The sequence below is a fragment of the Grus americana genome, chromosome 8 (assembly GCF_028858705.1).
Source record: "Grus americana isolate bGruAme1 chromosome 8, bGruAme1.mat, whole genome shotgun sequence".
Lineage (NCBI taxonomy): Eukaryota > Metazoa > Chordata > Aves > Gruiformes > Gruidae > Grus > Grus americana.
Window position 1 is genome coordinate 28,324,822 of NC_072859.1, and position 144,179 is coordinate 28,469,000.

Genomic DNA, 144,179 nt, shown 5'->3' on the forward strand with positions numbered 1-144,179 from the left:
CAACAACGAATAACAGAACACCGTTGCAAACCACTGCTGCCCTGGTTATCTTCACACTCATCATTTCAGCCATATTCTTTATTTCAACGTATCCCCCCCTCCTCCTTCAGCATCTTAGCAAGCAAAAGCTCCTTCACTTTTGTGGCTTTTTACAGCTTATTCCCACCCTATCATCTTTTAATATCCTATAGAGAAATCGTCGTCTTCCCCCCACACATTTCATTCAGTAATAACTCTCTACTTGTTACATTTTCAAACCAGCACCTTCATGCTTTCCCTCGCTGCTGCTTCTCACTCCCACTCACCTAATTTTCCTCCTTCAAATCCCTCCCTAAAAATCTCCTATGCTGTGATGCTCCTGAAGGAATGATAATGAAGTCAGCTGTGTGCCAAGATTCCTGTCTATCATGGTGACTAGTGTTGTCTTATTCTGATCTGTCTCTTGCATCCACTTCTTGTGTCGGACTGAAACTCACTTGAAGCAGACACCCTCTTTTTGCTGTGCTAGTTAGGGGTTCTGGAGGGAACTCTTAAAATCCCTTATATAAACAAATAAAAATAAATTGAGCCAATGGAAATAAAAATGGAAATGCTGGCCAAAACCAGGCAGACTAGGCAATAATTCAGTTATGATTCATCAGCTTAGGTAAATTTACATAAAAATTAACGTGACTGACAACTCCATTACAAATATTGAGAAACAAGTTATTTTTCTAAATACAGATTTGTACCATTTTTCTATTTATAATCTATAAGGACTTGAGTATGTTTTACTTTTTTATCTGTGCTTGTATTTAAAACATTAGATATTCCATTTTTTGTTTATCTTTTGTTTGCAGCCCGCAAGACTGTGTGGTGACTGAAGAACATGAGAAAGCATAATACCACAAGAGCAGAGACTGAAAGGAAAAAAAGATTTCTGATTACTTTTTTTTTTTAACATGAGTATAATTCAAATATGTTGAAGATAGAATGATTTGCATTACACATTCAATACTTTTGATTCAACTGGAGGTGGCTGCTGTCAATACATATCTGTCGAAACCCCAAAGATCTTCCAAGAAAATCAATAAAAATCCAATTTTACAATCCTGATACTTTCAGAGTGTTTAAAAAATTAGCAAAACCCATCCTTTTTTTATACATTACAAAAAAGCCAGTAAGGTGCAGTATTGATTTTTCACAAATTGTTTTTAACTGACTGCTAAGGCTGGATGAGAACGAGAAGATAGAGTATTAACACAAGTTTTGCACGCGTTTCACACACCACATATACGGTATGGTGTATGGTATGGGTCTTCAAAGTGAGGATTTAAAAATCCAGGTGTCATTGTGTAGAAAACATGTAATTTTTTTGTATCACTTTCCCTGTGTAGTATAAAGTAGTGCCTGCTTTCAAGTATATGTTCTATTGGTACTTCAACGTTGACTACTGTCAGAGAAAAGGCCGTGATGATGTTTCGGCTAGAAATAGGCCGTTGACATTGGCTGTGCAAGAAGAATACATACAGTCCAAGTTAAAAAGAAAAAAAAAATCTGGTCAGAGTTTTTCACCAGAATGTTATGGTCTGGTGGATTCAGACAGAAAATTAAATCTGATAAAGAAAAGAAGAGAGCCAAAATGAAAAACAAAAGCCAAGACTGAGGTAGCAAAATTGAAGTGAATTTTAAAATATGCATACATAGTGGAGGAATGCTATAATCTTATTATTGTAAGCTTGATCCACTCTTTCTCCCAGCATTTATTGCTCTCATTAGTTATGTAATATCTAAAAGCAGATTGTAAATTTCTTGTGTCAAGACAGTATCTTTAATGTATTCTAAACATGCCTACTATAACTTTAGACATTCTGTACAGAAATAATATTACCTCTTGGCTTTTTCTATATTATTTCTAAGCATAGGAAAAATGAAAATGCAGCGAGTCTGGAAAGGTCAAAATGTGTCTCCCTTCATTCTGTGCATGACTTCAGAAATACTTAAAAAGTTATGCTGAGATAACTGATATGAAACCTGAGACACCGTGATCAGAAAACTTGGATCAATTTGTGCCCACGAAGGCAAAGCATCATCTCATTTCACTCCTGAAAATACTTTCTTTAATTTTACATTTTATGGCTATTTTGAACTGTTTGTTCCTAACGATTGTCCTCACGGATGTGCATCAATATTGTGTAATTACAGAGAGAAACTGTCAGCCCGAAGGAACCCAATCCGTAAATTACAACCATGCTGAGTACGGAAGGTGAGCAATTTGTGACTACAGGATTTTGAATGCTACCTTGCTTTTCCACTCTTCCGCAAGCACTTTTGAGCTTGTAAAAGCAGGAGGCCACCAACATGCAGCGCTTCCTCAGACACACTTCCTTCCTCTTCCACTATTCCTTTAAGCGGGGCAGAGCCTTGATGAAGACTTGGATGCCAGTGTGCATTTGGATGCCCTACCTTTGGCTAGGAAAGGAAAGAAAGGTCAGTGCCAGCCACCTGGGTGCAGAATGGAAAAAGAAACGTTACCCAAGGACAGGAGCAAATGCTTCCTATTACAGAACTGATAGTTTAAAATTATTTTCAGGAAATAAAGAACCTTTGTTTTTAAGTTCCCATCAGAAAGGTATGTACATGTATACGACAAAAGTGCACTTTAACTGGAAAAGACAAAGGGCTAAGTCAGTTCTACTGGGATTTGAACATGTGGGTCAAGCTGATTTAGGAATTTCAAACCTAAAGTGTAATGCTAAGTGAGAATAAGTATTCTGTGCCATTCAGAGGCAGGTAGAAGGGGCCCAAGGAACTCTTCCACACTGGAACGCTGCAATTCCCTGGAAGCCCTCAGTAGTGAAAGTGCTTTCAAGTAGTTTCTAATCGTGCAGCTCCTAGATAAGCTGTTAATTTGCAGATGTTTCCAAGGGGTCTACGTGATCCTGATACAGTCATGGTGGCAGTGATTACTACACCTATGCTTAGAAATTAAAATACGTGCTTGTGTGATGTTTTCATATATTTATTGAAAATTATTTAATATCTAAGCATTAGTTTTTCATGAGTATTTCTGCCTTATCATGGACATTTTCCAGACTCTGTCCTATATTTATATATACAGACACATTTTATGCATTGCATTTTAATATTCTATAAACTCTACAATTCTCCTCTATCCTTTAATCCTTTTTAGCATTGACACTGTTAAAATTCTTTTAATGTAGCTACTGAACATCTGGAAAGATAAGAGATCCGAATTTAATTTGGGATGAACTGAACAATTGTTTGCTGTCTTGAAACTGATTATTGGGCCCCCAGCTGAAATTTAATTCTTTAGAGGAAAGTTCATAATGGACTTCAGAACCTTGTTAAGTTCCATACTTTTAAAATAAATTCATGGTTTGTTTTTAGTTACAATTTCTCAGGGTTCCAGTGACACAGAAAAGGGAGCGACAAATCACTGAGAGACAATCACTACATGTAGCAGCTGGGAGAGAGGAGGTAAACTGAAATTGCAGGAATTTACTTTAGACTGCAATAAGCTTGTGTTAGCTAACACATGGCAACTAATACACGATAAAATCCCAGTGCAGAAAGGCCATTTTTAGTTTCCACATTTGTCAGCAGATCATGGTAAACAGTTGGCTCACCCTAATAAGCACTTGTCTTCTCTAGGACTTTTTTCACATGCTAAGTGGCAAGAAACCATCTTTTTCTCCTATCACATACAAAGTCTACGAGTGCTCAAATAGGAATGAAATAGATCTATGCCAAGGTAAGCCACGAGGACTAACAATGATCTTTTTTCCTTTTAAAAGAATCCAAGGAATTAATTCAGAGGCTGCAGGTAGATTGCCTTTGGTAGTTAAGTTTGCACGAGGGTTTGAGTCCAGTGCACTAGGTGGCTTGAGACCGTCAGCCATCAAGGTCCTTGTTGACTTTATGCCTTTTGTTTTTGCACTCTACTTGTGCAGGAACACTGTTGGCTTGCCAGTTATTCCATGAGCCATGCGATGCCACCAAAAGAAGTCCTCGTAGCGCAAAATATTATCAAAATTGACTTTTAATAACAGTACAGGAAGGAAAACTCAAACCCAATGCAGCAGCCCAAACAGCTTAGAAAAGGGATAGTAGCAAGCCAGAGCCATTCTATGTGGAATCCAGGGTATACAGTAAAGCAAAATAGGGGGCTTCTCAAGGCCAACCACTTTCTTTCAAGAGTAGAGGAAATAACTTTTTTTGGTGAATCTAGTACTAAATACTATCTACTACAGCAAAATAATGTGAAGTTAGGTCAAAAAGGTCATTATGCCTCTAAGGACAAGGTTGGAACTGATGACGGTTAGCAAGATGATCAGGGATTAGTGCCGTCCGTGCAAACTCCAGCCTGGCCATCTTGAGATAGGCAGAGAACTGGCTTTAGTGTCATTAAGAGAATGTTACACCAAGACCACATTCATAGTAACATTTTAAAATCACTGTTTTATGTGCTTGAAGACATGAAACACACAGCATATTTTCTTTCATAATGTCTCTGTATTTTGTCTAAGTAATATCAAATTCTAGGTATTCCTGAACACTCTGATTACCAAAGTTGTTTCCCTTGTTACAACTAGCAATGCTGAGAAGTGGATATGCAGTAAGACATAGTCGCATCCAATTATCTGTCCCCAACCTTGAATACAGAGTCTGTAGAAAAAATGACATGAACTTTTAAAAGTTTGCATCCATAACATCGTCTTCTGCACTCCAGATCTTCAGGGATCTTCACAGTATGCAAACTTTCTACCCCTCCCTGCAAGAGTTTGTGGTCCTATAGAAGAAAAACAAATCCTTTAAATTAAGATCTTAAGGAAATGAACAGGTATATATGTATTTGATCAGAAAATGCAGAAATCATCTAATATAATTACTAACTAATCCATCTTGAAATCAAAGACAATTTCAAAATTAAGACATTAATATTAAATTAGAATGACCTGAAGCTCGGATGAAGGAAGTACACAGTAAAAAATGTAGTTACATACCATGTTTATCTTCTAAACAAAGATATTTGGTGAAGGACAGATGGGCTACTCTATTTCTTCATCCTCTGACCCATAAGGATTGGCAGTGAGACAGTGTCCCCGTTAAAACATCTCTCACTCCTCCTACTTTTTTACATGGCATTGAAATACTACATTTGGGAACTCATGGACTCATTTCGGATGGCGGCTGCCGTACCAGAGAAAGGAAGCTGATTTCCTTTTCATATTTTGAGCACACACAAAAGTGGTGGCAACTTAGGAATCAGCTCTTACAAATAGCACCTGGCATATAAGAGCTCTTAAAACCTTACCTGCCAGAAAGTAATGTGCCATTATACAGGAGAACTGAAGCTGAAGTATACTGAGGGTCTGATTAACGAGTGGGCACAGTGCTCTTTAGGACAGCTAACATTCACCATTCCTGAAACTGTGCCAAAATTAGAATGGGTGGCAGAGTTGCTCACAAACCAGATGTGGTATCTACACCTTGACAATGTCTACAGAGGAGGCCTTTCAAGTAAATTCCACCTTTGCTTAAAATTCTGGAAACCCACAGGATTGGACACTAGAGTGGTAACCCCATCCACCACCTGAAGTTACATCATCCTGATGGGGTCACACATGACTTAGCATCACTTGAGAAACCCACTGTAGAGCAAGGAACTGATCTGGTTTCCCAAATTTCAAGCTTACCCATCAGGATCTTCCTCCCATACAGAAAGCAAGAACTTTTAAAGGGAGCAACCAGTCACAAAGTGACAGAAATGTTGGTAAAGTGTCCCAGTACAGCATTCCACTCTTAGAGAGATTTACACGATAGGCAGGATTTAAAACAAACACAAGAATAGATGCTATTTAATTAGGACCTTCACAGAAAAACATCTGGTATAATTGGTTAAGGGGAAGTCTTTACTCAGGCAACATTTATTGGGATATAAACAATGTCCAATTGTAAAAGCTAATTAAACAGCAGGACGAAGGTAACAGAGAGTTTTGCCTGCATGACTAGGATGTAAGGTTTATAATCCATGCTGTTATGGGACAACAACAGCAAGAACAAATAATTGTGTATTCAAAAAGTCAATTATGCCCTTCTTTTAGTAATAACATGCTCCAGAGGTCAGAGAATACTTTAAGTAATATAGCCAGTTTTCTATAGAGATTGAAGCTTGATTACTGTTCAGCGTTTGTTAGGGAACTGAAAGCAGCCAAACCAGCCTGATGGATATTCCACCCTGTTCAGCATTATTCAGTTATTAGCCCATCACCACAAAGCTCTAGGCGCCCTCATGCCCTTTGCTTTCCCAGAGCAAATTCTCCGATTTTGAGCCACCTGGCCTATAGCAGTTTCCAAGGAACTCTTATGTATTATCCTTTTAAAACAAGTTCATTTACAAGTAATAGGGATATTTTTATATATATATATATATATATATTTTGTCGAACTAATGGGCATTAAATGGCAGGTACAGATGCATCCATATAGCTATAAATTCAGTGACAAACGCATCTGGTAGAGCTTCCTCAGACATTTTGCAATGGATGGCAGCCTGGGTTTACCTAACCCCTCCAGGCTGCCTCCAAGTTATTCATAGGAGAGCCTCAAGCTTCTGCAGCGTCTCCGGTGTTGGTTCTACTCGGCAGCACCATACCTGCCATTACAGTCCATTCAAATGCAGCCTCCGTAACAAAGAAAATTCTGCTTTATTAACTTTCATCTTGCTTACCTTCTTCATACTGGTGGAATGACATACCTCTACAAATTGTAGGGAAAATAAGAGGTGTAGAGGCCAGGCATATACTACCTCTTCTGTGGAGAGAGGGCGCTATTTTCCATTGAACGTCGCTCTATGCACAGGTATAATCTATGGGGATTGAGAAGCACCATTTGTCATATAATATGAACAACTGATACTAAAGAATCTCCCAAGAAGTCCTCTTTCAGACCAATGATGTTCACGAGAGCTTTGCTGTCTTTCATGTGAACACTATTAAGACATCTTTCTGGGTTTTTTTAAGTAGTTATCTTGACACAGTATAGGCTGAAGTGCATTTGCTGTACTTTCCAACTATGGCCATCAAACAACTTGAATTCTCTGAGAAGGCTGCATACCAAGCAGTGGTACACAAATGCACTGAAATCTTAAGCTAGTTAATAGCCTTTTAAAGTGCACATAATTTTCTCACAAACCAAATATCTGCGGCTATCCAAGTAGAAAAACTAACTTCAAAAACTTTTAATGTTTTTTTAAATTCATAGCCTCTAGCAATATATTGTAGTAAACAGTAGGTATAAAACTATACTCAAAACCTTAAATGTTTTCACAATAATTTTTACTTTTAATAATTTAATTTACTGCATTTTAGATTTGAAAGTAGCAAGGACAATTTCAAACGAAAACTTCAAAAACAAGATACAACCAAAGACTTTTTCAGGATGAAAGAACACATGTAAGGAGGATCAAGACCCTACAGTGAGATCAGCTATTAGCTAATTAAATATGTGACTAAAATTCATCATTTTAAATAGCAGCCGTATTGATGGTGAGCAATCTGGTAAGCAAACAAATGATAGTGGATTTTTTTTTCATATCTTCAGAGAGAAACATTTATCTTAATAAGATTCACTATGCCATAATACACGTGGAATAAGTCAATGTCTACTAATTAAAGGACACTGTCAACCTGATTTTCTAAACAGCTAATTAAAATATGTAGCATCTAATACAGCACTTCTGGCAAAGTATGCTCTGTTTAAAAAATACATCCCTGTAAAAGTTACTTGTTTTTCTGTTCCCTTGTGTTTGCTTTTTTAATTGGTTTTTCAACAAAGGAGGCTCTGCTGAACTACGGTTCTATTTCTGTATCAAGTCCCATTAATGCACACCCCTGTACTTACGCAGAAGCCCAATGATTTGTAGGTCTAAAAGGCTATACAGGAAAACAATGACACTAATCCTAAGGGTCTGCTGTTGTTGCTTTTTCAAGGATGACAAGATTTCCTCTCTGTTTTGGGGGGGATTTTAGATAATACAGGTGTCACTTGAAACTGTAAAATTTTCAAAGAGAAATGTGATTTTCATAGCGATGAGGAATCTTTAACCTTCCATTTCATAGATTACATTAGTTTCTCAGAATAAGCAGGCTTCTCTGTTTCTTATTCTGATTCTGTATGTAGCTTTTTTCAAGAGAAAGAAGTTGTTGTAGATCTGTCAGCAAGGCTCTGGGAGTAGGAGGATGTTTGGATTTCCGGCATATTGCAACGCAGTTCTTGGCCACCAGCAAAGCTATGTGTGTGAATCTCATTTTATATCCGTTGTTTGCAATACCACATATTTTAAGAGACATTTGAAATAGTCTCTGTACTCTTAATCCTAGATAAGGAATCACAAATCATTCCCTAAACGAAGCTGAGAAGGCAAAATACTTACCTTTACATAACAACATCATGAGAGACTAGATAAAATGATGCTGTCATAGAAATAAAATAAAATCTGTTGTATCTTGAACAAGTTTGCATTTAAAGTTCTTAGCTCAAATCAGCCTATTGTTTGCTATGTTTGCCTTTTCTTTCCAGATTCAGATTTAACAATACTTTCTATGACATACTTTTTGCATTAAAACACAACTAGCCAGCTAATCTTATTAGTCAAAATTTTTTCTCTTTTTTAAAATGTCTATTTTTGCAGTGCAGAAATCGGATACAGTAAATTATGAACTCTGTGACTGCTAATTAGTTTTACACCTGGAAGTGTATGGAACTCATCTTCAATTCACATTTGCATAATTTTTTTCTCTAAAGATCAACTGAGTCACCATTCCCACCATTTCCCCCACTTTTTTGTCCTCGACAAATACACAGAAAACATCATTTTCCCAGCTAAGGCATAAGCAACATCCTTCAGAATGCATCAGAGCAGATCCTTCATCAGCTGGAGGAATCATTGTGTTAACAATATGAGGTCCTTCCTGCCCCAGGAAGCATAAACGAAGCTTGGGTTTTCCAAACATTTTGTCGTCTCCAGCAAAGAGGTGATTTTAGCATGTGTTAACTAACACATTATAAACACACCTTTTTCTTTCATGTACCTGTGCCCTTTGGTAGGCAAGCGCCTGGGTCCTCCCAAATTACAATGTAAGTTCAGTGGCTCACCAGAGGTTGTGACAATCTCTACACAGGACATGTGTCTCACATGACGTGAAACCAATCCTCTCTGTTGTAATTAATTCCAGAATAAAAAAATAACTGACTTGTGTTGACAATGACTTGGGAGGGCAAAATACCTTTTACTCTTCTATAACTGTCTGCATTCTGCAGTGTTGACAAGAGTTAAAACTTGGTTCAGTCATTAAAGTAATCAGGTATGAATCAAAGAAACCTCAGGAGATGCTGTTGTTGAGAAAGCAGATATTATTTTCACGCAAACAAGCATTTTTCTCATCCTAACTTCATCTCAATGGGTATATATCTTTAATAAACAAAACCATTATTTTGAATTGTATCAAGAAATTTCCATCTTTAATGTTGCTCAAACAAAAAATACTAAAATGCTAAAAGCATTTGGGTTTTTTATACACACATCTAGTGTGTTCATTGCCATAATGCAATATTGTAAATGCCAAAAAAGTGAAGCAGTGATCCATAATTTTAAAATGCCAGTGACTTCCAAGCTGTCACTGATCTTGGAAAATTTCCCCAGTAGCATGTGGAGATCAATAACTGTTTATAGACTTTTTAGTCCCAGTTTATAGGGAGCATATAACTATGGACTATGTCAAATCTCTTTTGTGTGTGAAGTGAAAGACTGATTTCACACTTAAATCTATCCGAAAGCCCATAATGCTAAAGAAAGGCAAGAAGGATGATCCAGGGAACTACAGGCCAGTCAGCATCTGCTTGTTCTCTGGGACAATAACGCCACTCTGCAGGAGCCATTTCCGAAGAAGAAAGAAAGGTGATTAGAAACAGTAGCCACCGTGGATTTACCCAGGTTTGCCATGCTTGACCAAGCCTAATTACCTTCTGTGATGAAATGGCAAGACGTGCAGACAAAGGGAGAGCAGTAGATGTTGTCTACCTTGACTTCTACGAGACTCTCAGCACCTCTCCCACAGCACACTTGTATCCAAGTTGGGACATTAGTGTGGGTAAGTAGACTGCTAGATGGGTGAAAATCTAGCCTGACGGGCACAGTGGGCTAATGACTCATACACCACCTGACAGCCGGTCACAAGCGGCGTTCCTTGGGAGTTTACCCTTAGACCTTTGCCGTTGAATATCTCTTTCAGTGGCCTGGAGGAGAACACAGAGCACAACTTTGTCAGGCTTGCAGAAGGCATCGAACTAGGGATGCCATCAGCACTCTCAACATCAGAATTGTCATTTAGAGGGACGTACACAGGCTGGAGGAATGGACTGACAGGAACCTCATGAAACTCAACAAGGACATGTGAAAAGTCTTGCACCTGGGACAGATTAATAGCCTACAATGACATGGGGTCAGACTGACTGGCTGAGGACCAGCTCTGCTGACAAGGACGTGGGGTCCTGGTGATGTTGTACACCAAGTGTGAGCCAGCGCTGCGCTCTGGCAGCCATGAAGGCTACCAGCGTATTCTGCCGTGTCAACAGGCACATAGACAGTAGATTGAAAGATGTAATTATTTCCTTTTAGTCTGTAGTCTTTAGGCTATTTTAGTATCTGGAATATTATGTGCAGTTTTGGGGGCCCCTGTAGAAGAAAGATGCCAATAAATTTGAGAAAGTTGAACAGATAAGCACTGGGGTGTTTAGAGGGCTGGAGCACTTGCTCTTTGAGGAAAGCCTGAGAGATGAGGGCTTGTTTAGTCTGGAGAAGAGACAGCTTCCAAACACCTATAAACAACCTGCCTGTACCTAAGAGGCTACCCGAAAGATGGAGCTAGGCTCATTACTGAGGTGCGACTGGATATAAGGAAAAAAATAATTAAACACAAGGATCTTTAAGCACTGGAATAGGTTGCCCAGAGAGAATGGGGAGTCTCCATCCTTGCAGGTTTTCAAAACTCCATTGCACCAAGTCCTAAACAAACTGATGTGATTGCAGTGTTGACCCTGATCTGAGCAGGACTTTGCACTAGAAAGCCTCCAAAGGTCCCTTCCAACTGAATGATTCTGATCCAAGTATATGTAAGAGTCTCTTCAAAGTTAGACTTTGCCACCCATCCCATCCTGTCCTTAGGGTTGTCACTGTATATGTGTAGTTCTGGGCTGAAGTCAAGAGAAAGTAAACAAATACGTCCCCCCTCATCCTTGTATCTCAGAAGCAGGTTTAAGATCAATACCCTGTGCATGCTGACCCTAAATTCCACTGCAATGTACCCCATTACCAGAAAATACCTTTTACTCACTATTTTTCCTTCCTTGCACATGTACTCATGTGAAAGTTGGTAAAGAATTTCATTGTATCATGGAACCTTCCTCTTCTGAATCCAGATGGTTTTCTACTTGATCTTTTACAGAAAAGGTACTCAAAAATTTTATCTTCGATTATGTCTCTTTACAGCTTATTCATCAATGTTTTTAGTTATGGTAGATCAATTCTTTTCTATACTCATCCATTTCTCTGTCTTCTGTTTCGTCTAATTTTTCATCAGCTGAATCTTTTCCTTGCATAACTGAAGTATGAGCTATGGTTTCAAACACATTGCTGTAAGTCTGCAGTTCCTGAACATTAATTGGACAAGAAACCGTGATGCAAATTGGTAACAAAGCATGCTATATCCCAACACTGTGAAGAAATGTGAATTTTGAACTGTTCTCATGAAAACTGAAATTTAACTACATTACTCCATTTAATGAAGCCAGATGTACTGGAACTAGTGTCCTCTTACAACCTTAGTTTTCATCTCTTTACAGTTACATTCATAGTGTAAACTCCCTGGTTAGCAAGTAAGACATTCAGGCAATCCTCAAAATGAACAATACTACTACAGTATAGTAATTTGTTACACGATTGCACATTCTAGATGTGACGATCTTTAGCAAATATGGAAATGAACCATATATTTTCTTCCTAATCCCTTTAGTAAGAATGTGTAAACACATTAAATTATGTGGTTTCATATCCAAGGTCTTATTTCCAATATTACAAAAGACTCCTTAAAGTATTTAAACTTTCTTTGTGTTGTATCATCATGAAGGAAAAACCCAAGCTGTAAGGAAAACTTACAAACACGCAAAATTGAAGTGGCCACTGGAATTCTCTAACTTTGGTGCAACTAAAGTGGCATAAAATGGGATTTCTAAGATATGATAAATATACAAAATTATTAGCATGAAAATAGCTAGGAGCCTATTTGGGGGCAACTATAGCATACGTTGGTGGCTTTACCACAAACTAAAGCCAACGACCAACTTCTTTTCATCACGTGAGAAACCCAATACTCTTCCTGAGGTGCAGTACCATTTATATCAATAGAGGAAGCAGCTGAAACCTGTTCAAACAAGAAAAGTATCTTGCAAGTCCAGAAAGGTAATAAACAAACAATGCATCCTGGGTCTTTATCCATATCCGTTTTCCACTCCTGGCTGTGCAAATCAGCAAAAGTAGAAAGTTGGGATAGCAGTGGAAGACTCACCAAAATACATTTCAAAAAGAAGGAAAGAGATTTAAATCGGTATAAAAAAATCAGTAATGTTATACTGACTGTTGAAGGCAGAGTGAATATGAAGTCATGTGGCCTGATCTTTTAAGCTGCTCCTAATTAAACGCAGCTTTGCTCCTACTGGATGCTAAGAGCTTTCCAGGTTACTGCCTGTATTAAATGAAAATTAGATACTTATCTCTATGAATGTTGCAAAGTTGATTGAAAAAAGATAACGTGTGAAGTCTGTGTCAAAAAAGAATATTGCTGATTCATGCTAATGTGCTTAGACATTCCTGAACTCCGATGGTTCATCAGTACCTCATAGTATAGCTCATAATCCTTAGCAGATAAATGCTTAATCCAAGATAAATCGTAATAAATCCAAATGAGATTAGACCTTTACCGAAATATTCAATGAGTGGTGTAAAAACATGGTTGGGAGACTGTGATACATCAGTGGGAGTCACTGACTAAATTATGTACAGAACTTCAGAGAAGGTGCGATAATAGTTAAAAGCGGAAATTCACTGGTAAGTGCATGCCACTTGGGGGGCTGGTGCCGAGTGTTCTTCACCAGCCTCACTTCTTAACAATATTCTTCTGATCTCTCAGCTGTCGTGGTTTAAATCAGTGCTCTCTCAAAGTCACCTACTTCCTGAAACAAATGTTTTATTTATCTCCTCCTCCCCGCTCCTACTATTCTGAATCTGAATAAAACCTGCAGGAGCCTCAAGGCTAAATCATTCTGTGGGATCCACGGACATTTTCATCCCCTCTGTATTTGGTAGCTTACAATATCTGGATGACTTGTTAAGTATTTATAGTACAGCACATCTTGGCATAGCATTTTAAAAAATCAAAAAGCCACATTAACTAAAATTAATAGTGCTATGATTGACTAAATGCATTATGGTTAGAGCTGAACAAAAAGAAAAGAAAAATTGTTTGCTGCTAAAATCTGAGATTGCTACGAAGGTCTACAATCTTTACCCAGAAGAAATTTCAGCCAACTTCACTTGCGACACAAGTATAACTTCTTAACCTGCCAACCGTAAACAAAAAGCTGCTGTCTTGAAGCAGCATTTTAAAAAGTTTTTTTATTCTGTAATAATAAAACCTCTGAGAAATCCTATTCTGAAAAACTGTGTTGCCTTACATTCAGCAAATTAAAAAAAAAATCACTCCAGGAAATCACTACTTAATAAATTGTAACACGAATTAAATGAAAATTGTGAATGAAGCTGCCCATGCAAGCCCGAGTTCCATGAGTATTACTGAGCACACTCAGAGTCGTGATCCCAGGACACTGGCTTCACCGGGCTTTTGCTGTGGGAAGAATTAAAGTTTGTATCTGATGTCCTCAAAGCCTTTGATGTGTTTATAGCTTTTATAGGTCGCTTGCAAAGATAAGCTTTGTAATGGCTTCCTACACTTGCCTTGAGAAAGCACTTATACTCTCTTTCCATTGCTTAACATACATAAATATTTACTTCTGACAACATTTGCTATTTATTCTAAAAACAGTGGTATTGATTCAGAATGCTATATTCTGAATAGGCATTTTCATCATTGTGCTCTAATAGCACCATGAAGCTATCAGATTTTGTCACCATCTGACTTTAGCTAGTCCTGCTGTTTCATCATAAAGTAATACAAAGAAAATTCTGCAGTAGGTGTTACTAACAGTGAACTAGGTAAGCCACTTCTCATTAGCAAATCACGCCCCCTCCATTCAGTCCAAGTTTCTAAATTTCTGTAAATCTTATTGTTGGTTGCTCAGATTACACAAAGAAACGGGGCGGATTGTGGGAGGAGTAACGTGAATTAGATGCTCAGGTAGAGACAGATGCACATAGACAAAGCAACACAGGTGCTTTTCTCATTCACGTGTAGCATGAGCATTCACATCCTTTGAGTTGAGACTTCACATCGTTTTCATTGCCTACAACATACGACTCATTTTTCTGAAGGAGAAACGTAAGTTCTTATTTTAGAAGGCGTTTTCGTTGGTGGTTTTGTCATGTAACTAAGGTATGAAGTGGGGTGAAAATGAACTAAATCTTTTACTTCGCGTAGTACGTATCTAAATCATGCGTTAGCACTGTTCAGTTGTAAGAAACATTCACATTTCTTCATATTTGAGCAGATCTACCTAGAATTCTCATTTCAGAATAACAATATCAGACTTTACACTTCTCCAGAGTACAGAAGACTTTCCTGTGACTATTTTCAGTTATATTTTTAAACGGCAGTTAGGAATATCGTCTGAATCTAAACTTGTATCATCAAGCAAATGCCACATAATGATCATTAGTTGTACAACAACGTAGACCTTTTGCTATGCCTGTGGAGAAATATTTACACTGTAACCAGATCCAGTAGGAACTATAAAATGGTACATACAAGTTTTTGGAGTATTAAGTAGAATTTTTAATTTTTTTTTTCCCAGAGACCTAAAAAATCTAGGCAAATAACTGAGATACTGAATAGTGCAGACTCAGTATACTGCAAATAATAAAGCTGTGCAAGAGATGTCATTTTCTTTGGGCATACAGGGCTTCAAAGTGAACCACTTTTAGAAAAGCTGTTGTCTAATGGGGTGATACCTTATCATTTAATGGACTGATGCCCTTTTCTTGACTGTTGTTTGGAGCTAGACTTCTCAATTTTTAAGAATATCAATATATCTTCAAAAGAAAGTTGTAGAGGCTATAAGTCAGGAAGGATTTCCATAATTCTGTCAAAATATACAGAAAGAAAAGATACAGAGCACCTACAAGTACAGGAACACTATTTTGGTTCAGAGAGAAATATTTTAATATCAGTACACTATTCAGGGTAGATGATTTTTAATATTGTAAGATAGAGTGCACTGAAAAAGTAAAACTTGCTTCCAGGAAAAAAAAATCTTAATTTTGTTTTGTCTGGATTTCTGACAATCACATTTCAGATCTCCACTTTTTAGAATAATTTATGTATTTTAGGGGATGCCTGCACAGAGTATATCACAGGTCCTTTCCGTATGTGATAGCGTGTCTCTAAAACAAGAGGATTTTGACCAAACTAATAGACAGATGAAGCCAAACAAACAAATTGCTGCTATGCTAATTTCTGAAACAGATGGCTCTGATCCAGTATTTGCTAGCAAATGTAATTCATTGTCAATCTAACACAGAATCACGTATATCTTTCTGTCATTCTGTATGTATAGCATATAGGGAGAAACCTGGCTCAGGATACTCCACCCACAGCTAAATTTACACACAAAGAACTGAAAATCAAAGTGCACAAACAAGTACAAATTCTGCTGTCCTTACTGGAAGCAGAGATCAGACCACTGTTTTGAAGTTTCAGGTACCGATCTTCAAAAGGCCCGAGATGTTAGGGCTACAGTCTCTCCTCACTTTGTGGTAGAAATACCCTTGAAATTAAGACAAGTTGTATACATGGCTTGCAGCATGAGAGTATACCAGAGCATACACCCGATAAACTTTTCATTTTCTGGACACAAGGTATTTTAGTTAAATGCCTGAGATTTTGTTGGCTTTAAACAAGCTCCCTGAAAAAAAGTCAATAAAAATGTAGTTTTGCATCCAGCCTCCTGAACAGGCCATGCAGTTGCAACTGTGGGTCTAATTCAGCTTTCTGAGGCAGTCTGTCTTTGCTGTTGGTGTATCTTCAGCTAAATTTAGCCTAATGTTAAGAATGACCTACACAGCAAGGAAATAAACTGTTTGAAAAAATATAGGACAAAGCTTATGTTTAAGGGAAAGCTTCCCACAATGTTCTATTTGTGGCACACGATCATACATTTGTGTCATCATCTTATCCTTTCCTTGAGCATTGATTGAAAAAAGAGGCTTTTTAACCTACTCCAAATTCTTCTTCGTACATCTTTATTGGAGAAGGTCAAGGACCTGGTCAAAAACAGGGGAAGCACCTCCAAGGAAGAGATCTGAACAAATCCCATCCTGCCTGCTGCAGTTTATTTATTGTCATTTCCAAATCGTGAGGCACCTGGATGAGTCGCGGCCCTGGGAGGGAGTCGAGCTGCGCACACCCGCCGGGTACGTTACCCCGGCTCCGGTGCTTACCTTCACGCACCCATCCACGGGAGTCACCCCTCCGTGGGGCTCGCCGACCCACACACGTATCCTTTCCCCCACCCCAGCTGCCCCACGAACTCCCTCCCCACCTGCCGTTTATTTCGCAACGCGCCCAGGTACGATAAAAATCCCTTCCCTCCCCCCACTCGCTCGGTCCCCTCCGCCCGGGCGCTGCCGCCGACAAGATGGCGGCGCCGCCTCACGCCGCTCCGTAGTGCTGCGCCCCGCCCCGCCCGCCTGCGCGGGAGACCCCGTGGCCGCCACCGCCACGTGCTGCCGTCGCGCGGTGCCCGGCCGCGCGCGTGTCGTCTTTCCCCGCGGCAGAAGATGCGTGTCCAGGGCGCGGTGAGGAAACTTCCCCCCCCCCCCCCCCCATCCTCCCCCGCTTCGGCCCGCGAAGTGCTGCCGGGGGTGGGGGGGCGCCCACGGGAGCGAGGACCCCGCTGCACCGGCAGCTTCGGAAGCGAGGGGAAAAACGTGATTTTCCGGCATCGCGGCGGGGAGAGGGCGCCGGTGCCTTCTGTATGGGGTCCTGGGGCGCGGAGGGAAGGGCGGCCGTGGAGCGGGGGAGCGCCCTGCTTTCCCCTCCCCCGCTCACTCGGTTCAGGCGGCCGACCCGCCGCCGAGGGTCCCGCTCCCTCAGGGCGTCGAGTGGCGCCGGCCGGGGCGGGGGGGGGGGGGAGAGCGGGCGCCGCGGCGGGTCGGGTCGTGTCTCTGCCGGGACCTGGGCGGCGCCTCGGGCCGGCCGGGGGGGTTTGGGTAGCGCTGCCGGGTGGGCTCGGGGGCGGCCAGGCCCCCTGCCCCGCACCGCCCCAGGAACACTTCTTCTGCTTCTAAAAAAAAAATTTTTAAAAAAAGACATAATTTTGCATGGTGTTTACTAAACTAGCTTTTGGGGGGGGGGGAAGGAAAATATATTCACGGGACTTTTCTTGTGCTCGCAGACCGCACGGCGGGTTGCTCCGAGCTCGGTAGCCTCCCCTGGGCGCGGTGCTTGTGCGAGGGCGCGCTCGGAGCTTCACAGCCGCTGCCCGCAGGCAGCAGCCGGGGGCGCAGGCAGGAGCGCGGGGGGCAGCTGCGCGGCGTGACGCTGCCTTTGCAGCTAACGACCTTTAATGACTGAGTAGGTCTAGAGGCTTGATTGCATCAAATGTGTAAGAACCAGAGAGAAAAGGTTAAATTCACCGGTGTAATGACTCTGCGCAAATGGTTTCTCTTTATTTCAGTACGCGTGTACATGGTAGCGAATTTAAGAGTTTCAGGCTCAATCTAGTTTACTGTGATTAGCACAATTAAGGTGTTTTTAATTAAAATTTTTACCCATGACAGTATAGTTTTAATTGCATAATACTTACTATGGAAGTTAGCACGGTTTTGTGCCGATAGCATTTTTTTTCCTGCGGTGAACTGATAATATTAAGTATTCCAAGCTATCAAAAGGGTAACTTTAATATATTTAAAACTTGTTTGCTTGTTATTCCATATAATGTAAAAACTGATGTTGCTAAAGTTGTGTTTATCAACGAACACTTGTGTTAAGATACATTTCTCTATTTTCTTTTGAGTGCTTTTCAAGTGTGATGGCACATGTTGAATAAGAGGTATAGACTCATACTGACTGTGGAGACTTGGAAGTAGGGCTGTCTAAGGTGATAAATCACCTTTTAAATTTCACCAAAGCAAGAGTGGGATAATTCATATTGCATTACATGTTCAATTTGTTTATTGGTTCTTAAGCAGGTCTCCCACTGCCTTCGTTGGAAGGTCATTGTACACAATGGCACCCTCAGCACCGTTTAAGGCTTCTATTGTCTCTTTGTATTAGTAGAAGGCCACATAATACCATTTAACAGATACATTGGAGGTTTAGTTTTGTGCCAACACTTGGCCTTTTCTTGTAAAAAGGGCCAGGGAGAGCAGTTGAGAATTTTTTTTAATAAAATTAAAGCAGTTCCCATTTTTTTTATTTAAAAGCTCCAGAACAATATTTGAAACCTTAAACAAGAATGCTGTTCTAGTGGTTGAGAAGCAGAATCTGCAACATACTCAATGCGAAAATGAAATTGATAGTCTAATTTTACTATCCACGCTGAGTGACATACAAAATAGTAAGGAAGCCTAAATGATGAAAAGTAAATTAGATTTTTAAATTAGGTAATGTTTGAAGATGTTAGAGTATTATTACATTTATTTCGTTGGTAATATTCTGAGATGTTTTAGGAAAAAGTAAGGAAAGATAAATCATACCAAAATAATTTAAATGATGTTAAAAAAAATCAGTTACAATGTGAGGCTTATTGTTATGCAGAGGAAGAAGCCTTTGCACAGAAATAAGCCTTTTACTTTACTCCATCTATTGAACAGAAAAATGTGGGCTTAGAGAGAAAGTGCACGTCTAGCTTTGGCAATAGACAACCCTGGGAATGGTCTGAGGAGATGGAGGTTCCTGCACCATTCCAGTTCAGCATTGCTAGTGAGATACGTGACACAGGCACGTATGGTTTTATCTAAATTTTAAAGGGTTTTGAAACACAGTTAATTTTTTAAGCCATATACAGGAAGGACTTACATATATATTTTTGGGTGTGTGTCTCGGTACAAAGAAAGAAATGCCTTGTTCAGAAGTTTAAAATGCATAACTTAAGATGTGTGCTGTGGCATTAGTTAAGACAGATTGAGGATACCCTGGTTTTGTGGAGGGGAAAAAAAGTTACACCCTTCAGTTGTAATAGTCTGAAAGCTGTAGGCAGGACAGGAATCCAGAGGTGGCCCTTTAAAAATGGGCATGGGAAAAACATTGCTGCAGGGAGTGAACTCTTCCTGGGTAGTTTCAGGGTTAGGTTGGGCTAGTGTTTAGTGATATACCAGAACAGAACTTTTTTAATAGAAATTGACAGGCTTTTAAAAATGTAAGAGCATATCTTAAAAGGTAGGATTTTGGTTCCACATAGCTGTAGAAATAACTTTCTGAAAGATGGTTCCTGCTAAGATTTTGCTAAGCAGAAATAGTTGACGTGTATCTCAATAGGACATTGGGTTTCATGCCAACGCTGTGTTGGGGAGAGGCAGAACTTGTTAATTGCAAATCATTTTGCTGTTTACATTCTGAGATTGTGGGTGGGAATTTTTTTACCTATTTTTATTTTGCCTAGGTATATTGGGGGTTATTACAGCTGGGAGTCAGCAACTTTTTATTAATTTTCTAGAAATAGATGTGTAGCAAATAAGTTCTTAAATAACTCTAGATTGTGTCAGCATTTTTCTTTGCTTGTTTCTATCAGCATTAACTAACTGTTACTGTTCAAATCAGCCTGGTAACAGTTTTGAAGAATGGCAAAAGTAATGAGAATGGATGTATTTTCATGGAAGGATAGTAGATAAGAGGAAAGAAGTAAAACCTTAATATTGCCAGTTAGATTTCCATTATCTGTAACTGCTTTTTGGCCTTAAGGGAAGTTCATACCTAACAGTAAAATCTGTGTGAAATCACATCATATTTTTGTACTATAGCTGCCTGGATAAAAGAAAAACATGCGGAGTATAGCATTATTGACGTAGCAATGTATCTGGATCCATTTGTAGTAACTGTGGATTTGTTCAGGATGAATGGCGAGAGTGTATAATTATAATTCTGGCCTTGTAAGAATAATACTGTCCTAGGCAGAAAAGATTCTCAAAACTAATGACAAAATACGCCTGTCGTACAAAGTTAAATCTCTGTGGTATTTTCTTTACTTTTGCTCAGTTTTTGAAGAATTTGGGTGGAAGAATCCTGCATTGAAACAACAAAGGAGTGCAAAGAAGATGTAGGATTAAAGAGCAAGCTGAAAAATCATGACTAAACTTGATAACAGTGACAAAATAATTGTGGTCACTTCCAATTAGTCTGTTTACTTCACAATACCAATTCAGATTTTTCTAAGAAAGTATATACTCTGGCGGGTTTTTTTTTAATTAGCTCTCTTTGATTTTTCTTACATATCTTAATTAAAAGTTTGGTTGTAGTTGTTAATTATGATGTACTTGTTTAGCCTTTTGTTTAGTCTTTGTTCTGTTTATGAATGCTGCCTTCGAACAGCATTGCTCTTACTCAAACATCTTGCATGATAGTTTTCCTTGGGGGTTACGGAAATGATAATCAGCCTTATGCTTCCTCTGTTTCCAGGTGCCAGTAAGAGAGACTCTCTGGAAACGATAGCTCAACAAACAGACATTTCGTGTTCTACCGTGACCTAGTCCACTTTGTCAGAGATTGAATTTGAAAGTGTTAAAGTGCTTGTCGCTAGCCCAAACTGCTGTTGAGATTTTTGTGTTTCCCCTTCGGTTGGACTTCAGAGTTTTAGTTTCAGTGGGCTTTTTGGTGTGGGAAGAGGGTTATAGTGGAGAATCTAAATGTGTTACACTTATTGCAGAATTTTATATTTTGTCAGTTTGTTTTTTCTCCCCAAACTGTTTGCAGCGATTATAGCATAGAAGCACAGAAAACTCTTAACCTCTTGTGAAAAGAAATAACATGTCAAATATTGCAGTATATTACGGGATTCAAAAAGCAATTGACTTGTGAACCAGGCTTGGTGAACCATTTTATTCACAATGTCTTTTCATTACTTATTCAGATAATTGATGCAATGTTTGAAGTCCCTGAAGTGCACAGAAGCATCTGCAATTTCATTGACATAGTAAACTATTTTTAAAAAAGTAACATACTTCTGTATGCTCACAATAGAGAAAATATGCAGCCTTTGTTTCCAAAATTATTTAAAGTTAATGCATGGGACGTTGGGTTTGGGATTTCCATAAATTAAGGATTTTTCCCACCTCTCAACAGTTGGGTTTAAGTACTGAAAAAACAAGTGTAGTTTCTATGTAGGTTTTGTACAACTTCAGTAAAAGTAAGAGTTCTGGTGCTTCCCCCCTAATTATAAAAAGTAGTAATAATAAATGGCATTATTTGTAAAACTTCTGATACTTCTGCAGTTAAAGAATACATTGAACAGATGCCTCCTATTGCCATCCACTTCAGTACATTTACTGGTGCTTCATACAGCCTAGGTCATATTCTTGTTTTCGTGTTTCTAAGTGCTCCTATAGCCTCTTCCTTCTGAATGCAGTCAGCTGCTCCCTGATTTGGTTTACATGCTCTTAGTGTCTCCCTCGGGTTCTCTCCATTCACCCGTCTTTCACAACAGTCTCTGCAAGCTTTGTTAATCAGCTCATCCATTTGCATTAGAAGGTGGTTTTTTTGCAGTGCAAGAAAAATTGTTTGCACCCCTCACTGGTTGCTGTCATGCCTTAGTTTGGAGCAAATCTGTCCCTGTGCCCTAGTTTAATAACAAATTTATCACTTGCTGTACTTCTAGATAAAGCTACACTTTTCTGTGGGTTTTTCTTGCATGTGTGTCCATCTATATTATCTGGCCCCTTGCCTGCCTTTATAAAAAAAAGCTTATTTTTTCTTCTTGATTGATTTCTTCCACTTGGCTCCTTTCATTTTCTTCACTGACTAGTAGTTTTGTCACTTCTGGGATTTCATGCACTATTTCCAACACAGTTGGCTTTATTTGGGCCATTGTCCTCCATACTTCCATGCAATGTATAGCTAAAGAGTCTTTGCATCTTGTCGTTGTTCAAGTTCATCTGCCCTTGATTTTTAGGTCTTTTTCAGTTAGGCATGCTGGCTTGCTATAAAATAAATACCTATGTGCTGATGCTTTCTTACAGGTAATACATAAAGAATGGATTTCCTGACCTTCCCAACAAGCGTGTTCACTGTATATCCCTTTGTGATTACTTTCTCTTACAAATACATAATTCCAAATTTCTTTTAGTGTTTTTACACCCCAATTCATGCGTTTTGACATCCCTGCCAGTTCCTTTAGTTGCAGTAACCCGTGTGAAGCCACTTTTGGCTAAGCTGTTGCTCTGCTTAATGCAGAACCCTGAATTCTCTAAGGCATATAAAAATGGTTATTGTTTAATAGAAATACTTTTATTGGAGGAGCTTTCTAGGTCAAAAGAGAAGGTCTGGCACCCTTGGGGCAAAAAAGACTTGCCCATCTCCTGCATGCATTGCTCACTACAATTTCAAAACCCCACTTCCCTGGAAGGAGTCTCCTACTGGATACAGGATCCTAAAGCCCACCGTAGCTGTAGATGATTTACCTTACCTCATGCATGCTGATTTATGGAGGTAATACTACCCCAGCTAATCTGCTTCAGCTTGTTCAGGGATATGATGAGTTAGGTGGTGGCTGGCTGCGTGCTCTTTCCTGTGCGTTTGCAGAAGGGTGGCTGCCACGCTACTCAGGGTGTGCAAACAGGGTTTGGCTGCTCCAGCTCAGGTTGTAGAGCTGTATTAAGCACCCATGGCTTTGCTGGAGAGGTTATTACTGCTTCTAGATCTGAGATTAGCAAGCTTCATTCACAGAAGTTTTGATACAAAGCTGATAGGATACAAAGCTGGTCTGATACTCAGACTCCTGTTTCCAGGTCTGTCATATGCCAACAGTTTTTAATTGCTGCTCCTCATTCAAGTAGCTGTGTTTTTTGAATAGCTTTTGTTTGGTTTTGTTTCCAATTTTCTAAGAAAAGTCCTTATCCTGTCCTGCTTGTCTGGTGATGTATTCCCTGCGTCATAGCTTTCTAACCCACTGGTAAGTCTCGAATGGATGACAGAAAGGTGGAAGTCTTAAAGATGCTGAACTACTACAATCTTTGCAAAATCAAACATCCAAGAAAAGCCTTAATTTGAGCTCATCCCTTAGATTAGAAGGGAATTGCACAGCAGCAAAACTGAATGCTGAAACCTTGGAGAAGCATTGTTTCCGTGGGACAAGATTCCTGCTAGCAGCACTGATATATGGAAGATTATTTCTCCCATGCTATGATGAGAAGAGATAAAGCACTTTGTACACACTTACTGAGATCCTAGGTAGCATCTCGTAATCCAGGCAATTTACTTTTTGGTTGAATAGAGATGCCTGTTGGCATTTGCAATACTAGCCTTTCTGTTAATGTACTCATTGCTGAATGTAACTGCTTTAAAGAAAACATCAGCTTTAATTATGTCTTGGAAGAGTCATTCAAATGCCTCTCCTAGAGTTTCCTCTTGCGAAGAGCTCCACGCTATGGCTTGTACTTGGCTCGCTGGAACTCTTCTTGGGCTCTCTCGTAAGCCTGCGCTCTGCAGCTGTACTCTGACATGGTGACAGCCAGATGAAATTAATAAATACGGTAGATGAAAGTGGTCAAGGAATCAAAGATGAAAAGAGATTGGTAGAGAAGAAAAAAATGGCATTTCCTGAAGTTAGTAGCACATTGAGCAGATTGATTAGGGTAGTTTGTTTTGCTCTTTTTCACTCTTAGGAGAGAGCATGTTATTTGACCAGAAAAGCAGATTCTGGAAGAATGGTGTGCCTAGAAAAAAAGAGAGGACTAAACTGGAACTTGCAGAAAGATGCCTTAGACATGACTGCATGTTTCACTCAGTGCTGGGATGTATCCTTACTGTCTTATAGCCCTCTGACCTGTGTAAATCTGCTGTCTAGTTTGCTCCTCTAGTAGTCAGCTACGGGATCTCAGAGCCCTGAGTGTAGGACCTGTGTGTAGGTAGGAAGAATCTGCAGGAATGTCTGCTAGACAGTGTGTAGTGGCTTGTCTTGGCAGACGTGTGATACAGAGAAAGGAGCAAGAAGATCAAAAGCAACAAATACTGTATATTTGTGATGCGATCCCATGTCATGCTGGGCATTTTCCAGTCCATCAAGTAACTTGCACTGGCTGTGAATAATGTCAGGAGGTTTTATTCTTTCACATGATTTGTGAAGCCTCTCTTCTCCTTCCCAGTAAGTCAAAGTCCTGTGATATCTTAACACTTAACAGGACAGCCAAATTTCCCACTTTACTAGTGGGACCTTAGGAGGAAAAGAAGTTGCAACTCTACATTTCCTGCAGCTGGCAATGTGACTGGAGGGGTGAGAAACTTGCTTTCCAGCCCAGATATCTTCCTCTGGCAGCAGAAGGGAAAGAAACTGATGCCAGACTTCTCTCCTCTTGTCCTCTGCTGGAATGTGGGGGAAGATATTAAGGTCAGCCCCAGGCTCCATGTGCTGTGACAGCGTAGGTTGTTCCCTTTACACAGATGGTCTAGCTAATGAGAGTACATTGCTGAACAGAGTTCTGAATCAGGGTTATTAACACCCAGAACTAACTACCCTTAATGGAACCACATAGTTCAAAGAAATCATCTGTAATACTAGGATACTGAATGTAGTACAGGCTTTTACACTGACAGGCACACAGATCCAAAAAGTATCTAACATCTTATCTTAGGTGTTTATGAAGATGTTCAAAAATCCAAACCCTATACTCGAGGTGTATTATCAGATATTACAGCTGGAGGTATGCAGCCTGTTGTCCTTCTTCAATCCATTTTCTGAAGGATGAAGTGGTTTCCTTGCAAAGTCAAAGGCTGGGTTGTTTTTCCCCATTACGCCCCAACCCTGAGCTTAAATGAAGCACCTGGACAAGGGGTTGTGGTGGGACAGATCAGGGAACCAGACCCAGGAGCACACCTGGCAGCAGCATGGCCCCAGGTCTTCTTCCTTGCTTGACTCCCTGAGTCTGATGCTGCTCTCTGCAGATCATTCTCAAAACCTGCTTGAAATTTTGCCAGGTTCTGTTGATTATGTAGCACTGGACAATGCATTTGGGATCCTCTTGTGTTATGGGACTGTCATGGGCTGACATGCTTTTTTTCCTCTCCTTTCTGTTAACCTGCTGGCTCTGATGCGCAGCAGTCATGCTTTAACAGAATGGTTAGGCTGAGCTTGTGGACGGGGTAGGAAAGTGCTGATGGGCAAATTGGGTACACCAGAGCATCTGGCCTGTCCATCTTAATCTGAACCTTACAAGCAATCTCTTGTGTAGAAAATGTGAAGTTTTTTCTAGTTTCCTAAATCACTGAATAAAGTAAAGCTTCTATTAAGCTTGATCGCAGTCTTTTTAAAATTATTTCTGTCAGGGTCTTTTTGGAGCAAGATATTACTGTGTACACTTAAATGTTTTTTTCCAACATTGATTTTTAGTATCTGGTCTTATTTTGGTTTGCATAGTTGATGTGACTGTATCTGTGAGATGTTTTTTCTTCATTCACCACTTAAAAGCTTATGAAACATGTGCAACAGTGTCTAGTTTTGACAGATTTTTTAATAAATTACTGTTATGATACAGAAGGAAAGGTTGTCTCTGCTTTCCACATGGAACAGCAAGTGATGAGATTCAGGGAGCTCAATACTTGAGGAAATCTTGCATCTGTCAGCAGCATGTGCAGAGCTGCAGTCTTTATCATGGAAGTCTTCATAGTCCCTGGTGTTGTGGGCACAGGCCGTGCATATGGAGGTTCTTGATGAAGGCTGGAGCCTTGTACTTAGCAGGTCCCGACTGATGCCAGTGGAGAGAGCAAAAGAAAAGGTTTGGTGTATGTAAAGTAATCTGGGTTGCTGAGGAGTATTCTGTGCTAGTAGGTGTCTCCTAAGCATTGAAGTCTTCATGCCCCAGCGTATGGCAGCTGTAGGACTGACAAGGGCAGGACTAGATAAAGCCATGTTGTCACCCACCAGCCTGGGATAGTCTCTAACCAGCTGAAGAGGGTGGCTTCCTCAATAATTGGCCTCACACTGTGTTGACCATCTTCCAGTTACCAGTGAGGTTAGTGGAAGCAATTGTTTAATAGTTTTGTTGTGTTTAAATTTAAATAGTGCAGTTAACCTAAAAAGTCATGAGCTGAAATTTCCACTGCCAAACTACATCATTTTGTGATGTGCACCTATAGTATCTGATATTTTGACAGAAGCAAAGATCATCTAGACAATAGAAACTGAAGGAAATAATCTGGGGAATGAGGCAATACAGACATGCTGTTGAGGTTTTGCCAGTTGTTGCCAGCAGTTTAAACTCTTTGTAAAATGTTTTACAGCATCGTTGATTTCTGGTTTTCTTTTACCCACAGAAGTAGGACCTCTACCGCAGCAGAATGCAGTCTAATCTCTTATTTGACACAATTTAAAAAAAGTAAATGTGTTCTTTGCTCATTAGGTGTATGTTGGTCATCCATGCTCTCTTGAAACATTTTTTAAGTTAATTTTTTTACCTGATACATGCTTCTGTAGGCACTGGGGCTATGGAAAATGTTAGAGGCCTATTTCATTTATTAGGTGAATTTAAAGTTCCTTCATTGTTTGATGTCAGAAGAACAATTAAATTTTATCTGAGCAGAGCAGGGTGTCCCTAGATGCAGGTTACAACGCATCCAGTGATGCTATTAAAAGAAAGATCATCTGTTGTTGCGTTGGGGAATCCTTATAAAACGTCAGGAAAACTGCCTGGAAGACTATAAATGTGTTTGAGCAATGGAATGAAATATTCTTAAACTGCAGGGTGATGGCCTGTAGCAGGACAGGTTTTGATGTGATTCTTGCTTGTCCCAACAGTTGTAAATTGGATGTATTGGAACCCCTTTTTTTCTTGGGGCTTCTGCTGTTTGGAGTTATGGTTTAGAATCAAAGCTTCTCTTATTAAAGAGAGCATCTAGCCTAGAGTTAATGAAAATAAGCCTTGGTGGGTATCTTCTTTTGATAAGATGCATACGTGGCTTGTATGCTTCCAGAGATGGTAGGCTTTTCCATGTACAGACCAACGTAGCCCTACAAGATGTGCTTTGTGTATCCGTTACAGGTGCATTTAGTGTTGGCATTGTTGCTCAGTCTTGGATCTGGTTCCCTGGACTGTCTGAAGCTTGCCTTCCTTGAATGGCTGCTCATACTTAAGAACTGCAATGCTGAGTTACACCAAAGATCACAGTGGGGTTGTAAGAGCCCCCAGGGAGGCTGAAGTTGGGGTAAACTTGCATCCAGGTGAGCATCAGCTGGAGACTCATCTGCCTTGGTCAGCTGGTCAACCCATAGTGGGATTCGTCTGACCAAAGATGGACTTTCTGTCTAAGCTCGGCTCCCTTCGTGGTCACTGGAGATCTGCTTAACGCATAGCCAGTGAAGTCAAAAGCATGATTCATCTTGCTCTAAAAGAGATTTCTAGAGCAGAACAGATGCATTGCACCATGGAAGTGACCATTTCCCATCACTGTCTGTAGAAGGGGGTTTGGAGACACAAGTTCCCCCACAGATGTGTAACCTTAGGTGAGGTAAACTCATCCCTGCTACGCCAGGACTGGTAGAGCTCATCCTGTCATGTACAGGTTTTGTCCATAGACTGGAAGAAACAAAAGCAGCCTGGCCACTGCTTCACCTCTCTTTTACCTGCATTTTGAGTTAAAAGTCAGTCTGAAGTAGTGAAGAAAACATACCGCCTGTGGCTGTGGAAGAGGCAGTTCAGAGCAGAAGTAAACTTGCTCTTGGGTGCGAACCTGCGGGCTTCTCCAGCTTAGCTGTACAGATGCCTTGAAACCCAAGCACCAAATATGTGTTGCTTAATAATTGTAACCAAAGTTATTTATTAAGAAATTTAGCCTCCAAACAATTTTCATAGCTGCTAACATATTTTGAATGGGTTTCTTCTTTAAAAATAAGTGTTGGAAATACCCATTGTTCTTCATCTGCCCTGGTTTAAAGGAAGCTAAAAATCATCTGCCAAGATAGGTCTGACATTTTCCAAAGAGGAGTTTAAAGAAAACTGTAAATGCACATGGGAATCTCTGAGAATTGGAAACCTTAGGGCTTCATGAGCAGAGTCATCCAGATCCGAAGACACAAGCTCTGTGAACTGTAGAGAGCAAGAACAGGAGCCACAGATGATTTTTTTAGTTGCATTTCTTTAGCTCCCTTCCTGCTTGTGTGTCACTTTGGAGAGTTCAGAGTTAACATTGGTCCTTTCTTAAATACTGCATCTGTTCTGATTTTTCTACCTTTGTTCTCCTTATTGTTGTAAAACTGTCATTTCTGTAATCCAAATTACACACACGAGAGGTGTATGAGCCATGTTCGTGAGGGAGCTGTTTATCCCTGAGTTTTGGGGTACCCTTCAGCAGCTTATTTAACTCTTCTTTCTCAAGAAGTAGAATAAAATAGATGTACACAGGAGGCTTCTTGCAAGTCTTGAGACTTGCAAATACAAGTATAAGCTTTGGAACATGAGGTAACCTTGATTTATTTATTTAAGCCATTTTGAATTTTCTTTGCTCCTTTTGAGCACCCTGGATTTGAGGATAGGTTGCGTGATAGGATTGACCCAGATGTGATTGTGAGTTGTTTCCATATATGAAATTGTGATACTTATTTACATTCTGCCTACTGTTATTAAAATACTTGAAGTGCCAGCTGTTCTAATGAGAAGTAATTGGGACAATTAATAGCTCTTGACACTTTTTATTGTCTTTATTGTCTCTTGTATCTTTCCTGTGTAATTGCAAGTTGCAGGAGACATAACCCTTCTGCACGCTGCTTGTCCGTCTCCTTTGATTCCTGCTGTATCTCTCTTCTGATCCAGCCATCTCACGCTCTTCCCCAGATCTTTTTCTTGATCGCTGTCTCAAAGCTTGGAAACATCAGCACATGAATCCCCCTTTCAGGTTTTTATCTTTGTTCTTGTTATTGATATTATTTGGCCTGAGTGCAAGGCATATAGCACACTATTACAGATTGGTTTAAACCAAATCCATCAACTTTTCTAAAATTAGGCAATGCTGGTTGAAAGAACCTGTTAACGTTTTTTGAGGGTTTTTTGCTCATACATAGGCACATTAAAAATGGCTGAACTCATGTAAATCTCCCTGGTAAGTCTAGACTTCTTCAGTGTCTAGGTCCTTTCATTATTTACAAGTAAATACATTTTAAAAATGCAGTCATAAATCTTTGAAAACTTCTTCATTTGTACTCAGTTGAAACTTCACTAACTGTATTATACAAAAATGACAGCAACGTAGAAATGTTTTAACTCTCTCTGTAGGTAGGGTTGAATCCTGCTTGTAGTGATAGGAAAGCAAGCTATAGAATTTAGGATGTATGATGTGGAATCCAAGTTTTAATATCTCTAAATTTAAAAGGATGAAAACAATCAGGGAACTGAAGGCATTGAAATGTATATTCCTGAGCCAAAAGTAAAAGAATTGGGAAAGGGGGAAAGAGTGGCTGGACTCTTATTGCTGTATAAACATGTTTACCTAGCATACGTGCTGCCTCTTGCTTTTCAGTCTTGCAGCACTGGTTGTGGGTTCTTTAAAATGTATTGAAAACTGGCCAGGCAAGACATACTGTGTGACTGAGTGGATGCTGTGTTTTGCAAAGCATTACTGGAGAGCTGGGAGAGGAGCATGGAGCCAAGGTGCCAAGGACATCGCTGGCCTTCGGATGTGCTGGGAAGGTGCTGAATCATCTTCTCCAAACACTTCTTGCATTGTAGCAGAGATGCTGGCCAGCCTCCCCGGTCAGCCATGTACCTTGACATTCACAGGGAAACCTTTGCTGAGGCTATTCACTGACATACATGCATGCCTAAATCTGTGTGAATGCCCAGCTTTCGGTTTTGAAAATGAGGATGTGGTTTGGATCACTAAGACTGCTTTTGCTGTCAGAGCTATTTACATCTATTCATTTTCTTACCCCTGTGCTCTGGTGTGCCCTGGGGAGTTTTGTTCCAGTCTCCCAGTATTCAAACATAAGTATCCCCAGTGGGATTTGCAAATACACACATCTTTGGAAAATTGGGGTGTGACACTTAAAGGAGCTATGCAGCATCCAAATTACACATCTCGTAAGGCATGAAAAAGAAAGTGGGCAAGCAACATTAAATAGCATATTTGCGCAGAAGCAGCTGAAGTGTGATTTCTGTGGGAACTGTGACTACTTGCCTAAGCTTCGTGTATCTAAATTCCTCATTTAGGGTTCTAAGTATATGGGAGGGTTTTTGGTCTGATTTAGTATCTAGTGTCTCTTTGTTCCTACCTCTTTAAGGAGGTAGGTCTCTACTCTTGATATCCCCCCCCCCCCCCCCCCCCCTTTCTGGGCACAGATCAAAAAGGTGATAATTTTTCTAGGTAGACCTGTGGCATATTTAATCTCCCCAGCATCAGGAGGAATCTCAGCGCACCAGATAGTACATTGCATCAGCAGCAGAGTTTGCACAGCTTGTCAGTGGGGTCCACAGCAGGGGCAGAAGAAGAGGCAGGGACAGGTTCCTGTGTTCCCGAGAGGATCATCACATAAAAGAAACTAATAAAAGCTCCAAACCATGTCAGTCATCTTTTTCACCTACTGCTTCCTCCAAAATTGTATGCTATTTCAGCCTTTTCTTTTTTGTGGGTAGTGTTTGATTATCATAACTGTTACGCATTTTGTAGTGAAACCTTAAATTTGACTTTTCCTCAAATATGAGTTCACTAACCTTAAAGACCAGTTGCCCAAAGAATGTTTTCAGTGTCATGCAGTATTACAGTCTTGATCACCCACTCTTCTTGATTTCCACAGGGCAGCTGGTAGGGTGTTTTATTTTGCTGTTTTTTAAACTATTCAGTAGCTGAACAAATTATGTTGTTACTTACATATACACTTTGTAAGCTATTCAAATAACGGGGGGGGGGGGGGGGAACCTGTATAGGTAAATAACCTGTTTAGCCATTGTTTTTTTTCCCTCTACCCCTGGTCCATCCCATCTCCTGCACACATATATGGAGAAGGGCAGTCTGCTTAATTGAACTGATTATTTTTTGTTTGTTCTCTTTCCTGAAGTCTGACTATGGGTTAGGTGCCATGAACAATTTGGCCCTAGCTTTTCCATCTGAATTTGTGACTTTGTCACTGAATTGCATGTTTAGCTTTTCACATTTTCTTGTCATTTCATGGATGGTTTTAAAATAGTTTATTTCTTCTGTGTACATTCATAAGGGGTTTGCACCCCTTCATGTTCCCTTTTTCTTCCATTGCTCTTTTTTTAGTTAGTCATGCAGTGAATTTGCCTGTGGTATAGGTGGTGGAGGATATCTTAAATTGTGAGATCTGCTGATGAAAAATCTGCGAGCTCAGTGTTGTTAAAGATAGTGTTGATGTGGTATCTTGAACTGGAGACTGTTTCCGCAGAGGTTCTTGAATTACTGCATAGGGCAAACCCTGGTGCTTGCACTGTGTAATGTCCTTTCCCAGCCCATTGTCTTCTATTAAATCATTTTATAGTTCAAATCCATCTCTTACTCTCGCATGCATCTCCTTTGTTCCTCATCCACCTGCAGCCTCCTATCTGTCAAACAACAAAATACTCTTTGATCAAAATTAAATACTAACTTTGATAGGAATGTCTTGAAAGAATAAACATAGTTCTATGCATAAATGTTTAGTCCTCTAGAAGAGTGGAAAATGAGGTGATGGAAAATGCCGGGTTGTAGTTCACAGGCAGCAGCATTTAAATGGTTTGCTATAATCATATTAGGATAGAATTAAACTGAATTCTTTATGTTGTACTGCAGTGAAATAGGGCTGTTACTGATCACTTTCTCCTCCCTCTTGCTTTGATGATTAGCGTGAAAACTCAAGCAGTAAAAATTACAGGAGTTCTGCAGCAGTGCACAGAAACTGGTGTGAGAGCCTGAGTTGGAGTTTCATGTCCTTGCACATGAGAGCTCTGGTGCTTCCCTAATAGACTGAAAATGAGACCACTGCTGCTTTATAAGAGGTCTGTTCCAGCCACATTGCTCTACAGCTTGGCAGATGGTGGCATGTGAATGGTTTCATATTGATTGGATGGATTTGCCTCGGGGTAAGAGGAGTGTGGGTCCTTAAAGATGAGCTTCTAGATTTTTTTCTTTTTATTAAAAAAAAAGGTGTATTTATAAAACACTTCTCTTTAAATCAGAGGAGTGTGTGGTAACCAAAGCACCGAAGTTAACTGGAAGTAAAAAGTCCTTAAATTATCACAAAGACCAAAAAGCCAAGAATACTTATTTACTAAATGATTACGTTTTTACATTAGAAGAAAGTGACACTTTTAATTAGTGTTCAAGGCATATGGTGAATGAGAAAATAAGCTTATTTCATGCAAACAGAAATCGATGCAAATAACCTTTCTCCTCATATAAAAAGGGATGACTTGAAACTCAATACATATTCAAGAAGGTTAAGTCATTACTGCATCACTTTAATATTAGTTAAGGGCCAGCAAAGAAAATCACTACTCTGCATATACTTACTCAGCAAGGATTGCTATAAATGAAAGAATTAGGTGATGGTACTTTCTAGGAGATAAATCTGAAGGATCCCTTGCCCATGTAATGTGTTTATTCTTTACCTTCAGTAAATAACCTTTTGGGTTCTGCCTTACACAGGTAGTTGCCAGAGATGCCTTAATTCTCCAGTGATTCATCCCAGCTGGTAAAGACATTTTGTGATGCTTTTTGTTTATTGTTCTTTGTCACACCTCTGTTTTGTGCTTTGCTCTTCTAAATGTTGTTTCTAAATCCTTCGGCCTGAAATGACTTTTCAAATGAGTGTGTACAGCACCTAACACAAAGATCCCAATCTCATTCAAGCCTCTGGGTGTTGCTGTAGAGCGTTGAGTTGAATTCATTTTTTTATAGTAATGGAAGTATTTCTTGAGGTATTCGACCTTAAACAAAGTGGGGGGGAAGAAAACCCAAAAACTTAAATACCTGTCAGACCTGTAGGAATGGGGAGAGTTTGATAACTTGGGAGACTTGGATGGTGTTGAAAACCGGATCCTTTCTGTGTATTCCAGTCTTGTGCTCTGATGCGTGCAACAGTGACTTGGTAAATTAATTTAAGCCAAAATACGTCATAGCAGTATCTTACCAAGTTGTCTTCAAATTTGCGTGACAGTATAGTTCATATTTTCTAACAGACTCTACCTACATGTGAATTATTTACGTGCTGAATTTTGTGTTCCCGTGAAAGAACACTGTTGTGCTGAACTTAATGCTAATTTTGTTTCTTCTGCAGTACAGACCATTTCTAGGGGCATGCTTTCCCTTTTAATTGCATTTTATTCTCAGAACTGATTGGATTTATCATTTAGTTCACTTTTGCTGAATGAAATGCTCCTGTATAAATTTCAAGGTCTCTCTAAAAAAAAAAAAAAGTTGGGTGATTTTTAGGGGTTTTACGTGTGGGCTTTCTTCTGGGGAGGAAACAGCATAAAACAGTGCAAAATTTTTTCTTTCCTCCTGCTTGATAAGCGTGGGGGGGGGGGGGGGTGTGCATTTTTGCTGTATATCACAACCAGCAGCTATTCCAGGGAAAATCTTTAAGATGGTTACTTGAATCTGTGTACACTGCCCACCTGGTGGTTATGGAGTGAACTGTTACTTTAAAGAATAGTTTAAACAACAGCCATGTTTGGGGCAGGCTAATCTTGCAAAGAGAGCAGTACATATAACAGGAGTCTACAGTGTGATAAGGGGAAAATTCAGCTCACTGACTAGATGTTTTAATGTGCGAACTCTAGGGAAATAACATATTGACTATTCTGTTGTGCGCAAGAAAATTGAAGAACCCTTTGCAGACAGAGGGCTTGCAAAGGATTCTTTCTGTTTCTCTTACCCAAAATCTGTGGCAAGATGTTTGAAATCAGCAGGACGCTTAATGCTGCTTTGTTAAATAATGAGGTAATATTTTGTCACTTTTTCTGGGCAGCATCTGTTTTTTTCTTTTTTCATATGTTTGTGAAGGATTCAGTTTAATCTTATGAAAGTCAGAGATTTAAAAAGAAAAATCATTCTTCAATTTATTTTTTCCTTTTGATGCTTTTGGAGAATTGGGTTGTCTTTTTATTTGCGGTTTCAATCGGCTGCTGTTGCCTAGGACATTATGCCACGTAAGGCTTCTAAACTGCACAGAGTAGGTAGTTATTAACGCTGAATTGGCTTCTGGTATAGTCCATCTGGGCTCTGTATGAGAGAGCTTGCTAGCGGCTACTGATGCTAAGATACCCGCAACCTTTGGGATGTATGCGTGGTGGAGAGGGGCTCAGTGATATGAGATCACTTCTTTTAAGGGAAACTGTCATTAATGAGTCAAGAAACTGCTCATTTATGGTAAGGAGAGGGAGGGGGGGCTGGGAAACAACCCTGTGATTTCATTTTGATATTGGATTAGCTGTTTAAGACAAGTTTCTTTTTGTGGGGATGGAAGATTGCATTAAAAATATGCTTTACTCAGGGGCTTGCTGGCTGATGCTGGAGAGACTGTATTGAGAATCTGATGCTTTACAAATGTGTCACAACCGTGATGCGGTGGTCAGTCCCTTACCCTGAAAGATAAATGGTACTATTGGAAACACGAGAATAAGGTTGACTTTTTCAACAATAGGATTCTGCCTTTGTCTTTACGGAGAGAGGCCTCCGAGGACGTTTGAGCGTTTGTTTTAGTGTTCCTCGGAAAGACTGCATGTGTGGGGTGCTTTTTGGGAAAGTGGTCAGTGTAAGGAGTACCTGGATTTATAGACAGATAAGATGGCTAATTTTTTAGAGGAGCAGTGTGCAATTATTGTTTCAGAAAAATGGCTGAATCTTTTGATATGCATAACGAATTTATAGTAACAAAGTAGGCTGAAGTTGAAAAGACTTAAAAATAATTTCTGGATGCCTTCTTTGGTGTTATTAACCCCTGAAGAGACCTTAAGTAAAAATTTGCATTACAAATCTAACTTTAATATTCGATGTATATTTGCACGAGAATGTATGGTAATATGCTAGCTCTGTAGCATTTTGATGCCTGTGTGTTCAGCCTAATAGGTCACTTAATATTTGAGTTAGGAAATCTCTTATGAGCTAGTTTAATCTTCGCTAGTTTTTACCAAGCTACAAATGTGCTCAAAAAGATGCATGGTGAGAGAAATCCTCTGCAGCCTTTTACATTGTTCTTATTTTAATTGAATTCAGTGCTCATTCCACAAATAGATTGTATAATGTCTTTTAAATGCGATTTTTCTCCTTGCTCGGTCTGTTTGTAGCTAGACTCTACAAGCTTACCATATTTCATATGTTTTATTGGTGTGTTTAGTCTGTGTGTGTGTGTTTGAGCGTGTCTATGGTTTAAAGAAATTTTAAAACGTACAGAATGTCAGTTTAGAAGCTTAGCAGTTCGGAGGGCATATTTATACTTTAAAAAAAAATAAAACTTCTGGAACAATGATTATCTGATTACATATTTTTGAAGATGGTTTTGGTGATTTGTAGTCAGGCTTTCTTTCTCCAGGAAAGAGCTAAGTGAGCTTATAACATGGCCCATCCTAGCTCTCTCCGTTTTTAGCTCTTATATTTAAAAATGCTTGCAATGATAATGAGTTTTTAAAAAAACATATCTGGCTCTTGAAATGAATGTGTGAGTGGTAAAATTAAATGATTTCTATGTGTGTTAATAGAGTAATACTCAGTCGCTTTAGTTGAGATGAACGTAAATTCAAGGTTAGTGGCAATTATAGGATGCCATGCCGTGTTACTTTGGCCAAAACATGCTTTAGGAAAATGAGTCCAAGTAAGAGAAAGAAATGAATTCTTCCTAACTTGTGAGAATTTTTAATAAACTTGCTGTGGTCGAGAGAAGGTAAAATACTGCTGTTTAGAAGTGAAGTTTTGTTAGTTTGTCAGTGGCAGTGAGCGGAGGATTAATGAGTGTGCATTGTTAAGTTAAGCACGTTCCTCTCTAAGCCTGGAAAAAAAAATTCTTTTAAATGCCCAAAGTTTGCTGCCATTTTATTTCCTGTAGAGCTGAAGAATAATGAAGTGAGGTAGCGAAATAATTCTGAAATACAACTGTCGTTCGGGGGAGTGCTCTGATAAATAGGTGTCTGCTGTGTCTTAGCATCAAGTGACAGCAATAGCAAATCCACTTCTAAAAATACGTGTTTTTTTGGTTTTTTTTAAAAAAAAACACTCAACCTTGCAGGGCCAAAAAAGGGGAGATGGGTTGATAATTAAAATCAATAGTACCTGAAAATAAATGCAGCTTTAAATGCACGTCAAAGTGCTTTTGTTGTGCCTTTAAGCCTAGAGGCAGATCATTAAATATGCATTTCTCCGGAAAGCAACTGTCGAAAAAGATAAGGTGGTTAAAATACGCCAGACCTGAGAGCCGGGCGTGCAGGAGGTAAGAAGATGTAGGCACTGAAGCATGGCCGAGGTATGACATCGCTGCGGCCGAGGGCTCCTGCACCGGTGGGTTGGGAAGAGGTAAAAAAAAAAAATATATATATATACAGGGATGCGTGTTGTTTCTTCAACCGGGCCTTAATTACTAGACACAAGCAGCAGTTCAGAAATCTGGTCTCTGTTGTTGTAGAGGTCACCAAATCATTAACATTGTCAATCTGGCAGCGGCTAATTTCAATAGCACCTGATGTCGCAACGCCTCCCCGCGCGGCGGCGGCCAATCAGCGCCCGCCCGCCGCTGACAGATGGTCCCATAAATGGATGTCAAGGGGAGACGCCGCCAGCCAGTTCCAGCAGGGCTCCGCGCCGCTCCGCCCGCCGCCGGGGGCTGCCGCACGGGGACAGCGGTACCTGATTTTTTTAACAAAAAAAAAAAAGAAAAAATAATAATATTTCTTTATTATTATTATTATTCTTGCTGCACAAACGTCTAGCACTGTGCTTTGTGGATCTTTAAAAAATAATAATAAAAATAATTCCCTGAAACCTTTAGCAAATCTGTAGAAGAGTTGAAGCCTTTCAAGACCCAATATTTGCCATTAAGAATGGTTATGGTAGGTATTAGTAGATTTAAAATCTGATCGTAGCGGGTTTATTTAGAGGTAGATATAGAAGCTAACATACAGATTTTCCCCGAATCTGCATCATTCTCAGTCTGTCTTTTCACATGAATTTAGTTTTCTGCTACTGATTTGTTTGTACATGATCTCTCCCTTTTCCCCCCCTCTCCCTTTTTCTCTCTCCCCCTGTCTCTCGCTCTCTCTCTTTCATATTTAATGTGTGCGTATCCTTTAATAAAGGATGTACTTTGTCGTTTTAAGGTAATTGCGATTTCTCTCAGAATAAAGGAAAAGCTCATTTCTAATGCAAGGCTGGTATGTGGCTAACTGAAATGCAAAAGGAAAAAGAGGCTTTTTTTTTAAGGGGGGGGAGTTTATTTCCACATTGACATTTTGGAGATACAAATGCAGAGCAAAATCCGGGGGGGGGGGGGCGGTGGTGGAAAAAAAGCCTCGAGATTGGTAATTTTCTTTTGGTGGACTGCGCAATAGGTATGGTAATTTTAAAAGAGGGTGATTTATATGAGCTTCAGTAAATGCTGCATATTGTATTTCAAAGAGTTTCCTGTCATGACCTCATAAAAAGAGGAGGAGGCTTGTATGTGTTGCAGCGCCTAGTATATGTCGATTTTGTTGCATCGTTGGGCAGCAGCGCTGTAAGAAGGAATGTCAGCTTTTACATAACGCTCTTTTTGCTTTTGACTCTGTGAGGGGCTGTAAGGGTCCATCTTTGTGATCACAGATGGAGTGGAATGGCTTGAAAATGGTAAGTGAACGGGGAGAGCCTGCTCGTGGGGTTTTGTCTTGCTTCTCGCGTGCCTCGCGAATTTCTTTTGTTCGGGGCGGTGGATTGTGAGTCATAAAATAAAATTAGAGAGCCTTGTTTATTTTTTTGTGGGATATGTCTGCCTGTGTGTGTGCATATATATCTATATATCTATTTAACGTATCTAACTGTGATGGCACTTCACCGCGTTTCCATTGAACGTTGCATTTCAGTTGAGCGAGGATGGTCTCTGCTGACAGTCACGGTGTCATTGTACCGCATGTGCCTGGCGGATCAGGCAGCCGATGATGCCTTTTAATCTCCGTTTGTATTACACCAGCCTTAAATACAAACCTAATAATCGCCTCTGAAATTCAGGTATTGCGTTTCCTGTGGAGCTGGTGCTGTAGAGGATGGGTGGATGGATGGATGGATGGAAGGGTGTGTTTTTTGTGTCGGGGTGGGGGCTGGGGGGGAGCCGTGTTGTTTTGTGCTTTTTTAAATGCCGGGAGAAGTCAAAGCCATTTATGTGAAAAATAGTATTTCTATTTTTAGACTATATTCTCCTGGCAGAGGAGCCCGGACGCTTTCGTCTGGTCCCCTCTTTTGTGCTTTCCTTACAGATTGTGCAAAATGGCATGATCAAATACAACTGCCGGGGACTTTGGGCTGTGCCGAGCGGGGCGACCCGGGGTGGGGGCTGGGACCAAACCCGCACAATACCCGTCCCTCCTGCCAGCCCCACGGGATGCTGGGGGGGGGGGCGAGGGGTCCCCCCTTTTCCCTTAATTTAACGTTTTGCAGACTTTTGCCGCGGATATTTATTATAACCGGGGAAACAAAGCGACGGTCTTTTCCCATTCTTACAGGATTGTCTTTGTCTAGCTGCTTGTTTTGATGGGTGTAAAACAAATAAGATTAGACTGAGCAGCCGAACTGAAAGCGATAGCTGGGAGGAAAAGCCAATGAAAGGTTGCCGGGGAAACGAGCATAGGGGAAGCTGAGTGGGGGAGCAGGTGGCAATCATGTGGGAATACTGCAAACAGTGTAAAAAAAAAAAAATCTAAAAAAAAAAAACCAGGGGCTACCTCGATTATCTCTGCTGTTCTTTGTGGCAGTCACAACTTTAATTATTCTTTATAAATAGGTGTTAATTACATTTCTGGCTCAGGCTTACAGTGATTTCTAGAAATCTGGTTTTAAGCATCTGTTCTTTCTCCTCTGCAAAAGAAGGTTATCTTTCTTTTTTTTTTTCCTTCCCCCTCCCTGCTGTGAAATTGTACGTGCAAAATATTGCAAGGAATCCTGTGAGGCAGTATAAAAAAAAAATGTAAATTATATTGAATGAAGTTGACAGAGGTATAATAGTGAACTCCCACAGCTGATAGCTTCTGCAAATCATTTCTTAGAATTTTCCAGCAAATGTCCCTATGAGAACAGTAGGTAGAATGAATTTACCCTAAGCAGTGATTTTGTGTTAAGTGATATTGGTATTTTTACAAAATCAGATGGTTATATGGCAGAATAATCAGTTCAGGGGAGTTCACCATATTCTAGGGTTTATGCACTGAGCAGAATTTACAAAAATAATGAGATTATTCTCCTCTTCGTCTCCAGCCCCACCTTTAGCCACAGACTATTATATATCTGCTGGAGTAATACCCACTTCCAATGTCAGACTCCTTGTGGCAACTTTACTTTTTAAGCTGCAGCTGAATATTTTGCTAATTGTGACAGTCTCCTACTGTAGTGGCAAACAATAGTGGGAAATAGCAGAAGTGCATCTTTAAACAAGGCTATTGATGCTAAAAGTGTTAAAAAAGCATAGTAGATTAGTAAGTGATAGACGGTAGCGTAAAAGATAGAAAAATGTGGTTGCCCAGAAAATGCTCATCTATCACACATCAGGAGGCACAAGAGAAGCAGAGCAAGAAGACAGAACACGCCTTTCTGTCTTCAGATTTTCAGATTATTTTTTTTCTACTTTCTTCCTTTCTCTGGTGCAGGATTACTTTGAATGCAAGTTCTGGCAGGAATGCTAGTACTTAGTTTAAACACAAAAAAAAAAAAAAGAAATTAAATCCCCCTTTTAATTTGCTTTGTCTTAAGTATTGCTTCTACTGCAATGCTTTCTGTGAAGAAATAATTGAATGGCCCTCTGAAAACTGCACTGCTTTACAATGTAGGGGAGGGGGAAATCTTGAGGGTGTGTGTGCATGTGTAAAATTCTGTATTTTACAGTCTGTGCATGTGCAGAGAGATGTATTCTGACATGCATTGTAGTTGTACGTGAGAGTAAAATAATTTTTCTTCTGTCCAAAACAGAGATACTGTGTTCTAAATCTGTTAACTTAGTCATGACAATAAATAAGGGTGCCTTTTATTATACACAGCTGCATTGTTTGTTTTAAGAGTCATCAGCTAGTAGTTACATTTTCGTTTTCTGTTCAGTTTGGTGTTTCTACAAAGATTTTAAAATAATGTAATCCTTGTTTTATGGCGCACGTGTTTCTGCCCTGATCTTCCTCTTTTCTTTGTTTTAAGATTATATGAATGAATACAGCCTGCATGTACATAGTGACATTTTCTTTTTCCATCTAAAAGATTGCATTGTAGAAACTCTTATAGAAAATTAGCTATTAAGTTAGCGAAATTTGATTTGGACTGCTATGGATAAAAAATTAAAATGTTAAAACCTCTTTCTGTTCAGACAAAAAGGTGGAAAAAATGTAGTTGTCTTTAGAGACAACAATTTTTTAAAAAATTGTCGTCTCAGTGAACTGCTAGTCAGAAAGGATGGAATTTCACAATTGGCTATTGATGCAAGGTGAATACCAGCCATCAGTTTAAAGTCCTATCCCCATGTACTCTACTAATCAAGTTCCCATGTTAGATACGGGGATGCCTCTCCACTGTTGACTGGCTTGGGTGCCTCCTTTGCTTTCTTCCTCTTTATTAATTTTACCTTTTTGAGCTCTCTCAAAGTGAGCCCGAGCTGTTGTGACAAAGGATGGTTACAATGAGCTAGAAGGGGTATACTTAAAAATCCCATTTGAATGGGTTTGGAATAGTCTTCATCATCTTTATTTGGTCCTGTTAAATATTGTGACTCTACTGAAAGAAAATCCAGTTGCGTTAATCTTACATATATTTAATGTATTATTTTTTTTGAAATAATATCTTCTAGGTTACAGTGAATTTTTTTCCCCTCAACCTTCCTACTTGGTATGCTGGGAATGTACTAATTAAATGCAGGTTATTTTCTGTGTGTAATTGTCATACTGTTGGTACATAACCTAGAGCCACTCTACACCCCAAGGTTTTTCAAAAGAAATAAAGTCTGATTGCATCCCGTATTCTGGCAGGGGAATTTGCTGTTTTCTTTGGGAACTTGCACTTTCAAAATAATTTCAGCAAACACCCCAGGCAAGAAACGGGCAGTGGCAGAGGATATTACAGCGAGAGGGAGAGAGATGCAGATAACTTGACAAATCCACTTGTCTGTTTTGGCAATCTGTGTCCACTAGACAACTCATTTACATGCCTGGACACACTAAAATGTACATTTGTTTGTCTGTGGGACAGCTGACTGGATACACTCCGATGCACTGGCAAATACTGCAATGCAGTATTTTTTTTCAATGTCATTGGGGTTTTGGGGGAGAAGTGGGCGCAAACAATCCTTTAGCGAGTAAGGCAATGTTAAAAAGCGTGGTACCTCTCTAAAGGAGAGGCCAGATTTTGCAAAATTTGCTAATCTGATGGAAAGTCACCCCTCCCCCATTGCGCTCCTCTCCCTCTCTTGCTCTTTTTTTTTCTTTCAGAGTAGGATAGAGAAAGAGATGGGTATGCATGTATTTTTGTGTGTGTTCATGCATGTGTATCTTCCCTTCTCATTTGAATAGATGTTAAGGAAAACGCTGGGATTTGTATGAGAAGGGAAGGGACATTCACATAATGTAATACTTTCCAATTGTTTGTGTAAATATCCAGTTACCAGCAGTGTAGGACTTCCAAGTAACTTGAAAAGCAAGGCACATTTTTCAAAAGAATTTTGCAAAGAGGAGGGTAATGTTTCAATTCAACAAGTACAATAGATTTAATACTAATAAAAATAGTGTTTAATGGGGACCTGTACCTCGCCTTAGCCTTTGCATTTGAGTGCGTTTAACTATTTGCAGTAAAGTGAAGATGTTGGAGAAATGGATATTGAGATAATGTAAAGTGAAGATGATGGAGAAACAGATATTCAAAGACTGCTTGCTTGCTTTTTCCCCCTCAAATGATCAATCTTTACTTTCCAAAATATGGGAATATTTTAGGTGCAGGGGGCTTTTGTAGGTCACTAGCTTTACAGCAAGAAAAAGAAAGGAGGGAGAAAAGGTCTCAATGTGTCAGAGGCAGTAATTGTCTAAAATTAGCCATCTAGAAAAGGCAGGAAAGGCTTGGAGGAAGGAGAAGGAGGCACAACTATGTGAAACAGCACTGTGCTAGTCGGGGAGATAATGAGTGATAAATTTGAACTGGTGCAGTGGTGTGATGCCCATTAATTTCTCAGAACCTTGACTTTGCAGGTTTGTTACTCTGTTGTTCACACCTTTAATTATAACCAGTTTTGGATGATAGCTTGGGGCACTGAAGACGAGACCTTTGTTTGTTGTTTACTTATTTAAGTATTCAGACAGAGTTTGCAATAGTGTTGGAACATCAGTGTTAGAAATGAAATACTTTCAGATGAGATTATAATAAGGCTGCAATTAATTTTTGCAACTACCTAATATTGTCTTATTTGTAGCATTTACATTCCTTGCATAAACTCATTAAGAATTTGCTCAATAGAACCAGTGTTAGGTTGATCTTTATTTTTTTTTATCACTATAATCTGTTTTCCCTAACTGTTTTGGAGCTCCTAATGCATTATCGCTTCTCTAGGGCCCCAAAAAGTAGGGAAGAAGCTGAGAGTCTGTCTTACCTATTGTTCTACCCTTGACTGTGTCTTACGTGAAGACTTTTACCTCAGCGAAGAAGAAAACCTGTAAGAGTCAGGAAATGCTGCAAACCAGTTAAGAATCGTTAATTAAATGGGATGAAAAGACAGAATATTAAGAAAAAAATAATTAAAAAAAATAGCTAAACCTTTGTGCATCCTCTCTGGAAATGGTTTATTTGTACAGTAAAATACAAGCCTGGCTTTGACAATATTTAGAGTCATGATGTATATAAAATTCTGTAGTACGCCTTTGTTGCTAAGGCTCATGCAATTGCATCAGCAGTGTTGTTGTGATGGGGAAATAATATGTCCTTGAATTCTAGAAAAAAAAAGAACTTATTTTCATTTATTTTATTCTTTAATATTAAAACTTTTTGTATTGCTACAAAAGCTCTTACACAGTATAGTTGGTATTCTTCCCAGTCTGAAGCCATGCGCCAGTATTTTTCAGAACTGGGGTGGTAGTGTATCTGATGGCTCTTCAGCATTCAGAACTCTTGGAGGTAAAGGTGATATGATAATGTATGTTTGTTTCAAAACAGACACAAATGACTATGGGAGGTGGTTCTGTCATTCACAGTGCTTCAAGAAGGTTCCATGCGTAATGCGTCTCTGTCCACGTAAGTGATTTTTTTTTGGTGTTGGCAGAGGGCAGCGATGCCACTGGAGCCTTTCCAGTAGTGTAAGTCCTTCAGATCCAGCCGCTCCGCTGCGTACCCTGGTGCGTTCGCCGAGCCGTGGAAGGAAAACCAAACAGCTCCCTCTGGTTTTTGCTTCCTGAGGGATGTTTGGTGAGAACGTCCTATCTGACCTTCCATGTAGAGACCAAAAGATTGCTGCTGGAGCAGGTAACCACTGTGCTTGGGCCCTGTGTGGTGGCCTGTAATTGCATGCTTGCTCGTTTGGAGTAGCTGATTTGTTTTTTCTGAGCACTGGCAAGTATTTACTCCCAGGTTGAGTGCTGTTGAAAAGCTTTTGTAGGGACATGAGGGATGAAGAAGGCTTGTCCTTGTTTTTCCTCCCCTTATGAATCCCTCACTATTGCATACTGGAAAACTAGCAAAGACAGTAATACTCAATTTATAATTTAAGGTAGATCTGACTCATCTTGAACTGTTATGTCTAATTGCTCAGCAAGGACGTGGAATTCTAGGACCTGACTCTGTCCCCTTGTCTCTCCCGGTACAGATTAGGATAGTTGCCAGAAGTCCGTGTGTCTCTATTGCTATTAAAAGCAAAATTGGTATTTGTGACTTTGAGAATTATTAATGTTAGACTAAACTTCCTTGCAAGATTTTGCATTAGGCATTTCTTTTATTTAATGTGTGGATTAATTTAAACTCTTGATGTCTGGTATATGCTTAAAGTGTAGGGAAATCAACCTGTCTATAATAGTTCTGGTTTGAGAGGGTCGTAGTAAACAACACGGGCAAAATACTAACAAACATTTTTTGAGTGAAATGCTAATCCAGGGAGGAGGCTGTGCCTCTTCTCTGTCCTCCTAAGCTGATAAGTAGACTCCCATAGCAATCAGCAATTTCATCTTAAATAATACAAAATTCACGATTCAGCAGCATGAAATAACCTGTGTTTAAGTCACTACACTGTGGTGAAGTGTTAACGCATTCTGCATTTGGAATCAGAGATATTTGGGGGTATTTGGGTTTTTTTACTTGATTGAAGGGTTTATAAATGTGACTGTTAATTGCTGTCCTTGTATTCATCTTCTCCTGCGGGTCATCCTTGATCTTCGATGGTGGTCGGTGACTCTTTGCTTTACTATGTGCAGAAGAACTTGTGGGCAAAGACTCATCCTGTTATTTCTGTAGAGCAGAAGGCACAGTCACGACACCATAGAAGTAATAATGCATGTAAACAAATGCTCCTTAAATAAAAATAGTTCAATACCGTTCCCTGTATATCTTTGTTCCAAATGAAGTTACTGGCAGTAGATGAGTAGGGGGAAGTTGATTTTTAGCAGAAAGCGTGAATGCTGGAAATTCTTCCTGATATGCATGTGCCAGCTATGCTGTGGCAACATTGCTGTCGATTCCCTTCCTGTGAGAGCAGCTGTTCAGGGAATTAATCTCTTTGCTTGATGCGGAGGGTCCTGAACAATTCAGTGTGCAGCTACAGTGGTGGCTGTGGCCATTTTCAGTGTGACCATTGATGGGAACTAACTCCATGATCTAGCACAGTAGCGTATTGTTCTTTAGACTAACTGGGCCAGGGCAAAATTACCATTTTTTTGTATTTTGTGTGCTCTGTGAGATTCCAGAGTGCACTTCAGAATTTGACATTGTGTTTGATAATTTATAGAGCACAGTTTATATTTAACTGTAGACACACTAATCCAGGAAAAAGAGTAGTTTATTTTTAGAATCCTTTTTTTATTGTCTGTGCTTGTCATTACCCAACTACTGAAAGAAGTGTTCACAAATGTAGATGCTTACTGGGGCAGAAATTGTTGAGTTTAATTTCCATTGTTAGTCTTTGCTATATGCAAAAATGAACGTTATTTGTGTGATGCTCTTTGTGGTTACCAAGAGGCTTTGCAGCCGTACGTAGCCATTGCGGCCGCGGCAGGAGCCATGTTCTCCAGCACTTCAGCACCAGCCTGGACCAGGACACCTGGGCTGAACACCCCAGTGGTCAGGGATGCTTAGGTGATAGTTTAGTTTTAATAATGACACAAGTTACTCCTGTCATCTTGTTCTCCTCCTTTGAGGTGAAACACACAGATGGAGTAGATCCAGCTCGAAGCTTAAAAAGACTTTGTATGACTGCTGAGGATTGTAAGGGAAAGCTAGCCAGTAGAAAGGATGGTAACTTGGTTATTTTGACTTTTTAAATACTTAAGTACCCCCTTGTTATGCATTTAGGCTGTTAGGGCATTTCTACCTAGTAATCTGTAATAATGCCGCCACTTTTCTGGTTTCCTGTTGACATGTAAGCCAAATGTAATGTCTGGGTTTTGAGCCAGGACGGCCGGGATGGTCGGTGTCCCACTTGTCCACAAGCCCCTGTGTCTGGCCGGGCTCCTGCTGGGTGCATCAGCAAATTGTGCTTTAACGAGAAGTATGTTATCCATGAGGTCCGCTCACTTTCTCAAGAAGAGATTCAAAGGATTTTTAATTTTTTGGTGCTCAGGGTATGTTCATTTATTTGAATAAGAATTTGGTGGATTTGAATACAACTTCATTTGGAAACTTTAGTAATTGGAATAAGGAAGGTGTTTGATTTGGCCTGTGGCGTGTTTCCGTTTCTTAGTACAGAGATTAATAGAGTTTATGTCCAGAATAAACTGTTAGGATCTGTTAGCCTGACCTGTGACAGGTGCATATATACTTGATATTTTGTCCTTTATTGATGAATAATATATTATTAATCTATGGTAATGGATCTTACAGCTTAGCATAGATGCTTTTATGCATGAGACTGTTTGAATTTAAGTATTACTGAGGTATTTATCCCATGTAGTACATTAAAACTTACACTCATTTAAGCCATTGTGTAGATACTCCTTTTCCGAGGCTGTCAGAGTAAACAGCTGCCTCTGCACACTAAAAGGTCATTTTTGATCATTTTTCCACCAGAAATTTCTCAGTCTTCAACTTTTTATTATCTCTTCATGACCTTTAAGACGGTGATGGCCATATTAGTTTGGAGTAATTAATTTTAACTTTGTCTACCGTAGATATGTTACAAAGCAAGAATTCCTATATTTCAAGAAAAGATTATTTCCATAAGCAATATTAATGTGGTACAGGGCTGTAGGCTTACAGGTGAATTGTATAAAAGATGTAAACTTCCGTATTACTAATACAGTTCAGTTTTAGGAGAAATATGCTGTTACTTTGCAGTAAACTAAAATTTCTGATGATGGAGATAGGACTTAGCTGAACATCATAATTTCTATTTTGAGGTCTATCTCTTAGACCTCCAAGCAGCAGTATCCATAGAGATGTTGTTGCCAGCAGTCAAGATGTACACATGTTGATTAGTATTTCCTAATTGCATTTACCAGTGTGTCTTCATTAAGGTCCTGTTGAGGACGAAGCCTTAAAATAACTTGGTTGTGGCATGTGTCTTGTTAAGCCATCCTGCCTAATATAAGCCTATCTTTGCATGAAAAATGTATGGGCAACGTTTTCAGAAGAACAACTTATGGCTTAGGAGCTGAAATCCTATTTTAGTGAACATTAATGAATCTTAAATGGCTTAAGGGCTTCTGAAAATTAGAGCTTTTGTTTCTAGAACTTCTGTAGAAATAACAGCGGTGGGGGGTTGGATGTTCCTTGACACCACGGAGAGCCTGCTCTGTCCTTGCTTTGCTTTGTCTTCTGGTAAGTAGACATTTTTAGGTTTCAGTATGGCTTGTAATATAGCTTTCACTGTCTAAACTCTCAGGTTGCAAATGATTCCAGATTATTTTCTTAAAGGGAAAAACATAAAGTGGAATTGTGACAGGTCTACAGCAGCTGAAGACTTGCAGCTGTCTGCTGCTTACACGAACGTGTATGTACCCATGGGAATCTGTGCGTCAGTACACAGTGCAACATATTCCCAAGTCAGTAACATAATTCAGTTATAGATTAGTAATATGTAACTCAGTAATATAGTCATAAACTAAACAAGTAGGTAGTGATTAGGAAACAAAACTGAGCTAAAAATAAAATTCAGAAAGTAACCAAAAATATGAAAAGACTTTTTCAATTTCCTTTGCTTTCATTTCAATGTGTTTGTAGGCTCTGTCCTTTATACTGAGGATCTGTCTTAGATGTTTGTCTCTACCATGCTCTATTATTATTATTTAGTATCCAGGCTTTTGAGGAACCCTCTTCAATCTTTCAGGGTTTGTCTCGTATACTTAATGTTTTTGGTGGTGTTTCTTTTTTTTATCACCCTGCTAGCACAGATTTTTAAATGTGGTTTTTGTTACTCACCGAATCTTTTTCAAGAGGGACAAGGCACTTGCTGGGAGACCTCTTCCCTTTGTTGTATCTGCCTAATAAAATGTAATTCATGGACAAAAAAGAGGATGTTTTCATGAAATTTTGGCTTGGAGCATCAATCAAAGATGTCATCGTACTGTTGAGATTTTTTTCAGACTCCTTTGGCCTTCATATGCATCTTGAAAGAACAAGCAGTAGATTCAGATGAAAAGCCAGGAGGGGTAAGAAGCAATCCACAATGATGAAATAAATAAGGCCCTTGTACCAAGCAACTTTGTACCTAAAACTTTACCAATTTGGCAGAAGTAGAAGAGTGATTGAAGAGGAAATAGATCTTCCTTCAGAAGGCAGAGCCTGACCGCGTTGCCTTTGTTCGGGTTTAAAAACCGTACAGACCTTTGAGCAGAGGCAATCAGTGATCCCCGGGGACACGGGTGGGCAGGAGCCATTGATGGCCATGTCACGGCACAGAAGTAGGACACCTCCCCACCACCGGCCTTTGCTAAGGTCCATGGCGTGTGGGACACAAGAGGTTGTAAGGGGCTTTAACTTGAGCTAATTGTGTAACCCATCTAATAGACTGGGGGATGCATCCATTTTTCTCTCCGGGTGTTTTCTGTGGTGGCTTTCTCCAAAGCTGTGTTCCGGAGCAGTGTTTGAATGCTGTGAAATCAAGGCTCTGTTCTCCTAATCTTCATGTGTAAATTATTTTTAATGGCAGAAATGATTACAAGCAAATTCAGTTGAAACCAGCCTAAATAAAGAAAGGGGATAGCTGGCTGGCTTTCTAGAAGTTTGTTTTAGTGGAAAGGATGACCCTGATACAGGGGTAGTAGGGAACTTCTGTGACCATCACTTATTATACTAGTTTTTCCCCACTTACCCTTACATTAGTGCTGCTGAGCACATTTGTTGTACACCTTCATAAGAAGTTTGGAGAACACTGAAGACTAGAAACAAACACCTCTGTTTCAAACATGCATAATTTCTCCATAGTCATTGCAAGAGGTGAAGAAGCTGGAAACAGCGATTGAAAATGAATCCCAATACAAGTTCATAAAGAACCTCAAATACTGTGAGTTGACATAATATGTATGGTAGAGCTATAGCTATATTCTGCTTCTGGAAGAATGTTTTTTGTCCTCGCAAATGTGCGGTGCAGCACTTCTGTTGTGCTTCCCAGAAATGACTGTGTGTGGAGCGCTTGTCCACACATCTACTCCCCAGTCCTCTGTTTCCTCTGGGCGTTGGGGAGTGCTGTATGTATGCTAATTGTAGTTCTCCAGTTTCTTATCCCCAGAGTACATGCAGGAAGAGTAAGGCCATATGAAGTATGTGATAGATGCCTTTTGTTCCAATCTTGTGTGTGGTTACTGGACGTGAAGTTCTGAGAGTGGCTTCCTCTACTGATTACCTTAGTACCTATTGACATTGAAATGGTTGTGAATTATTTTGGTGTCTCCTCTCACCCCCTTCCCTCTTGTACTTGGAATCAAATGTAAAACTGTAAAGCCCATACTTCATGGGAACAGAAGACATATTTATCTGAAACTTAGAGAAAAAAAAGATGATGATTTGGTGCATCATAATGCTGTTTTGCTTTTTGAAAAAGTTATTAGGAGTGGCGTCCTTATCACTAGGCCAGGTTTGAGGGTATGGTGCTGTGTTATGGAGCTGTCGCAGCTTACTGTATAATTTCAGCAGTTTGCCTAGGTACTTTCTCCTGGTTTGGTTTTTTTCCCTTCTGCAAAATTTGGGATAAAAGTAACAGGTTTTGCCTTTCTGGTTTTTTTCACTGTGGTACAGTGGCAGTCCTGCCCTTACTACCCATTTGTACAGCATCTAGCACAACTTGGTGCTGGTATCAGTTCCATCCTTCAGGCACTGCTGTGATAACAAGTGATATTGCCAATAAACTTTGCATTCATTTCACTGCAGATTGGGGACAGAATATTTTGTTTCAGCATATTCATGCAAAAGCCTATAATGGACTAGATCGGGATAAATTTAGCTATTAGAGAAAATAATTTTCTCCTTTATCTGAACTGAGATTTGCCTCTTAAAATGAATGCATTTGTTGTCTTCTCCATTTGGATCATTTGTGTGCTCAGTATGATTATTGTGGCACCCATAAAGGGGAACTTGCTGAAAATGTTTGAATGCCATTTCAACCTGAGTGCAGTGCACTCTGAAACCAAGATTTTTTTGTAAGACGACTGTACCCCTGCTACAAGAGTCAGAGCTGAGGTGAGACTTTCAGCTGTATTTATATTTAAAATAGTAAAGATGACTTTTACTCAAAGGAAGGTAAAGATGGAGCATGTAAAAGTGCTTATGAGTGGGGAGCATGTCAAAATATGGAGGGTTAGATAATGATCTGTTTCTGGGATATTGGATTTGCCTCCTGGCAGATTTACTCAAAAGCTTCATTTTTCTCCTTTATTTCATGTTCCTGATGTATGTATTAGGTAAATAATAGCAAAGTCTAGTTGTGCAGTACATAAGCTTTAATAAAAATGTAATTGACAGTGAAATTTGACAGTCGTGTTACAGAGAAGAAAATCTGTACTGGAGCTGCACAGAGAGCATCGTTTGCCTCTTCTAAGGTCACCTCAGAAAGAAACCCATGTAATGTGAGGTTTAGGTGCACCTGCTTCTCTCTCTGGCTGGAGTTATGGTTTTGAACCAACAAATACTTAAAATCACTATTCTTTTTTTAACACTCCTATGGGAGGAAGACATGATCTGTCCTGAAGATTTTATGATCCAGTGTCTCATTCTGCAGAAATGTAGAGATGTGTGTAATCACTCTGAAATGAGTAGCAGTGGCCGCATCTGAAGGTGGGGTGGGGGCATGCAGCTGATCCAGGGCTGAGGGACCTGGTCTTGCGTGTATCTGCACGTCCCACTCTGTACCTGGGGACCAACCCTCTGCCTGTGGCATGGCTAATCAATCACATACAGGTCAGCAGATGGGAGGGCTATGGATGGATCAGGCAGTGCCTGTAAATTGGGCTTTTCTCACCTGCAGAAAAGTTCTTGTGGGACTACGATTTCCATTCAAAAAAGCAGATATGCTGGGAGCTAAAGCCTGTTTCTTCTTATAGAAGGAAAACCTTTGTGAGTCTGCATTTATTTTCTTTGAGAGGTTTTGTTTGTTTCTCCTTTTGTCATCGTTCAGGAGATGGCTGTGGGACCTCTGCCATGGCACCATTTGTTTTCACTTGTAAAAGCAAACAACTTGCGATGCTAATTAAAGAGCTTTTTTAGATAAAGTAAGAGCTTTGCATTATTTATCTAAATTCTTTTTTATGGGAGAGTATTCTGAGTTTGTTCATTAATGAACACTTAGAAATAATATAAAATTAGACCTCATGAATTCTTCATGAGGTCTGATTTACCATGATCATTTTTCTTGGCATTTAGGTGCTGTGAACAGTTCATTATTCATAGATAACTTTTTTGACTTAGGAGTCCTCAAAATGGATATGTCTGTGTGAATTCTCCATAGCTTTTGGATTATTTTTTTTTTCAGGTTTTGATTTCTAGGAAAAATTGCTTGTGGTATGTTTAAAAACACTTTAGTGCCTATAAATAACACTTAAGACTTTTAACTGTTAATGTTTTTTTCATTCATATCAAATTAATTTCCTGTTTATTGTGGAATATGGGCAGTAGAGTATACATAACTCAGGTAACAAGAATGGCTGCTAATTATTTGCTGAATACAAGCTCCTTTCAGTGTACGTATACGACAGTCTTTCAGCTCAACATGCGGAGCTTCTTTTAGACTGCTAAGAACAAATTTTGTAAATATAAATTTAATATAAAATTACACTATTGAGCCATTGGCTATTGTTTATGCATGCAATAGGGAGATAAGACTGTCTTAGTCTGTGGGTAGTTTTCTAAATGATTCATTAACTGTGCTTTGTAATGGTAGATGGATGTCACATACTTACTGTAATAACTGAAGATTAATGTCAGTTACTCTAGCTGGTTTAAGCATTGTAGTAGTTGTGTTTATACATACAGGTATTCTTTGCATTATTGCCGGAGCTAATATTTCAGCAGGAATAAATTAAAATTGAATTAATTGTAAATAAAATATATGAAGATATGACAGAGAACATTATTTGTAATGTAGGAGTTGTTATAATAGGTATTCGTTGCTGATGTTTTGTAGGAGGGGTTATATCAAGCCTGTTGGTAAGCAGTGTTTTGCAAAACACTGGCAAAGCTTATGCTGTCTTCCCCAGCAGCAAAGCATTTCTTTGTGAAATCTGTCAAACTAAAATACCTCATGCTCTGCTGATACATTATCTTACTGAGAAAAGTAGTACACCAAGAAGTCATTTTTAAAAGCAGCAGTCTGATGAAATACATCCAGAATTTGAAATATGGGTTGTCTTTAACTTAGAAAATTGCAGTCTTGAAATTCTGTCACAGATAGTATTTTTTCAATGTTATAAAGATAGAATATTCAAATTATTGGTGGCTAAATTATCAATGCCTATCAACAGTAACTGCAATTTATTCTTCTTTAAAGGTACTGTTATCCTGTGTATAAAACACGGTGTTGCAGTATTGGGAGTCTGGCAAGTTGTTGCCAAAAAACCCCTCTGCAAAACAAAATGCCTTTTATATACCAGTAGCATGTGAATGTCATCACACATGACGTTTGCACTGTAATATTTCAAGACCAGTAGTAGCTGCCTAAATTGGGTCAGAGGAGGTCTACAAAAGCATGAAGACATTGATAATTTTAAGTGGCATGTATAGAGGTGTAATACTCTGATCCTTTGACAATTAGTATCTTGTTTAAAAAATTCAGCATCGAGGTTATGTCACTGTTAGATTTTCCAGATTTGTTTTGCCTGTATCCAAATAAGCTCTTGATGAGTTAGTTATAGCCTCCTTTAATATTTTTGTAGAATTGAATTACAGCCCAATACTTCTTGTGATTTAAAAAAAAAAAAAAAGAAATTACCACCAGTAAATATAATGAAAGCTAACTGTGCCCAGGAAACATGAGTATCTATTTAAAAAATGTTCATATTGTGACTCAAGTATTGAAGTAAAAATCTAAATCTTAGTGTTCTGGATAGAAGAAAAGACAGCAAATGGCACATTGAAAGCTATTCTTTGAATAAATAACATTACTCTTATGTAATGTGCTGACTGACGTGGGATCAACAACTTTTTAATATTAAAAACTGTCGTCAGCAATAAATGCCCCAGTGCATGCACGTTGAACTCTTAACAGTGGATTTGAGTTTCAGACATGTAGGGGAGAGGACAGAATGTTTGGAAAGGGGAGCTGGGACTTACCTTTTTGTTACCATTAATAATTTAAGTCTTTACTAATGATGTGAATCAGTATGCACATCTAAAAGAAGTATTATTCCTTTGTGCCCATAAGAACTTTGAAAGCAAGCTCTGGTACATAACTGCTTTTGTACAGAAATCACTCCATAAATGGAGACTTAAAATTATGCAGTAAAAAAATTACATCTGAAATACTTTATCAGAAATGTTTCTAATAATTCTTCAGCATTTCTCTCTATCCATTATCTCATTTTTTTTATATAGCAAATCGATTTTCACTAACCTACAACTCTGCAATAATTCGAAGGGCAAATAAGTGCCTTGATTTTCCTTTCTACTATTGGAAAATGAGGAGAACTTAATTGGAGTTAAGTGAGAGTAACTAGGAAGAAAACCTGGCACCTGGTGCAACATTAGCTTATGCCAAGATATTTTGAAGTATTATATGAGGAAGTCTACTTGTTCAAGAACAGATTTTTACAGAACAGCTTACTCCTAATGTTCTGAATGTGTTAAATATCTGAATTGAGTTCTTTTTATTTGCTTGGTATGGAAGATAGCATGCTGAAAATGTAATTAGAAAGAGTTTGCAAAATGCAAAGTAGGACAGCAGCCAGTTTTGAATTTTGTTTTCTTTCACAGATTTTAAAAGATCCGGGGTTATTGTTTATCGTGGGGAACTATAGATAGCTTTTGTGTCTGTTGCTAATAATAGATGATGTACCTTCCTCGGTGCATTGTGCTGAAGTCCTGCTTCTGCTGTAACTGAAACCAGCAGTGTGGTATTCCTGTCAGCTCTAGGGGAGCAGGATCAGACCCTAAAATTGCAGTTTACCTTGTGGGGTTTTTATATTGGAAAGGATATGGTCAGATGATGGAAATGCACACGGAAAGCTGCAGTTAATCATACCAACTGCTTCACTCATCTTCTATGTCTTCTTGTCAGAACTGGAATATTTTTTCCCCCCAATTTTTATCAAGTTGATGCAGATACGACATATGAGCGCACTGTGCTCAGCTGAAGTGCGTTTAGCCTTGGGGTACAAAACCCCGACCCAGCCTTGGGGTACAAAACCCACAGCAAAGCCTTGGGTTGGTGTCAGTGTTTGCAGTGGGTTTACGGGGATGCAGAGATCCAAGGATGATCTTCCAGCAGGAATCCCAAACCAAACAATTTAGCAGCATCCGAAGTATTTAGTAGTATGTGTGACTAAATACGTGTATGAAATCAGATTGAAAAAAGGAAGTATGGCTGATACCGGCTAACAGGCAAAGTCCTAAAGGAAGGGTGTACAGGGCTGGTACAGCTTGATGGAGGATGTCGGCAGTGCTTGGTGCCACACGGCTGGTAAAGCTGGCAGGGGGTTTCTGATTTGGACATGTTGATTTGTTTCAAGTTACTATTTTTGTGGAGTTTATTTTGAAAATTATTCTGCTGTATGGTTTAAGGCCTTTCTGTTAAGCACAACGTGGCAAGGCTTCTTCTTATTTAAAAATTGTTAAACCGAGTAGCTGTTCCTGGGCTTGATAATAAAAAATAATGATAATTCGAAACTTACTGGCATTGATAAAAAAGAGGGTTATTTCCTGAATGAAGCATTAAACGAACACTGAAGCATTTAAATTAAAAAAATAAATAAAAATAGAATTGACCTGAATATATCCTATTTAAAGTTTGAGCCACCTCCATGCAGTTAATTCTAGAATAGACACCCCATTTTTAGTGTGGGTCCCCCATCTTCCTGAATTCTAGGCCTAATTTGTCACAACATGTACCTCCCTGGATTTAAAAAAGAAAGCAAATTAAGTCTTGGGTAATTATAATAATTACCAGATCGGATGAACACAAGGTTCAGAGTGTGGTGTCTTAGCCCTCAGTTCTCCCTCTGCCTGTCCCTGGGCAGTGGTGTCTTGCCTAGGGCAGCGGTTTGCATCGCTGACTCCCCGAGTCTTTGACGGAGGGATGCTCTTTGATAAGAGATAGCATTGAAGCTGCACATGGCAAACTTCACGCTAAACAGCAAAAGCCACTATTTGCATTGCTTTAACTTATCCACGTTTGAGACTAAGATGATGTCTTCACTGTCACCGGTGCTGACAAGGGAAGGACAGGCTGGAAGCCGTAGTGGAGGCAAATACCTATATAGAAAAGGCTTGAAGTACCCAGGTTTTTGTGCTTCCTTTCTCTGCCTGTGCAGTTTTCGGATGAAAACTTGCATTCTTCAGTCCCCAGCCTGCAGATAAACATGCAGGCAGCTTCACTCACGTGACCGGTGGCATTGGCAACAATGGGGCTACTGTCCTGCGTGCACTTTGCTAGGCTGGATTCTTATTTGTCATTTTTTTTGGAAAGGTCTATTTGAGTCTCTTCTGTGAAAATTGGAGTTTTGCATTTCAAGATAGAAGCACTTGTTAAAATTCCAGCCTGCACCTGATAAGCCTTTCTCTGATTAAACCTTTTTGATTCCAGTAAATATCTGAAGACCTTTGTATCTCTGAAGATTGCAGATCCAGGGCTTTCTTATTTAAAGAGGTGTCAGTTAGTGAAAAATGTAACTGGAGAATATAGGTCATCACTGGAACCAGTAAATGGTATGTCTTGGGACACTGAGTTTATTAATTGAAGGCAACCCGAATGACAACACTTTGCGAATTGACTGTGCCTGGTTAATGTTGTTGTCATTGCACTCTGTGATACAGTTATTAAATAGGTAAAATATTTTACCTTTTCATGTAGAGCCATACACTTACTTCATCTGATTTAATGGAACTATAATTTTAATTACGATTATTACCTTAAATTATAATTAAATTTATGTGGTTTAAATTTACATTTGTGAAAATGGCTGTGTGAAGAAAGCAGAAATCAGCTTTGCATTAACAAAAAAAAGGTTTTTTTAACTGCATCTTAGTATATGCTCACAGCCAAAGACTAGCATGACCTACTTTGCAACAATAACAGAGGAATCAAGCCGGGGTTTTTTTGTTGAAGTATCTAAATTGGCCTTGAATGCTACCTACTTGTTCGTTTGTAAGTATCTTTAAAAATAGCTATTGTATCTGTGAAACTTAAGGGGTTTTTTTCCCTCTTCTGCTCTTATTTTGCTGTAGATAATTAGCACCATGGAGCCTCAGGTGTCGAATGGCCCTACTTCCAATACAACCAACGGACCCTCCAGCAACAGTAGAAACTGCCCTTCCCCCATGCAGACAGGGGCTGCTACAGATGACAGCAAAACCAACCTCATAGTCAACTATTTACCCCAGAACATGACCCAGGAGGAGTTCAGGAGTCTCTTTGGGAGCATTGGTGAAATCGAATCCTGCAAGCTCGTGAGAGACAAAATTACAGGTAAGTGCTTCATACTGTTGACTTTCTGTGCATCAGGGTCAGTTCACACTTGGGGTCAGCAAAACCTCAGTGCTTACATTGCAAGTGCCTAGCACAGGGAATACTGCAAATACCATGGTAAACTCCTTCAGATGGTAAACCTTTAGTTTTCAGTGATGCACGCTGGATCTAGAGCAACTGGAGGAGAAGCCCCTTGTCTTTCAGCCTCTGTACAGATCTGAGGGGAAGTACGAACGTTGCTGGTCTGCGTGCATGCAACACACTGCAGCTTCTTGCAGCAGAGCTCAGACGATGGCATTACTGTCCTGATCATTCTGTTTTTATTTAACATTGACTAAAATTGTAGGAGGATAGTCTAAATGGGTTGAGCCAACTGACGGTTCCTAATTCTGGCTGGTTCTTTTGAACCTTGCGATACCTTCATCAAATTCTTGCCTGTTAACAGCACTGTAAAGTCAAGATGGTTCTGCAAGCCCATCACAGCTTATTTATCGCGGTGTTGCGGAACTGCAGTGGTCTGTAGTTGGAGCCACTGCTCTAGATTTCATTTGGATATTTGTGGATATTGGAACTCTGTGCCATGAAAACATCCTTGTCCGCATGAAGTGACACCCATTGGTAGGTGCCTTCAGAATAAGAAGAGCCTTCCATTACAGGCGTTACCTCAAAGGAGAGCGATGTCTGCACTATCGCTAGAGGAGGTGTGGATGGGTGCGGATGCACCCAGCTTACTCTGTATCCTTGCTGCCGCAGCCAGGAATTCACTGATGCAGATGATGATGATGATGGGATGAATGATCAGCTTATAGCTTGCTTTATAGGTTAGTTTTATAGGTTGTGTGTGTACTCACACCATAGGTGGGGAACAGCTGAAATTTCACTGCTGTTCAGTGCATCACCAGTGCTGTTATGCTCAGCACAGAGAGCAGCAGCCTTGGGGAGGGAAGGGTTCCAGAAAAGGAGCTGTCTCTCTCAGATGCGCTCCTGGCAACCTGGGTGTGTGCTCTGTGGAAAGAGGCACCGTGTAAAGATGAAGAATTAAAATGCAAATCTCCATACCTACTTCCATAACAGCCTGGCAGCCGTTGTATTGGCAGCATTAGGATGATCTGCTTAATGCTTTTAAACATGCAATGCTTCTTTTTTATTTACTTCTTGACATACAGCGATGTTCTGGTTGAACACAAGGCACGTAACAAATGGCAGTAGCTGCAGGGCAGCTCAAGTCCTCAGAAGTGTAGTCCGGCAGGGCTTGCTTTAGCACGTTGACCATGATGTATCTATTTCAATATATCTTGTGATCAGGCCACAGCTTCAGGGGTAGTAAAGGGAAGAAAATTGAGAAGTGGAATTGACTTTTATTTATTTTTTTTTCTACTTAAAGAAAAACAAATTGTTTATAATCTCCCACTCCAAAAACTTCAATGCAAATAGCTGAAGTCCTCCTCTTTTTATAAGCATAGCTAGCCCAGTATCCCAGTGTGAAATACCACCCTTGATATCTGCCACCAGACTAGTTTAGCTCCAGACCATTGTTTTTCTTTCAGTCTGAAAATAATCTGAGAAATTAAATTGCAGGTTACTTCAGTTCTTTCAGAATGAAGTGAATACCGACCTTCATTTGCAGGATCGTAGTGTGCCTAGTTTGAATTTTGATCATGGCAGGTCCTGTGTTTCATGAGGTTTTTTTGCTTCCCATATTCCTCGAATTCATGGTAATTTTCTTGCAACTTAATTTGAAAACTTTAGATATTCAGTGTTGTTTTCATAGGGAATTGGCTGTCTTTGGATGGACAGCCATTACTTCGTCAGCTAGGAACAGTATTCTTCTTGTTTCATTCCATCTCCAGGCTTTTGTCTCTGTATTTGAAGATGGGAGAAATTTGCTGTATGATCTTCTGACATATTCTTGGGTAGTTTCTTGCCTGTGCTTTTTCTTTCTGTACAAAGTCCATAGATCTTTGATCAATAAAATACTTTAAAGGAACCCTTCTTTAAAAAAAAAATTACACAGCTGCTTTGAGGGCATCACCCCTAAGTGACTGAGTAGTCTACATATTGTTTTAGAAAGTGATACAAGTGCAAAAGAACCTAATTCACAAAAAAGAATTGTCCTCCAAAGTCTCTGTGCCATTTTTGAAAACAGAATTTAATCTGCCAAGGCTGTCAGACCTGTTATCAAGGTATTGTGCAACATTACTAGGTTTTAGGATGCGTGTTCGTTCCTCACGTTGAATTCAGTTAGTAAATCGAATGCAGTCCTCTGCCAGAAGCAGTCCGTGTTTTTAAAGGTTCTTAGAACACTGAGAGTAACAAAATGGAAATGTGCTGAGGTCATACCCAGCTCATTTTTCCAGATCATCATGCAAGTGTGTTCTTCATTAGGCTTTCTAGGGGGTTATGGTTTTTGGGAGGGGTAGAAGTAAGCTAGTAAGCTGTTACAGAAACAACTGGCTTTTCAGGCGTTCTCTGCTTTTTTTTCCTCATTAAAAAAAACACCATAGGTTTTTTGACAGTGAAAGCTGTATTGCAGAAGAAACAGTAAATTCTTGAGCTATTCTTGCTGAACTGGTGAAGGCCTGAAAAAATTCAGGTTTTGTTTGCTTTTGGATTTTTTCATTGTTTCTGTTCAAAATTTTGTGGTTTTAATAAATCTCAGCTAAGCATGCCCTCTGTAGTATGCATCTAAACAAATGTTGGACCTCTTTCCCTTAAAAATGAGGATTGTCTTGATAGATAGTAAGTTTGTCTCCTTCTTGCTAAGGTAAAATATCAGGTAAATCAAGGAAAGCCAGGATGAACAATTAGCTGCAGAAAGGTTGCTTCAAGAAAAATAGAAAGGATCATAAATCATCATTAAATAATTACCCTGGCAAAACCACATTAGAAAATCTCGAATGTATTTCTGAGGCTAGATGGGATTGAATTGGTTCATGTAAAAGATTCGATTTCCCCTATCTTGTTAAGGCATTTCACAGATTTTGTGAAATAATGTTTAGGCTCCCAAAACACTTTTTTCAAAGAGTTCAGTGCTAAACAAAGTCTGTTAAACATACAGGATCCCTTTGGAGAGGGTTTATGATCTGAACTCTTTTATTAATTTTAAAATGGATTAAACAATATATGTCAGGAATAATCATCTTCTCCAAGTCTTTTTTCAGTCTTAGAACAGTAGCAGGGTTTTTTAAGAAAATTGATTCGTGATGTTACCCCTCGCTTTGGAAAGACACATGTTTAAACAAGCATATTCCTTTACTAAAAAAATATGCTAATTTGGTAGTACACCGTACTGAGTTGAATAGGAATGACAGCTTCTAAGACAGCCTTTAATTTGGTATTCAAAACCAAAATTGTAAACTTCGGTTTTGTTTGGTAGCTTCTCAGAACAGGCAGGATATACAGTAGCATTTTTAAAAGATGCTAATGACTTGAAAGAGGAGATGGAAGTCAGGCATACATTTTAATTATGGGGGAGGGGTTGTGATAGAAAAAAATGGTTTTTTTCACTGCAGAGATTTTAAGGGAATGAGACAAGGAAAAACAGGCTGAAGATAGTTGCCTTCATTTGGCAGGGGTGTTTAATAAAAGCAGAACTTGTGGTTGTAAAGTGTGCTTATTAAATTCTTCATTTACACTACCTAATTAATTCTAGCATTTTAAATTAACAGTGAAACTGGTCCCTGCTGTACCATTTCATAGCTACAGCATATTTCGTCCAACAACCCAGTTGTTCAGGTTTAATCAGCTGCTCTCAAAAAATGAGAAGGAACTTGAGTTTAAAAAAAAACAAAACAAACCAACAGCTAAATGGCATAAACATTTTAGAGCAGTCTTAGATGAAGGGAAGTGACTTCATGGGGGAGGACTGTGGCTTCATATGGATGTGAGGCTTGGTGCTTATAAGTGATGCCAAGCTATACAGTGTTGCAGATACTCTTTATTTCTTATTTTGTCCAAAAAAAAAAAGCCAGTGATAAATACCTTCCTGACTTGGGGAAGGAGAGGGCTTGAATTCATCAGAAAATTCTGAGAAGAAATGCTGAACTTTTGTCCCATGTTTGAAAACAAAAGATCCAGTCAGCATAGTGTCCATCAGAGAAACTGCAGTTGCTGCTGGCCAAGTGAGTTGTCCTTGTTGACATAGTTTGTGTGTGGGAGAAGGGAATGTTTGTTATTAATTTTTTAATTGATTTGGTGGCATTAGCTGAGCTCTTAAGAATTTTTGTTTCTCTGTAATCTACACAGGAATTTAAATATCAAAATTTTCAAATGATTGACATCTAAAATCTTTGGATCTCAATCTTTCATACCTTACAACAGTGCAGGCACACTGTAAAGCAGAAAATTTATTGATACAGGATTTCCGTGCATCACTTAACTTATGACAGAGTTTGCATATTCCTGCTGTGTGGTACAATTTGATGTTCTTTGCATGCATAATCGGGAGCTTCATTGCTCCTCTGCCCAAAATGCAACTCTGTTTTTAAATCGTTCCTTTTAAATTTGCAATTCTTTTAAGGTTATGCACAAAGATTTACATCTCTTGTTTTAATTTCAGGTGTTTATAATAGGGCTGGTGCAGACTTAGATTAAAACTGCAGATCAGAAATAATTGTGGCATTGTAAGTCTAATATATAAATATTGATGATCCCAGTGAAAATCCAGGACAGGCAAGCTATTGGCTCAAAGCAGTATCATCTGTGTGTTGTCACATGTTAGGAGAGAAAGAAATATCGACTGTTTTACCTATAGTCCTTTCTAGAAGTTAGGGATTGTCCATTCCTTATTCTTTGGATGTTCAACCATATGATCCAAGAAACAGAAGCTAACAAAATGGCAGAATCAAAAATAATGCAGCATTATGAGAGAATACAGGAAAATACCTTCCATGTGAGCAGTGTTCAATGCTCATTTCTCCATAGAAACTGGTAAATTCCTAACCTGGGGGGGATGCTCTACCTGTGCTCTGGGCAAGCCACCATGAACCCCTTCTGGTCCAGAAGTATGTTCACACTATGTTAAGTTAGTATCATCTGCCTGCTATAAATTTTTTTTTTCCTATCTCTCTTTATAATGAGTAGCTTACCAGCACATACCAAAAAGGTGCTGCTGTAAAAAGCAAAGACCCAGATTTTGTTTAACCAAGCGTGTTCAGTGAATGATGGCACTGAACTGGTGTTTGTCTGGAACGTGCTGTTCAGAGACTGCATGCTTGGAGTTTCTTGAAAATTGGGGCCTAATTAAGCAGCCTTAATTTCAGCATCTGGAATAGGTACCTGTTTTGAAAGCAGTGGATAGAGGAGGTCTGTATCCTCAGGAGCAGAAGCCATTAATTGCACACTGTGGCAGTGACCCTACGAGGCAGGAGGGGGAGGGAAGGAGCGAGGTATGATCATGTTCCCCAAGGAACATCCTCTCCAGGATGGAAGCTCTTGAATCTGATGGCAAGTGTGCAGTAGCAGGAAAACACTACTTAAGCTTTCCTTAGTAAACAGACATCTTCTCATATTGGCCCGGTGTTTGCAGTGGGCAGTAGTTAAGCTTTACATATTTTAATGGGAGGTTTTGATGCCTGATGGAGTAGATGAGCAAGAGGTCACAGTATCCACCTTGGGATTGAAGGGGGACTCTGAAAGCTCATCATAATGGAAAGACACAAAGCAAAAACAAGATTAATGGCTAAATGTAATTATAGGAAAGAGGCCTCTTGGTAATACAGTTCATGACAGTAGGTAACCATTGCATGGTTAATTCTGCATTTGAAAGACTCGGGCTGGAAACTGCAGAGTTATTAGTAAAAATGTGTTGCTTTGTCATGGGGGAAAATATTTTTATTCAAGGGAAATAGTTCACAGCTATTTATGTTTAGAAGGTGCAGATAGAATGTGTATTCACTGAAAACTTCACATACAAAAGCTACTAGTGTTTTGTATGTTTTCTCTAGGAATTTTGTAAAAGGACATACCACAAATGTTTTCTGTTGGAAGAAAAAAATATGACCCATATGCAGATAAATACAGCTTACTGTGAAACCCAGCATTAAGTTACCTGATCCTAAATGACTGAAAGTCTAATCTGAGCATAAATGACTTTTACATTTGATGTCCAATCCACTGATTGTGCTTTGAAAGTACCTTCCATTTTGAGATATTACTGGTTCCAGTGGTTTTCCCCACTTAAAATACATTAAACAGATAGGATTATAGAATGTAGGGATTATGTTAGATAAGACTTAAACTGTTTAGAAAGTATATAAACACTCATGCCTCATGGCATAAGCCCACCTAATAACAGGGTTTAGGAGAAAAATGCCTTGTAGAGGTAGTTTATTCCCTTGTTGACTTGGAAGGGGTTTTTAATAATTCTCCATAAAGCAGTGATAACTAGTCACTGATCTCTGATTATTTATTTGGTACAGATCTTGTTAGACTAGACTGAATGTTAGCTGCAGTTGCTTTGCTCAAGTAGAGAATTAACACAATCCTTCAAAACAGAAAAAAAGACTTGAACTTATATGCTGTGGTGTTCACCATTTACAAAGTGAATATAATTCTGGCATTTGGTTTGATTGCATTTAAATGCCATGTTTAGCAGTGCCCCTCAAATTGGCTGTGTAGGGAATCTCTGTAAGAAGCAGCACAGTTCTCTGCATTTTACTTTCTTGAAAGCAAAAGACTTAGTATTTGCTGAAATAGGAAAAATATTTATGCAGCAGAGTACTCTGCTAGAGTTCTTTTGTCTGAAAAATACTACCAAATTAAGTGAATTACTTCAGGTTTTTCAGGAAGTGACTTGTAGATTGGTCTCACTGTATTTTAGCGGGTACAGGAGATTTGTATGGAAGTTATTTCTGTGTTGAGTGCATGGTCAAAATGCAGTGAGGGGAGAGTGGTCAGATAGTGTAGTACAACACAGCTGAAAGTCAAGTGCCCAGAAAAGCTGAAGTCTAAAATAATGTGGTTTAGAGCTGAAAAAAGAAAATTCTTTCTGTGAATCAGATGGAACGTGGAGCATGCTTCCATTTTTGGTTATCTTTCTCTGGTACCTCCAATTGCATGCAGAGAATAAAATATTAGAAGACATGAAAAAGAGACATTTTTCAAAGTCTTTTAAACCTAAAATCCAGAAATCTTTTTTTAAAAGATGAAATATATAGCATTAAAGACCTTTAAGTTGATCTTAATTTGGTGGCCTAGTTATTTTTATAGCTGCTTATTTCCTGAAGTGTATTCTGTTCTTGAGCAGAGATAAACCTGATTTCAGTGTTGCATATCCTGTTCTAAGGGCTGCAGATTCAAGACAATCCCCAAATATTGATTATCTAAATGAATATTTGCATTAAGTATCTAAATTCACTAACACTGGGGGGGAGGGAGCACAGTAGTAGCGAGCATATTAGTGCTGGATTTCTAAAACATGTTTGGTATGGTTTGATGTCTGTTCTAAATGCTGAGCAAAACGGTCAAATTTGCATCCGTCATCTTCTTTATCGCCTCTCTGCAGTTGTCTGGTGCATACTCTGTGCTGGTGAACAAAAGAATTTTGATTTTCTTGATTATTGGAAAAAAAGCAATTGAAACGAGTAGGGCAAATAGGCAGAAAGCAAGTAGGCATGACCCTTGTGCTGTGAAAGAGCTTTCTAATTAACTTCAGCAGTTTCAATCCTGAGCTTGTTCTGAAGTGTATTAAATGTCTTTAATGCATATTTAGTTTATTCTTCTAGTTTTAACTGCTTGGTTTGAGTAAATAACATCACCTTCCCATCAAGTCTAGTGAGGAATGATTAGCATATGGTTTTCCTCAACAGCACAAGTACACCTACACCTCTGAAATTGTGACTTCCAGATACAAGGTTATTTATGAGGCTTTTCAGTGTCTGCTGACCTTCTAGTCTGAGACTTTTTTCCATCCTTCATATTGTCTGCACTGAAGAGAACTGTCTACCAGGGAACACCCAGGTGAAGTGACTCTGTTGGTGGAACCCTCTACTTGATGACAGTCCACCCTTAACCTCCACTGTTGTCTGTCCTTTTTCCTTCGATCTGCCCTTCCCCCTAGAAGCACAGACTCTGTGCTTCAGCATTCACACACAGCTGCTTCTGTCCCTAATCCTTTTTCTTTTCTTTCCTTTTAGCCCAAGGAGGACAAGGAGAAAGGGGAGGAAAGGAATGAGAGAGTTCCCAGAAAGCTCTGGGAGATTGGCAGCAGTGTCCACTAGCTTCCAGCTGAGGCCAGGGTCTTTGGGGGCAGCAGTAGAGACAGCACACCGAGATACCTGTCAGGGCTCTGAGGCTGGCTTTCCCCAACATTCATCTGTTCCCTGCTACTCAGGACCTCCTGCCCCTCAGCCATACCACCGAGCAGCATGGCTGTGCTGTGGCTGTTGCCTTTGCTCGTCTCCCCTCTGTTCTTGCTAGACAACTTGTCAAAGAACAAAACTGACCTGTGTAAAACAAGTCTAAATGGTCTTGAAAGTGGCCTGCCTCCTGCTCTCCCTTTTCGCAAGACTGCTCTTTACCAGCGCTGCATTAGGAGTTTCTTCTTGGCTTTAAGATGGCGTTTAGTAAACTCGTGACCAGGATTATTTGACCTGCCTGCAGTAGCTGTTTCTCAGACTGAGTGCCAGGAAGTTCTTGTCCCTTCTCTGTTGCAGAGCTGATCCATCATCAGTCGACTTCCTAGCATGCAGGTGCTTTTTTTTCTACAGCTAGAAGAGCCCTGCAAGATAATCTTCACCTTGACTTCTGGGAATGGCCAACCTGAGACCTTCAGTATTGGGATCTGCTGCCTGTGGGACTGTACGTCCTCAGCACTCCAATCTTTTTCCTCTGTTTTCTGCTAGCTCAGTTTATGTGCAATCCCTATACTGATGAAACAAAGTACGTCTTCAGACTCCATCTGCTCAGACCTCATCCTTCAGATCTTCTTTGGTTTTGGGGTTATTCTGACTTGAGCAAGAATGCATTTACGTGCTCAAGCCGACCTGTTTTCTGTCTGTTTGTCAAGTGAGATGCCATCTGTAGAGGGCAAAGTTCCTTCTGGGATATCTACTGCATGGAGGTCTTGCCTGGCCTTAAATCCTTTCCTTCTCCTTTGCTTCCAGAAAACTTCAGAGGTTTAATCCCAATGCTTTGAAACTTAGGGTATCATCTTAATTTGACTTATGGTTAAGAGGAATTAATTTCTAGTGATGATGTTATGCACAGGAACATACGGAGAGGGGGATTTACCAGTCTTCTACACCTGCACATCCTTAACACTGCTCACCATCTATCCTTTTCTCCTGCCTAAAGGATAATTTCTCTTGCTCCCTGAATTGGGTGTCCAGCAACCTTCGTATGCAGCTCACTGGCAATTGCGTGCTTATAGTCATCACTGATAACCTTTCCAGTAATCTGTCAGCTATTGGAAGTTGCTCTGATGCTCAGCCTTTGTAAAAAGACTAGCATACATCTTTGGATTTCAGCAGCGTCCTACTTCATGTGCTACACTTCATTCCTGGAGCAGTCATTGATAGGGTATTGCAGCCTCTGACTTTTTAAACCATTTGTGGTACAGCCTGAGTCTTGTTCAGGCCCTTCTGCATCTCTACCTGTTTGGACAGGTTTTGCCCAGGTGCCACGTTTCCCATGTCTGTGATGCCACAATCTTGTGGTCCCTCTTATCCCTGTGAGATTTCAACTCTAAAAAGAGTATAGAAAAATGGGAAGAGAAAGTGTCATGTCACTGGGGTCCAAGTCCATTTCTTTGCTTGCTGGCTCTGCTTTGGCTGACTCACTGCTGGGGTTTGTTGGATGTAGCTGCTGTTCTCCATTCTTCTTGAGCAGGATCTGTCACTGACTTCCAGATGTTCCTACTTGCCCTGAAATTCCTAGCAGGGACAACTTACTGACTTGCAGGTGCTGCTGGAGACAGGATATTGGACTAGCCAGACCTCTGCTCTGACCCAGTACTGCTGTTCTCACGACTCTCGCAGCATCTGTTTAATCAGTGGAATCTATCAGCTTGAGGGGGGAAAAAAAGAATGGTTTTATTTTATGCACAAGAGCCCAGACTGTTGGTTTTTTAGTTAGGTTTTTAAGGGGTGTTGCAAAAGCAGATGGACAAAAAGCTGCATCGTACTCACCTGCAAGCACACAAATGGCAGCATTGCCAGTATGATTAATCGTTGCTTGTGCTAGAGGGGCTGCTGTTTCTGCAGTAGCAGGTCTAACGTGCCTGCTGCCCTACACGGATAATTGTCTGTGCTCATGTGTGTTTCAAAGCACCTCAAATTAGATATTAACAGGTTTGTTCTTGCTGCAGCATTCTAGGACCCACAAAATGAGGCCACCTTTCTCTTCCTTAGGATGCTGTTGGCTTAGATGTAGGGGGTGTTTTGACTTCCCCTGTTGTGAGGATGGTAGGTAGGGCATGAGAAGACAGGGCACATAACAAGAAAGAAGTATTCTCCAGCAGTTCCTTTTTAGACTCTTCTGTTCTCCTATATGCTGTATTTGTGTCATTTCTATTTTCCAATGCATTTTTCTCCTGTTTATCTACTTTTTCTTTAAATATTTTCCTGCTCCAGAAGCCACTCTGTCATAAACACAAAAAAAAACCCAAACCACCCAACCCCAAACATGAACAGCTTGGGAGCTTGACTGGTAACACTTTTTCCCTTATGCTTTCTACTACATCGGAATAGCTACTTTGTTACCTTGCCTTTGTTTATTGGTAGGATTGCGGTACTTGCTTCCTCCAGGTTACATGTGTTTATGTACTTCGCCAAGCTGGAAACAAAAGGAAAAATGTATATTTTCCCTCTCCTCTGTTTACCACCTACTTGTTTAATATTGTGAAAAGACTTTTTACAAGAGTTGTGTATTATAAAACCTGTGCTGTTTTTGGTGGTAGTCAGCCAGCAAGAACAGCTTGTAGTTGACATCCGCACATGGTGCGTCCAGTGCCATACCTGTGGACAGTGTCATAGGAGAAGATGTTGGCTGATACAGATGAAATCTTTCACCTTTAAAAGGAAAAAATTTGCTTTTCAGTCTGGAGAAAATTCATCGAGGAGCATATTCGTGGTAATATTCTTTTCAACAAAATTATCAAGAAATTTAAGTGATAGAACTAAGTAGTACGTGCGTACAACAAAGTCATAATATTTTCTCCTTTAAGCAGTTTTTCCATTTGAAACATACTTGAATTCCTGCTCTTGTTTTAAAGATCTTGAAAGTTCTGTCTTAAAGGCAAAGCAAATTTGTTAAGTAGGCTTGCTGCAGTCTAAGTATTGATGGATAGCAAAATTTTTATAGGTAGCACATTTTGGAATACGATAAAGTAGCTTTACTCCTCTCAGCATCTTTCCAGATGCTGTGCAAAGTAATCTACGTAAATCTAACTATTACAGATTAACCTTCTTAGCTGTCAGGTTGCAGCTTTTATTTATGTTTTCGCTGATCAGATTAAAAATGCTGCAGACACAGGTTGTGTGGTTAATATTAAATTTTGTATTCCGGTCTGTAATAAATTACTTTCTTCTGTGCATTGGAAAAACCGGTTAGTAGAGCTCAAAGAGAGTTTAATTAGTAGGCTGTTTATGAGACAGAATAGGTATTCTGAGTCATTCTTCAGAATTACTGTGAAATTTCTTAGTGTTGTGGTAGCTTTTGTTTTTTGTTGTTTGACAGAGGTTGAGGCACAAAACCTTAAATGTTGCTGAATTAAATCATTTAATGACAAAATTACCAGGGCTTTTGGAATTTGCAGTCAACCAGGCTTCAGATGCTGCTGCTGCAGTATATTGTTATGTCCTACTTAATATTCTTGTTTTGCAAAACAAAACTCTTGTTTTTCTCCAGTTTTATGTGCTTCTGCTGTTTCTTTTAAACTGGAAGTCTTAGTGCCACTATTTCCACATAAAATGCTTCCAGGTCTGAGGATGCACTGGATTTTTGTATCTTAGCTGTTCCTTGCCTCTTCAGATTCTCTGCTTGCATAGCTGTTTTCAATGAGAGAGCATGTTCTTGCCTTTTAACAAAAATCTTTCATGTAAACCAAGTTGAATGTTACTTTGTTAAGCCACGACTGACTTTTCACTCTGCCTGTGTAGCTCTCTGATCCACCACAAAAGCGTGAATCATGATCAGTGCATAGGCTGTACTGTGGTTCTGTCCTTCCGCCTCTCTTCTCTCCATCAGTCCACCACTCACTACCGTCATCTTCTAAAATAGTGGGTTTTCTCATAAGCTTTGGCTCTGGGTGCCTGGCATTACTCTTTTGTGCAAAAGCTTGGTACATTTGCACCAAAATTGTGCAGAAGATACAGTATGGGGTCACTGTGATGTGAACTTTCTGATTTTGGCTGAAGCCTCACCAGTGGAAAATCACTCCATGTCTTCTGGTTTACTTTCAGTTTCTGCACCATTGTTGAGTATTAATTTTTTTAGTTGCCTTCCACTTTCATCTAAATTTCAGAAGTACCAGCATTTGGAATGGGATACAGGAAGATAAGTCGCAATGAAGCACGTACCTCTTCCGTGACCTACTAGTTTGCACTGTTGGAGCCCTTTTCTCTTTAGTTTCAGGCTCTGCAATTTTTCTACCATCTTTCAATTTCATCTTCTAAGTAACAGTGTTAACCGACTCCTGTTATAGTCTTTACACATATGAAGTATCTATGGGCTTTTGCATTTCCTTTTAGTCACAATGTAACTGAAGAACAGCATTTTAATGCCTTTAATAAAGCATTTTAACATTGGACCCGTCTAATCTTGTACCTTAAGTCACTCTCAAGCCTTAAATCATTCTTGATTTTTTTTAAAACCTGGTGGTTGCTGAAATTTGCTGTCTATTTATTGCTTTCCATATCCTGCAGTACATGCACTTCTTGTTGTAGTTGAGTGCAGTCTTTATGATTCTTTATGGACCGCTGGTCCAGCAATGCTATATCCCCTCTCCATGATGTGACATTGCTTATTTGGGATGTGAAAGGCTTCCTATCACATACTTCATGTAACGCAGTGGCTTCTTTAATTCCTGTTGCAGATTTCTTTCCACAGTGCTGCTTAACATTTTTTATGTGCTGGTATGTCCTTTTTTTGGGGGGGTGGGGGGGTGTCTCTTTGCTTTCACTTTTTCTTACTGAATATTGTTTTAATTTAGCCTGTTTGTTTCTAATGTCTGCATTCTTGTGCTTAATTCGTCTCTTCTTCAGCATTGACTCACTGTTCAGGATAGACAAGTCATGGCTGTTTCTTGTCCATTCATGCCTGTCCCCAGAACACTGGATTTTTATAGTACAGTCCCTGTTCTGTTCTGGGACAAAGCGGGGAGGAGTGCAGCCTTGCTCTTCTCAGAACAGCTGCTAATTCAGAGGCTGTGTGCTCCTTGAAGGAAGGGGGAGGAAAAGATGAAAAGGGAAGCAAGAGATGTCAGCTGGGGAGGGGGGAATCCAAATATTTGTTCAGAAATGGAACTTGGTTGTCTTATGTATATCAGGAGCAGTAGCTTCTGAAAATGTACTTAATCAGTTGCTTGCAGTAGTATGAACGCACCCGTGCTTAAAATCCAGTTTTACATTTAAAGGAACTTGATAAAAAGCAGGAAAACGAAAAAGGAGGATAGCATATTCTGCAGTGTGAAATGTGTGTGTTTACAAGCTATCTCCAGCCCAGCACAACTCAGTGGTCCAATAAGAAGGTTACTGTCTTAGGGTGGGGGAGATGCAGTTTTAGATCCCTGTTCTAGCAACTGTGTCACTCTGTCCAAGTTCACCCTGGAAATCTTGATGCCTTTCAGTTTCTCTCTTCCAAAATAGGAATAAAAGTGCTTTCCTCAGTGGTGTTTGTGAGGAAAGGTGCGTTGCAGAGATAAAATGCTTCCATGCTACAGTAATGGGAACCGCAGAAGACTCCAGCCAAGTCAGCAGCATCTGTCTCAAACTGCCACTTAAGCTTTGCATGCAGATTAGTCCATGTCCTCAAGTACAGTAATTACACAGCTGACTTTGTTAAAACTCTGTGTAGTATGCAGGTAAGAGCAAAGTCTTGTTTCAGGTGAGATGCAGAATATTTGAAATGCTAGAAGCCTTTAAGACACTATAAGGCACTATTTGCAAGAGTAGGCATGTTTTTATATTGCTGGTATGGTCAAGTTTAAAACAGAGTAATTGCATGTTTTTGAAAGTGCCCTTGAAACTTCTGTGGGAGTAGGATTTTTTGGAAGAGTCTAGTAGTGCTGGGGAGCAGCAGGCTCTGTCAAAGCATGCTCCATCTTGTTCTGTTTTCTGGGTGGCTGTATGGGGCTATTCCAGAATGAGAATCATTACTGTGTTTAATGTTGAGGGATAACAGCTACTGTCAATTGGTATTTAATTTACATGAGAACTGTTACTACTTCAGCATCTCTGAAAATCAAGACATTAAATTACACCCTCTTGCATTGAGGGATTTGTCAAAACTACAGAGGAGGACAAAACTCAGGTAACCTCCTCTGTCACTGCCTGGCGAAGTCAAGCTTTCTAACTTGGCATGGTGCTGGTTGAATGACCTTTGCTTTCAGTTGTGGGGAGCTTGCAGCTGGATTTTTGGGGGTCTTGCTTTGGTTTTGAGTTCACTGTGTTCAGGTCCTGGTGGTTATCTTCCAGAGATGCGGAGGTCTAGAGTTTGCAGTTACCTCACTAGCACTAATCATTTGACTGCTTTTAGCTACATTTATAGGATTTGTTTCACATTTTGGGCAACGCTTTTTTTTATTCCCCTTTTATTTTTCTAGGCTTGTTGTCATGGTATCTGGCACTTCCCATTCAGATATTAAAATTGAGTGAGTGGTGTCTGTACGTCTGGTTCATTTTCCTTCTTATCCTCTCCCCGAGGGAGAGTTTTACGTGGGATGTAGTACGCCGTTTGCAAGGGCTTCCTTTGGGGGATTTTTTTAATCACGTAGCAGAGTCTGTTGGAGAAGGTGCAGAGAAGCCCCTTCTACTTGGACTGGGGTATATTAAATCCTGCGTGCACAGAGCTCCCATGGGAGCTCATTTTGCAACTCGTGACTCCCCATGAGCCCCCCAAAAAGGCCTGTCTCCTGCGCAAATGAGCTTTTATTTGAGTCTCTGTGGCATTGCCAGGATTAAGGCACTGATAAGAACTTTCTCTCTGCAGATTTCCTACAGGGAGGGCCCAGCCTCTGCTATTTGGGGATCAGGGCTCTGATGCTTTAGGGGAAGAGTTTGCTTGAGGAATCTTGTCCCATCTGAGCAGGTTTATGTTGGCGTGTATGCCTTTACCCACGCCCTAGCTATAGCTAGGCTTCAGCCTCTGGCACACGGAATTTTCCCTGAGGTTTGGGTTTAGATTTGTTTATTGATTTGTTATGAAACTACAAGCATATTTTTTAGGAGGGGATATGTTATAAGGATATCCCACTGTGAGTCTGGAACCTGGCTTTCCTCTCCAGTAGGATCTTAAGAAGAAGGATCTTCTACTGACACTCAGATTTTGCTGATGGCTGTTTTGAACCAAGGACAAGTTGTGCTCCTTAATTGTAGGAGCATCAAAGCGTATCTGGGGCTTTAGATTGGATTGCATTTAAATACAGCTGACTTCTGCTAATCCAGAAGGGGATCTCCTCAAAAGAACAATGACACCCGAAATACAATAATTTGATGGAAGGTTCCCAAACAAAAATATTTGTACCCAGTCACCTTTCTGCAAAAGGCAAAACCCAAGCTATTTCCTGTTCATCCTTCTGTTTTTTTGCTTTGAAATACTACACATTTTTCCCTAAATTCTTGCAAAAGCAATAGTTATATTGCAATAGGAGAAAGACGCTTTCTTGCTGTTCATGGACAACATGTATTAAATCCTAGTCTGTACAAATATAAGGAATTTGTATTCTAAATAAGCTGTCAACTAAATTGATGGTGTAATAGAGCTGTACTAAGCACAGAACAAGTTGCCTTCATAGTTGGATTACAGTGAATTGTGACAGTGATAGCCTTAGCTTAATTGTTTGGTCCTAGGAGCACGGTGCACAGAAGCTGCTTCCTCCTGGTTTCCTTCTCCTGTGACTGCAGCGTGCATCGCTGGGGTGGCAGCAGGTGCTTCCCCTTGATAAAGGGATGGAGGATGAATGAGACTGATGTTACTGGTGTAAAGACTCATCAGACAAGAAGCAGGTTATGAACTGGTCTCATGACCAGATCTTGTTTTCCCTTGATCTGAATCTCCTCTCCACAGTTTACCTTCTTTTTTAGGTAAACAGCTTTATTTGTTGGTAACTGTCATAGAGACACAAAAAAATGAAGCAGGCAATTCACTTTGGCCCTCTTTGTGCATTGTGAATGTATCTTCTCAAGGGTATTTATGTAATGTTCTCTGAAAGCCCCTACTACATACAGCTTTTCATATGAGTTACAGTCATTCTGTGTCCTTCCAGGAACGTGTTTAAAACACTTCTGGAATGATTTTGGAGGATCAGAGTTGGGGTCTGGAATGGGACTACCAGCTGGAGCATGGCTGACCTTGAATGTCAGTTAAGTCTCTTCTGTTAGTGTTATTTAGAAGATGGAAAGCATGACGAGTCTTTCTCTTGCCCATATCTCTTGCTCGCTGCTTTCCTTGCCAGCTATCCATAGGTGGCATTTACTAGGAATGTCATCATTTTGTGAGAATTGTTAGGGAAAGTTGAAGAGCATGTGCAGGTCTGCTTGGAAGAGTCACAGGTGGACATCAAGTTGAGCTCAGCTGCTTTGATAGAGGAGCTCATCTCGGCACACCAGTTTCTTCCCTAAATGTTTGCCAAGGTTAGAACAGGCAAAAATTGGAGCTGAGAGGCGGAGAAAACTCACGGCGAGCATTATTTTATCTTTTGGTCCCAAACCCGGAATGACTGAAGGCTGTTGCTGTCTGACTGTTGCTTGCCTGGCTAAGATGAGATGAGCTGTCAGATGTGGCCTACTTCTGAAGGAAGGATTGTGTCAAAGGAAAACATTGGTGCTCAGTGGTGTTCTTGTTGTGGCTGCCAGGGGGGCAGCTTTAATTAGGTTTTGCATTTGGGCAGGGGACAACAAAACCACAGTTTAAGGCAGTTTGCATTGTTGCTGTCCCATTCTGTGCTTGTTTTCATGAGTAACTTTGGGGAACCATAGTCCTTTAATGTGACTTTGCATTGCAGAGTAGTTTATGTTCAAGAAAAAATGATATCTTTAAAATGTTAACTTATCTGGTCATAGGTGAGCAATTCAAAGTTCTACTCTTTTATATGTTGCTTTGAGAATAGTTTCCAGCAATAGGAAGGCTTCAGACTTGTCTGAGGAAATCGTTTACTTTTCTTGTGGGAATGATTGCAGTAAGAGCTGCATGGAGAACAACCAGCAGGAACAGCGTGTTTGTAGAGCTTCAGAGCAGGAGAGATTATTGAGCACTTAAAAGATCTCGCCAAAACCTTCACTGGATTTATTCCTGCTTGAGCTAGAGTATAGCTTTCAGAAAAAAACCCTGAACTTTCAGAATTTCCAGGGGTAGAAGAGCTGACAAAATGGTTGGTGTAGGTAGTTAAAATAATCTGTTAACCTTCAGTGTCGAAACCAGAACAAATGCTTTCCCCAGGAAAACAGCATTTCCTTTGTTTCTAGTCTGGATTCTCTTGTTTCAACTGCCAAGTGATGGGACTTGGGATACAAAACTCCATGTTTTGTCTGCTGGACAGACATTATAAAAAGGAAAAGGCAATCCGTACTTAAGGTGACTACTACTGTAGTTCTGTTAAGGTTCAACGTAACCGGTTTTTGATCAGGTAGACAGATTGAGCCCCATGTTTTAACTGAAAGTTTTTTCAATCTGATAGTCTATTCTCATGGCACCATTGCCAAGACATCACGATCTTTCTTGAAGCACATACACCAGGACTGGGCACAGCTTCAGCAGCAGAGCACACAGCCAGATGCGAAGCAGCGATTTTTCTTTCCCTTTTCAAGTGTGTGGCTTTTGTGCCACAAAGAATTGTTTTAACCCTTTTGGCAGGATTGCAAGCTTGAGATGTGGTTGATTATCCGTCACCCTGTATCAGTCCTTCATTTCCCATTTGGAAAGGCTGCCGTGGTTTGTTGGGATGTAATCTTGGGTTAGTGCTATCTAAATTTACCTATCTGTAGTTTACTGAGGAGCTTAAATTGTTCTGTACCTTCACACTGTCCTCTTTGTTCTTATTCTCTCATCCTGTCTTTCTGCAGTTGATGATTTTCAGGAGCAAGGAGTTTGGGTTTTTCCACTCATCGATGGAAATAAACAGTTTAGGGCCAAGATCTGTTTCCTGAGAGAGACCTGTAGGAAAACATCTTTCTGGCGACTTCCTATTCACAATTCCCAGTTAGAGATCTGTTGGCTGATTATTTTTTTTAATCCATTTAATGTGTACCATGTTAATTTTGTTTTAGTCAATTAATAAGCAGTACCAAATCAAGTGCTTTGTAGAAGACCAAGTATATCAATGCTATTAAATAGACATTCTTAAAATTTATGTGTCAAACTTGTAATATCATCAAGAAGGATGTCAGTTTAGTTTGACAGAATCTATTTTCCATAGACCTAATTTGATTGACATGGATTTTTATTACCCTTCTCTAATTCTTTATATTATTAGAGTCCAGTGTTGAATATTCTGTAATTTTGCCTTGCTCAGCATTAGACTGATGGACCTGTAATTACTTGGGTCATGCAGTCCTACCTTTTTGAATTTCAGTGCAAAATTGTTTTTCCTCCAGGCTCCTGGAATTTGTTCAGTGTTGTAAGTATTAGTGAAAATCACAAGAGAGCCATTTCCCCCTTTTTTTGGAGTCTATTCTGTGAAAATAATCCAGATCATCTCATTTAAACATGTATAATTTTAGGAGGTCCTGTTTAACATCCACCTGGCTTGCTACTTAGTACTTCATATAGCTTTGTCAGGTGTACATAACACATCTATTTTCTCTGTACTGTTACTATCTGCTGATTAGTCAGCATGAGTGTTAAGGGATCTTTTTTTTTTCTGTAATCTAGAAAGAAGCAGCTTTTGTTACTCTGACCTTTACTAGCCAGAGATTTTTTTCTGCGTTTTTTGTTTGTTTCTGGGTTTGCTATGATTTTTTTGTTCTAATTTACATTGGTTTCTGTCTGTTTTACCTTTATCTCTTAATTTAAATAGAGAATTGTCCTAAGCAGACTAGTTTACAAAGGAGGTAAAGGCAGGTACAGGTCTTTAACTGGCACTGCCTTTTTCATAGCTGCAGGTTTTTGGATGCATGGATAAATGATATAAACAGGGTATATTGTTTTTTCCATATTTTCTCTCATGGTTGGTTTTAATCTTGGTGATTTTTCAGCTCTGAAATGGAGCTTTCTAAAAAATGAAATATGCACATTACCAACTTGGGCTTGGCTTTGCATGTGGGTTTTTTTTAAGACTGTCAAGTACTTGATAATTTTTAATCCTATTATCGCTCCCTTTTAGACCTATTCTTTACCAGATCATAGGAGGTCCACTGTGCATTTTCTGCAAGCTAGATAAAACATGCAGAAAGAGCAATGGCAATAGTGATCCCAAAACATCACCTTGTTATATCATCTAGAAATATCTCTTGCCTGCCCTACTGAATCACAGCATGCAATGAATTATTGGATTCCAAATCACAGAAAATATTTACTATTTACAGTGCTGTTCCTGGGAAGTGTAGCATGGGAATGAACTTCAGTGTCTGTGTGCCATCCCGCTGAGAGGTCCAGCTGCTTGCTTCGTGCTGCCAGATTGCGTCCAAAGAAATGTTACCCTTTTTGAGTACATGCAATAAGAGTACATGATGAAAAAAAACTTGAAAGTTCATCCTGCTTCACCATATTCTAGAACAAATCCTTCTCTTCTTTCTCTACCAGTAGTAATTTTTAGTTCTTTCAAATCTAGAGTCTGTGTTTTGTCTGACATAAGGTGTGTTGTTCTTGAGAGTAATTTGAAAATAATATTTTTAGCTGGATATATAATTTTTTGTTTGTTTTTTAGCTGGTAAATGTTTAGCACACTAAAACTTTATGATGTCTGCCAGCAGTCATAAAGCTTTTCACAAATAATTTTTTTTCTGGGTTTGTTTTCATTTTTTTGAGATGAAAAGGAAGGGTGTCTGTCTTCATTAAATGCTGGTGTTTAGGGGAGATGCTTGAAAATACAAAATAAACCAAACAAAATATACCCCTGAAGTGGCAAGCTTCTAACAGAAAGATTTTTTTCTCCCTTCAGCTTCACTGGTACGAAGTGAAGTGTATAGCATAAAGCAGCAACAGGAATTTGCTAATTGAAACAACTGCGCCAGGATTTCAGTAAGCTGCAAAGGGTGTGGGGTTTGAGGGGTTTTTAATGTAAGAGTTGGGGGGTTTTTTGAATTAACAGAAAGTCAGTGCTCAGAATGCTCAGTAGACCCACCCTAACCTTTTTGTGAGAATACAATCCAGCCAATATAGCAATTAATATACTTGATAAGAAATTACAACCAATAGCTTATGAGTAACAGGCCTTAAATTCTATCACAAGTTGTATATATTTCATGATGTTCAGGAGTATATACTAAAGGAAACCGTGTTTCTGTGTACCTATTATTCTAAGCAAAATTTTATGACAATGTAATTGTTTTCTTTAAGCCAGGTTCTGCAGGCATACATGCAGACAGCTTTGTGTTGGTACTCCTTATCCTTCACCTTGGAGAAAAATATTTGTTTATGTTTCCAGTTGGTAGTGAGAATTGGAGATGATATCTAAATAACTTGAATAATGTTAGTGGAGAACTCCAAGGAAAGGAGTGAATGGTCTATAAAATTTTCATATCATTCTTTTCTTGTATTGCCATTATTTCCCTTCCGTATGGCTTGTGTTGTCTACGGCTTAGTTATCCATGGTCTCTTCCTTGCAGAAGTATTGACAGAAGTGAGAATGTTCCTACAAGGGATTATTAAAAATCACTGTATGTATTGTAGGGGTTGGTTGGTCCGTGTGCCTTGAATAACAGCGCTGGCCATGGAAGCCTGTATTCAGGCAGACTGACGCAGATCCCAGGGCTTTGCATCAGCTACTCCTGTTATCCATGTACCTCTGAAGGTCGATAAATGGTTAATGGGACAGTTTGGCACAGGAGTGTGTACGCATATATGCACATAATATATACTACACACACACCAGATATCTTGAGTTATCCAAGCCCTGATCCTTGTGTCTCCCTTCCTCTGTAAAACAAGGTTTGTTTCCTAGAGAATGGCTCACTTCTGCCTAGAATTAAAAATATATTAAGGATCTGATTAGTTCAGAGGCACAGGGACTGGGGCTGTATGAAATATCTCAGGTAGACAAGAAGACGAAGGCATGGCACAGAAAGTATCTTTACAGTATTTCTGCTCCAGGCCTCTTGCTCAGTCAGACTTCAGCTCATTCTTGGTTAATGTTGTGTAACTTGGGTAAGAATATTTTTGTTGAGATTAATTCAGCTCTCCAGGAAGACTGGGTATGTTTTTATGCCTTTTTTTTTTTTGAAGTTAAATTGATTGGATGGAATTGCTCCCTAGATATATTGTAGTTTAAAACAGCCATTTCTTATCATTACGCCTGCATGTGGGCATTTTAGGCATGAACTGCAGTGTTTCCGTGGATTTTTAAGGTCTTCCATCGCATAGTTAGCAGCTTCTAGTGCTTTGATCTGATTTTGTAAGACAGAAGCGCTCCCTGTATTTGTGTTACAGCAAACGCTGTATTTTTGGTGGCGTCTGACTTTGAGAAACACACAGATGCTTTTTTGTAGTCCAGGAGACAAAGAAACAAAGCTTTGTGCTTGGGAGGCAGGATCCGTGCCTCCAGGGTACGGCAGGGCACTTGGTGTGCAGCTGCTCTCCCAACCTCCACTTGCTCCTGGTGAGCAGGAGCTGGGTCGCAGTTTGCTGCTCCCGTGGACAGAAATCTTCCGCAAGTGCTGTCCTTCTCCTTGGGAGGGATTTTCACATGTTTCCTTTCTCGCTGCCTGTGAGCAGGAGCACTTGCATCCCCTGCACGTCAGTGCCCAGAGGCAGGTCGTCTTTTGGCTTGCTGTTCTCCAGATACGCTGAAGAGTGTGCGAGAAGGGGTTCAGGGAGGAAGGGATGTGGAAGCGGCTGTCTCTCACATTGCATTAATAGAATTGATGCTGCAGAACTGGTACTTGGGAATGGGAAAGAGGTGCTGCTCCAGTACGGGTTCTCGCAGCCCGTTGCAGACCCGCAGCTCTGTCCCTGTGCTGTGTGAGTGAGCATCTGTAGTGCTAACAGCACGGCCTCTCCAGCTCCGTGTTACTTATCCCAGCTATTTACCAGGTCTCCTCTTTCTACTGCAAACACAAACACAGATCTTGCTAGTAAAACAGAAGCTGTTGAAATGATTTTGGCTGCTAAAGCGGGCTCGTGCCATCCCGTGCGCAGCAGCAGTTGTACAGTTTGGGTTTTGCCGTCATCTCTAATACTCAGAGGAAAGCTTTAATGGGGTCTTTTATCCTACTGCAATTTGATCTGTCCTTTCTCTTCTGATTTACTGCCTGCTCACTGAGCACTAAAATGAGACGTAAAGGTGGTTGTCCGTTTCTCAGTCAGCTGCTTCAGGGTTAGTCTTAAAACAGTTTCCTAACTTTTGCATTTTAAACACTTACAAACTTGTTTATAAACAGTAGCAAAATTATGTGTATATTTTTTTTATCATTTTTAAGAGGTCGCCTCGTTACTGCTCTGGTAGGTCAGTCATTTATTAGTAACTCGGCACAACTATTACACAATTCTGCTGCTGTCAAGCCTCATACATGCTTTTGAGTAAACTCCTGGGGAAGGCAGGGTGGGGGGTTGCTTCTTTTTGCTTTTAAAGTAGGATCTTCAGAGCAGCAAATTAAAATTTTAATGTTGGCTCCCACTGTATTAAGGAGATAATGAAATGGTGAAGAACGGCATAGAGACCATAGGGGAAAGCAGGGACGAAATGAACGGTGTAAGAAGATTGTGTTTCCCACCCTTGGAAGTTGTTCCTGTGCTTAAAAAACCTGAGTCCTTTTTTCTTTTGTTTCCTGTGTTTCAACAGGGCAGAGTTTAGGGTATGGATTCGTTAACTATATTGATCCAAAGGATGCAGAGAAAGCCATTAACACTTTAAATGGACTCAGACTCCAGACCAAAACCATAAAGGTAAGACAATACAAAATGTCCTTTGCTCAATTCAGGAAGTGGAGAAAGTGGTTGGAATGGTTTTTGGCAATGTCATCACTATTTTAATCTCCATTGTAAGGGGTGGTTTGCTAACGAGCTCCTCCTTGGAACAATGAGAGGATGTGCAGAAGGTGAAATCTCTCTTCTCTGAAATTGCTGCTGTTGTTAAAGGGAGGAAAGTAAGAGGAAGCTCCTTAAGCATTGTAGTGATGCTTAAATGTAGAATAAAACAGCCGTAGTGATACCGTTATCCATAAACAGAGGTGAAGTAGGTGACAGTGTATTCATACGTTACACATCTTTTTGTGTTTTAATGGTAGATACCTTGACACAGAGCTCTTAATGACATTCATGTCACTATCAGGTGTTGAAAGTATGTTTCTCAAGTTAGAAAATGTCATTCTCAAAAAAAAAAAAAAATTCTCAATTTCCACATCCTTAGTTTGATTTATTCTTTTAGAAGCTGGAGGGATTAGAGATCCCACTGAAGTCTCTCATTTCATTGTTGTAATAGACCATTAGTTATTCAACGACCTTCTTTAGTGGTCTCAGAAGAAAAGCAAGTTTCTACACTGTCACGTTTTTTGCTGCATGGCTGATAAAGCTTTTTTGAAACAGCGTACGGAAGATTTCCACATCCCAAATTCTGACAAATAATACAGCACAAAGAATGTGAATTAGAAAATTGAAGGGAAACAAACAGCAGACCTGATTCAAATTATCTGAAACTGCTTTTACAGTATTTAAATGCTGTCTTTTGATTTGTACCACTTTCTTAATTTTTCTTCTGTACTTAATTTGTGCTTCAAAGCCTAAAATGCTAAAGAAATAAAAATAGATTTTTTTTTTACTTTTGAAAATATTGGTAGAAATAATGTCAGTGATTTCGAATCTTGCAAAAAAGATACCGTATGGTCAGCACTTCATTTGTACTTACCCTTTATCAGTAAAGATTTTGGTTTCGACAAAGTGGTATTCCCTAAAGCAAAAAATGTTTGTTGGATTCCTGTGCGTTTCTAAAGATTGTTTCAAGCAAGTTTTTCCCTGATCTGTTGGATTAGTGAAGAGTAGAAGTCCTGAGCTGAGCGTTATGAAACTGTTGGAGTAGCTGCATGGATTACATAGAGAAGGCTATTTCCAAACCTCACTTAGACCAACCAGGTTCCATCCCATATAGGTGTATGTGGGCCATATACCAAAATGCTCACAGCACGGTTCTGTACAGTTAAATGGAAAAACTTATAGGAATATGTAAGGCAAAGCAGCAAAATCTACCATCTTATCTACTGCTGCAGGTGGAAATACATGCTCAGACTTAGCAGTTTCCGCTTACGGTGAGAAGTTGAGCAGTAAATTGCCCTCAAAATTGCTTTTAAAGGCACATTATCAGGAAAAATATAGTATTTTGAAAGTACTAACCTATCTTCTAAATATTTCATTAAAATCTCAGTAGAAGTTGAAAAATCTAGATCAGTTTTTAATGCAGCACTTCTATATTTTGAACATTATGCAGCATTAGTGAAGATGCTTCATTTCTTGTCCTAAGTACCTGTGTTGCTTTGACTCTTTGTTTTTCATTTTGTGAGCCAGAGTGATACTATTGTATTCACAATGTTGTAAGGTTACAGGAAACATATAAGCTACAAAAAGGCTTCCAAAAACTCTAGCCCACCCCAATTATTACTTTGTTTCTCACGTGCAAAAGTAAACCATTATGCCTTTGTTTTTGTCACGTAGAGTAAGATTGTTGTTATTCAGGAAGTTCCCATGCATCTTTGCAGAATGCTTTTTCTTTAATTTTTTTTCAAGTCAATATAAATGTTACGAATACAAGTGGTTTATTGGGTTTGGGTTTTTCATGCTTATTAATAACTAGTAGACTTTTATAGAATACGTGACATTTTGTTGGGCTCTTGAAAGCTGTTAAAATCTAGTAATAAGCAAAGAGATTGACTTAACCTACATGCACAGGAGCTGCATAATTTTTTTCAGTGGCTGGGAAGATTTGTGTAGGCTTTTTTAAATAAAATTGTTTTCAAGTAAGTACTTACGCAGTTGCCTAAAACCAACCCAAGGGAGCCTTCTATTCAAATAGCCGAGCTTTGGACACATGGACATCTAATTGGCAGTTTCCATCCCAGTTTAATTGCAGAATTGTATGGGATTACCTCACCTTATCCCCTTGGTTTTTTTGTATTTTTAATTATGTTTTGGTCTTACAAATCTTAATAAATTAGGTCTGCTTCCCTGGTATTGAGCGGGGATGGAGGTTTCCCAATGTTCATGCTAACAGTGGTGAATTTTGTTTTCACCGCTCCCGGCAGCGCCTGTGTCGCCAGAGACCTCCCTAGCTTCCGAAGGGGTGAAAAATTGTGCTCCGCACCACTGAAGTCTCCTAGCTTGGCTGTTGCCCCTATGTGCCCCTTTCCAGCATCTCGCTGTGATTCATTATAAGGTTGAAGTATTTTAATTTGTGGAATTACTATATTTAATTATCAGAGCCGATGACTTTAGTCTAGCTAGATGCCCTTTACAGTTATTAAAAATGCACTTTTGGTGCATTAGAAGAGCCTGTCTCAAAAGATGTATAGAGAGGGATTTGCTGGCATATAGTTTTGTAGGCTAAAAATTATTTAATTAAATGCTAGAATAACATTGAGCTGGAAAAGTACTGAGCACTACTTTATTCTGTTTTCTTCATGAGCGTGGTGGTTTTTTTATGCCCCAGAATGAATCTGTGATGTCCTATTGATGGATGGGCTGAACCTTGGCCTCTGCCCATGTACGCTGGGTAGCTGCAGCCCTGCAGGTAGCATTTCTCTGGCTACCTTTTGTTTGGAAGCTGTTTTGATGTAAAGTTGAAATGAATAATCTGTGAAAGCCCTTTTACAGGGGTAAATTACTTCTGCTTGCCAAGGTCACCTTGGTCCTGCTGGCTGCATCCCATCTCCTTGCTCAAACAGTTGTGGGCTCTGCTGTCCCTTGCACCTAGACTGAACATGAGCTGGCTTGAGGGGATCATATTTGTACTCCTTTTTTGACCACACAAGGCTTAATTTGTGTTATTTAAAAAATATAATTTTTAATGCATGTGTCCCCAAATCCTGTCCTTTTCACTTCAGTAACATTTTCATAGCAGCTTAATGTTCTCTCTCTCCTGATGCCTTGCAAAACAAGCCATGCAGTCACAGGAGGAACTGGGTTTATAGCAGGATCAGCAAAACGGCTAGGCACAGTCTGCTCTCAGATGTGCGGACTAAAATAACTGAAGAAATGTTCTTTTTATTATTTCATTGTAACAATAAATAATCCCTTTTCACTGTAGCAGCTAAAATATTTATGTGCATTTTATTTAAGTCAATGATGCCCTTTCAAGTCAAAGTCGAGAGGTGACTATTTACAGAATATCTGTTTGGGGAAAACATTGAAGGAAGTGTTATGTGTTTGGTGGTAATAGGTTATACATGTTATGTTCCTCCTCAGCTGATCATAGTGCATATTTTATTTACGCCATTTCATAGCATCATCATCATCTTGTGAGGGAGAAGGGCTTCACTTTATTTTTACAGCTAAAGCTTGATATAATTCTACAAAACAGCTTAGAATGAGGGAAGATACAGCATGTGTTGAAATAAATATATATTCCAGAAATTGAATCTATTTTTAGAAATTAAATTTGCCCATCCATAAAAGCATATGAAAGGTCACTGCTGCTGTTGAAGATTGCCTGGCAATTCAGTTGCATCAAATATCAGAAGGAAAATAAGACGTGTGATGCACAGGGTACAGATTGTTTAAACTGTGCTGCTTCGCCCTGAAAAAAGGACAATGTCTGAAAGGATGCAAAGGAAGAGCTTTACAATTTACATGGGGGTTCAGGTGACCTGGCTTCATGTTAGGGACTGCTGGAACAGAGTTTTGAAAGGAAGCTTGAAATCTAAAAAGAGCCAGCGACCCCCTGAAGCGCAGTCTTGTGTCCCCCTCTCCTTCCTTTTCTCTGTTGCCTGAGAAGTAGGTTGGTTTCTTCCCCCGCAGGAGCAGGTAGCATGCTGTGGCACTGCTGGAGCAAAGGGAGACGCCTCCAGTGAGGGACGAAGGAATCTGGGTTCTCGGAGCCCTTGATGCCTTCCGGTTTTTAAATCTGTCAAATCTAACAGATGATAAAATACCGAACAGATAGAATTCCTCTGGTCAGAGGCTTTCTCTAATTATTTTAATTTTCAGTTAAATGAATAAATAACATGTAATACAGCTACTGCTATTTTAGCACTTCCTATTGTTAGTTCAGAATGTTTTTCTGCTTTACTGTCTGGCTTTGATCGATAGCACTGTATGGTCCTAATTTACAATATAGTGAATAGGGCTGTGGGAGAAAGTACTCCTGTGTTTCTGGAAATACTGTGACATTACTGCTCAAAGATCTTGCTATTTATCTTGGTTTCTCTGGGGTTTTTTTCAAAATGCCAGATACTTCTACAAAATTCAGGCTCTAAATCTGTCCATGTTAATTCTTATAATTGTCTGCAAAACTACAAACCATCTTGTCACTGTAGGGTAACCAAATAACAGCAACCTCGGACTTCTCCGTCCTACAAAGTCATTTGTCAAAAAGATTGCCTTCTAGTCGTGCTCTGTGGTGAAGGAGGCGCAGGAAGCACGAGGCAGGGGAGGAGGAATGCTGCGGCAGCAAGCAGTGGGGGAGAGCTGCGTGCTCTGCACCCTGTCCCAAACCGCTTCAGAGGTATGGGCGGAGGTAAACACAATAACTTGAGTTGCAGCCAGAAAGTGCTGGCTTGCCGATAGTTATGGCGGCAGAGCTCTGGTGTTGGGTGCCCTTGGTGTAATCCTCTGCCAAAAACCATGTGTTTTCCACCCATATTTTCCTATAGCCTCCCTGGGGGCTACCTGCCCCTGAGCTGGCTGGCCACCACCTGCAGCTGCTTCTCCCAGTGGAGACATGAGATGTTGTGCAAGGCCGGGTGGTAAGGGGAGGGTGTACAGAGAGATCTGGGGATACGCTGATCTGTGGGGGAGCTGGGGAAAACGAAAATACGGGGGAAGGCACAGAGGGGGCTTAGGTGTTCTGAGGGAGAGGAGGTGGAAGGTCAGGGGCTGGAAGATACTAGGAGGATCTGAGCATGTTGGACTGTGGCAAAGAGGGATTTGCATTGTTAAGGTTCCCGTGAATGCAGTTGCATTGGGCCCCTTCCGTGTGGAGAACACGGCATGTGCTGCACCCCGTGGGCTCTGCCGGCTCATCGGCTGCCTTTCCCTGAGCTCCAGCAAAGCTTTTTAGAGGGTAGAGGTGTAAAAGAGCATGTGCTCCTTTCCTTCCCTCAAAATTCAGATTACAGGCATTTGCAAGCTGTGGATTTGGGATGTAGCTGTTCTATAGTTCCTTTTTAAATTCAGGCAATTGCTTGTTCTGTTTTGTGATAGCTCAGTTAGTGGTAAGAGGGGGCATCTGCTGTGACTGCTGCACCCTGGGACAAAGCCTTGGACAAGAAACTAAAGATGCCACAGACATGGAAAGCCTTTAACTAAGTTTACTTTGGTTTTGCTCTTTAGGAGCCTCTGTCTGCATAACCTCTTGGACTTTGTAGTGCTTGTTAACAAATCCTCCTTCACCCTTTGTGCCCGTAGTGATGCTGTGGCTTGAAGGACTTCAGTGCCGCGTTTGAAGGTTCAGATCTGGCTCTGCTGCTTTCAGCAGGTACCAGAGAGTCTTTAGCTGTTAGTTTCGTGCATCTTCTCGTAATCGAGATTTCTTTTAACGGCTTCAGTTTTGCCGATGAGTCCTTTTCATTCCACAGAGCTGGAGCAATTATTTCTTAGCCTTGCTCTTGATACAGTTGGAGTGCTTCTAGGTTATTGTCTATGGATGTCTTTCCTGAAATGATGGTATAGGCCATTGTATCTTACCTGCAATCATAATTAATCCCTGTAAAATGGCATTGAATCACTCAACATAAAGTGTATTGTCACTTCCCTCCACCCCCCAGCCAAGGGCTTGGTGAAGAGAAAGGACAAAGCAGTGCAAGTGGTGGATATGAAAATATTCCAGATTGTAGTCTTCAGCCTCTGGACCAGAGGGCTCTTGTGTGTGCTTGTTCTGACAAAGCACGTAGCTTTTACAGGAGGGTTTCTCAAATCTGTGTGTTTACACAAAATCAGGGCATGGATGAGGGCCTGGAAGTGACTGTGGGGACATGTCTCTTCTGGCCATAGCCCATCCTCTGGTGTCAAGCAGATTTTGCTTCTAGTTCTGTATGTGTGTGAAACAAGTGAGATTGTGCTTATTTACACATGAAGCTCTTTGAGCAGTCGTGTTAAAGCACTTCCAATGCCTACCAGTGGAACAGGAGGCAGCCAGCGGAGGAAGGGTTGTCCTCATTTTACACGTTTGGACCTCGGGCACAAAAAAGTGAAGTGACTCACCCCAAAAGTCATGCAAGAAATCCTACCTCTCAGTTTGTCACGCAAAGACACAAAGCAAAGTCTTTCAGCATTAAGGTCACCAAGAAGCTTATTATTTTTGAATGTTACACACTTTTTTGAAAGCTGCGTGGGGAGTCATTTAACACCAATGGCACCTTATCTGCTTGTGGCTGGAGAGATGTCTGGGGATTGCAGGTACCATCGGTGGGCAGTTTGGTGCCCTGTGGATGCCTGTGCTGCCATGCAGCACTCGCTGATTAAAGGCTTCTGACTCGTCTCTACCGACTCCCCAGGTGAGTAACACGAGGTGCAGAGCAAGACACACTTCTCCTTGGGGAAGTTCTTTGAAAGATGCGAGGCACTAGGTTCCTTGTGAGCAGATGTTTTGAGCAGGGCAGGGTGGCTCTGCTGGCAGAGCACATCCTTTCAGGAAAGGATGATGCTGTTCCTCTTTGGAGCAGATGGGAGTTGACTTTTGGGTGGAGGCTTCTAGAAATGGACTTAATGTTAGAGAAGTCCAGGATTAGCATACAAGCTGAAGGCATCTCTTAGCCTGAGCAGCAGTGAAGTGGTTAAGTGTCAGCATTTAGATGGTCACTGTTACATGTCCAGCACCTCGCCTCTGTAAGACAAATGGGATGCGTTCATGCCTTCAGGTGCCTTTGCTGCGGGCTCTGGCTTGGAAAGACCAGACCGCTTCAATTTATGTTCTGAAGAGTCTCGAGGTTAGACATTTTTCAAAAAGTTTTCTACATGGGAAAATGGGTAGGAAATCAATAGGGAAGATAATTACTGTAACTTGGAGATATTTTCTGTGTTCCTGAACAAAAATGTGCATTACCATGGAAGATATGAAATGCTGGACCTTATGACTCTGCAGTAGTGTTTGGAGACAGTGGTGCAGACTCTTGAGGTTGGTGTTTATGCTGAAGAGAAGCCCTTACACAGACTAATGTTCAATGTCAGATGAGAAATATCCTAGGAAATGTTTTTCACAGTATATCTATATTTATAGAAACTAACATCAGAGGCCAGCAAGCCATAAAATGAATTGTACGATATTTTATTATCTGCCTTGCAAATTTGACCGAAGAACTCCTAAATGATCTTATGCGGTGAAATATAACACCATTGTTCGACCTCCAACTGTCATACAAATGGACAAACATTTTAATGCTGAGAAATGCCTGGGTCAAACAGTAGTTTGGTGTTCTCCAGCTCATTTATTTGATTTTTTTTTTGGTGGTTGCTAGGATTTCCATATTCTTTTTTTTCAACACAGTTTCATTATAGGGTGCTAACACTGCCGTGAGCAAAAAAAGTCATTTTTAAGTGTGAATATAAAGAATTAATGCAGCATCCTCACCCAGTGCTTTGCAGTTTTCAGTGATAAAATGAGAGCTGGTTTTGGCTCCCATTTTAATTTTCACAGCACGAGGAGCTTCTGATCCTGGTGGAGGGTCAGGGTGGGCGATTTCTTCCTTTGCGAGCTAATACACAGGAAGGCATCCCATCCTCAGCACTAACTGAATAATAGCTTGAAAGCAGGGTGGTGTGATCTAACAGATTGGTTTGTCATTGGCTGACCTGAGAAGGAAAATGAAAAAGATTCAAAAGCAGATAAATAATTGACATTACTAGCCTTGAGTCCATTCAGCTCGCGACCTTTTCTCCTTGATATTCAAGATGGCTGAGTTGCTTTTGGCAGCTTCTTTCTCCGGCTCCCCTGCAACCTGAACGTTTGATTGCAGGAGGAAGTGAAAATTAGACCTGAGCAGCGATAGATGTTACCTGTGCTGTGAGTAGATGGATTTGTGTGTGCAGTCTCTCCTTCCACTGTGTGTCTACGTGGCCCACAAGAGCAGAGCTTTTTTTGTGTGTGGAACTATGTGTATATATAAAAAATGTCAGGCACTCGGTGCTCTGGGAAGTAGTGTTTTTTGCATATCCCAGTACTTTTCATCTTCCCTGTAATGTGGCATTTGGTTAATGAATGTGCCAGAGTGAGAAAACCCAAAGGAAACCCCTGGCTGTTTTCCCAGGAACTTTATTAATTTTGCAGCTTTCAGTTTTAAGGAATAGGTAAGGTCCCTACCCCCGTGCCAGAGAGGCTCTTAAGTGTTTTTTAAACTAATTCCTGAAGTAGGTTAAACTGTAGGTGTCTGAACCCTTACAGTAACCTCTCAAGGTAAGGCATTTGCAGAGCACAGAGAGTCTGCTTTTCCAAATGCCCTGGCACAGGGTGTAAAAGAGAAGCCACCGATATGAGACCACCAAACCAAGCACAGTCAAAACTGGTCATTTTTGGCATGGTGTCTGAAGGTGAAAGCAGAGTGTGGTTTTTCCTGGTTTCCCCAAGCACCTAGCTTGAGCTTAGTTACTTAAAAGCCAAGCGATGCTGTGTGTGTTCTGGTTGCGGAGTGTCAGAGGGGTGTTTGGGACCAGCGATTAAATGACTTAAAGGCTGTACCTCATCAGGAGCTCGGGGCTGTGAGGTCCTAAATAGCTGAGACACAAAGTAGTTTCCACCCCAGTAGACTTCTCCCTTTCAGCACTGATCTCCGCACCTGAAGGTTTCTCTGCTCGTTGCGTCTGCTTGTGCCTTTGTGCTGTGCCTGAGCGTGTTCAGTTGATGCAAATGTTTTATCTAACCTCTTTTTCACATTTCTTTTCCTAAATTTTTCCACCTCCTCTCTCTAGCCTTCTCTGTAAATGTTAGATTTAAAAGGTTATGTACAAACATGTAAGTTATAAAGAAGTTGCCAAAAACCTTAAAATCTAGAATCTTTAGAGTTTGTCTGCTATTATGCAGAGAAGATTGTGGAAGCAAATGTTAGTCATTCACATCATTTTCTGTGTTGAGTCAACATCTATTTTTAGGTGTGGAGCACATAAAGACAACTCTTTGACACATAAAACACATAAAGACATCCATTTGACATCACTTGTGTTTGGTCTAAGGCTGGGGAAGAAGACAGTTGCTGAATGCATTGTATTCATGATGGGACCCCCCCCATTTCCTTCCAAGACACTTTTTAAGACATAATGTGGGAATGTACTGATCTGTTTATATTTAAATAAATCAAGATGAAGTGCAAAATATTCAGGTTTGGATCCAATGTTATTTCAGATGTGCTGCAAAGTAATTCTTCATGATCTGTGCTGAATACTTATCATTAGGCTTTATCCAGGAAGTATTTCTATTATGTTAAATGTGTGTATTCTAAATGTATATATTATTTTAAAGTGCAGAAGGCTTTTTATGCACATATTATAATTACAAATCTGATTCATAGGTAGAGGAGCAGTTAAGAGACTTGATTTAATAATTTTCCAACAGCATACATGCAGTGCCTCAGCTAGGTTTTCTCATTTGCTTGGCCATAATATTTTGTGGTCTGGTTCTGGGGCTTATAGTGCAAGGGAACTTCTTGTGATAAATTGCAGATATGACAATGAGTGTCAGTATACAGTTCCCTGAGCAGATGTTCATTTAGTCTAATTTCACCAGTACTTTTCATCCACAACAGATCTTGCCAGCTCAGGATGAAAACAACAAAGAGATAGCACAAAAGATCACTCTGCAAATAACCTGATCTGTTTCAGACACTTGGGGGGGGGGGGGGGGATAAAATGTACTGGAACTTCAGAGTGCTACGTATGTGCTAAGGTTATTACATGTTGGATACAGTAAATCATCCATACACCCACAACTCAGAGGGGTAAATTTACAAAGCTGTGCGTAGGAAGCTGCACACTAATCTACCTCTGAACAGTAGTTATTTTATGCCTGCACTTAAAGAACCCTTGCATCTGTTTTTAAGGTCTCCCTAGCTCTTCCTTTGTTCTTGTAGCCTTTCCTGGCTTTGTTGGTTTTGCAGCACAGGTAGTGTCTGAACTTGAGGGTTATTGCTTGTGAAAGAACAGAAAATAATCTGTTTAAAATGCAACGGGTGGCTCCAGCTTACTAATGCACCTTTCCTCTTCTGCAATCCATAGGTGTCGTATGCCCGTCCAAGTTCAGCTTCGATCAGAGATGCGAACTTGTATGTCAGCGGCCTTCCGAAAACAATGACCCAGAAAGAATTAGAGCAGTTATTCTCACAATATGGGCGCATCATCACCTCACGGATTCTGGTTGATCAAGTCACAGGTTAAAAGAAAATTTTTCTTAATATATGCATGGTTTTCTGGAAATGGCAAAACTGTAACCGCTTGCTGGCAGTTGAGTTTTAAGACAATGTGACTGTAGTGTAAAAATGCAGTACCTGGTTCTCTATAAACGTAACTGTTTGGAGGCAAAACTGCTGCCTCTGTGACAAGGGATCTCAAAATGCGGAATGTTTACCTAAAATCATTATATTAAATGTGGTGGGGGCTGGTTTTGGAGAACACAGCTGGGGAAGGACATTTTTCTTCATAGGACTTCTTTTAATTTGCAAGCTGTGTATTCTGTGAAGCCAAACCCAACATTCTGTTTGTTCGTTACATAGATGAGGCTGTTCGTACAAACATTCATCTGTTCACATGTTTTTACTTCCCAGGGGTTTCTCGAGGTGTGGGATTTATCCGTTTTGATAAGAGAATAGAGGCAGAAGAAGCCATAAAGGGACTAAATGGCCAGAAGCCTAGTGGTGCTACAGAACCAATTACTGTGAAGTTTGCCAATAACCCCAGCCAGAAAACAAGCCAGGCACTCCTTTCACAGCTGTATCAGTCTCCCAACAGACGCTACCCTGGACCGCTTCACCACCAGGCTCAGAGATTCAGGTAATTACCTGGAAAAGAACTAAAGTTCCACCAGTGACGACAATGTGGGGCAGGTGCTGCGCAGGAAAATATGCTTTAGTTGCGTAGGTTGACCTGATTTTCTTTGTAAAATTAAATATTCTTTCCTGGAGAATGAGGAGGAAAATCTGCTGACAGCAGTAGTCATGTTGTATTTACTAAAACAGCTGAAGTACTGTACAATCAGATCTCATGAAGTCTCATAGAAAAAGGGAGGACAGAATAGAGTTACACTGATAATCAAATGAGCAGTGACTATCCTGTTCTCTCTCATTTTTTAGGTAATGCTTTTATTTTCTGCTATATTATTACAGTTTTGATGCAGCTTAGACTTTGATGTTAATGACAGTGGATTGGTAGCAGGAAAAAAGCTGAGTCTGTTCCAGTCAGCAGCAGTATCATTAAATTTATTAGCCTGAGATATCTGCTCTTAGTATAAAGAGACCTTGTATTAGTATTCAGTCTGATTCTTCAGATACTCTCAGGGATGTTTTATGCTTTGTATTCTGAATATACTGTTTCCATCTGATAGGTAAGCCAGAGTTAGCTATACATGATGTTCTCATTACTTTCATATTTGATAATAATTTTTAGGCAATCTAGCATTCAAATAAAAGGTCTGCCTTCAAGAAAAAGAAAACTTGGACATAGTCACATAACTGAGTTGCATACTGGCTTTACAGAATTATTCGAAAGTCATTTTAGTTTTTTCAGTGATGAAAAGTGCTAATGAATTAAAGATCATTTAAAAAGCCAGTAATCAGATACATTAAATTTACACTTGTTTTTGTATCTTGGCACGCAGCTGTGTCCATTGAGGTCACTACCAAATCATTCTGTGGATAGAAGGGCTTTAGCCTGCTCCCATGGAAAGCAGATGATTACCTTCTGCAAAATTTGGTGGTCATTTAGATTGATGTATCATGGAAGATTAATACTAAATATATGTAACATAGTGGGGAGAATGTGTTACGCTAAAGCAGTTAGAATCCAGAATCTTTCCAATTCCAGCAATTTTGGACTGTAACATTTCACTTCCAAGTTAACTGTAAATATAAGGTGAACAGTGTAATTATTTGCAAAAAAATCATACTAATATAGTCTAAAAAAGACAAATCAGAAGTGGATTTTTTTAAAACCAAACCCTGGAAATAAAGGTTTACTCTAAGAGTGTAAACAAGTTAAAAATGACTTTAAATGCTGTGGTGGAAATTTAAGCACAACCTCAGACCTAACAAAGCAGGCTGGGAGTTGTTAGGTTCCTTAGATGTGTGGGAAACTTGTTGAACATTTCTTCTTTGAAAATGGAACGCTATTAATAATAGTTCCATTGAGCGATCTTGCCATCTGTGAGACATTAACCCAAAGACCCTCCTTCTCTTTTCAGGCTGGACAATTTGCTTAATATGGCCTATGGCGTAAAGAGGTAATTAGAATTCCACAGATTGCCAGATGTCCGTGTTGGCACAGATTGGTGCTACAATTTATTTTTTTTAATTCACTAACTTTATTTTTTTTTAAATCCTTCTTTTCTTCCACCAGCATGTCAAATTCTTTTTAAGTTTGGACTTCAGTTGGTTTTGTTACTTTAAAGGCCACACATGCAAATTCTGTGGGTTTTTTCAACCTTTTTTATTTACAGGTGGGCTTCTCAAATGGTTTAGGTGCAACAGCTATAAGCATTCAAACTGCAGTTGTCCTGCTAAATGGCACTTTTTCCAGAATCAGAACTATTACCTTAAGTTTTTAACTAATCGCAGATCTGATAATGGAAAATTTAAGTCGAAAACAGAATTATACTGCTGTTGTCTAAATCTCACAGTTAAGACCTTCTTTCTACTGCATCCGGCATCACAAGTTGGACTTACAAATATAGCTGTGTGCACCTCAATCAGCCCTGAGTTTCTTTTGTTACAGGTTTAATACTTTGAAATTTTCTCAGTGCTTGATATTTGTTTTTTGTTTTAAAATAGCTCTGTGTTTGTGTGTATGTGCACGCATGTGTGAAAGTTCAGCTGATTTGTAAACACTTATGCTGTTTCATGAGTATGTTCGATGTTTGATCTGATAGCTAAAATGAGCTGACGTGCTGTTAGTGTTTCTTCTAATGGCACACATCAACGCAAGCGAACCTTACAGCAAAATAAAGGTGTAGTCTTATTCCTGATGTTACCATAAGATGTCCAGCCACCCCTCACAATTAAGATGAGAAAATACTTCTTAATCTCCTGAAATGGTCTACTCACCACATTTGAAAATTATTTGAGCTTTTTAAAAGCTGGTAAAATGGTATGGTAAGTATAATCTTTACACTAGCTAGTAGTGGACAGTAACATGGGTTTTAGCTACTGCCATAGTAGCTGTCACACAAATCACAAATCTTAAGACTACTTACAAAAGTAGTAGTCAAAACAGAGGCGGTGTATCTTCCCAGAAGCACTCCTGGTGTTTGCTAGTACACTTGTTACACTCCTGATACCCGTAGTGGTGATGGTGATACAATGAGTCAGAACTTACCACCTGATTTGATCGCACACCGCGTCTCCTGCATTCTCCTCTCATTTGTTTCTTGATACATTGCCAAAAAATGGCAAAACTCTCAGCCTTGAGTACAAGTTGGTGTCAGATGGGTGGGTTTGTTCCAGGAGTTTTTCCAGGGTTTGCTGCTACTTTCCCTGGAATTGGACTGGCCTGTGGTATGGGCAGACAGGGCTTAGTCTGAACTAGTGAGGGTTTGAATTTGGGTTTCACCTACAGAGGGAAAGAGAGAGTTACCTGTCTTTTTAGGTTATGCATCTACTTGCTTAGTAATCAGCCTGTGATGTTGGTCTTAAATCACAACAGATTTTTTTAAGTTGTTTTGTAGGAATCTTAAATTAGTTGTTGTCTTCTCTCAGCAAATCCTGAAAACTTGTACTTGCACCAGCAAACCCTGTATTTACGGGCATATGTTCACACAGAAAATACCGTGTTGATAAAAACTTCCTGAAACTTGCCTCTGAAGCATCCTTAGTGCAGTGTTCCTGGGATCGGGGGTCGGTTCATTCTTTCCCCATGTTAACTACGTGGTACTGACGGAAAATGAGATGTGCTGATGTGGAAAAAGGGTTTTGTTGACACTAATTTCAGATAGCTCATTAGTAGCAAAGCTACTTATGCATTACATTATCTTGTATTTGTGTCAATACACTTGCGTTAGTTTCTTGGATTTACAGCAGCTCCTGTGCTCATGGAACGTGAACAGTTGAAAGCTGCATCGCTCCTAAAGGCTTCCAGGGAAAAGCCGCTCTCCAGTGAACTGTAGGAAACTTTAACCCTTTACATCAGTGCAGCATTCATTAAAAATGCAAAACTTTATAACATACTGTGTGATGTGCACAGCTTTGCATTGCACAGATTTTACAGTACCATCACTTACAGGGTAGTGTATACATTAGTGTTGTACTTCATGTTAAATTTAAACATTGCAGAAAAGGAGCATTTGGCTTATGTATGTTACTAGCACAGTTGGCACTTGTCAGCAATGGGCTTTGTCCCATCTTCCAAATTTCAAAGTAAGTTTGTTGGCTTGTACAAGCTCCCAGTCCTGGCCGCCTTATTTACAATTCCACGTATGGTGGAAGGAGCAGTATAAATTGGCTTTGTCCAGCCGTCTGTTTTCAGCAGTTGGGGAGACACCGTGTGTTAGAGCCATGCTGAACCACTGTGAGAATGTTACTAGTTTGACTATGTGGGACAAACTGAAAGATGTTGAGAGTAGGATTTGCAAAAGTGAAGTTCAGTTGGAAAATTGCCATGTATTTTTAATAAACCGTCTGCAAACCTGTATGTCTGAGGATCCAATGCTGTGAGCATTTGCGAACTGCTCATTTACAGCATAGCTACACCCCAGTGGCATTCCTCAGCTTAAGATGTACATTCCAAGTGTCTTTTTTTCCTTGAATTTAGATATATACATAAAGTGCCATCAGGAGTTAGCAGAATGGTGAGCAGCCCATCAAGTGTGTAGTTTCTTTTATGGTTATTTAATACACACTGCATAATACTGTGCAGGTTGCTAAACGTATGTGGAAATATTACAAGTGTGAAAGAAGTTTTGGAGAGCGCAAGAGCTCACTCAGCAGCACTGAGTTTCCCCCTTCTCCTCCCTCAGCTGTCACTCAGAAAATCCTGAGGAATTATTACTCAGTTCTGGTATTAAAACTCATCATATTGAAGGTACATGTGAAACTGGATTTTTATTAAGACATTTCCTCTGTGCAGTTGTTATTTTAAAACATATCCCAAAGTGTAGCTTCAGAAAGCATGTCATTTTTTTCAAACTGATGAAAGGAAAATTATGTTGATCCTGAGGGCTGATACTGCTTAACATCTTCATTAATAACCTGAGTCACGGGCTGTGATGCGCCCTCCTTGCATTAATGGGTGACACTAAATTGGTGAGGGAGCAGGGACGGTCGCCGTGCTGTTGGCCACGGCTGCCGCTGGGGAGACCCTGACAAGCTGGAGCAATGTGGCGAAGTTCAGGAAAAGCAAATGCAGAGTTTAGCCCCTGACTGCTGTGTTCAGCTCCCTACGAGAGGCACGAGAGAGAAGGTGAAGCTGAGCTCCTCTCAGAGGTCAGCGGCACAAGGACAAGAGTCAACAGGAACAGGCTGCAGCAGGTGAAATTCAACTGAGTGTAAGGGCAGATCTCTTGCAGTGAGTGAGGGTGGTGGCGCCCTGGAGCAGAGACTGCAGCAGCGGAGTTGCATCCTTGGAGACTTTCAAAACTGTCCTCTGCAAGGCCATGAGCAGCAGATCTAATCTGAGGAGTTAGTCATGCTTGGAGCAGGAGGTTGATGAGATGACTGCTGTAGATCCTATCCAGCCCATATTATACCATGGTGGTTCTGGTTCATAAGCACACTACCTGGCTTCAGCTTCCCAATTCAGATGTTTAAGAAAACAGTCTCGAAAGACAACAGGGGAAAAGTTAGGGTGTTGTATTAGATTTCTAGGAGCTTGTCTCTCCACGTTGACTCTCTGAAGAACCTAAGAGCCTGTCACGGACATGAATCTCGCAGTGTGAAGGTACTAGTTGACATGCTCATTATATTTATGCACTGTTTTACTTACTCTACAGTTGCTGTATAAATCTTCTTTCGTATGTGGCCAGCATTAGGATTCTTATTAACTGGATTTTTTCCCCGGTGTTTGTCAGTTAAGGACTATGTTAGGAGAATTAAAATCTACCACTTACAGACATCTCTCTAAATCTAATAGTATGTTTTGCAAAGAGGCTACTGTTATAGCTGAATTGTGACAGTGGCATTTCATACTAATCCCTTTAAGTAAGTCTTGAAGTTTATGGGGTTTTTCACTGCAAACTAATCAAAAGTAAAGCATTAGCTCTTCATTGCCCTGAAACTACATTATTTTAGTGATGGGAATAAGTGGGAAATTCAAATGAAAAAGTGGCCTCTTCAAATGAACTCTTACTGATAGCAGCATGTGCAGGCCCTTTTTGACATCTTAGATTGTCCTTAAGCATTTCTTTTATTAGATCTTAGTGTACATCTAAGTAGGGCTTATCCTTGAAGGGAGATGCATTTATGCCCAGATCTGGTCTTTCTTTTTAGTACAGCTCCATTCTACTGAAGTAGGCGTCAGAGACCAAGGGTGACTGTGTAGTCATCTTCCAGGGATAGGATCAAGAACCTTGGTTAACTTTGGCTTATTTATTTTAAGGTCTTGGTTCCATGTGGCTTGTGCCAAGAGATCTATTTAGAATAGACCCCTCTTTTTACTTGGTAGGTTTTCTCCGATCACAATTGATGGTATGACGAGCCTTGTCGGAATGAATATCCCTGGTCACACTGGGACTGGATGGTGCATCTTCGTCTACAACTTGTCTCCCGACTCGGATGAGAGCGTGCTGTGGCAGTTGTTTGGTCCCTTTGGAGCAGTCAATAATGTCAAGGTGATCCGTGATTTCAACACCAACAAGTGCAAGGGATTTGGCTTTGTCACCATGACCAACTACGACGAAGCTGCCATGGCGATTGCCAGCCTTAATGGATACCGTTTAGGAGACAGAGTATTGCAAGTTTCCTTTAAAACCAATAAAACCCACAAATCCTGAATTTCATATCCTTACTTACTAAAATATATATATATAAATATATATACGAACAAAACAAAACAAAAAAAAACTCTTCAAGGCTTATATTCAACCATGGACTTTATAAGCCAGTGTTGCCTAAGTATTAAAACATTGGATATCCTGTGAGGAACAGGAAAGGATTTTATAATGCTTAGAGAAAAAAAAAAAAACCTTTGATGCATTGAATGTTCTTTCATAGCTGTCGTTGTTGAATATAATATACATAGATAACAATGTGCAGGGATTTTTACCCGGCCAGCTAGTTTTACTACCTTCCTTGAAGGTGGGTCTTTTTAAGATGACCATTCACTCATTTGAAAAAATAATAAAACAAAAACAATTTTTACAAACTAATGGGATTAAAAGCGAGAAAAAAGATTTTTGTTTTCTTTTCTTTTTTTCAAAACATTGATTGAATCAGATTGGTAAACCCCCCACAAATTAAAGAGGAACAATAAAAATTGCAAAAAGAACAACATAATTTTGCAACTTTTTTTATTTTTCCTTTTTTCTTTTGTATCATGTGAACTAAACAGTCTTCTGTTAGGGAATGGGGTAAAGGGGGATACCTGATGACATAACAATTTAAATAACATTAACAATGTTGCCAAAGAGGTGGTCTCTTTGCTGAAAATGGGTTTCAAGAAAAATCTATTTTTATAAAATATAAAGAATTTTTACAAGAGAATCTGGATTTGAGAAAAAATATTTTGACTGGCTAATTTAGGGGAAATTGACAACTTTGTCATGTTCATACTGCACTGGTAACTTTTTAGAGATCAAGATGTGTGTTTTAAACTGGATTAGTAGATTGTTTTTTGAAGGATGGGCTACAAACAGATGATCTTCGTATCTTTTCATAGCATGTAATAAAAATATTAAATACAGTACGGGAGAGTGTTCTTCCCAGGCACGCAGTTACCCACAGTCAAAACCCAAAAGCAAGGAGATGAGTTGCAAGACGGTTTTTCTTTAAGTCATCAGTATGGGATATCAGCAGAACAAAAGTTAAAAAAATTAATTTTTTGATCAAAAACTTCCTTGGTTTGAGCAGTAGGTGCTACAAAATTATTTACATATCTTAGTATCATAGTTAAATGTAATGTGTTTAGAAAAAATACATTTGCTTTAAATTTGTTAAGAATTTTCAAATTCACTTTATAGCCCAAGCTAATATAATTGGGCTGTGTTGGCACATTTGGAACACTGTTTATGTTGCTTGAAACACTTATTTATTTAATTGCCGATGTGATGCATATGGCCAAAATCAAATATAGCTAGTTTGGCTAGTCTACTTATTTGTTTACTTAAACTATGGGAAGAAGCATATTATTGTGTCATTTTGTTGTGTGTGTATGTGTATATATAATATAAATATATATATATATAAAGTTATTTTTTCTTTTGGTTAATTTATTATAAGTTGTAACACTTTGCTAGTTTTGTTTGTATATGTCTTAAAATGTTTTCTTATGATACTTAAGTGACAGAGGTATCAAGGTAACTTGTGTAGAAATATTGTTTGATATATTGTCATGTTTGTTGTGAATATTTTTTCTTACTGCACAGTAGAAAAGAAAACAACTGGGTCTTTATTTTAATGTAATTCAGATTGGGGAAAACAGAGCTAAGGGAACAAAATGACTGAGGGGGTGCTCTCCCATGTCCAGTGCACTGATCATTTTAGTATGTTTGTGCTTTGTACGGTTATATATTTAAAACAAAAAAGGGTCATGCTCTTCCCTGAGTACTAGAAACAGTTACTCGCTATGCATAATCTAGTTGATAGTTAAATTTGCTATTGCTTTTCTTGTCTTGTTATATAAAATCTTTTCAATACAAGTTTAGTCTTAATGGTAATAAAACGTTATGGTTATTTATAACTTGTGCTTATTTTGTGCATTTTTTCCATGCTATACCCACTAACTGCATGTAGACTAAGTATTGTTTTTTCACACTGAAGAGGCAAACTTTTGTAGTAGACAAATAACTAAAGCAAAGGCTGCATCATAATTTTATCAGTTTTTTACGTTAACAATGTTAGATTTTAGTTTAAAGGAACACTCATTCAATGTTCAGGGAAACCTTTATACATCATCTGCTATGAATGAGCGCAGTTTGCTGGGAAAGTTTTGATGCATTTGCTAAGCATTAGTGGGGAAGGCATGTCAGAATCTTTTCTCTACGATGTGTTTTACTATCTGAATAATAATAATAATTTAAAAAATCTTTCTTAGGACCAGGCAGTTGTATACTTTAGTTATAATGAATGACTTCATGTTAACCTTGCTAGTTTAGATCATTTCTGAGGGAAAGTATTGTAAATGTTTTTTTCATAACCTTGTTGTGTTTGAATTATTTGTACTTTAATTGTCCAGACAATAAATGAAAGTGTGTAGAATGGCTATGGACTTCCCACCTTTTTCACCGTGTTCAGATGTTTTAGTAATCCCAGCCACACCTCAAATGAGGTAGATGTTAAAGTCTGATTTCAGAAGCAAGGTCTTCGAGAGAAACGTGCTAGTCAAACCAGGTTGAGCGTATTCATTATCTGGTTTTCTTTCTGAAGGTTAGAAAGAATTGGCCATTTAATTTAAGATGTTGAACACCAAATACCAAACTGTAACTTTATTTACTTGAATGTGGAAGATAAGGATTTCTACTATATACAGTATTTTTACACAATGAAAATATTAACTCAGTCAACATAGCAACACTTAAACAAAAGTAGCAAGCAAATTTCAGCATTAATACAGGTTTTTAAACCATCATTTAGTTTGACTTTTCTATGAATATGCTATGAATGTCATGCAATATGAAACAGTGTACATATCTACTGTACAACAGTATGATCACATTCCAAATTTGATTCTTTTCACCATGTGTTATAACTAGAGTTGATACTTCTTTCAGTTGACTTCTTTGAATCCCATTAATACAAATATTCACTCCATGTTTATGTTCTGTAACATTCACTAATTGAGAATATGTACCTTGTAAAACTGCAGCATTGAACTTCATAACTGAGATTAGAAAACTATATCAGAGGGCTGGACGGACTGTGTGGTTCTTCAGCTCCTTCACCTATTAATAAACTCGTGTTTTTGTGAGATTAAGTTACCATGTTGGTTATAATAATTAATTTCAGGCCACAGAATGAGTTTGTTCTTAAATTTACAGCTTGCTTAATTCATCCTTAAATCAACCTTGCCATTCCATGGTAAAATACAGAAGTTGTTAATTTGTTCTTTTTAAAGAATAGGCTCTGAAAAACATCATCCTTCCATCCATCTCTATATATGTATATACACACACACCTTTGATATACATATATACATACACACACTTTACAACATAGTGTAATGTGCACTAGCCCATTTAAAAAAACCCTGCACTTTCCGTTTTAAGAATGCACCATAGTAAACAGTGTTATTTTATAAAATAACACTCTCTACACTAGCTAACAAAAGCTGTCATTTTTTCCCCTGTCCTTTCTCCTGTGTACCTTACACAGGAAAGTAGAGAGATGAAAATCACCGTACGGTGCAGATGCTCTCCCGCCAGCAAGGTGACTGTACACGCTGGCATTTTGCTGCTGACTTCAGAGTGGCCAGTTTTGATCCAGATTATTTCCCTGCTTCCACTAAGGGTTGGCTACTGATCTTCTGCATCTCATTCATGTACAGTACCTATTTTTCCAGTCTGTACAGCTCACTATAAGAAAGCTCCTGTACACATGTAACACAAGGGACTCCGCCAGTTTTAAGGCTCTGGTAGGCGAGGTTCAGTCCCCATTTTGAGTATCACAAATGTACACTGGATGGAAGTAGTCGCAGACAGCCCTGGTTCACTACACTGATGCTATGTGAGTGTTTTTAGAAAGTCTTAGTGAAACAATTCCTGCCCAGCTGGGATCAGAACCAAATTTCACTCACACTCATTCAAAGTAATCAAGTTTTATATTTCTTTCCTGAAAGGGTAATCAATCTTGCTGCAATTAGCAAGCCTGCTGCATAAACAGAAAATCACCTGGGGGAGGGCATTTCAAGTGCATTCACTTTATATTCCACTTCAGACTACCTTGGGCACAGTAATGGGCTTTGGCTGAACGGCGAGGGGAGCGTACGTTGAAAACGATGCCCGGTGTAGTCGAGTGAGCTGCTCTTACGCTTTCACTGTGGAAGTCAGCTTGCCTAGCGCCACTGAAGCTGTAGGAACCAAAGGCAGAGAAACAGTGGTGCTGTTCCTGGTTCCTGTTGGGATGGGGGGGGCTGGGTGCCCCACACCTAGCAGAGCCTGCTACCAGGGTACGTGAATGGGCCTCAGGGTAATTAATGGGGGGACACGGGGATGGGACGTGACACCTGGGAGGTGCCCTGCGAAGGTCTTTCTCCATCACCTGTAGCAGGAGCCAGGCAAGACTGTTAACTTGCACATCTTGCTTACGTGACCACAGATGAGGTAAAGCCAGGTCTGCGTGTGATGACAGAAAAGACTTGCTCCCTGTCCTGGAGATCTTCCTGAGCTTACCGCACAGAATTCATTGTACATACAGAGCAAAATGAAAGGACATCAAATCCAGCGTAACTTCACAAAAACTCTGACATCTCAGTCTAATCCGGTATCACTCCTCTAGAAATAACTAACTTCTTAAACCCAGAAGCTGTGATGGAGCCAGTCCAGCTGAGCTTCACAACCTTGTAGGGGGGCAAATCACTTGGGGGCAAACAGGAACTTCTGCAGGAAGGAAACGAAAAGCGACAACCCCACAAAGACACACAACCCCACACACAGACACGCATCCACAGTGGGCCGCTCCTCCTGGGCGTCGCTGCAGAGCAGCCTCCTGGCCCCACGCTAAGGAAATGGCTCTCGCCCCAGGGGCACCAGGGTGGTTCCTGCAGCAGCCAGGAGAACGCGTGTGCTGGTGCGACGGGCGCTTCTGGGGCCTTTCCCAGAAACATTCTGTGCCACTGGTGTGCTCGAGCCATTCAAATGGGATCAAGTGCAGTAAGGCTACTGGGATGATCAGGTGAATGGAAACTTTACAAAGAGCTTAAATTGTTTCTGCTCCCACGAACCCAAAACCTGCCTTTCAAAAAGCCTGTTCCCTGTAAACGTACCAGGGCTAAGCATTAGGGCTGCAGGAAGGCAACTGACCGAAAGGACAGGTCATGCAAAGACAAACTAATGTGACTCACTCACAGCTGAAGACCAGAAATCAGACTGGTTCTTTGTGACTACCAGATTAGTGATTTTCTGATACCCTATTTCAGTAGAACTAACTGGGAAGATGGGGACATGGATACACACAAAAATTAAATAGCTGCTTTTCAGATAAGGTTTGAAGTTTTTTCTGCAATACCCCTAAGGTATCACTGGTATTTTTTTAAACACCAGTCCAGCATAGCTTAAAGGACTTAAAATAGTTCATCTTGAATTTCATTCAGATTTTAAATGTTACGGGGCTGCAAATTATTTTGTGTGCAGTAGTGAAAAAAATAAAACCCTCAAACCTATCCTATCCATTCCACAATAAACCTCCAGTCTTCTCTCAAATCGGTGGGGTTTGGAGCTGCCAGCAATCATGACCCAACTACTGCTGCTTACTCGCAGGCAAACACAACCCAAGGCTGGTTCGTATTCCCCCCGCAGGTGCAAAGCAAAGCAGTGTGGTGGGGCGCACTGGTACACCAGCGAGTCCGGAAGCCCCTGACATTGCCTGTTGCTTTGGGGTGGATGCAAGGGTTTTGGCACCAAAACAAATGTCCCCAAACACTTCAGCCACCAGCCTCAAGGCCTCTCCTGCTCCCGTGCACCCCCACTGCAGGTGGCAGCCCCCCCCCCCCACCCCCTCTCTCCACGACACCCGTGCTGTAGCAGCTACAGGACAGCTCCCGGCCAGCCCCAGGTGCCATGGGGTGCTGCCGCCCGCCCAGCCTTGCTCCAGTGTCGAAGGACGAGCAGGACAGTTTGTATTTAGGTCTTTGTTGACACCCCCCCCCCCGATGGCACAGGGGCAGCACACTGGGGACCCTCTGTCCAGGCCACTGTCTTACCTGGCCCATGGGGCACACAGCACCCCACTGCATTGATCCTTTCCTTAAGTAAACTATGAACCATGGCTTGGAACTAGATGAGCTTTAAGGTTCCTTCCAACCCAAACCATTCTGTGATGCTATGAAATTTCCTAAATTTCATTTCTGATTGAGTAGACCCTGTCTCACAGCAGCCCAGGAGCCATCGCTTGGGCAGGAGGAGCAGGCAAATAACTATGGCCTTACTTTATCCATCCTGACCATCTCCTTAACACCACAACCTTTCAGAACCTGAGTTCCCCGCCTTCCGATGACACCGATGCGGGTCCCAGCCTAGACAAAGCCCGTTTTGTATGCCACCCGGGGCTGCCGGCGCAGTCAGTGACATGGGGCTGGCAAGGCTGGAAGTGCCCGACCGCCGCTGAAATTCTCCGCTCAGCCTCATGGTTTCTTTCTCCTCCGAGACCCAGACGCACAGCCTGGGGTGGCTTCGCGGTCGAGGCACAAGTGCAAGCCATCAGTGACAGCTTCCATAAAGACATGAGACTTTATCAAATTAGGAGGAAACAAAAAAAACCACCACCACCACCACAACCCTAAACTTTAGAAATGAACATAAGCAATGCCATTAAAAGAGCAATCATTTAAAAAATAAATCCCTGATAAGGAGAGAAACCCACCAAAGGAAAAGGGGCTTAATTCAGAGGCCTTGTCTGTGCTGTGCATCACTGAGCCACCCAGCAACTTTCTTCATAGCAACATCTGGGGAACCTGTCACTGAGGCCCAAAATACTTAATTTTATTTAAGTGACTTTTAAACACACAAGATCGTTAGCTCTTCAGTCTGCACATCAGGACTGACTTGCACTGCCACGATCTATTTGCTTTAAAGCAGCACTTAGACTTTTCTTCCCTTACATTTTGCCGGAATTGCACAGGGCCCAACAAAATGATATGCAAGAATTAGCTTTTTACGAACAATACAATTCTGATTTTAAATCAGCACATAAGACACTTAATTAATTTTGTAGGATAAGGAATCTGTTGCAAATATACAGCAGTACACCCACACATCACCATCTGCTGTGGAGAATTAAATGTACAACTCACAAATGAAATCCTGCAAAGTTGGTGCAAAAAGGTCCTTGCTTGAATTTAAACAAGGCTGTGGAAACCTGCAAACACATTGCAAAAGATCATGAAAACAATAACAAATTTGTCCATCTGTGAGTCAGTTCTACCAGGGTTGGGGTTGGGTTTTTTTTTGGTGTTTGTTTTTTTTTTATATTGGTGTATTTGCAATAATTGTTGCAGCTCACAATGCAAATTGTCTAAAGTATATTTGAGCTCTTCTCCTGGCCAGAACAAAGTCACTCATGGAGGTGCTCCCAACAGGCTCCGTCATGTTACGTCAGGTCTTCTGTGTTTAGGGGGAAAAAAAGAACAAAACCACAAGAAATTCCTTTTTTTAAATATTCCATTTAGCCACAGTTTTGAAAAAAATTGGCAAATCTGGCAATTGTTGTGGATGTTTATTATTAGAATTATTAACAAACACTGTTCTACTGAAGTGAGGAAAAATAAACATCAACAACTACTGCTGCCATGAAAAAACTCTAACACAAATATCTGTATCCCTTTGACTCCCGTGAAGCCAAGCATTCATTCTCTAATTTTGCCTCTTTTTTTTTTCTTTTTCCCTAACATACTGATTTGAAATGTGCTCTTAATTTTACACCTAGTAGAACCGCATGATACTAAGTTCTGTCTCCCGATCTCCTGTACGGAGGAGGTGGCTACGAATCTTCATCGCCAAGAAAGACAACGCAGTCTCTTGACCTAATAGACGCCAGTGAAATGCGCGGTGAGGTGTGAGAAGGCTGGAGCAGCCTGAAAGCAAGGCCCTGCCGACAGCTGCACCCCCTCCCCTGCCTTTTCAGTGCGCAGCGTTAACCCCCAGGACGGCCAAGTCTGCCGAGCACTCGCTGGCAGCCGCGGGCTGTAGAAGAGCCCAGGACCTGCTCCTCACACTCTCACCAGCCGCGTACCTCAAAAAGTTGTCTTTTGCAGCATGAGGATGACTGCAGCCATACCAGTGATCCCTGAAATACAGATGCCCTTCTTTTTTTTTTTTTAAAATACGGTGCCAGGAAGACATGCTGACATTTTCTCTGGTTGCTACTTCATTTTATCAATAAAAGAGCTATAAACACGCTGCCCCAAAGCACACACACTTACGATGCTACCAAGCCCGTCAGCATCTGGAATTCTACCTGCACATCCCCAAAACCATGAGGGTATGTAGGAAATACAGGCTACAGCATTCCTCTGCCACAGCCAAAAATTGTTCTGGGTTGGTGTTCTTATGGATTTTTAACAGGAGGGTTTTTTTTTGAAAATGAAAATATTTCCTAAATCTTTTCTGAGATGCATGCACTTTTTTAACATGTACTTATCCCCCCACACACCTGGGAAGTCCTCTCAGTACACCCCCCCCCGAGTACAATTTATGCTAGGGGCCTGTTACATGGTTAACTCAGATAAAGTGCATCTGTAATTAAGAAATGCAGCATCAGAGGTACGACGTGCATGTAAATTTACAGAAAGGATTCTATCATCAACTGAACGAATGCCGCTAAAGACTATTTAAAACCACAACCTAATCAGAAAACTACGCATATATATATATTTATATCAATATCACAAAACCCTTTGACATCCTCAGCACTGCTAACACTCTGACTAGAAGCCGACTTAACACAGCTGCCTTGGGCACACTCGCATGCATAAAAAATCAAGTGACTTGATTAATCAGTTAAAGTTGCTGAATCATGGGCTTGCAGCCGTGCCTGCGTAGCCTTGGCTATCGCCGGGAAACTGTCAGCGTGGGATTTAGATGAATATCTATCAGCTGGTTCACAGACCTGTATGGCCCTTATCTTTGCCAGCATTTTTATGAGAAATAGAATCTCTATCCTGAAAAACGAGCCTTGTCAGAGGGGTGGAAGCGTGTATACGGGAAGGGAGCCCAGCGGTAAGTGTCAAAAGGGCAGGAGATCTCAGAAGAGGTAGGAAAGCTGTGAGCAAGAAAATCCTGAGTCCACTTGGACGCCACCTCTAACAAAAACAGCCAGAAGCCCCAGGCTGCCTGGCCACACCGAGCAGAAGCTGATCCCAACTTGAGCAAACTGCGTCTGCAATTTAGCAGCATCACCAAGGAAAGAGCAGGAAGAAATGAGGACCACGTGATGTGGCTGGGATGGAAAGCAAAAGCAGCCAGGCCGTCTCAAAGCCACCGCAGCAGCAGTGCAGCCACACCAGGAAAATGGGAGTGCTTCTGGGTCATGAACTGCCTTGTCACGAGTTTTCAAAAGTCAGAGAGGCTACAAGAAAATGTTTTTCTTAACATATAAAGAGCAATTTGCCCAGAAAAAAAGAGAAGTTTCTAGGGGATATGTTTTATTTGACCACTTACTGTGGAGGCTCTCTGCATGGCTCATCCTGCCCAGTGTCCTGCAAGCTTCACCTCTTCTCAGGAAGGCTGGAGGCTTTGGGAGAAGGAGCTTCCTTCCTGTGTCTGGAGAAAAGAAAGCCCTCAGAAACGATTCACTGTGCTCTGCAGGGGCCCTCTGCAGCAGCCCTGCTGCCTGGCTATGTGCGCCAGATGGGAATGGTGCTTTTTGTCACCGAGCTCAAACCTTCCCATCCAAAGATGTTATCCTCTCGTTGGATCTTTAGGTGAGATAAACAGCCACTGCTCCTTTGAAGGACGCTGACCCAGCTGCTTTCTGCTAGGAAATCAAGAATGTTTGATCAAGGAAACAAAAACAAAGAAATCAGGTGAAGCCCTGGTGAGGGCTGGAGAGCCAGAGCTTGTAGCTGCTGCCTTCTCCACCGCTTTTCTCCCGCCTGTCCCCACTGCCCAACAGACCGAGGATGCGGTGGGGAGGAAAGGCCTTAGGGGACCAGTCCAGGCAGGAGAGGGGTCCCTGAAGGAGACTGTTCCTCAGTTGCTGGTGCCTTCTTGCCCTGCAGACCATAGTAGAGATAACCGTGATGACACATTTGCCAAATCCTTCCTGCCAGGCAGCTGGTCAAAGCTTTTGCTTTGCCTTTTCAGAGAGTGAGCAAAGTGTCCTTGAATGAGTGTCTAGAATAAAAGGAAAAGGAGGGCAAGCAGCCTTTGTGCCAAACCTCTTATGTTTCCTCTGCAGTGTGACTCTGCTGCACTTGTGAATGATCATATTAACATATATTAGAGGAGTTCATGTGCCAGTAATGGAAGAGATTGTCAAACCACAGTATCTTATCTATTAAAATAGCGAGCGTAACAATATCTTGCCAGCTAAATTAAAAAGAAGAGGAGATGCTGAACAGGTTGTTCACTGCCTAAAACCAGTACATCTTTGGCTACACACATATATATTTCAATATGAACTGACTGTGTGTATTTTCAATATTAAAAGATAAAATATTGTTCCATGCCATGTTCTAAACTAAGTTTGCGCAATGGAACAGATTTTTACAGCTAAGTTAAAACCTCTTGAGAATAAGAGGTTTATAATGGAAATGCTGACAGACTCTTAACTATAGCACTGGGATCTCTCTTGCTATTATGACCAGATAAACCAACAAGGTAATTCAATGTAGTGTTCCAACTCCGAGACACTAACACGCTGAGGGAAAGTTAAATATAAAACTTAATGAAACCGCAGTGACTGACTACAGGGCTGGGTGGTTGCCCCTGCACCAGGGAAAGGTGAGTTTCTCTCCCGGGAAGGTGTCTGAAAGGCAGGCAGTGACCGGCTGGTTCAAGTGCAAGCGGTGGCTGGAGCCTTCTTAAAGTTTTCCTCCGCTAAAGTCAAACAGCTGTAAGAATCAAACCCAGTCGCTGCACACACATCAGACCAAGAAATTAATAGAAACGACCTTCCAACACCTCCGCACGATGGATGCTGAGGGCATGAGCAGTGCTCACAGGGCCCGTGGGGACAGACCTGCCATCCCTCCCTGGAAAATTGCCCCAGTAGCCTTCAGTTTAGCAACTCAAGTGCTGGGGAATCCAGCTCCGCTCAGAAAGCGCTAGCTAGAGGGAAGCTCAGGTGTGGATGGGCATTCAGTCCTCGCTCTGTTTCCAGAGCCTTTCCCCTGGCCTCAGAGGCGGGAGGTAGCAGCGGGGTGGTGCTATGCCAGCACGGCACTTCTCCAGCTTGTGTCCAGATGACAAAGCTGCCAGCAGCAGAAGTGCAGTTCATACCATACTTTAACACCCAGAAAACTTTGCTACTCCTTTTTGTGCCATGTATAACATTACTGAGACTACTAGGAGGTGCATGCGCTGCCTGTACCTACACATAAAATCCTGAGCAAATTTCCTGAGGTTGGTGGGCTGGTAGCACTGCCTACTGTCAAGACCGTCTGACATTTCCAATTACAAGACTCTACTTTCAACTGCTTATAACTGTCATATTTTGACCAGTAACTTGTCATTTTCCATCCTGGGCATCTGCCTCAGGCTGAATTTTTTTGGAAAGCTTCAGCCAAAACAATATAGCTATTCCCAAGGGCAAGGCCAGGGAACAATGCACTGTTTTGTGATGGTAAAAGAGAAAAAGAACTGACATCCTCTTCTTTAAGATGCACCACGGCTCCTCATGGTTTGGATAGGGGAGTAGAAATTTAGTTGACTTGTGACCTTTGATTACGGATGTGCCATTTCATTACTGCCATGAAAATCTATGTAAGTGTGGCCAAGTGAAAGCATTTGAAAAAAATCCAATCCGACTTCGTCAGCAGACTTTTTTTCAGTGGGAATCCTGAAAACTCTGAGGATCCTGTTCTGCTGGGCTCATCTTGCCCTTTGGCTTGTCCAGAATGGAGCAGCCCCCTCCCACCACCCCATCAGCACATAGCAGCTAATTCCCTTTGCAGCACTCACCGCAGTGCAGGTTCGCGCACTCACCACCACGGTTATTGGGTACGTGTTAATGCCTGGCTAGAGAATCGGAGCGAGATACCGCCTGCGGTCACAGCTCCTCCTCACTATGCTGTGGGCGCAAAGCTCACCTGTATTCTGGCATCAAGACCACGAGGGGAACAAATTCAAACATGCTGGCACAGAAGAACGGAGACTTGGGCCAGGATCTTGGAGCAATTGCAGCCGTAAGGAAAGGAAGGAACATTTAGACAAGTCTGATGGGCTGGGCGAACATGGTGGGACTGAGCAGCAGTGCAGGGGTGCGAAGCCTGGTGCTGAACAGGGATGGGGACCGAACCTCAGGAAACGAACACAAATGGGGGGGACTGGGACTAGGCAGGCAAAGACATTGAGTAAGAAAAGACAGAACTGGAACAAGGATGAGATGCAGGGGAATAGGCAGAATGATTTGCACCCGCCAGAGCTGCTGGCTTTCCAGGACCAGGAATGAGATCCAGGATCCTGAGTCTCACCATCAGGAGGCTGCCAGAAAGAGCTGTGGGATCCCGCCATGCCTGGTCAGAAATGCAGATTTTACAGCTCCTAGCTCGGCGTGGCTCTGCCTGGGTTCACAGCCCTCCAGCAGGACTTGCAGCTGGAAGTGCTCCGCACTCTGGAAATCAGATGCCAAAACGAACAGCATATATTTAGCAACCCCACGCAAAACATCTGAGTTAAACAACCTTCCCAGGCTCACAGAGCAGGCTTTTGGCAGAACCCAGATCTGCAGGGCACCATTCAGATGCCTGAACCAGGACAGTGTCCCATGCCCAGCTACATTCATCACAGCCCTCTCAACTTCCACGGCAAATGAAGCGGGGACTCGCCGAAAACAGCATCCCTTACTAACCTGTCCTCCTAATTCACCCTGAGCGCCAGCCTCTCCTGTACCGAGTGTGGCAGAGAGAGCGTGTGACACTAAAACTGCAGCATGATTTGTACGCACAAGTGGTGCAGGCAGCTTCTGTTCAGGGATTCCCTAAATTTTGAGTACGGGAATTTACAATCCTTCATTATGTCCTTTGAATACGGAAATTCAGGAGAGAGAAAATGGAGGGTGTTTTCCTTCTCGAAAGTTGTCTTTGAATGGTGCATCCTGCCTTTACAGAAAGTTGATGTTTACTACTGCGGTACATTTATTTTGAAACTCAGTTCATCTGCTGTAAGAAATTACTCAGACCATTAATTTTGGAAGCCAATGCTGAGAGATCACGAATGTTAAGAATTCTAATTATGTTGGGTCTGGGAAATTTAATGAATAAAAGAGACTTTTCATAAGCATCTCAAGCCATAATATTTTAATGCTATTGGCATTAATTAAAATATCTGGAATTTTTAAAGGAACCCTCTCCTTCTTGTAATTTTTTTCGTTCTACCATTAGAACAGAAGCATCATTTTGCTAAAGCCGCAAAAAACCAATGTTCTTTGTGGCTGATCATCTCATTTATAATCGTGTCATGGCAGGAACAACCTTTTGCTGAAATTTTGTTTATGCTTCAAAAATTTCCCCCTAATAACTTCTTTCCCACCCCCCTTCCCAACCACTAGCAGGCCTGGATTTGTCTTCTGTGCAGTGCTGGGAAGATAAAAGTCCAGATGATTTGGCACCGTACAAGGGACTGAACTCTCAGTACCTGATTAATGACACTATCCATCTCAGAAGGTAGTGATTCCCTCCTTTACAGCTTAGGGGAAAAAATAGACTAACCTTTGAATTCATACTTCATCATCTTCCGCCGACATTTGTGGCTTTCTGCAGGACACCGGGGCTGCAGCTCTCGGGCAGTCCCGGGGCTCAGCGGCACCAGCGCTGCCTTTCGTCCTTCCTTCCCACGCCAACCGACACAGCAAATGCTCCATGACAGAAGAGGGCACCTGCTCGTCTGCAGGCTGCTTTGTAGGCAAGGTGGGTTCACACGGGTTCAGTGCCATGTCCTGTATGCCCAACAAAAGAGCTGGCTTTTCTAGGGGACGTGGTTGCACCGAGGGGCAGGCAGATCGTGACTGCCTGGGCCTCTGCTGCCGGTGCTGTGACCAGCCGCAGCGACGCTGAATGCAGAAGGCTAGAGACAGCTTTGGCACGGCTCTGAGGTCTTGTCAAGTGGACTCAATCCCTGGTTGAGAGTTCAGATGAGCTCAGAAAGATAAAAGGCACTTTTTGTCTCTGATCTTAAGCTCACAGGTTTTTATTTGGATTTTTTTTTTAAGTATCTAAATATACAGTCAGTTGCTAGTTATTAATAGTGGGACCTCACCTTATTTGATGCTGTTCTCACTTCTTAAGAGTGTCTAATTAAAGGAGGGATGCAGGAACTGCCACGTGCTGCTCAGCCACTGGGCTTGATTGAGAAAATGGAGCCAGTGCATTTTCCAGCTGCCGAAAGTGCCACGGACTGCCTCGGATGGAGCCAGCGCTGTGCCATTGCCTGGTCACGGCAGGGTCAGGTGCCATGAAACACCAGGCGCAGTGAAGAAGCTGCCATACTTTCGGAGGCACTTAAACAGGTATTTTCTCTTGAAAAGACAAAAATTGTAGCTGCTTGAAAAGCGAAAACAGCATTTTGCAGTGGATCAGGGAAAGCAGAGTTTCCACAAGAACAGCAAATAACAAAAAGAGGAGGTTGTTTTTTATTTCCACCAAATTGGGCACAGTTTCCTCTGTCTCAGAGGTGCTTGGCACAAAACAAAGCTACTCCTGTTGGGATGCTGCACACCGGTGCATTGCAGAAAAGAGGCAGGTCACTGCTTCCTGGCAGTATTTTCTCCTCCACAGCAAATATGCCGATTCAGCAGGCTGCCAGGCTTGCTTGTGCTTATTTCTGTGCTGGGCACAGCCAGGTGTCACACAGGTGAGGTTGCACATAAACATACAGGAGGCCCAGAGGGCTTTTATCTATTTTCTCCATGTGGCTGAGAGAGCACTCAAAGGCGCCTGCTGATTTTGTATGTTCGGTGCCGCGGAGAAGAAAATCGATGTGGGAACTACAGATGGCTTCAGTGTTACAGGGTAATCCAGGCTGCTTTCCAATGGAAACAGAACTGATTTACTCTTAATGGCTTAACTTTACTGACCATTATATTTTGTTTCATTATTCAAAAGCAAACACTGAAGAAGCATTTTGTGAACATGCCCAATTCTTTCAGGTGGAAGGAGGTGAGAAGCATTTGTATATCATTTCAGACATTTGTTTTAGTGACTTCGCATAGTTTCAGGAAGCTTTTCTTTTCTCTGATACTGAGCTGTCTTTAGCAGGTCACCTTTTTTTTTTTTTCTGTGCCTTGGGATCCAGTATCATTTCCTTGTTTATTCTGCACTCCAGTGCTATCAGCCATCCTCAAGTGTTTGTCTCATTGCCTTCGAGACTGCACCCCTACCCAGGAAAACAGCGAGGGACAAACTTTCTGCTCTCTGCAGGTTTTTCTCCCAATAAGCCAGAAAATAATGTTTGTTTGGCTCATATTCTTAGCTAGCTACGGACTCCCCACCGAGACTCCCTGCCCTGTCAATTGCTGACTAATCGTGCCTGCAGCAAAAGTAATCCGAACTAGGGAGTTATTCAGCAGCAGCAGAAGGATCCATTAAAACAGATTATGCTCTCCGCTCCATTTCAGTACCTAGCCTCGGGATCGGCCTGCCTAGGCGCTGCCCCCGGGCACACGCACCCAGCACTCTGCAAAGTCACCCTGGAGTGTCCCCTCGGCAGGTCTGCAAGGCTCGTGTGTACAGCAAACGGCCAGGCGAAATTCAGGCCAGCGAAGTCTGTGCACCGAGGGATATGGCTGCGAGGTGATGCTTACAGGCAAGCTAGTCCAGGAAGCTGCTGCGATTTTTTTTTTTTTTTTTTAATTTTTTTTAGCTTTGTTATGCTTGGCACACAGGCAGCAAAGCAGCTCTGTATTTGACTTGACTGAGCTTTCCTCTGAGACTTCAAGGGGAGCAAACCCTTACAGTATTCAGGCCCTAGAGAAAAAAAAGATGCATAGTAGTGTTGTCCTGGAGTTAATTCAGCCTCGAAACTCAGCGGCTGCCTGCATCAGGTAAGACCCCAGCCTGGGGCAAGGAGCAGGGTTTCTGCAGGCTATTGGAACAAGCCTTTGGCGTTCACAGACCTTCCCCTGAGAGCAGCTGAGTTACAGACCTTCACATCTGTCCTGGGCGTGAGGCCAGTCCTTGTGGGTTTGGTTGCCCCTTTGAAGATCCCATCTCAGGCTCAGCACCTTGCTTCCAACATTGACTTTCTGGAGGTACCGTGCCTCTGTCTCTCCACCAGCTACACCAGGTGTGGACGCTGTGGTGAGGGCTGCTGCTCCATCTGCTCTTGCTCCCACCCTGTGCCTGCCGTTCCATCCCTGGAGGTGCCCATCTCTTTCCAAGGGAAGCTACCCGTGCTCTTCCGTTCAATGCCTCAGTGTGCTCAAGTCTGTCTCTGGGAGTCATTTTTCTTGGGCACGGGAAGCCGGTCTGACTGCAGGGATCATAACCCTCCTTCCAACCTGCTGTACGAAATATAACGTATACAGTCCTTGTTACACCTATGACCTTAATGCAGCCACCTCCAGCTGAGCTGTGGTTGCTGCCAACAACGCACGAGCTGCTCCGTGGTGTGTCAGAAAGCGACTGTAGCTGACACAAGCTGGAGGGTGAGGGACACTGATAAAATGGAGTTACCTTGTTTGGGCAGCGGATCAGCCACCCCTTCTGCTCTGGAAAGCACTGCGCGTGTGGCTGGACCTTGCTAGGCTTCCTCTTGCCACTTTGTTTAATTGTGTGCCATTAAAGCTGCCGCCTAAGCCAGTAGGACAGACGTATGCAGAATGTACCTATTTACCTTGCAGGTTTTTAAACCCACCAAATTCAAATACGTTATGTAAAGCAGCAAAATCTACACAATTTAAATTGGCCTGACTTCTGAAAGCTGCAGGTTCCAAGACCTGAAAGAAAGCCTGCAGCTAGACTGAGTATCCAAGGGAGGTCCTTTTGGCATACAAAGATCAAGCAGTAACTGAAATTCAAACATACCTTTATGCCTGGTTCTTATCTAATTTCAGTTTCACGCAAAATAATGTTGCCCTAGAAATAAAATTTCCCCGTATGTCTGCCGCAGCTCTACAATGGCCATTTAGTGGAGCAGTAAAGCAAAGCGCCAGGTATTTGACAGCTCTCTTTGTGTCACTCGCAACATGCCTTCTAATTCTAGAGAGCTACTGCCATGTACTCCAACAGAGTTTCTTTGCTTTCCTGAAGCAGTTACATGACTTAAGAGTTTGGTCATCTTTTCTGCTAATAGGAATTGTATATAGGAACAGGACACAAGTAGGAAGCACGGCACATTAAAATCTAGGTAGTTCAGGACACCAGTAATATCATCTATGCAGATCTGCAAAATGAATTTTTATGATTTTCCCAGCTTAACATGGTAGCATTAATATTTCATTACTAGATTTCACTATGATTTTTGGTCCTGTTACTGTCTCAACCAATTTATTGCTTGAGAAGGTTATTTTTAATCTTCAGCAGTCACTGAGAATATACCCTCAGAAAACCTTTCCCAATGTGGAATTTCTTTGCTGTTTCATTATAATTGAGGTGATGCTGTATCCAACAGCTCTTTATGAGAACAAAATATATCCATCAATTTTAAGAGAGGAGGGAGGCTTAGTTTCCAGCTCAAAAGTATGTGTTGTCCACTTGTCTTAATTTTAATTATAAAATTTCAGACATTAAGAATGGGGAGAATAAGTTAAAAAGACATGATCTTGTATACAAAGGCTGGGTTTAGCACTGAGCACTCAGTCCAGCTGGCCTCTGGGGTACTACAGCACTGGTGCTCCAGCAATTTGCCTTTGAAAAATGAAGGTGTTTATTTGGGCTCTGCTTCAAACAGGGTCGAGGGTATAAAGGCACAGGCAGCTTTATGCCAGATTTGTTCCTCTCTAGGCTTGTGATTTAGGGCCCTGTGTCTCAGAGCCAGTCCTGGCAGCCAGAGAATGAGAAAGGGCCAAAGACTGCACAGAGAGGCTGGTCTTAACCCCATCTCCCACCAGCCTCGCTCAGGAGCAGGGTTTAGCACACAGGACGTTCACTAACCATAAGTGGGGGGGGGGGAACCTCTCAGAAAAAAGTCTCTCAAAATCTGCTTCACAGCTACAAAACGTTTCTCAATGTCAAGCATAAGTAATTAGTGTTAATTATTCATCCCCTTACCAATGTGAAAAACATCCTCACTCCCCAGTTCCAGTTCCCTGCAGCCAGGTACAGGCAGTGATATTGCATCTCCCCTTAATTCGAGCCTGAAGGATGCGGGACAGGATGTGCCTTTTTGGTCCCTTATTCTACCCTGTGGGATCTGCTCTCTTTGTTGTCTTGTCTTGTCATCATCCTTGTCCCCTCTAAGTGCAGGGTTATTTGCCCGACTGTTATGGGGATATATAAGAGGGGAGAGGGGTGCAGGTAATTCTCTGCCGACCACTGACATGAAGCATAACTGCCCCTGCACCACCTAGGAAACCCAGGCTATCCCCAACGGTACAGAGAGGCACAGGGCTGCTGGCCCATTCCCATCACAACCAGACAATTTCCCTGCTTGTCCCCTTGGATATAAAGTCAAAATGTTCCCCCGTATATTGGCAGGTCTCCAGGGGGACTCTTCCTTCCTCAGCTGCCCAAACTCTTCCCTGAACTCTCCCTGGAGCAATACTGTTGTGCACCATCCTTCATATGTGCCAAAACGCCCATGCAGGGGTTCCCCTGGGCTGCCTTGCACCTCTCCAAAACATATCCTCAGCAGCTCCATCAGAGGAAAAACATGGGTTTGATCTACCTACTGCCCGTAGGTGTGCAGCCTGACATGGCATTAACATTCGTAGACACGTTTTCATGATGCAAACTCAACGTGACTCGTTGGAACAACGTCACAGTGTTCTCTCTGTACACTCCCTTGTCCTCCGCTTCTTCCAACGTGTGTGTGAGTCCAAAGGATGGTCTTGTTTCTCCCTCTTTATCAGTTCATCTAGAAAAATATCTGCTCTTCCCCTCTGGCACGTCATCACAGCTACGGTCACAACAGCACCCTAACACAAAGACAGCCTGAAAGGATCACTGTGGTACGTATCCCCAAACAAGCCCGAAGTTCCAGTGCAGTGTATTTAATAGTAGTCACACATGTCAACAGCACTCCACCAGACCTCAGTACACTTAAGGTACCTGCATTTTGAGGGTTTTTACAGTGGTAATCATAGCTCTTCTGATGAGGGGACTTAAAACCAATTCAAAGCTGAAGCAAAGGACACAGATTTTTCACTCTGGCATTTCATGTTTCTCAGACATCTCCCAGCCCGCTGGTGAGCAGCCCCAAACACAATAGATCCAAATAAGTGCATTGGTGTTCGTAAAAGTATGTTTTGGGGAGAAAGCAGGAGGTGGGCTCATACTTATCCCTTTAACAGACTCCAGAAATGACGCTAATCCAAATCAAATGGTCTAACTTTGACACTTACAGCATCAAACAACTCGTAAAAGCCTTCCTAGATTCTAAATATTGGGTATACTCTTCACAGGGAAGATGAGCAGCAGAGCAGATTTTCCAGAGAAAACGTTTTCTCCTGTAATCTTTCCTGATCTGAGAATTGTAACGAGTGCATGGAAATTACAAGCTGCTATAAAAATTACAGAGACTAAAACTACCATTTTATCCTGCATTAGAACAATTTTAACATTGTTAGAGGAATACATGTCTGCAATTTTAAAATTATTTGAGTCATGACAGAAAGACTCACAACTGCAATATTTATCTTTCAGATTCATCTTAGGATGTTCCTGAAGACTTGTGAGATGTCACATTATATAGCATTTTGTGGGGACCAGAGAAAGTCACTTTGACAAGTAACACATGTAAATGGAGCCATTGATTATGGAGGATTTAATTTTATCTGTTCCGTATTCATGGTACAATAAATAAAAAAGACTTCAGTAGTCACTGTAGGACTGCAACAACTTCTACAGAAATGCAATTTATAGTTGCATATTTTTAACAGCAAGCTTTGGCATACATTTCATTAAATTCTGCTTTCCAGTGCACTTAATGAGAATTCTAATTCTCCAGAGATTTCTATAGGCATGCCAGGTAAAGAGGAGTCTATCAAGTCATAGCTGTGGTTGTTAGTACAAGGAGCTGGCTCCTTTGAAGAGAAATAAAATTCATAAGCATGCATGCATATATTTTAATATTGCCAAGATACATATTGGCAGAGCAATAAATAGTAAGAAGATTTATTATCCACTCTATTTCCCAATGTATACAAATGCAAGTGATACTTGTGAGGTATAACATCTTTCAGGAATGTATTTGAACTGAGTGGCTTAAGCAAACCTTACTTATTTTGGGTTCTCAGAGAATCTGAGGTTGATTGAGCCCCTAAATTTCAACAAGTTATCCCATCGCTTTCCCTGCCTGCCTGATGGGGAAGGCGAAGGACTTCTTCTAAGGGCCACAAACTCATCTCCTGACTGGAGGCCACCCACTTCTCTAAATAAACAGGGTTAAAAAGCAAAATAACGTTTTCTTACCTCCTCCTTTTTGGTATCTTTCTTCTTCAGCTCGCAGAAGATGATCATCTTTATAAGGACTATCTCACTACCACAATTGTCTTCTTACAGCAGCTTGGAAAATAAATTTCATCCTTCCTGGTAGGAATTTTGAGGGTGTCCAGCCAGAACAGGTCCTTCCTATATAAATCTGTAGCCCCAACCATACCTCAGGTAAAAGGAGTCTCATTAAATTTGACAAGAGATAGTTTGGTTTTGGCAAATGTTTTATCCTTGGCTGCAGAGCTGAGAGAAGGACAAAACCTGCCACCACATAACCTGTTAGGAGCAACTCCTTGGAGCTGATAAAATCCAGCTCTAATATTGTCAAATGTGGAGCACTTGGTGAATGAGGGTATCATCTCCACAGTGCGACAGAATGCACAAAGCAGTTTGTGTAGGCAGTCCTGACCTACCTTGCTTTTACCCTGAACACAGTGGCAAGTCTGCCTTGTTCCAGTCTGTCGTATTCTAGCCCGGATATTGAAAAGTATGAGCGAGATCCTGGACACATTCATGTCATTTACAAAATGCCTTTCATATGCATGGGACCAGGATTTCTTCCATGGAGCTCTAAGTATATCTGCCAGCTCTGTAAAAATTATGCTGACTGTTCGACCCCAAACTGGATCTGGTTTTGGGGAGCTACAGAGTTTATTGGTTACTGGGGTTTTAAGTAAGTTTTTGTGTAAAGACTAGGGGTAGAGCGCAGAATTTTGAAGCTGTATCCCAAACTCCAGTCATCAGGTCACAGTAGTACTCTTCAGGTGAGTATACTTTTCTTGCTGTCATAACCATTAGTCCTGGAATTAAACTAGAATCAGTCTCCCCTAAAGAATATAAATGAACATAATAAACATTAGTTTTTATCATTTCAGTTGTCACTATTTGAACCAGTGGGGTTTTTTAACACTGACCAATGCTCAATTTCTAATTCTTACACTGGAATTAAAAACAAAACACATTAAAAAAACCCCAACATCCAAAAGACATGAAAAGAACAGATTAAATATAGCTTGTGCTTATGCTGATTTTCAGAAATAGGTTAATAAACACTGCTTAGATGAAAGGAGCCTCAAGCGTTAAAGAAAGAAATCAGAAGGTCTCACTTAAGTGATTTTTTGGCAGGAATCAAATTAACGAATATAATATGGATTGCTGACAAGGTGCTTGATCATTCTCTGCAGTAAGGATTTTTTTTATGTATATGTTATATTTTTTTAATATATATATGCATGAGTTTGTGTGTCAGTTGATTCCATTAACACTTCATTTAATAATGATAAATGGCATTTTTATTTAAAAGGAAAATATTAAGAAGTCCTGATTTGCAAGAGCAAGTTAGAATATATGACATTATTCTGTCCTACTGCATTTTCTTTTCCTTTAAAAAAACAGAAGCTTTCAATGAAGGACTTTGCTAGTACAAAAAAATGCAAACATTTTTATTTAGACTATAGACAATTTTCCTCTAATTCAATCTGCAAATAACACAAAGTGTTTTTTTGTAAGAGGGTGGAGGATAAAATGAAAAGGTAGACATAAAAGAGACTTAATGAGATCATGGAACTCTTTCTTAAGCAGTACAGCATCTTAATTTCTGGTAACTTCAAGCAACCTCCATCTGGGGGTTGATTCTGTCAATCTGTATCTATGTCTGTCTGCCTTTATCCATCTCTCTAGGCATTCATCGCTGTGGCTTCAGAGCACCACTGAAGGAAATGGGAGTTCTGCGTGCAGCGTAGCTGCAGAATCCAGCCCCTGTTTGACAATGATTGGGTCTGACATTGACAAGCACTTACACCCCATTCTCCGGCTCTTTTTGTTTGGCCTTAGATACACGTGTTGTCTGGCAAAAGTTAAAAATAAAGCATTTAGGGCTATGCTGTGGTCAGTTTTCATGTGGCTCCGCAGTGCGAGGGGGAGGCAGGGGAGGGTGGAGGCAGTCGCGTCTCAGCGTTCTGCACCATTCGCGTCAAGGTCAGCCAGAACTGCTGCGAGAGCAAAGTCAGTGCCACCCAGAGCACGTGGCTTGCTGTAAAAGATGCTTTCCTCTTAGAAGTAATCACCTGAAAGTCCGGAGGGTCTAAGAGATGCTCAGGCATTGCCCCCACTGATTCAGACAGCAGATTTAGCTGGCCACACCCCGATGCAACCAGCTCTTGAGCCTCAGGGCTCTTCAAAAATTTTCCATCAAAACTTTCATGGGAAGTATCTGATTTCCTTGAAAATGTCAGCATGTTTTTATTTCATTCTGCTAGACAAATTAAATACGGAAAATGGAAAAGATATTAGCAGAAACCCAGATAACCTAATGGCTGACGGAGGAGACAGTATTCGCTTTTTCAATGAGAAGCCAATATTTTCAGCTGAACATTTTGGATTAAATAATTATGGTCTGACTAGGCAAAAGAATAACTGGAGAAACCCACCTATTCTTTATGAGCAGCTCCATTTCAGATCTTTATGCAGTAAAGTTGACAGTCCCCCGCCACGTTTTTCAGTGCCAAAGGGGTGGGTATAGGCAATTTCTCCCACCCCCGCAATTTCCTAAGGCTGGAGAATCTCCTTGCCACCCCGGTCTGCCAAAGCTGAGTCACCTGAAGGGATTTCAGGGTTAAAAGCTGAAATGGATTTATATGCATATGGGACCAGAATGAATGAGAACAGGATGATGGGATGGAGTCCACTGGTTGTGGAGCCCAGTCTGCTGCTACAGCATGCAGATGTGCTGCTGAGTCCCTCAGACATGTTCCCATCTCCAGCACAGAATTAGTTGCTGCTATGGCTGGCTTTTCCAGAAACTCAAATCTCTCGTTAGAAACCCTCTTCTAAAATACAGGGTAATTTACTGATGTCTAGTTTACAGTTCTTTGTTTATGCAACAACATTGTCAAAGCTTAAAAAAAATCCTCTTCACTCCTATTGTGTTTATGGCTGATTCTTTGCAGCCTGCAGTATGCTAAGGCACAATCTCTATTCCTCCATCAAACTATTCACCTTTCTCTGCTGCTGCTCTAGGTTGAATTTCTTTCTTTCAAACACAAGTGGCTACGATTGGTCACCACATTCCTGAAAAAGTCTTACTAAAGCCTTCTAAAGGGCATTAATTTTTTCCTAACTTGACTGGAAATGCTTCTTTTGATATCGTGCCAAATATATACCAAATTCTTCTGCATCAGTCCAACCGACAAGTCTTACCTTATATTAGAAATTGTCATTAGTTCCCAGCTACCTGGCCTTGCTACTTGAACTGTTGAATGTAATCCCCTTTATATCTCCCCAGTCCCTGAGGATATTCTGGTTTTCTGCTTGCCGTGAGCCTCCTTGCTATTGGCCATCCCTCCCACCTTCAGCTGTCAGCACACTTCTCTAGCAGGTTCTTATTCTTTCTGTGCCTGCTTGATTAATGAAAATATTAAGTGATATTGGTCCCCAGACTGTGCCTTCAGAAACTCCACTTTTAGCTCCCTCTAACCTGATATTTCCTCTTTCAGCATCATCTGTTATTATCTCCTTTAGCCAGTTTCTACTTATTTTACAGTTCTGGGGCTAATCATCTTTTCCAGTCAAACAATTCTCCCTGTAGCTCTGTGTCAGTTGCTTCTCTCATAGTGTACACACATCACATCTATTGCCATTTTCTTTGTCTAAAAAGATCAGGATAATCTAAAGAAAGATTATCAAGTTAATCTAGTAAATCTGCTTTTGGTAAACCTATTCTGTGTGTTATCCTACTTCTTCCATTTGCTATGCTCTCTATTACTCTTCTTTCCAAAAGCACTCTAATGCCTTGCATACTACTGATGGCACGCTAATATGCCTACATTTAACTAGATCATAGGTTTTTTCCTATCTTAAATATAGGAATCATCTCTGAATTTTCTCATACCACTCCTGCTTCAACATAGTCCTAAATATCCTTCAAGTAGAAATGCAGTTTCAAATGCCAGTTCCTTCAGACTACCGTGACGCAGACCCCCTGAAACAGCACTCCTTGAATTTTACTTCTACCTCAAAGGTTATCATTTCCGTCCTTCCAAGTTCATTCCCATAAAACCAGTTTTCTCTCATCCAAGTTCAGAGCCATTGTCCAGATTGATCACTGAGGCACAAAATCATCTCGTTTTGGGAAAGCATCCTCCCTCAAGCCAACCTCGCTGTTATTTTCCTCGTCATCTAATTTTGATGGATAAAAACCCCTACCATTTGTTTTAATTTCTTTTGTATGTTCTAAGTTGGCTTAAATTCTCATTTTACCTCTGTGGTTTTGGATCTTATGGTTCCTGTTGATCACGCTGTTTCCATTCCTGGAAGACTTTAGCATTTTGAAATTTCAGAATTTCCTTTCAGTAAAAATACCTGCAATGGAACAATATCAGAAGAACATTTATTGTAAAGCATTGCCAAAATTTGTTGATATCCTCTGTACAGTATAACACAATTTCTTTATATTTATTGACTTCAATATTGTCTTATATTTGAAAAGTATTGCTTCGCTGATTCCGTACAGCAGATTTACTGAAGCCTAACGTGCACGTCTGATCAGAAAGCAACTTCTAACCCTGTAAGCAGTTGATGCCGCAGATCCTGTATGGCCCACCCTGTATGCATATTGATTGGGCTAAAATGTAACCATACAAAGTGTAGCTGCAGCTGGAAATGTCCCTCAGTCAAAACAAAGCTCCTGCATCCGTGTTTAATCTTTCTCTGACTCTATATCAAAGTTTGCAAGTCAAAACAGGGTTTCTCTAATCGTCACCTTTGAAAGCTCACTTTCAGATCCGCAGTCAAACTCTGCCTTTATTTCCTCCTCCCTAATCACCAGCACCACAGACTGCATAATTAGCAAGTGAATGACAATTCAGGACCCGCTGCAGAGCCCAAAGTGTGAGTTCATTTGATGATCAGGCCTCTTAATTGAAACTGCAGAAGGGACATGGCAATCCTTCCACTTCTCCATAGCAATTTTGACTTAGTAGTGCTCTGAGCTTAAAAGTATGTTGTGGGGTCTAATGGGGTTCTTGCCGACAGAGGGAAAAACAATTCTCTAGAATATACACTTGTCAAACATTCAAGTTAAACCACAAGGCTCCACATTTGCATAGCCTTTTCTCTAAATGTAGTCACCCCTAGAAAGGTGCAGAGTTCTGGAGCTTTACAGGTTTTTGGAGTGGAAATGCCTATGCAATGCACAAAATCACCCTGTTGTTCCTGCAGTACACTTTAGCCTCCAAAGCAATTCCATGAATTCCCAGTTTATTTATATCAAAAGAAAACCTAGACTAAAAAAATTCAAGTGGTCTCAACCACAGTAGAGATCATCTTTCATAGAAAACCAGATGTATTTCCAATATATCTGTTCATAACATCAATCCAGTCTGTTCTTAATATTGTCTATATTAGATATGCTGTGGTATGATGTATCATTTGCCACTCCTTCTTCTGGACTATACATAAAAAAACTACCCTATTGCATCTGTGCTAGAAGGTAAAGCAATTGTCTTAAGCCTATGCTTAAATGCAAATCTACCACCGAGCTCCATCATATGTTAATCCTGTAATTAAATGCTGTGTCAAAGCAGGGTCTAAACCTCCAAAGTGCTATGTAAAAGGTAAGATCATGCCTACACAGCAAAACTGGCATTGCCGTTGTGGTCAGCAGTGTTACAGACTATGTTGAACAGCTATCAAGATTATCTGCCCCAGTAGATTCTGTGTGAGTACTGGTGTCAGACTAAAGTCACATTTGAGTGTAACGAAATTATTTTGGTGTGGTATTTTCATATTCATATTGTATACTGGAATACCTGTGCAATTCGATTTCTTACACTTAGATGAGGACTGATTGTAACTGGTAGTACCTTATGGAAGATAAATGTCATACCCAAGCTTCATATATAGGAATTGAAACATACAGGATCAATGATTTATCTAATGACAGGATCAAGATATAGCTGCCAAGTCAAAACTGAATTCACCATTTCAGCCTCATGCACATGGTCAGCTCACTTCAATATGATATATTTCTTTAACTTGTTTTAAAACTAACTGAAGTCCTACCCTGGTTGGTAATTCAGATTATAGTTTCTCTGTGCAATTGGAACTAATCATCTTATTAAACATAGTTCCAATCTTAATTTTAAGTATCTTTCTGTTAGTACAGCTATATCCCAGGTTGGGTACCACTGAAAAGGCTATTCTTGTCTTAACGTCTAGAAAAGATTATTAATGTCCTGTATCCCTGGGCCCGTGGTATTGATTTCCTGCCCCAGTTAACAGGAATATGTTACTAAGGTAAGTGACTTATTTCTACCTCTTTCTTTATTGAATTGTCCTCTAGGTGAAGAAATGTGGCTCTCCTATACAGAGAATTATCTTGTTTCCATTAACAAGATGTCCAAAAATAATACAGTATCTCATGCTTCAACATTTCAAGTAAACCTTTCTGGTTTGTTTCTTGGCACAGAAAGAAGAATCTTTATTCAGATGATAACCACAAGGCTGCATATAATAAATGGATAATATTTTTAAAATACAAAATAATGCTTGGATAATGTGACTTTTAACAGTAACTTTTTTCCATCACAAATTTTGCTTTGATTCTTGTCTGCTGTTCCATCTAGAATTCCCAGCCCTTCATTATTAAATTATAACCTACAAACTATTAAAATTTCCCAATTAGATCTGACAGATACTTTTTCAAAGTGAAGAGTTAAGTGTTGATTTATTACAAAAAATATTCACATCCCTACCCTTCACACATAGCCAGCATCTGCCCAGTTTACTCAAAGTAGCTGCTGAATTTACCTGCCCATGCCCCCCCCTGACTGCGGATACTGTGAGGTGTCAGTAAAATGCACTTGTCAAAAAGACAAATGCAACTTTAGGATGTATCCAGGAAGGTGTTTCCAAATGCAAAGAACTTACGCTACTGCACAAGGAACTCCTATCACTTCTTCTGAAATAGTTTGAATAATTCTGCCTCTCAGATTCAAGAACAAAAAACTCAAACAGGTGTGAAGAAAGACAACTGAGACACGAGGGGTGAAAGCAAGACAGAGAGGGGAAAATTATGGCAGTCAATGAACAGTTTAACATGGGAAACACCTTAGAGAGAAAAAAAAAAAATCTCTGTGCTACAGGTGATTGTTGGCACTAAAGCAAAAAGTATAAATAGGATAAATTTAGGCTAGAAATTAGAAGGTTTCTAATCATAAAAGTAAAGAAGTTCTAGAACAGGCTTCCAGTAAGAGTAGTGCAGGAAAAAATCCAACTGCCTGTAAGCTGGAGCTTAATATAAATGTACAGGATTATGTGATTTGAGCACCAGTAACAACAGGGGATTGGACTTCCTGCTTGTTTCTATTGTGAATTAACAATGCAACAATCAGACTTTTACTTGGACTATATTATCAATGACAATGTGTAATTTTACGTGGTTTGTGTATTGCTAGAGCTGAGGGCCTCTTGCAAACTCCCCAAAGTAGATGCAATGAGTACAAAAGCTGCTAACAAGCTGGAGAGTTTTAAAATGTGGTTGAAGTGGAATGTGTTAAAGAGGAATGAGGTGGAAAGTGAGGGAACCACAGCTCAGTCCGGGTCCAAGCTACAGCAGGTCCAAGCTTGTCTGGGAAAGGAAAGGATGTCAACCACAGCCAAGCAAAATGCACATATGGGTCTTAATTTAAAGACAGCAACAAAAACTATATCCACACATAATAGAGAAGGAAGACAGAGAGCTTTCCAGAGTAACTATCATGGGACTGGGAGGAAGAGAGAGGGAGATCCCTGGTCACGAAACACCCGTCTGCAGGTGGAGCTTGCTAGTGCAGTCAGGCACCTGAGAGGGTGCAAGTGAGATACAGGAACTGTGAAATGAGGTTTGCTTCTACAAACGAGTACAGGTTTGCAGTCTGAGGGAGGATGAAGCAAGAGGCTTAACATCTAGATCGTTGCTTGTAGCTCTGTGTGATGGCTATGTATCTTGGGTAACAGTACTGTCACCTAAACACGAGTGTGGCTTTGTATGATATGCATGTGATAATTCTGAAAAGGAATTGGCACCTGTATTTATCCTCTCAATCTACAGCTGAATATTTTGAAATCCTGAGAGTGACCCATAAAGACCCTTCTAGTTCTAGCCTTATTTCTATGACAAGATTATTTTAAAATGTTCTCAAACCTAGTAACTAGTAATTAAAGATATTTCAATACAATTTAACACCTGCTTGCATTCATCTACATTCCCATCTGTAGCATACTTATTATATTAAATAATAATTTATTAATACTTTTTAAAGTACAATTTCTAAGCAAAAGGTGACCCCAACCAATATTCTTTTCAGTGTGACACAGAAGGCTACAACTACCTAAATACTATGTCCAAAACAGAGATGGAAAAGGTACTGCTTCTGTCATTGTATAGGTATGGACAATGAGAAAGTTTGTCACTGAGATCATGTTGTATTTCAGCCACTGTAATTGTGATAGCAGGATAATTAGGAGGGCTGTATTGGAGCAACAGCCTCATGGTAGTACTCAGCATCAGTTGCCACACCAAGTCAAAAGTGCGTTAGAAAGCAGATGCTTCTGGCTCCTTATTCCTGTGAGCAAGCTCTGTCTCCATGCTGGTATCTAATTAGAGGAGTCAGTCAGTTCTTAGGTCTTTCACATATCCATAGCATTTTGTTTTCCCTAGAAAATTATTTCTGTTGTCAACCATTGTGTTTAGCGTAAATGGAAAAGCCATTTTCTAGAGGAAGGTTGCTTCTGCAGCCATTTCCATGCAGGAGATAAAAGCTTCCTCTTGTTTCAGACTGGTATCAGAGTCCACCATGATGCCCCAAAACTACAGTCAGACCAACCTTCTAGGTCAGCCAAATCTTGGCAAAATGTCAGCTATAAGCTTGTTGTTAATGAATTATTTTGAGAAAAGTCATTAGGACAAAATAAAATCCATATATAAAAACTATTTCTTATGCCAGTCATGATTTTTGTAACTAAAGGTGACAATCCTCGTACTCCACAAAATGTGCACAGAAGTAATAAATCCAGCATTAAATAATGAGTTCACTATGCCTTCGGCTATACAACGGTTTCAGCTGGCTTTCTTTTCTGCATTATAACCAGTCACTGATACGTATTCTTTAGATCCGTAACGATGGCAGGGAGTTAAACTTAGGAAATATAAGGAGTTGTTCTTCATGATACTTTTTTTGACCAGAACAACACTGTAAGGGAACTTATCTTGTATTTCATTGTGACAATGTTTTCCTATCATTTCACTCAAATTATCATTCATGTACAGTATTTATTTTTAATTTAAAATTAAAACACTGAATAATTAAGTACCATAGAGAATACTAATGTGTGGAACAAAGTGGGACAAATAGACTCTGTCTACAAGATTTCTATGATCCTCTCTCCATTAACATAAGCATGAGTTCTACTGGGTATTTACATATTAGATTTGGCAAGCAATAATACAATGAGAAGTAATTTCTGCATTAATATTTTTTCTTTCAAATAAGACAAGTTCCTGAACTTGTCAAACATAAATGCAAAATTATGAAAAACAATCTTAACCAAAAACTCTTGTTATTAAAATGCATGGCAACTAATTATTGATCTGATGCTATTCTGCATAAAGAAGACATGCTTGACTGAACAGAAATATTTTTAAATCATTAATATACATGTGTTTATTTTACTGAGTCTAAATTGGAAGTGGTAGATTATTCTTATTGTCTAACGAATTAGGAAGTGTGACAATACCGCTGTACGGAGCTGATGTATGATATCTTTCTCCTTATACTTATTAATTTCTGTCAAATTAAAACTAAAACACTACTGGAAACCTTGAACAGCCATAATATGAAAATCAAATGTGAATTGCTATTAGAAAAGCCATAGTACCTCAGATTGCTCCAGGCAAACACACAGAGATACAATACTAAACACTGTCTTTGTATAAGAAAGGAAAGGAAAAAATCTCTTATGGGACGTGCTGCCAGTTGAAGCTGAAGCCCTGTCAAAACTGCAGTTCTTCTGTGGGAACATAGTGAAATCGAAAATCTTTGTGCAGCTGGGGTTTCTCTTCCCTTCAGTTTTCCACTTAAAACAAAAACCTAAGTGAAATTCAGTTCACTGCAGATTTGCCAATGCATCATTTCACTCTAAGGACAGATTAATAATTTCTGAACTTATTTCAACTGAATTTCATGGCCAAGATATCCTGTAATTTTACACCTCCCCACAATGACCTTTATACTGTACTTATTTTACAAAATATCACTGGTAACATTTTTTCCATTCCAACAAGCTTCAGGATACATATATCTTGATATTACTTCGGAATTACTACGGTGTGGAGTGCTCCGTAAATAATCAATGACATGTAGCTCATTCACTGTAAAATTCTGAAGAGCAGAGTACTGAAGACTGTTCATCTTTAATGCATTTTGTACAAGTCAAAGTTAACCTTTACGGAAGGTACAAGCTCATTTTGATGAATCCCTAAATCAGCCTTACTAATCTAACTCTGGATAATCACAAATATATACTGTAACAATAGCAACGTACCTGCTGCACAATGTGGTTTCCCCACAGAAAGTGCTGTGACACAACAACTCATCTCTACAGCCTGAACAATCCAAAAGTTCTTTGGTAATTTCTCTAAAAGCAGGCTCTGACACCCCTGCTCATAGCATCCTTTGCACGTTTCCTTTCTCTCATTCGCAGAGGCAAAATAGCAAATGCTGCTCTCACAGCCAAAAGTTTTTGTAAGTTTATATCCCACTGCCAGAACACACGGTGCACCCAAATGATATGTGATACACCCAGACACATCAAGTAGTTAAACAAATTCCCCAGAGTCTTCTCTTCCAGAGAATATTAACACATTGATACACTGCCTGCATGTAGATATCCTATCTGAAAGTGCATTATTACATTACTGAGGAAAGATTTCAACATTCGGACTCCTGTACACCACTGATTTTAGGAAGAACTGGTTACCACCTAGGAGTTTTTGTTGTATAGCATTGCTGGAGACAATTAGGAAAATTAGGACTGATAGTTCTTCTAGAAGGTAAAATATATTCTTAGTTATGCTGGTGATCCAGGGGCCAGCTAGGTGAAGTAACATCTTCTGTCTGCATGGGCCCATGACTTCCAAGTCTTCCCTTTGCCAGCACACGATGCTGCTCTGGAGAGCACGAGCAGTGAGTACCCTACAGAAAACATACAGTTTATGTGATTCATTAACTCTTGTTCTAACACCTTTTTTGGCAAGGTATTTATAGCTCTAGACTTGGCTCCCTTTTGCAAATCAGGCCTTTTACCATGCGCTGTGTCCTATTCTCTGGTCCTTTGCGCTCTGTCGGTGTTGGGTGTGTGATGTGCCACTCTGATCCACTGCTCCTCACCAAGTTTTTTATTGCCATAGGCTCTCCTGGCAGGGGCAAATCGCTCTTGAATTGCACTTGCTGTTCTTCTGCTGAGGTGTTTTATTGCGTTTGTAGATATTGATTTGCTTTTGGAGTTGTTGGAACCAAATATCTCTTTTCCATGAAAATGTCCAGGAGAGGAATTTCTGCAGGAATGAAAAACTCCAAAACTCTTCTCTGACAAACTTCCCCTAAGCCATGCTTTTCAGAAGCAAAGGAATGATTCATATGGAACATGCTACCAATAAAGACTGGAACAAGCAATAGTTCCTCACTATAAAACCCCATGAAAAGGGATATTCAGAGGTCTAAACCAATATCTTTACAGCCTGGAGCCTCTAGGCTATCTCTGGGACCGGTATCTCCCATCTGCTCTCTGACAGTAAAGCTCTATTACAGTACAGGTGAGACTGGCGCTACAGTGATTTTGTTATTTTGGTGAAGTCACTTTTCCATGTCAAACATAAAATCAGATTTCCCTGAAAACTGCTCACTAGATCTGAGCACAATTTTCTAACTTTCAGTTTATTTTAACAAGAGGCTCAGTGCAGCAGGAAACACTGACCATCTTGAAGGAAATTGCTTCATTTCAGTTACCCAACAAGACTATATTAAGATTTTCTTCCTGTTTACTCAGTAGAATATACTTTTGGTTTTGCCAAGTACAGTTAATTCAAACTACATCAAAACTTCCTTACAAATCAGAATAATACAAAGTAATCAATAAAAGAGGGCTGATGCAAATACATCACCCTAGCTCTCAGGATTTAGGTAAACAATTGTCCAAACTCTTTCTGTTTCCCTTCTCCCCTGTACAGTTATTCTTTCACCTTTAGTCCCTGCTCTGCTAGATGAAAGAACAAGTATTTTATTTGTGTTGTGATAGTATACAAGAGCTCATCTCATAAATGGACCCCACTGTGTTGTGTTATATAAACCTTGCAGTAACACAATATTATTTCTACCAATGAACACAGTTAAAATTTTAACAATTGGTCTCACATTGATCTGCTCCTTCATCTCAACCTTTCCCATCACTGAAGATTGACTAGGATATAAACATGCAAAAGCAGAAATAAAGATTTTTAATAGGTCAGATCTCTATGAATTAGAGTAGCTTGGAGGAGGTCAATAGAGCTGTACCGATTTACAACAGCTGGATATGCATCTCCCATGGCATACTGGCCCCATATGTATATTTGGGAAGAAAAATTACTACCAGAAAAATTCAGCAATGCTTTTATAATGTTTTACACGAATCCCCAACAGCAGCAGCTCAATAAATATTTTGAACCTCTACTGTAAGAACATAATGAATTGTGAAAATTGTGGTGTTCTTTCGATGTAGTAAGTTGAGAGCTCTTAGTGAATCAACTTTATAATGAATTCTTTCAGATACTGATGAAAATGGTTCACTTACTAAGGAACTTAGCTTGATTTTGAAATTAATGTGGTAATTTAAAACTACTTTGGTAAAAAAAGGTTTAATGACAGCTGAAACCTGGAAAGGGTAAAAGATGGAGGCTCAATGAATAAAGCATTTGCTGCTGCTGCTCTCCAGGTTTAGTTGATGGCTAACATGAGTTAATGGGACTATTAGTTATTATCACAAAACAAATTGTTGAAGTCCAGCTCCTTGTATGGTGCACAGACACTACATGAAAACTCCCAAGTAAACTCTGGTTGTCTTGAAACTGGTGGCAGAGCTCCATTATTTTCTATGGTCTCAGCTTGCTTCTAACCTTCATAAACTAACTTTAATGACAAAAACTGAGCAACAGAAATGGTGGTGAAGTGTGGACCACCAGTTTGCTGTTATCTTATACCCTGGAGTCACACAAAACTGCAGTACTCACACTTGATGTCTAAAATTATCATCATTAAGGACACATTCCTGATACAACATAAGAGATGAGGACAAGCAAAGGATTATTTTCAGAGGCTTGGATTTGGTCATCAGTGAAAAACTGTTCACATGACCAACAACAGCCTAATCTTATTTTCTCAATGCATTAGGAAATGATTCATTATCTAATCTTATTTACATCATGGGCATCCAAGTCATTCTCTTACTCTTTTTTTAATCCTTAAATCCCGGCTAAATGGATTACGCCAGTACAATTTGTGTTTGGAAATCCTACCTCTGATTGCCTTCTGGGTAAAAATAAACACCGTCATATGTATTCTGTCTAAACACTGGAGTCAAGTCCTTATCTGGGGTAAATGAGCATTGCTTCATCTGCTATATAGTGACTTGCATCCATTTTTTGAGTTTACATATATTGAAATATTGGCTAATATTGTAGGCAGAGGAAATTTCAGGACTCCTCAGGTATTTTCTACCACCTGAGTGTGGTTAAGTATCATATTGCATCAGTTGGCCCATAGCTATTAAATATCTATAACTATTAAATATGCATTAAAAATAGCTCTCAATGACACCATGTTGGTACCCAGGTCAAAATAAAAGCAATATGTGCAGTCTGAACAGCACAGAGTAGAGGAAGACAGTACAAAACTTTACATGTACATCTTTCCTACTTTTTTAAGTTACCAAGTTATCAAACATGGAACATTTCAAGGCAAAAGGCATATTTTTTCCTGAAGATCTTAGTAGTAGTTTTGTTCTCAGAGGACATGGGATATTTTTTCATAATACAATGTCTAGTTGCAATACAAATCTTCTGGGAATTCTGACCCATGTTTTTAGCCCTTGTAAATCCTCTTTGTACCATTCTGGCTGCACTTATTTCCAAGGATTCCTCAGAAATCTGGCTGTCACATTTTTCTTACCCATAACTGCAGAAGCCAAACTAGCTTAATGATGTGTGGCTGCTTCAGAAACCACCTCTGTCCTTCCTTCCAGCATATTTAAAACCAGTCAGGGCTAGTGACCAAATCTCAGGATTTGGTCATTAGTCTAGTTGCTGCATAAAAGCATTGCCCTTGCTTCCAGTAAAACAAGATTAAGATGGGCTTGTCATTTGAGACCTTTATTTTGTTATATGGTCTCTATGACCGTGGTATCTCCGGTGCATTCAGCATTTACAGAGAACCTGTCATCAATGAGAAACTGAGGCAAAGATAAATCACATGACGTGCCCTGAAACTGAACTCAATTGAACTCAAACTGAACTCAAATTTCCTAAGTCCCAACCTGACAACCTAACTACTGGAATCATCTGTCACTAAAATAATAAGAAATTTAGAAGAAAATGGCATGCTATACCCATCCTCCCCTTATTTATCTAGTATGATATTTGATTCTGTTGCTTTACTCTGTTACTAAAATGTACAAAACACTGATCCAAAGTGTCTTGATTTATGATAAGGTTCATAATTCTAAATCTGTCTAAATATAAGGTTGCATGAAATCCTAGGAAGATTATATGACAAAATATTTGAGAAAAAATAAATAAATCTTGGATTTGTCCAGAAAATAGCATCATTCATATTTTCCTGAACAGAATTTTCTTTCAAATTACTCATGGATTGGTAGTTTGGGGGGGGGGGGGGTAGGGTGTTATGGGAGCAATTTTTAATTATATTTTTTTTTTTTATTATTTTTTATTTTTTTTTAGGAAAAAGATGAATTTGTATCTCTCAGAAAATCAGACCAGCAATTTATTCGGGATTTGTAACCTTCACTATATCCCTACTGTGCTATCCTCAGACTGTTCCTTTTAAGATTTTTTCTCTATGTTTATTAAATAATACAAAAGACACTAAAATAGGGCTGATCGTTGAAACTCTGAAGGATATAGCTGTTTATAGAATAGTTTTGGTAGCACTAATGGAAATGTGAAGGGCATAAAGAAAATATGAAATATAAAGCAGAAGAGAAAAAGACAAATTCCAATGAAATCATCTGGGTTTTCAAGAAAAAAATCACTGATTAGTGCCAGTATCCTCACCTCAGATTGCAATATCCCCCTTTCCTCTTCACAGAAAACTAGTATATATATAACACAGTATATATATATGCTGCTATTAACAAAGAGATGCACTGAAACTAAAAACAGATGAGTTGTTGGTAATGAAGTAGTTAACATGAGAGAGGAAAAAGCCCTGGGTGTATTTGACTGATCCAGCTCACGCACTCTCAGTTCAGCAGGCAGCAGCAGTGAAGATGCTAGTATACATTAAGAAAGAGGTATATCTGTAACAAAGCCAATAAAATTACATTTTTACTTTATGACACCCTGTGGTGGTAGACCAAATTTGGAATATAATGTCCAATTTTGGTCATGAGAGTGGAAGACAGATGTAAATAAAATGGAGAAAGTACAGCAGAGGGCAACCAAAATGATTAATGTACTGGAGAAGGCTAACACAGTAGCTGAGAGAATGATGAAATGGGAATTATTTAGCCTCAAGGAAAGGTGATTAGGAGGTGAACTGACTGAAATATTTAAACTACCTATGGGTTATTATAAAATTAAGCTTGAAGATCAATTTGACATTTCTTGACAGAACAGAAATAAGGGATGCAGGATTAAATACACTATTCTCACAAGTCACTGTGGTACACAAGTTAGCTGCATGAGATGCCTGTGCTTGGAAACTGCAGTACAGTCTTTGTGCTACAACACATAGGGACACAGAGTCTTTGAATAACCTGACATAACTGGTGGGAGCCAAAGGTTTGATCATCTACAGCATCAGCAGCAAACTCCCTCACTAGCAGAAGTCTTCTGGATGGGTAGGGACTGCTCTATCCAGATCATATCCACTCAAAGATGGGGCAGCCCGCTTCTTTTCACACCTACGTAGTGGCTAAATGTGTCATTCCCAAATGGACCCGCTAGTTCCCTGCCAACTGGACTGATTTATGAGGTAACGTGTTCAGCATCATCCTTGGATGTCATGCTCTGAACCTGAGGGTGGAATTCATCTCACCTAGCTTTAGCCATCCAAGGTAAGGCAAGGCACCAACTTTAAGCTAGTCACTTCAGCTCCCACTGCAGTCACTGGAGAAAGGAAGAGATACTGCCAATGCAGTGGTTCATCCTTCTTCTAAGGCACGTGCCTAAGGTAAAATTAATTGCTCTCTGGAGGTGTCTTTCTCTTTCTATTGTCTCTACTGGCAGCCTCACATCTAACTAGGCTTTAATCCCAGTGCTAGGTACCTTTTTGGCAACCGTTGCCATGATGCCTCTGAGTTGTGAAATGAATACTAGAGTCCATGAGCGTACAGAGGAAACAGAAGCTACAGAGAAGTGGGGGCCAGATTTTAGACCAGGTAGATGACATTGAAGACAAGATTTAAGTCCCCAGGGTAAAGCGAGAGAGATGATGAGGAAAGGTAAAGAGTTCAAGCTCACTTAGAGTCATTCAGGAATCTGGGAGTTAAGCAAAAATTTTTGATGAACAAACAGTTCAGTCTGTCACTGATGGATGAAGGCTCTGAATCTGCGTTGAGACAGTCCTGACATGGTACTTAAACAATGCAGACTAAGAAAAATAAACTGTACCTGAACAAAGAAAGGAAGAGGATACAGTGGCTATTAACAGTGAAATATGATGTTTTTAATTAGCAAATGCTAATTGTATGACTGGATATACAGTGGAATGGAAACAGTGAATCTCAGGTGAAAGTAGGTGATAGCAAAATACTATTAATCTGAAAAGGTGTAATGAGGAAAACAAAGAGAAAATGGAAAGGCTGATTGTTCCTTCCAGCAAGAAAATGTTATTATCAATAAAAAAATTAAGTGAAGCCTATTTTTTCTGTTCCAAAACAAATTTTATACAGTAGGTATACTGCTTGAATTATATTTTTTGCACTAAGAAGCCTAAAAATGAACAATATTAATTTTCCAAAACAATATAGACTTGAGTAAATCATAGAAATCCAGCAAAGTAGAAAAACACCTGTAAAAAAGTGATGGATTCCACAGCAGTGACATAAGCATGATGGAAAAGGAGAAGGGGAATGTGGGAGGAAAGAACTAGAAAGTTGTATGTATAACTAGATGTCCAGAACAGAAGATAAATATGTAAATAGATCTGCAGATAACAAAACAAAAAAAAAGTATCAAACAGGATGATCAAGTTTTACACTTTTAAAACTACTTTGGCATTAATTGGAAAAAAATAATAGTAAAAACATACTTTCTGATGAACTCTCTTTCAGAACCTATTGGGTTTACAGACCACCTGTGTGAGATGCAAGAGGATCATAATTCTCCTGGACTTTGTTTCAAAAAGATGAACCAAACTGATCAATAAAATACAAGTTACTGCACAATTAGAATTCAGCGATCATACCATTAGATCTGAAGTATTTGTAAGGAAAAGGTAGTAGCGTCATGTAGTGCTCTTATTACAGTTAGATTTTAAAGAACATAGAACAAACTTAAAAAATGTCTTGAATAAAGTATTTGACAGAAAAGAGATTATGGTGTACTGGTAAACATTTAAAAACAGATAAAGATTAAAAAAATCAAAATTAATTCCATCAGAGCCCACGAGATTGCAGCTGAAGAGTTTGGAAGCTGAATACAGTTTTGCTGAAGCATAAAATCACAAACAGGGGTAGCCACAAATACTGGGGAAAAAAATTAACATTAGTGTCTGCACCTTACCCAATCTATTGATTTTTTTTAAGGTAACATTAAATGGTTTGATTTTATTGGGTGGAAACATAAATTGAATGTGAAGAGAAATTGCAGATATTAGGACTATTTACATCAAAAAAAGATGAAGAGAGGTTATGATAAAAGCCAAAAAAGCAGGTTAACAGCCCTACTCAGTTCTTTGTGATTATGTTTGTCCTTCCATAAGTACATAGAAGACACAATGAGACCGAATGGTTGCAAATTCAAAAACATTAACTTGATAATTTTGTTTCATGTGGTACTGCTACCTCACCAAGACTCTGAAGATGCACTGCAGTAAATAGACAGTATATACAAGGTAACAGCAGTAATTTTTTTTTTTTTAGATGGTTTTGAAGCACCTTGCTTCAGAGCCTGCACCAACCTTCACCTGGCAAGGTTGGTAGGAAAGGATGACTGGCCGCAGCTATCTCATAGCTCCAGGATAACTGCACCTTCGCCTGCAGGAACTGGCACTGATTGTTGTAGAGGCAGGACTGGACAATGTAAATCCATATATGAGTCAAACTAGGCAAGTTCCTATTTTTCTCCTTTGTGTGTGTTTTTTTAGAAGACAATAAAGGACAGTTTAAAGAGGAATGAAAGAATCCATCCATGTTCTAAGTATTAAAATTGCACATATGTGTGTGTTTGCACAACGTATATACATTTAAGAAACACTTGAGTTTTGTTGCAGAAACATAGTTATTATGAGCTTAAATACATCTAGCACGAAGACATGACTCCTATCCTTACTTTCGCCCTCCTATCAGAGAATTATGATGATCTGTCTCTTATTAATAGCTCCAGAAAAATGGCAGCATGTTTCTGCTCACACTCTGACAGGGAAGGACTTGACTGCTTGAAAAAATAGTGGTTGCCAAATGTGCTTTGAGTAAAGCTAGGGTTGGTCTTATAAAGCTGGCAGTCCAAGTGCAAGATAGAAAATAAGCCCTTGGCAATATCCTGTAAGGAGAGGCTGAAAATTATTTTATATATTTTATCAAAAATGTAGTCTGAATGTGTTAGATATCTGCAAACAGTGGAAGCTAATGATGGGGCTCTTCAAACACAAAAAGTCGCACGGTTAGGAGAGCTTCTCTCTTTCATCTTTCACAGAACCAAACCTGAACAAAGCATTGGTTTAGTAATAGCTTTCTACTCCCCAGCCCAATTGCTCCATGCCTTCTGGAAAAGCATGCAAGGGGAGGGTCAAGAACCAGAGACATCACATGAAATGCTGCTGTGGCTTACAAGGTGGCTCATTGACAAAGACAGCGATGCAGGGAGGGATGGGGGGCCCTCGGGTCCATGGGCTGAGTGTGCTTTACGTTGTGTATCAGGCTATGGGCACAAGCCCACCCTTCGTTATTCATACCTATGACATCGCCTTGCCTATGATGTGATACCAGCTACAAGACTTAGAGGTCCTGCGTTGAGTCCAAGAGAAAATGCTGCAGCTGGTTAAAGTACAAAATGGGATGTGAGTTTTTTGGGATTCTCCTCCCTCCTATGCCATTAACCTATAACACAATGGGAAGCATGCCAGCTAAACACTCCGTGCCTCAGTTTCCCACTTATAAACGAGGATAGTAAAGCATTCCTATTGTGTAAAGTAGGATGACCCTCATCATTACCGTCTAGAGTGTGCTTTGATATCTCAAGTACAGTGGCAGAACTGTACAGTATTATCAATCTTACACGTGGCAAGGAAGAATTTTGGCTGTTACAAGGCCCTAACCTTTTCCTCCTGCCTTCCCTTCTGCTCAGAATGCCCCAAACAAGTGCCGAGGAAATAACACTGTGATGGCAGCTGAGGAAGGGCCAGTGGGTACTGAAGTGTGGCTTTGTCAGTTTAATAAGCTGCTGCTTTTGCAAAAATGGCTGCAGTCTCTAAACTTAACCCCTGAGAACTTCAATTATTTTATCCACCAATCTTTTGGATTACTGACACCCTCCAAGGGAAAAGCTGTTGTCTTAGATTAGCCAAAGCAGCTACAATGCTGTCTTCCTTAGAGACGGAGGATGACTTAGCTGTCTTATCCTTGGAAAATCTATATAATCCGAAGATTAATCCAGAAGACCCTGATCTCTTTGCAGCAAAAGGCCATTCCTAACAAACTGCTTTCTCTCTAGCAAAGCTAGCTCTTCAGTTTCTCTTTCAGCCTAGAGTAAAAAGAGCTGTAATTGTCCTAATAAAAGCATTTTAGTGTCACAGATAGCAACAGTCATAATGCAATTTCTTGCCTATATAAAATTTATCCAGAGAGTGAAATGGCTCCTACACTCCTTACTATGAAAAGAGAGTTAATTGCTATCAGGTAAACGAAAGCACCGAGGAAACTAGATGAACAGCTTTCTCTTAGATCTCCTACAGGTATTTTAGGCTACAAAATACTTGGTACTGTATGTGTGTTGACTTTAAAATCATTGTGGGGTACAAAATAATGCACATCGCCTCTCTGAGCTGCTTCATTAGCCTGATTTACCTCCAAGGTTCCGGTTTCAGGCAAGTCTGCTAGTCTTGCATACAAAAGGATCAGCCACAGTACTCTGCAGCGTGAGCGAGTCTTTTGTCCTCCCAGTAAGAAAGAATAAAGAAGAGTACAAAACAAAAACAAACCTGCCCTGCAAAAGTAGTCTGTCAAATTAGCAGGGCACTTCAAATACAAAGATCTTCAAATTCTCACTTTTGCTCTATTTTAGAGAGAGAGAAGAAAAACCTCGTTTAGCAACAAAACACAGTCCTTGACATACCACTTTCAAAATAACTGATCGATCAGTCTCTCTCTCCCTCTGTCCACCTTTTCAGAGAAAAGATTGAATGTAGTTTGAAAAGAAATGTCCAAGAAAGCTCAACTGTGTGCCAAAGCAGAAGCCAGATCTAAAGCAAACAGTAAAAGCTGAAAATGTCTCTGCTCCTCTGAACAAGGTAGCAAGGGAGGCAGAGTCCGGGAGCAGGGTGTGGGAACTTTACAGGTTGCTCAGAGGTCCTCTGTAAATGAAGTCATGTAAGTTATCTCACCTGCTCTTACTAGTGATTGTGGGACATTTGAGAGCATGACCCTTCGAAACGTACATAAAATACTGTAGATCGTCTCCTCTCCTGAGGGCATCTGTAGAATGAAACTGAAGGCGGCCTCACAGTTGGCAGAAGCGGTGTGGGGCTTTCTGTTTACATTTATTTGTATACAGACACTGGCTTGTTTGCTGCTTTTTCTAAATTACTGCCCTCTGCATTTTCTTCGTTTTACATGCACTGCAGTTAAATCACTTTTTCTGATAAATATGGAAACTTGATGACTTGAAAAAATCCTTCCATGTCAATTCTGCAGTTCATATTCATGCTGAGATTGTATCTAATTTTGAAAATCTTCACACTTGTGCCCTGCCATCATGTGTAATCTTTTATGCATGGCTACCTCCACTGCTGCTGAAGCAGTTGCTATGCGACAGATGAACCTGCTCCGTGGGGCCCTGACATTAGTAAAAGCAAATTGACCACAGGAGCACTAATCTAGCATGAAAAGCAGTTGGTGCCGTGCATTTCCTAGAGAAGGATTACCTAATCAAGAAGCAAAACCTCCTTTTAAACGTGAGCTGAATTACCTGGGTCTGGATTTCCCTGTTTCACACCTTTTTGCTACACCAAATCATCCTGAAGAGTGAAGTCTGCGAAGGTGCATTACTCAAGAGGAACAGGGACTCACCTCAGATCAGATTCTTCGGCTCTCACCCTGGCCTGCTTGCAAATTTGTCATCTGGGCTGATAGGTGCTGTAACTTGTTTCTCCAAGGTTACCAAAAACTGGTAATGAAGACAAATAAAGACAAAAGATGGTCAGACAGCAGTGGATGTCACCCTCTTACCACCTCACTGATAAGCCATATGAACTTTAAGTGTCAATAAAGGGTTAGATGCGAAAGTGGTCACCTAATCCACATGGAACCGGGGGTATAATGCCTTCCGCTCAAAAAGAACCACAGCACACTGCTGTTTCTTGGAGAAAGTGATCTCAGGGGAATTATACTTTGCCAGCCAGATCACTACTAACATGATTATTAGTGATTTAACCCTGCAAGTACTGGGCAATTTTCTTTGAATCCATCGCCAAACATATGATTATATTAGAGAAAATGAGTCCTGACTCACATAAAGGTTCAGCTGACCTCTATCCTGGATGTTTCTGAGGAGGATAAGGCTGATCATCTACTGTTTTCTCCTAGAGACAGAAAGGCTTTTTAACCCTTATCTTGTCACAGGTGAACAGAGTTGCTAGAAAAAGTGACATCAAAAGCCACTTTTGAAGTGGCAGGGGTTCTATAATGTGATGCATTTTCAGGAGAATTACAGGTGCTCCAGTGTTGGAGAATTCAAATTTGCCCAATCGAGGGTGTCTGCAACTTCACTACATCCCAGCGAGATTTGATTTATTGCATAAAAGACAGATTTCCCCTTCCCCCCTTTTTTCTATTGTGGTGCACCAGAAAGAAATCGAACAATCCAGTGTGCAGTGCTACACGTGTCAGAATACTTTGCACCCAGACATTAGAGAAACAGCATCTCAGGTCTAAGACCTCAGGGTACTACATCCAATGTTAAAGCCACATCTTGGCCGCGCTTTGACTACAGCACAGTTTGTGCCAAGGGCTCAACATGCTTAGCTCTCAATGTAGATAAGGTGGCTCAAATTTCTCAGGAAATATTTGGAACAGGACAGGATGAGAATTTGATGACATCTTCATGGGGATAATACTGCAAATTGATGCATCATAAGGTTTATAAAAGGATCTCAGGTGGGAGAACAGAGGTTACTTCTTAGAAAATCTTAATCTCTTCCTTAACTTTCTTTGTCTCAGCTTCTGAACACGATAGCAACTGCCACAGAACTTGCTGTCCTTAAAATAATTATTTCATTTAGCTTATCAAATTAATTTTATTTCTAGTGTTGCTGCTGTTTATGACTAAACTCCTGTTAAGGCATACAGTACAAGGGTTACTGACTATTCACTGAGTGACGCGAAGGGACTTAGTGGTACAACTTCCATTAACCTTAATAGGATCCACACAGCTAAATCCCCACCCTGAATATTTAACCTCCACTGTCTCTGTCTCTTCTAGTCTATATAAATTGCCTTGAAGAGCGAAATAAACAAATGCATATATACTGCCTTTGGCGTAGTGCTTAAGCATACGCAGCATATATTCAGCATACCTCCACGCTGATCTCAGATGGGTCCTGCCCCCCAGCCTGATCATTGCCCCATGCACATCAGCACAACAGTGACTCATCTTGTGAGCCTTGCCCTACACATGCATATGAAGTTCTTCCTATCAGCTGAGCTTCAGTTCTTTGCAATGTTATACTAACAGCAGGATTATCTCCTGCCACAGATAAGGAGCTATCATGTTCTGTACTTGTAGAACTTTTATTCAGACCCATCACAAATCAATCGAGATCAGATGTAGGGCTGGTGAGAACCTGGGGGGAAGGAGTTCAGTTCATACTCATACAGGAGATATTTAGTCTATACTGAACCAGTGTTCTAGTGCAGATATCAGGGCGTTAGCAGACATCAGCCAGTGGCAACATTATGCATTGGATAAGTTCAATGAAGCTTTTCGAATTTCACACTGTACTTTTTTTGCCATATACATTGACTGTGAAGCAACTTCTGTACCACAGAGCCACAATCTGGTGATTGGAACTTGGTCTACAAAACAGCCTGTAGTTTTAGGCAAATCTTTACTTCCCATGTTCAGGCTTCAGAGGTCATCATGTGTGTAAATCAGTTGTCACCTCAGAGTTCTCACCCAGAAGTGGCTGCACAATTGTAGTTGGTGATACTGTAGTTGTCTCCTATGCGTGCAGACACGTTTAAAAGGCACAGACGTGCAGGGCCCTTATTTACCCTCTCAAGCACCAGCTGGTGTAAAGCAGCCACTGGCTTCAACTGGCCTCTCGTAACTGGAACACAAGAAACTTGGATTCTCTTTCCAGCTTTGTCCCCTGCATGCTCTGCAACCACAGCTGTGTCATTTCACTTCTCCGTGCCTGCTGGTTAAAATATTTCTCTTATCTATGAGATGCCGATATTCTTTCTAGGCTGCATTGAGATATACTTATAAAACTTACTAAAAAAGAGCTAGGTGCTACTTGTGTTTAGCTGGGAAAAAACAAATGGATATGTTAGACCCCACTATCCAACCCAGGAGACCCCGTGAATTCTCGGCCCCAAGGAATTTACAGAGCATTCTGGCACTCTCTGGGATATGGATTTACCCAGGAAATGTGACAACTTTTGCACAACTCTTACCTCCAAGTGGACTGTTTTATCCAGCAAAGGTCCAAATGCAGGGTACAGAACTAGAAGGTCAATGAATCCAGTTGTTGGCCACTGCATCTTTTAACTCGCTAAGGAAGGCAGCAAACATCTGCTAAGAACCAGATTCAATACTCTTAATGTAAAGCCACTGCAAAACTGCTACTCTGCCAGTTAGAGCTCCTACTGTTTTCATGACCAGTTTAAGTACATTTAGTCTTGTCCCTGGTTTAACTAGTTCTTTTCTTTCTCTTCACTCACCCTTCCCATAGCATGTATGCACACAATTCAGTATATATCCTTACAAAGAGAGAAATTATATCCATTCAGTCTTGACTTGAGTAGGTTCAGCAAGCTTTTAGGATGTGCTACAAGCCAAGGAGAAGAGCTGTGCAAGCTGGCCTCCACAGGAACCAGCTCCAGTTCTAGAAAGCCATAAAGGTGCTTCAGCACAGCATTTCACCTGAGCAAAGCAGCACTGCTGCATTGCAGCATACTTCAGTTGAGGTTCAGGGCTACACTGATGCTGTTATTCCCACATTTGAGTGCACCATCTGGATGTACTAGCTTGGGCAGGTGCTAGCTCAAGGCTTTCTTTGCTGTACTTCAATACACAGAATAGATACGTCCCCACTTGTCAGGCAGGCTCTCCAGTTCCCCCTTGTCACCCTACTGTCCTTTCCAGCACCTGTTTCAGCTTGACTTTGTTTTCCTTGAAGGTAAGTAATGAGAATTATACAGATGAGATTGTTCAAAACTCATCAGTGTTTTGTACAATGGTCTTTTAATACTTCCCTCTTTCTCCTGGAAATACCCCTCTTAATGGATCTTGCGATCACATATGGGGCTTCTGCCCATTCATGTTAATTTAATCTCTCCTATTGTTCATCAGAGCTTTTTTTCTGCCCTAACAGCCACTTCTTTTTTTGGAGCAGTGACACAAATTATCATTAAGCAGGGCCATGCTCAAACCCTCAAGGGCTACAATTAGGTTTCGGGGTTCCGTGTGGGAGGACTGCAGCAGAATACTATAATCCTTTCTTTATTCTTTAATGATCGTTACACTCTCAATGTATTAATAAAACTCATTTCCTATCCTTCTGGATACGCAAGACAAAAGTAATTAAAACAAAAATTAAGAAGCTCTTGTTGTATGTAATAACAACAAGGGTCCGAATTCAGCTTTCAGCAAAGCTTCGACAGCTTGATTCTGTGCCCAAAAAAGTCACTGGAAAATATCTCACTGACTCTAGCGTGGCAAGGTCAGGCTCACCATGAAGTAGCTGAGAGTTTCATATTTATATCCGTAGGCAAAACTTCCCCTTTATCTCTTACTGTGAAAAGAGCAACTTTCCCCTAGTGCAGAGATGAGCACCATTTGTGAATTATTCCACCTGCACTCTGAATGCGTGTGTATTACCTGGTCCCTGCTCTGATACTGTGAGATGGGAGTGAAAATTTTCAGAAGGCATCCTAAGGTTTATGCAATTTTCTTTTATTTTTTCATAAAGAAAACAAGAGTAGATATGCTATGTGCATTTTGCAGTAAAATATTTCCTATTTCAGCATTTTTTACCTTCTGTCTCATATTTTGGTGTCTCTCAGAGTTCAGTTTCTATCCATTACTACATGGCCCACCAAGGACTGGGAGCAAGGCTGGGAACAGAAAAACATGAACTTCAAACTCAGAGCTGGGAGGAGAGGAGGATATAAAAAAATCTGAAGCCCAAACTTATATGTTTCATGTGATGAAAATTAATTAT

At 40.3% G+C, this 144,179-nt stretch overlaps 1 protein-coding gene across 8 annotated transcripts; it reads left to right on the plus strand.

The window, feature by feature from the left end:
* The first annotated feature begins 17,053 nt into the window (after nt 1-17,053).
* Nucleotides 17,054-100,547, plus strand: ELAVL4 (ELAV like RNA binding protein 4). Of its 8 annotated transcripts, none has more exons than XM_054834256.1 (7): nt 17,054-17,086; nt 56,616-56,856; nt 79,949-80,052; nt 90,511-90,664; nt 91,056-91,281; nt 92,687-92,725; nt 97,096-100,546. In XM_054834256.1, exons 1-7 carry the CDS (start codon nt 17,069-17,071, stop codon nt 97,421-97,423), a joined length of 1,110 nt encoding a protein of 369 aa, XP_054690231.1. In that variant the 5' UTR covers nt 17,054-17,068; the 3' UTR covers nt 97,424-100,546. The 8 variants fall into 8 exon arrangements, with proteins under 8 accessions (XP_054690231.1, XP_054690228.1, XP_054690227.1 ...); XM_054834253.1 differs by lacking the exon at nt 17,054-17,086 and adding an exon at nt 34,253-34,361; XM_054834252.1 differs by lacking the exon at nt 17,054-17,086 and adding an exon at nt 34,656-34,790 and having other exon boundaries at nt 97,096-100,547.
* The last annotated feature ends 43,632 nt before the right edge of the window (nt 100,548-144,179 follow it).

Coding starts and splice junctions, on each gene's coding strand:
- ELAVL4 (XM_054834252.1), top strand. CDS start 34,674: ATGCTAAGATACCCGCAACCTTTGGGATGTATGCGTGGTGGAGAGGGG. Junction 34,791..56,615: donor CAAGAAACTGCTCATTTATG/GTAAGGAGAGGG, acceptor ATTTTGCTGTAG/ATAATTAGCACCATGGAGCC. Junction 92,726..97,095: donor ATGGCCTATGGCGTAAAGAG/GTAATTAGAATT, acceptor TTTACTTGGTAG/GTTTTCTCCGATCACAATTG.